The 129918-nt window shown below is 39.0% G+C and overlaps 3 protein-coding genes across 7 annotated transcripts; 1 reads left to right on the top strand and 2 right to left on the bottom strand.

Moving 5' to 3' along the window:
* Positions 1-16484: 16484 nt before the first annotated feature.
* Positions 16485-29824, bottom strand: NENF (neudesin neurotrophic factor). Of its 3 annotated transcripts, none has more exons than XM_083359318.1 (5): positions 29024-29824; positions 27490-27550; positions 24559-24662; positions 24030-24249; positions 16485-17062 (listed from the first exon to the last, which is right to left on the bottom strand). In XM_083359318.1, exons 1-4 carry the CDS (start codon positions 29183-29185, stop codon positions 24073-24075), a joined length of 504 nt encoding a protein of 167 aa, XP_083215444.1. In that variant the 5' UTR covers positions 29186-29824; the 3' UTR covers positions 16485-17062; positions 24030-24072. The 3 variants fall into 3 exon arrangements, with proteins under 3 accessions (XP_083215444.1, XP_083215443.1, XP_083215442.1); XM_083359317.1 differs by lacking the exon at positions 16485-17062 and adding an exon at positions 21448-23263; XM_083359316.1 differs by lacking the exon at positions 16485-17062 and having other exon boundaries at positions 21448-24249.
* Positions 29825-31587: 1763 nt separating this feature from the next.
* PACC1 (proton activated chloride channel 1) lies at positions 31588-61210 on the top strand. 3 transcript variants are annotated; one of them, XM_083379523.1, is made up of 8 exons: positions 31588-31783; positions 38803-38902; positions 40332-40529; positions 43535-43689; positions 48058-48200; positions 53564-53708; positions 54752-54856; positions 57121-61210. In XM_083379523.1, exons 1-8 carry the CDS (start codon positions 31748-31750, stop codon positions 57280-57282), a joined length of 1044 nt encoding a protein of 347 aa, XP_083235649.1. In that variant the 5' UTR covers positions 31588-31747; the 3' UTR covers positions 57283-61210. The 3 variants fall into 3 exon arrangements, with proteins under 3 accessions (XP_083235649.1, XP_083235648.1, XP_083235650.1); XM_083379522.1 differs by having other exon boundaries at positions 40326-40529; positions 57121-57357; XM_083379524.1 differs by having other exon boundaries at positions 31769-31783; positions 38788-38902; positions 40326-40529.
* PPP2R5A (protein phosphatase 2 regulatory subunit B'alpha) lies at positions 57403-111650 on the bottom strand. The gene is made up of 14 exons (XM_083379521.1): positions 110678-111650; positions 92270-92466; positions 84446-84547; positions 83085-83177; positions 81802-81932; positions 81192-81251; positions 79689-79797; positions 76298-76351; positions 69892-69942; positions 68682-68801; positions 68475-68602; positions 64903-65004; positions 60841-60972; positions 57403-57529 (listed from the first exon to the last, which is right to left on the bottom strand). Exons 1-14 carry the CDS (start codon positions 110826-110828, stop codon positions 57496-57498), a joined length of 1464 nt encoding a protein of 487 aa, XP_083235647.1. The 5' UTR covers positions 110829-111650; the 3' UTR covers positions 57403-57495.
* Positions 111651-129918: the final 18268 nt, after the last annotated feature.

Consider the following 129918-nt stretch of genomic DNA (forward strand, 5'->3'; position numbering starts at 1 on the left):
TAGGTTTTTTTGGGGGGGAGGGTATGTCCACTGTGACGTTTTTTCCAATGTCATTCTTTTAGCTTGACATTTTAAAATACACTTTTAAGGTCTCAATCTTATGAGGTTAAACTATTTCATCTTCCATAACTTCTTTTAAATATAGCCCATCTATAGAGGCAGACACTCTTAAAATTAACTTCTAGGGCAAGTGTTCAAAACATCCTTTAATATGTCCAGCAGTGCAACATTTGGCTTCTTTTTGCATTTGTAAATTGAATTTGAGTTTTCTCCTTTATTGTAATCTTTAATTTCTTCTAACTCCCTCTACTGTCCAATTTTTAAATTCTTATCTTATTACATTTTTTAAGAATTAAAAAAAAACCATTTTCCCATTGAAAGGATTTTTATAATTATTTCTAAAATCTTCTTTCAAATTTATCTGGGTCCTTAATGCATTTGTAATTTTCAAAACTTAAAGTTTTAATCACCTTTTCGCTGTTTATTAAAAAAAATTAAGCCCTTAATCTTACCTTACCTTTTGATAAGGATTTTAAGAAAGTAACTTGCTGCTGTAAAAGCTATTGATCCAGAGGTTCCTAACAGCCAAAAAGGAATTAATAAGCAATTTCCAAAAGACATTAGAAAACAAGTATGCAAATCCAGTGTCCTTTCAAATGTGCTGACCAAAGTTTGACCAAGATGGTGATTACCTCATATCCTAAAGCTCTAAACCAACCAGAAAGTGCTGTCTTTTTAATTTAATTTAATTTTATTTTCATATTCATGTTCATATTATATTACTCTATTTAAAAGTAATGAAACAACGTAGAAGGGGGGGAGGTACAAAAACTATCCCTATGGTGTTTAGAGAACAACTTGCACCTGAACGTCAGCAAGACAAAGGAGATGGTGCTAGACTTCGGGAAGAAAAGAGAAGAACCTGCCCCAATTTACATGGGGGGGGGCTGTGTGGGGAGAGTTTCCTCCTTTAAATTCCTGGGAGTCTACCTCTGTGAAGATCTTACCTGGAAAGTCAATACAAGCCAGGTGGCCAGAAAGGCCCAACAGACTCCACTTCCTCAGGGTCTTGCGGAAGAACAGGGTAGAACAAAGGCTAATGACTTTCTTTTGCCGGTCTACTATAGAGAGCATCCTCTCGCACTGTATTGTGGTTTGGTATGCTGGCCTGACAGCCGCGGATAGGCAGATATTACAGAGGGTGGTGAGCACAGCACAAAACATCGTTGGCTTTCCCCTGACACCACTGGATGACATCGCCAGGGCTCGCTGCCTTGGAAGAGTGAGGAAAATTCTCAGGGATGACTCACACCCTTGTCGGTACCTCTTTATTCTCCTACCATCCGGTAGGAGATACAGGAGTATAGCCAGCCATACCAACAGGCTGAAGAACAGTTTCTATCCATGGGCTGTCAGGCTCCTGAATGGGAAATAACTTTATGAATGAATGATTTGTGAGGCCGGTGTGTTGTGCAATTAGCTCACATGGTGTAACAAAATGGTGGGTTTGTTTTCACCGTGAGTTGGGGGAGGCACGAAGGGAGGCTCAGCCAATCTCAATGTATACATGTTGTACTATGACAATAAAGGTTCATTCATCATATATATAGCTGACCATCTTATAACAAACTGGTGGCTCCCAATCAAAATGTTGTCTTGTTTTATTCCTTATGAGAAATAACTGCATGGTGCAGTGCTGGGCAATCTCAAGTCTTCTCCTGGTCTGGGTTTATCAAAGAGGCAATTTATTCACCAGCTGTTCATTCCACTGCTGTTATTGGCTCCGCTGAATTTATTCTTCCTTCCCCAGAAGGAAGTTCTATTGATATCTAAGTATTTTTTTTTCATTGTTGTTGTTGCTGGCAAGGGAAGACTTTATTTTTCCAGCATTTCAGGATTTTTAGTGCTTATTGACCCTTGCAAGTTTTTTCTGTTTTTTTCCTGTCAGTTTTGCTTCATATGCTTGTTTTCTTTTTAATTCACATTGTAATTTATGGTTTTTAATGTTGGCTCAACCCAATTTGGTGTAGTGGTTTAATGCACCAGACTAAAAACTGGCAGGCCTTGAGTTGTAGTTCTGTTTGTACATGTAGCCAACTGGATGGCTTTGGGCCACTCATTCTTTCTCAACCCTAAGAAGACAACAATGGCAAGCCACCTCCGAAAATCTTGCCAGTAACTGCAGGAACTTGTCCCTCTAATCACTAAGATTGTGTAATAAATATGTAAACAAAAAAAGTATAATAAAATTGGGTTTCTGACCAACTTGTTCTTTAGAATGTAGCACTAATAATGCCAAAGGTTGGAATTCAAAGTGCTTGCACATCATGTTGGGCTTCTCCTTTCTAAAAGGGGGATGCTTTGCATTCTGAAAGTTCCAGATTCATTTTTTAAATTTATTTATTTATTTATTTATTTTATTTAATTTATATACCGCCCTTCTCCCGAAGGACTCAGGGCGGTGTAAAGGGCAATGCAATAAAATACAATGTACAAAAATTAAAAATATTAAATACTACAGCCCTATTCAATAAATTAATACAAAACTATAAAATACCCCTAAACCCATCAGACCAGGCCGGCTTGTTCAAATAAATGTGTTTTTAGGTCCCGTCGGAAGGAGCAAAGGTCGGGAGCCATCCGGAGCTCAACCAGTAGACGGTTCCAAAGGTCTGGCGTGCCCACAGAGAACGCCCTCCCCCTGGGGGCCACCAGTCTACACTCTTTGACCGACGGCACCCTAAGGAGGCCCTCTCTGTGGGAGCGCACTGGACGAAGGGAAGTTGATGCCGGCAGCAGGTGCTCCCGTAAGTAACCCGGACCCATGCCATTTAGGACATTTTCTTGAATCTCAAGTTAAAAGATCTATTAGCAAGGGATAGGAAGCAATACTGCCAGAAATTCTAGGCAGCAACTGCCAAACAAAGCCTTTTTTCACCTTAGAGAATTATAGTGTCTTCATAGCTTTACCCAGCCATTATTCTGGTGATATAAGGCCTGTCTTTTTTATTGTTATTTAAACACAATGGTTGGGTGATTCCAGAAGATGCCATAAGTTTTAGTGGAGAAATGATAAAAAAGGGATAAGGAAATAATTTTACTGCAATATAAGACAAATTTCCTTATTCTTACCTAACTTGGTCCTACACATCTTGGTTCACACACGTTGGAAAAATAATACCATGCAGGTACAATCTTCATCAGCTATTTTCTATCATCAAGTTGATGCTGCTGAAGAGATATTAATGCATCTGACTAGTTCTCTGACAGTTCTTTGAACCCTGAGCTCAGAAAATTATGATTATCTTTCCCTTTCCTTCTCAATATACTCATCAAGACCAAGCAGTAGAAAGCTGTTGCACTTCAAATTCAGTTTTTAATCAAGGATGGAGAACCAGTAATCTCCCAACATTGTGAACTACAATTCCCAGGAGCCACATCATCAACACTGAGCAATAATGCTCAAAATTCAGTAATAGCTGCAGGCCCATCCATCTGTCTATAAAATGATTCTGCTTGAAAAGCATGTATCAGAAAGCAATACAGCTGAATTTCAATACAGCTATCCAGGTTTCTTTACTTCATTATGCAGAATAATTAACTGGAAAGTGTAATTTTAAGAACCACCTTATTTATGCAAGCCCAGCCTTTCCGTAAAAGAGTTAATATGCTCTAAGCAAGGATGACAGTATTTCATCTTGGTACTGCAAGTCATCTGTTTAATTGGAAATGATTTCAGTTTATTTCTGCAATGTCCTCACCAAACAAGTAGCACATGACTGTTTTGTAAGCCTCTGTACCTGGGGGAAATTTGATAAGGCTCTCAAGATCTATATTGTAAGCAGATGGAGCACTCTAGTCCAATAGGACAAGCCTCTGCAGTGGCATCATCCACAAGAGTAAGGATGGAATGATTACTGCTGGCTTGTCAGACCACACTGGTAATGAAAGATTCATGAGGAGATGATGTTTTATGGGCTGGTATCTAATACTGCTGCCAAGTCACAAGTGTGATGTGAAGTAATCGATACAACTCATCCTCCTGGAAGAAACTAATAGAGTGTGTTGATAAGAGATAAGATGTTTTAACATCTCAGATACAGAATCGAGCATTCTTCCAGCCTCAGCTTTCAAGAAATTATGCTATTTGGAGCATAACTGTAACACCAGCTGCCTGCAATTAGTGCAGGTTTGCGTCCCACCAGGCTCAAGGTTGACTCAGCCTTCCATCCTTCCGAGGTAGGTAAAATGAGGACCCAGATTGTTGGGGGCAATTAAGCTGACTTTGTAATAATGCCGCTTGGGGTGTGTGTGAAAGCCCTAATAAGCAGGCATATACATAGAATGAAGGCTACTGCTAAGCTTGTAAGCCACCCTGAGTCTTCGGAGAAGGGCGGGATATAAAATGGAAATAAAATAAAATAAAAAAATAAATAACTTTATAGGAATATTAGAAGCAGCCTGCATCTGATCCCAGGAGGTCTTGTGGGATTTATTTCTCAGTATGTAGCGGATTAAGAGCCTTATGCAAGGAAAATCATCCCTGTCTATAAAGTGCTGAGATATACTGTTGCCAATCTGCATTTTACAATTCATCAGCAGAACCATACTGTCAGCCCTATAAGATGGGCAAGACTAAGCAACAATCACCGTGTAAACCTAAAACACCCTTCCAAGAATTTGTGAGATTAGAAATGCTAAATGGATAAACTTTAGGCCAAATGAACCCATGACCAAGCACCATTCCATGATCATATTGTTATATATCCTCTTTCATCCATCTGGTAGAAAATTCTAGAGTCAGTGGTATATGGAGTTTGCTTCCTTTAGAAATTTTGAGGACGTGATTTTTCCCCCCCAGTATTTGATTTATACACATATATGCTAATAGGACACAGAGGAAGCAAAGAAGATGTATATTCCCACCAGGTACCATATGATTCTCGTGCAGAGGCATTTGCACGGCAATTTTTGGTTGAATAACTTTCTTTGTTGGAAAAGATATTTAATCCAAGTTCAAATAAAAAATCACTACCACAAGGAGGCCCAGAATCCTTGAAGCTGCCCATTACATCCAGTCATCTGATCATTCATAAACAATCTTCCTGACCCAGAAAATGATCCTATTTATTCTGACTTCATGAAAATAAAGACCTGGAATCTCACTATTCAGATGATATTAACTCAAAACATTCCCTGGTCTTCTTATAGTCCAACAAACTTTATTGTTTATGACTAGTTCAGTCTGAAGGCATTCAGTTTATAGCATAGGAAATAGATGACATGAAAATCCTGTCAATTTGTAGCAGAAATGAAATGGGATCATCCAATGATATGTGATGTTTATATGCTTTTAGAAGACATGCTGAGAATCCTCCTTTTCCAGGATTCATGGGATATTTGACAGACAAATCACAGCTTTTGCATAAGTTGTGATTTGTCTGACATACAAAACAATTGTTGATCCTGTGAATCCTGAAAAGGGAGGATTCTCAAAATGTCTTTTAAAAGCAAAGAACACTGAGATCTCATTGGATCAAGTGGCTTCCATTCTTGGCTACACGCGGCTAGAGGATTGTTGAGTTTATAAAGCTTTGGCATGGATTGGTCATAGGGCATTCTACACATGAATCTTTGCTAGGCAGGATAGATTAAAAGGTCTGAATGACATGCAGTCTAGTAGACAATGGAGCCAGAATGATGTTCCTGTAACAATTGTTCCTTAGATTCACTACCAACAGGGTATCTTGATTGCCTTTCTTTAAAGAAGAGAGGGATGATCTTCTCTGCATTTATTTTTGCAGCCATTCCACTTCTTCAAAGGCACCAAGCCGGCTGGGTGACCTTTAGCCAGTCATTCTCTCTCAGCCCTAGAAAGGAGACAAGGGCAAACCATTTCCAAAAAACCTTGCCAAGAAAACTGCATGGATTGGTCAAGACATTTACCAGGAGTCAAAAATGAACTCAAGGGTACATACACACGCACACACACAAATACCCCACATGGCAAAACTTGTTCCCTGATACTGAGCAATAACAGCTTTTACTGGAAAACAGGAGGGAAAGGGTGAATCTCTTCTTACTTCTATCTGAGGACCTTTGTTGCTGCAGCCACTGTTTGGTTCTGTTTCTCTGGTCTGGCAGTGAAACTTCATTAAATTAAAAGAGTTTTGTCTTCAGCAATCTGAGAAAGCCTGAAGGTAATCACTGTGTTTTTTATTTCTGGGGAAATGAAGTTTATATATAAATAGCCCTGATAAAATGCAGAGCATGTTGGTTAGCCTTGTTATTTTACATTTGCTATTTGTAACATGAATGCAGGCATTAATAAGTAAGAGACACTCTCATTGTTGCATAGAGTTTGAAAACAGAATTTTTACTTCTGGTAATAGGAGCTTGTAATTGCCTAAGCAATGACACAGAGCTTGTTCATCACTCTCCCTGCTCATCAGTCTCATTTTTGCTTACAATTTCTTGTAAAGCTTTACGACTAATAAAGTTGCCTTAGCTGTACATGTGACAGAGTGACTGAAGTTCCCTCTGAGATCATACCATTTCTACTGGAGAGAGGAACCTCTTTTGATTACAAAATCTTCAATTTCTGGAGAAAGAGGGGCTCACATTTCTACAGAATTGGTGGCTGCTGAACTCACTTTAAGGTGCTGGACATGCTACAGCAGAGAGGAAGGAGAAACAGGATTAGTAGCAGAGTGATGCAACGCAAAATTTCTCTCTTGGACAAAGTCCTGTCAGGTGATGGTCAAGCAAGACACCTTTTCTTAGAATCTCCTGAGTTAGGCCATTGACAGGGGAAGTCCCTGTAGGGCTCGGTGTCTAAGCCAGGGGTAGGCAACCTCAATTCCCAGAATTGAAGTCCATGAGTCATAAAAGAGCTGAGGTTGCCTACCCCTGGTCTAAGCCATGGTTCTGTCTTTATCTGTTTGTTTTCAGAGAGTTCCACCAGTGCTGCTAGCAATGCACAAGTGCACTTTTCTCCCATTGACATACTTCTTAGAAAGCTAATGTTTAATAATCCCTGATGCAATTGTCTTTTACAGTAATCTACTGACAGTGTGGCTTCAGCCCCCAACATTTCTAGTTACAGACTCCGAATGCTGTGGAAAAACTCTGCTCCTGAGACCCTGACACTTAATGTCTATTCATGAATGAGCTTCTGCCCTAGATTGTGGGAGGTGCACGTCAGTATCAATTGCTTAATGTTAATATGTGTGTACGTATAGTTGTGGTGGTGGTGTCATTATCGTTCGCGGTCAACATGACTGAAATCAGGGATCAGCAGTCTTTTTGGGATAGTAGCACATCTGGATTGGGTAGAATAGATGTTATTGTGGGCAGGTCTAAGCACAAAATACCCATTTATCAGAAGACACTTTGGACAAATTGTTCTGAGCCATCTCCCTAAAGGCCAGGATGCCTCCTAGTAGTAGAGCTTCCCTTGCCTATATTCTGGGGAGGAGAGCACACTGAAGAGGCATTAGGCGTTGTATCTTTTAAGGAGTCTCCATTTGAAAAAAAGGTGGATTATTAAAAGAAACAACAGTAGGACAAGTATCCTGGCTTGAACAACATTCCCCCACTTGGTGCCATTAAGATATATTTGATTATAACTCCTGGAACTCCCAATCACCATGGTCAGTGGGTGGGAAATGCTGGTATTAACGATGTCTATTTCCACACAGTCCAAGGTTTTAGTGCCATAGGGATGCAGTGACACAGCTCCTAAGAGAGATTTCAAAGGGAATATGCAAAAATTGAGAAAACCAACAATGGCTAATAGCCATAAAGGTGTTCTTCTATTTTACTTCTGGATCAAAAGCATCATGCCTCTGCATTCCTGTTGTTGGGAAACCTAAATGGGTAGGTTAGCTTTATCCCTTACTTCATTGGAAAATGCCTTCTGTTTTTAAGGACTGTGTATCACTGAGAGTAAAAAAGTGACAGCTGAGGAGGCCTTGAAGTGTTGCCCATTACTAGCCAGACCATGGATTGAACTTGCATACGGGCATTTGCTTTTCCGACATTGGCATCTATTGGAAAAAATTAGCATCTTCAAACGTTACAGATGTTTTATCTTTTTCTCTAGCAAGAAGCCATTCTATCCATATAGGAGAGTTAATGTAGGCATCTAGTTGACCAATGGAGAAAATAGGATGCTAGAGTTCTTCGGTTTTAGGTTTCTTGTGGTTCAACAGATGATTTAGTATATATATTATGTTACTTCATCTTTTAGATTTCAACAGAGGCCCCAGAGTGGTTTTGAATATTAAAAGCATACAATTATGATAATTAAAAACAAAGAACAGAATAGGTAAAATTAGAGTAGCAGTCAAGAATTTAAATTATCCTTAAACTAAAGATCAATCTACAAGAGGGGATCAGGATCAATAACGAAACAAATGAATAACATTTCCAGAGATGACAGTTATGTGTGGGAAAGCAGCATAGAAATGCAGAGCAACTACATGGGGCTGCCCTTGAAGACCACCCGGAGGCTCCAGCTGGTGCAGAATGCGGCCGCGCGGGTAGTGAGCATCCCGATACTCCCATATTACACCCCTCCTGTGTGAGCTGCATTGGTTACCGGTTGCCCTCCGGGTGAGATTAAAGGTGTTGGTACTTACCTTTAAAGCCCTACATGGCCTAGGCCAGGGGTCGGCAACCTCGGCTCTTTTATGACTCGTGGACTTCAACTCCCAGAATTCCTGAGCCAGCATAGCTGGCTCAGGAATTCTGGGAGTTGAAGTCCACGAGTCATAAAAGAGCCGAGGTTGCCGACCCCTGGCCTAGGCCCAGGATATTTGCAGGACCGTCTGCTGCCAGGAACAGCTTCCCATCACCCAGTGCGCTCACACAGCGAGGGCCTCAGGGTGCCGTCGGCTAGACAATGTCGGCTGGCGACCCCCAGGAGGAGGGCCTTCTCTGTGGGAGCGCCAGCCCTGTGGAACCAACTTCCCCTTGAGCTCCGGTCCTTTCGCCGTGGCCTTAAAACATTTCTTTTCCATCAGGCTGACCTGGACTGACAGGGACTTTTAAAATGTTTTTAACTTATTATTGGGGCTGCTACTTTAATTCTTTTTTTAAACTTTTGTATTATTGTATTTTTATTGTTGTTAGCCGCCCTGAGTCCTTCGGGAGATAGGGCGGCATATAAGTCCCCAAAATAAATAAGTAATAAATAAATACTGTGTTATTCAGAACTAGACGGGCTCAGTACTATCATATATCTCAGGCTCAGTGTAAGACAGCATTGTATATTAACATGATGTATGTCTACCCATGGCCTTTCCTTGTCCCTTTAGATTGTACTGTGAAACTTGCATAAAACTAAGGAACTTACAAGATGTGTCATAAAAGAGTAGATGTCAACCTTTCCTTCTGCAATCTTTGTCCTTCCTTTAGCCTCTGCTTACTCACACTTGCCTCTTGTTCCTCTTGTCTTTTGCTTCATTAAAAAAAAGATGACTGGAGGGCAAAAGTTACTTTGAAGATATTTTCAAAGGCCCAAAGGTAACAGTGATCTTGCAGAACTATAACATTACAGGAGTGGGTAAATACTATTACCCTGAATTTATAATGCATATAGCTGTGCAGCTTGTTTGTCATAGTGTCCTTTGATTTTTAAAGGCTCCTAAGGCACCTTTCTTCAACCTGGTCTCCCTTGCATATTAAGACTCCCACATCATCTGCAGAGGATCTTGGAATGCCACTTTTGGACCATGAGAAGCAACTGCTTAACAAGCGGAAATGAGTTGGGCTGATTCTGTATGAACCATCTTATGGCATTTCCCTCTGGAAGTCTTCGTAAAAACATCTGTGCTATTAAAGAAGTGCGACTTTTTCAAGCCAGGAAAGACTCAACTATTAATATGATACTGCCTGTGTACTTAATAATATTTTCCATCATATTAAATGATTCATTTCTTTTGGGAGCAGCATTCAAGGCATGGTTCTGAATGTTTGGAATAAAAGATTAGGAGACAAAATCCTTACCAGGTTCATTCAATCAATTTGACCAGTTACCTCAGTGTGCAGCTACTTTTTGTGGCAGTTAAAAACACAGCAGTTTGCAAAGACCGAAAGCAAAAACTTGTCTACTGAATATCAAGAGACTAGTTCAGTTAAAGTTGTTTCACTTAATTTGGTCGACTCACTGAGCAGCTTTGGATGGAGGAAGTGGTAAGACACTCAAGAGTCAGAAGACAAATCTTAAAGAAAAGAGGTTGTGTACAAATATGGCCAAACCAGATGATTCCCACAGATAGTATATCTTTCTGTACAGTTCAAGGGTTTACTAACTGAACATTGGCCAGGAAAACAATGCACATTATGGCTTCTTAATCTTCTGATTAATGACATATCTTTAAGATGGCCTTTAAATAAGTCGTTCACCTTGCGCAGGAAGTCCTAAAAACCAAGATGAGATTTCGATTGGGAAATGGCCCTGCCCTTTCATTTCCATAGTTAATCGATTGGTGAGGAAAATATTTTAATTACTAGTGGTAGGAGCTGTCTATCTTAAAGCAGCCTGTTTCTCTAAGGTATGGAAATCTCTAAAGTGACACTTGGGTGGCAACTATACAAATGTAATTATGAGACTTCCAGCTAAGTTGCTTTTAGTTTAAATTATTGGACATCACTTTTCAGATAGGCATTTAGTGTCTGAATTTTAATTTATTTTTTGCAGCGTAACTTCACTGTGATTTTCACTTCAATACTATTATACACTGGAGATTCCTTATTGGTATTGCAAGATATGCTTATCGTTTCTGCACTCTGTTGTTTGTTTTTTGTGTTGTTAGAAGAGCAAGAAAGAAAGGGGTTGCTTTTGCTATGTTATATATGCTCTTTATCATCCATAAACACAAGAACATCCAGAACTACATTCTTGAAGATCCATAGAATAAGGTGTTGCAGTTGCCTTGGACTTCAGGTTATACAGTATTGTTATATTGTTGACATTGATTTATACAGGATAATTTGTATTAGTTTGCTTGTACTGCACATACTAACTTTTAAAAAATTACTACAGTATTATAAGTTATATTCAGACATGCTGTACGCTATCCTGGGTTAACAGAAGCTGAGAATTTGATACCCATTTAACTTATAATTCCAACATGAAATGGCTATCCTAAATGTAGGCAACTTCATACATCCCAGATGTTTGGCCCAGTCAAAGCCCAGTCAGTATGGCCAATGGGAGCTTGTGGCAGCTGCAGTGCCCAACATGTCTGATTTCCAGGTTGCCTTCTCAAACCTCCACTAACAATCTGGGATACTTTCTTAATATCTTTTAAGACCTTTCTGTAAACATAAGTAAAACAACACCAAACGTGAGTTGTTTTATTTTAATGTCATTTATTAGCTGTTCTTTCCTATTTGAACCATTGGATCTCTATTTAAAATCAGAGCGCATGTCTTACTTTTATAAACATGGCCGAAGTCTTCATCAGCAGTAGTGAAACTGCTTGGCATATTCCTATCCTTTTTGTCTTTTCTACTATACGCAGTACTCAGCCCCAAGAAGGAATGCCTGTACATAACCCTGGCTCTCTCCAATATTTCACTTGTATGTTTCAGCTGCAGATCTTCTTTTTTGCCTTCTCAGTATGACTGTTAGTTCTGTGGTCCAGAACATTTCTGCACGAAGGACCTGTTCTCTCAAGTAGGAATGCTAGGCTGGTTTTACTTTTACATGAGCCCCAAAGTAGGGACTTCAATACCATATTAAAAACAGAATTCAAACATTTAGGGATTCTTAGCAAGCCAACATGGTTTACAAATGCCTCTGCCTGGGAAATTTGCTGAGGTGACCCAACATGTCTGGGTAGAAATCTCTGTGTACTGCAAAGCATTCTGGGACACGGACATATTCTAGATCAGTATTTCACAACCTTAGCAACTTTAAGATGTGTAAAACATTCCAGCCAACTCCCAGAATTACTCCAGCCAAATCTGATGCTGGGAGGTGAAAGCCACACACAGTAAAATTGCCAAGGTTGAGCAACATTGTTCTAGACACTTTCCATTTCAAATAAAACAATTTAATAGGTGAAGAAGCTGCTCTTCCCTCCCCTCTCTCCCCGCTCCATTACTGATCTTCAAACTAATAGCTGTGGATCTTCAGGAGCAGATCCATTTTCAGGACTATCTGATCAAAGTAGTGGCCAGCAGTAGTCTTCTAAACAGCACTCCCTTAATGCCGTGCAGGAAGATTACATTGTGAGAAATGAAATCAGCTGCTTACTGCATGATGCCATCTAGTAGATAAAAATAGGATTCATTTCAAAGGCACTTCAGACAAGGGTATCAACAAAGAGTTCTGTTGGAGTTCAAGAAACAAGCATTGGGTGAAAATCCTAGCATCTTTGGAAAAACTCTGACTACTAGCATAGGAAAACATATTGAAAAATATCCTTGCTCCCAACATGTTAGCATGGGCCACAGAAGAGAAGTGTCTTTTCCTTGCAAGATGTTATTTGGGCAGGCAGGAAGAGCTGATGGCTTTTGTTTTGATAGTCTCAATGGCTAAGCTTTAGGATATGCTTGCCATGGGTCATTCGTTAAATCCTGTAATTTAGCAGGAGATTATAATAGATGTTATAATGAACCCATTGGAGAAGTGGGGGGAAAAACAGCACTGTGGTAAATCTATAAATATGTTAGGAAAAAGCCACTGTGAATGAAGTAATTATTGCAAACTCTATTAATGCTCATAAACGTGTTTAAAATAAGGAAGGAGGATCCATGTGACAGTTATTTAAGGCACAGATGAATGTCGTTTTTAACCACACTGCATGTCCAAACTGTCAACATGGCTCTTTAGAAATTATGCTCTAAAAAGGAGAAAAAGGAGGCTTCATTGTTGCTTCAAACACTTCGGGTCCAGCTAAGCCCTGCCTTTACTTGGGGTAGAAACGTGCCCAGAATCCAATGCATTTTTAAGTATGCATAGCATAGTATAACAAGTGATTCTTGTTCAAAGTCATCTGCAACTATTCATTAATAGGTATAATGAAGACTGAGTGCCATATTTTAGTATCAATTTTTGTGAAGGTAAGCAGAAAAAAATAAATCTGATTCTCTTAAAAGAGGTTCCATTTACTTATATCATTGAAAAGATGATTCCACCACCCCCTTGCAGTTTCCATATGCAATATTGTAACATGTATTTTGTAAGGCAGTTTGGAATATGTTTTGCATTGCAGGCCCCTCAGATTACCAATTATTCTGGAAGAATACAGGTAGTCGTCAACATATAACAGTTCATTTAGTAACCGGCACTGAAAAAAGTGACTTTTGACCATTTTTCACACTTATAACTATTGCGGCATCTCCATGATCATGAGGTCAAAATTCAGATGCTTGGCAACTGGCTCATATTTATGACAACTGCTGTGTCTCAGGGGGTCATGTGATCACCTTTTGTGACCTTCTGACAAGCAAAGTCAATGAGGAGGTCAGATTCACTTAACAACAGAGATGAAGGGAAAGTTTCATGCAAAAATGGGCATGATAAAGGACCAAAATGGCAGGGACCTAACAGAGGCAGAAGAGATTAAGAAGAGGTGGCAAAATTACACAGAAGAACTATACAAGAACGAGCTTAACGTCCCTGATAACCACGATGAGGTGGTCACTGACCTCAAGCCAGACATCCTAGAATGTGAAGTGAAGTGGGCCTTAGAAAAGCTGAGCAACAATAAAGCTAGTGGAGGTGACAGTAGAGCTATTCAAAATCTTAAAAGACGATGCAGTAAAAGTGCTACACTCAATTTGCCAGCAAATTTGGAAAACTCAACAGTGGCCACAGGATTGGAAAAGGATTAAGGATTTAAGGATTTATTAAATTTATATGCCGCCCTTCTCCCTAAGGACTCAGGGCGGCTCACAACAATAAAAATTAAGAGACATAAAATACAAAAATTAAAAAAGAATTAAACAATGAATATAAGAAATACGGGACAATTTACACAATAAAAACCAAATTAAAAACCATGGTCAGTCCAGGCCCGCTTGTTGGAACAACCATGTCTTCAGGTCACGGTGGAAGGATCGAAGGTCAGGGGCCGTCCGCAGCTCTGGAGGCAGTTCATTCCAGAGGGTCGGCGCGCCCACAGAGAAGGCTCTCCCCCTGGGGGTCGCCAGCTGGCATTGCCTGGCCGACGGAACCCTGAGGAGGCTGACTGTGGAAGCGAACTGGGCGATGGGAGGTTGACATTGGCAGCAGGTGGTCTCGTAAATACACCAGGCCTAAGCCATGTAGGGCTTTAAAGGTAATTACCAGCACCTTGAATCGCACCCGGAGGGCAACCAGAAGCCAATGCAGCTCGCGCAGGAGAGGTGTAACATGGGAGTATCGAGATACTCCCATAAGCACACGCGCGGCTGCATTTTGCACCAGCTGAAGCCTCCGGGTGCACTTCAAGGGCAGCCCCATGTAGAGAGCATTGCAGTAATCCAGGCGAGAAGTGACAAGGGTGTGGGTGACCGTGCATAGGGCATCTCAGTCCAAAAAGGGGCACAACTGGCGCACCAGGCGAACCTGTGCAAAGGCCCCTCTGGTCACGGCAGTTAGATGATCTTCCAGGTTAAGCCGTGAATCCAGGAAGACACCCAAGTTGTGGGCCCCTTCTGAGTGGGGCAAGAGCTCTCTCCCCATCAAAAGAGATGGAACATGTTGGACAATGCAAGATGCCGGTATCCACAGCCACTCGGTCTTGGAGGGGTTCAGCCTGAGCCTGTTCCTTCAGTTTACATTCCAATTTCAAAGAAAGGCAGTGCCAAAGAATGTTCAAACTATCGCACCATTGCACTCATTTCACATGCTAGTAAAGTTATGCTTAAAATCCTACAAGCTAGACTCCAGCAGTATGTGGATCCAGAACTACCAGAAGTACAGGCAGGATTTTGAAGAGGCAGAGGAACTAGAGATCAAATTGCCAACATACGCTGGATCCTGGAGAAAGCTAGGGAGTTCCAGAAAAACATCTACTTCTGCTTCATTGACTATGCTAAAGCCTTTGATTGTGTGGATCACAACAATCTGTGGCAAGTTCTTAAAGAGATGGGACTACCAGACCATCTTATTTGTCTCTTGAGAAACCTAAACCTAAATCTAGACAGCACACTAAAAAGCAGAGACATCACCCTGCCAACAAAAGTGTGTATAGTCAAGGCTAGGTCTTCCCATTTGCAATGTATGGCTGTGAAAGTTGGACCATAAGAAAGGCTGAGTGCCAAAGAATTGAGGCCTTTGAACTATGGTGCTGGAGAAGACTCCTGCGAGTCTCTTGGACTGAAAGGTGATCAAACCGGTCAGTCCTAGAGGAGATCAACCCTGACTGCTCTTTAGAAGGCCAGATCCTGAAGTTGAAACTCAAATACTTTGGCCACCTAATGAGAAGGAAAGACTCACTGGAGAAGAGCCTAATGCTGGGAAAGGTTGAGGGCAAGAGAAGAAGGGGACGACAGAGAATGAGGTGGCTGGATGGAATCACTGAAGCAGTAGGCGTGAGCTTAAATGGACTCCAGAAGATGGTAGAGGACAGGAGGGCCTGCAGGAACATTGTCCATGGGGTCGCGATGGGTCGGACATGACTTCGCAGCTAACAACAACAAAAACGTAACAACTGTGCCAAGAAAAGTCATAAATCAGGACAAAACTCACTTAACAAATGTCTTGCTTAGCAACAGACATTTTGGACTCAATTGTAGTTGTAAGTCGAGGACTACAAGAAATACACCTAGAGGGAAAGAAAAGCCTAAAGATGTATCATCTCTGAGGAAAAGCCAGCAGCTATTGCCAAGCATACCAGCCCTCCAAACGTAAAGCTCTTCTGTTCCTGCATGCTGACTCAAGCCCCACCCTAGGTTGCTGCTGGGTATCTTGCCAGAATTGGCAATGATGCCAGCTGCCAAGAAGTGCTGAAGTGTGGAAAACGCCAAGTGATCCTCTGAGAAGGGATTGCTATTCAGTGTCTCAATCTAAATCAGGCATGTGGACAAGACTGAAACTAGAACAGGAGCTTTCTCCAGGATTTCTTCTCAGCTCCAGCTACCTTCATTGGAAATGGCCAATGATAGCGAAGGAGGGAGGGAGAGCTTCACCTCAGACCACAGATTGGAAGGGCTGAGCTGATGAGCTGAATTAAGACCGAAACACACACACACACACACACACACACAGAGAGAGAGAGAGAGAGAGAGAGAGAGAGAGAGAGAGAGAGAGATGTGTATACACGTACACACACCTCTTACATCAGCTCTTGCATCAGCCCTTACAACTTTAGCTAGGTGGAGTGGGGAGTGTCAGTCTCCTATTCTGTTAACTCTTGCATGGCGAATTCTCAAGAAATTCCAACTAGCAATCAGCTTTACTCATAAGTGAGAATTATACTTTTAAAAATCACCAAGGTATTTTTTACCAAATTAATAGTATGCTTGAAATCTTAGGTACCTATTTATGAATAAGTCTCAGGGAAATAAGATTTACTTCTGAGTAAATGTGTACACAGGATCCGATTGCTAGAACCACAGTGTTCTGGAGGATTGTTATTTTTTGCAGAATGTTGTACAATAGCACTGTATTACATTTTTTCAGCTCCTTGGTTATCTGTAAATTGGAAAGCGAGTTTTGTTCTTTCAGAATCTAACTCGTGTATTGTTTTCAGTTTGAGGAAACAATATTACCATCACAAGATTAGATTTTGTAACAAGTTAGGATGGACTATTTTGTGAAGTGTGTGTATGTGTATGTGTTTATACATTCCAAAGGACGCATGCCCATCCGCACCCAGCTTCTGAGGAAGGCCCCTCTCTACCGTGTGACTCAGTGCCGAAGCAGCAATTCAAATTATCAACCTTTACCAAGCCTGAAGTTTTGCACAGGGCTACATCTGTTTTGCACGTTTGGTACATATTGCAGCATTTAAAAAGGAAAACACAAAAAGAGCGAGTAATCCTCTTGCATCAGACTCTGCATCTCACTCCAGGTTCTCATTCCTGCTGTTGCATGACTTTCAGCAGCTCAGCAGTGAAACTGTGTAGAAAAGCAGATCAGCAGAAAGAATTAAGTTAGGGAACTGTAGTCTCTCTCTCTCTCTCTCTCTCTCTCTCTCTCTCTCTCTCTTCCCTCCCTCATTCCCTCTCTTTCTCTCTCTTCATCATGGGATTCATTTAACAATAGCAACTGAAAGTGCCAGATCTGCCATCACTAAGTGATGTGGTCACATGATGTTGACCTTTACAACCACATTGATTAATGATGGAAATTCCAGTTCCAGTTACCATGATTAAACAAGAACTACTACTGGGTCCAAGGAAGAGTTCTCAGATAATAGATTATTCTGAGTCTAGTGATTGTTCTAGCAAAAGATAACTTCTGGACTTAGTTACGTTTGATATCTACAGGTAATCCTCAATTTGCTACCACAATGAAATCCAGAATTTTGGTCGTCATTGTGATTGTAAGTCAAGGCAACATGTGACTGGATTTGATTTTAGGACCATTTTTATGATGGCTGTAAAGAGAGTCACTGTAAAGTGAATCATGTGGTTGTTAAGTGAGCCACATGGTTCTTAAGCAAATCCATCATACACAGTCGATGTTTTTAATTGTTTTCAGTTGGAAAATGGCAAAAAAAATGTCACCAGTTGTGGATTTCATGATCATGGAATATTGCAGCATCATGAATGCAAACCAGTTACCAAATGCCCAAAATTATAATCATGTGACCTGTGCAGGTGATAGTCATCCCTGAGGACAGGTCAAAAATAACCTTTTTAAAAATCTGTCATAAATGGCTGGTCAAAAATCAAGGACTGCCTGTACCTGGTTAAGTGACAAAGGAGTATTTTGATTGGTTTTTGTGAGGAAGAAAATGGGTTGGGTGGGAGCTGATCTACATTCAGCTCATCTTATGGTGTAGATACTTCTGAAGAATGGACTTGACTTGGAAGGAATGCTGTCATGAACATATTTTATCAGAATTTCACCCTTGTAAAGATCACTGCGTGTTGTGAGCTTTCCTGCATTCACCAAACAATCCATAGATAAGGCAGCTTCCTGTGTTCCTAGCTTGGTCAAAAGGAATATATTTGTGCAAAGAAGCACGTACATTTTCAAGTTGCACAAAGTGGGAAAAAGGTTCATTCTAGGCAAATGAATTTGAACTAGGTTGACTTATAATCCTGAACAGTTTGGCAATGAGGTGATTGATCTGGTTCCTGTACAGTTTAATAAACTCACAGGTCTAGAAAGAGTTCTTTAGCCTATGGAGTGTGACTCCTGCTCAATGCACCCTGAGGGCAGTACAAATCCAACTTAAAGTATCCTAGACAAATGCTTATCTTCCCCTATCCAAGATAGGACAGCCCATCACCTCTCTGGGTAATTAGATCCCGTTGAATATACTCTTGAAGAGGATTCCTCCTAACTTTCAATTAACATCTGTAATCTGAATCCATTACTCTGTTCTGCCATTCTGGAGTGATAGAAAACAGAGCTTCTACTTCTGTGTAACATCCTCTTTGATAATTACCTGAGAAATATGTGCAGGAAAATAGGCACATTTTTGATACAATGATTTATCTGATTTTGCTTATAATTTGTTTTACTGAACCAGGGCAATACTAACTGCATTTTTAAAAAAGCAACACTATTGTATACTAGAGCAAACAAAGTGAGTTGTCAGGTGCAAGAGCACCAACCTAAGATACAGAACTCATTATGAATAATGGGCTACTTAGCAGTAAAGTTTCTGCTCAAGAAAGAATATTCCAGAGCAGCAAATGAATTTTGCCTAAGGCTCAGCTTAAGAGCTTAGACCAAACTAGGGCTTCCAATTGTTGAAGGAAAAGTCTTCATCATAGTTCAGTCCAAGCTGGGAATAAACAACATGGCGACTGCTTTAGAAAGAAGGTTGCAGTTTATTAAGAGGAGAGCCAGACAGAAAGATGGCTCTGGAAGAAAAGAGCAAGAACACATGTAGGGAGTGGGTTTTTATATCCTTAGGGGCTCTTGAGGTTGTTTCCTGTTCCTGTTCAATGCTTTGTATTTCCTGTGTCATGTATTTTGACCTGAGTCTGAGTGTGCCCTTTGGCATCTGTGGGTTAATCCAATATGTCCTGTCTTAGAATTTGGGTGGGGTATGTAGATTTTAGGTGTCTTCATCTTCCTAAGCTTCTAGCTGGAGGCCTCCAACCTTCCTGAATGGATTATTTACATCTGCATTTCTACAGAGGTGGTTTCTGCTTGGGGGAGGGAGACTTGGGGCTATTAAGAAAAAACTGGGCATGCTTTTCTGCTTCTTTAAGATCCTTTTAGGAAATATATTTTTCTTCCCTTTTAATATTTCCTTCTCTGTGGGGCTGACTTCCCACACAGTACTGGCCTGGAAAAAAAATCTAAATAACCACTAGGCAAAAGCAAAGAGCAATATATCTGGAGAATTCTAGTTGCCAAGAGAAATGGAAGTTTGCAATTTTGGAAAAGTGAGTGTGTATATGTATATTAGGTGCACAAATGTTCATAAAAATTTATGAGCATTTAAAAGTGGTATATAGATGCAGATGTACCTTTACACATTAAATTTATTTGTAATGATTCTGTTGCTATTTATTTCCTTGATAGCACTGGATTTCTTGTCTTTTTCTTGCATGGTATATCACAACTGGGAGGGATTTGTTGTTGTTAGTTGCAAAGTCATGTCCGACCCATCGCGACCCCATGGACAACGTTCCTGCAGGCTTTCCTGTCCTCTACCATCTTCTGAAGTCTATTTAGGCTCATGCCTACTGCTTCAGTGACTCCATCCAGCCACCTCATTCTCTGTCGTCCCCTTCTTCACTTGCCCTCAATCTTTCCCAGCATTAGGCTCTTCTCCAGTGAGTCCTTCCTTCTCATTAGGTGGCCAAAGTATTTGAGTTTTAGCTTCAGGATATGACCTTCTAAAGAGCAGTCAGGGTTGATCTCCTCTAGGACTGACCGGTTTGATTGCCTTGCAGTCCAAGGGACTCGCAGGAGTCTTCTCCAACACCATAGTTCAAAGGCTTCAATTCTTTGGCGCTCAGCCTTTGTTATGGTCCAACTTTCACAGCCATACATTGAAACTGGGAAGACCATAGCCTTGACTATACACACTTTTGTTGGCAGGGTGATGCCTCTGCTTTTTAGTTAGCTCTATAAGGTAATGTAGGGCTTCATAGAACCAGTCAATTTCATCCTCTTCAGCACCGGTGTTTGGGTCATAGACTTGGACTATTGTGATATTGAAGGGTTTGCCTTGGATTTGAACTGAGATCATTCTGTTATTTTGGGGATTGTATCCCAGTATTGCTTTTCCTACTCTTTTATTGACTATGAAGGCTACTCCATTTCGTCTGAGGGATTCTTGCCTGCAGTAGTATACCTGAGGGTTATTTGAATTAAATTCACCCATTCCTGTCCATTTTAGCTCACTGCTTCCTAAGATGTCTATGTTCAGTCTTGTCATCTCTTGGTTTGACCATGTCCAGCTTGCCTTGATTCGTGGATCTTACATTACATTTTCTATGGAGAAAAAATATTTACAGCATCGGACTTTCCTTTCACCACCAGCTGAGCATCCTTTCGGCTTTGGCCCAGTCGCTTCATTCTTTCTGGTGCTACTAGTACTAGCCCTCTGCTCTTCCCCAGTAGCATATTGGATGCCTTCCGACCTGAGGGGCTCATCTTCCAGCGTCATATCTTTTTTCCTTTTGGTACTGTCCATGGGGTTTTCATGTCAAAGATACTGGAGGGGGTTGCCATTTCCTTCTCCAGTGGATCACGTTTTGTCAGAACTCTCGGCTATGACCTGTCCGTCTTGGGTGGTCCTGCACGGCATAGCTCATAGCTTCATAGAATTACACAAGCCTCTTCGCCATGACAAGGCAGTAATCCATGAAGGGGTGGGAGGGATTACAAGAGTTTAAGTCTCAAATCAAAGTTGAAAAAAGTTATTCATTCCACAACTTTCCTGCCATGTGATCTATTCTAATGCAAGGCAAGCAGATGTGATTCAGCATAGTGTGATGGATCATTTGACACTCAAGAGCCAATTTTTACTTTCCTATTTTCTCATTTTCAAGAAACATTTTTAGATAATGCTGGGTAATGGATGTTCTAACGTTTGAGTGTTTTTCCTCATTTATGTTATTGTAAACATCCCTAAATTGTCAAGAGGTTGGGAAACCCTTTGATAAAAGTATCACCTTCTCCACCTGTGGGACTTCTTTTTGGACTTGAAATCTCAGGAAGTTGTATGACTGCACTTTATATGGCTCACAAGCATGACTGGGCTCTGGTTACTGGGACACGTCTAAGGACTCTAGGTTAAAGAAGACGACTACCAGTATAAACTGAAATGATGCAAGTATGTCTCTTATGGTATATTTCTTGTAGTGCATAAGATAATCCATTTATTAAAGGTGTTACACATTATCATTCTACAATTTTAACAGAACACTGAAGAAATTTGGATTTTTCCAATTACCAAGTGGCAATTACTGTGTTTGCCAGCTATAATGTTGTTTCTAATAGTGCGGCATTGCCCTCTAGTGGCTTGAATATTTATATATGCACATTGCTCCTAGTCCCAAATAATAGTTTTTAAATAAATTTGCTTTTAAAAAGAACATAGTGCTTTGTCAATAAGACGTAGCAACTCTATCATCTTGTTTTCAATTCCTGTTTTCATCTAGCAAGTGTAACATATTAGTACCCTACTCAAATTTGATAATCCTCAGCATTAAAATCCATGAAGGGTGTAGTTAAAAACAGGCAATTTTTTGCAATCTAAATTATATTTGTTGAGCTATGTGACTGAGCCTAGAGAATGCATATCATAGACGGGGTGGATTTAAAGAATGGATAACATGCAACAGTGGATTCACATTCATTTCCTGATAATAGAAAGTAGAAACAGTACAAATATTAATCACAATAATATTCTCTGCATATTTTCATATCAGTTTTCATTCAGTTGGATAAGAAAGATGAATGGAATTTGCTTTCAAACTTTCTTTTAAAGTAGAAGAGCATTTCCATGAAGATGTTAGTGAGTGAAGTATGAGGTTTTTCATCCCATACTATGAGATAGTGAAGAAGTACATGAGAATAATCTGTCTTTCACTGCACTTTCATCATACACTCTTTGGCTTCCCACACTTCTGATAAATCTCATGGGAAGATATCAGTAGGAACTCTCTCCTGAACTGAAATTTTACAATAGCATCTCTCCTGCCACTAAGAGACATTGCCACCCTTGAGTAACAGTTGGTTACTTCCTCTTGGACAAATATAGAGAAATCATTCACTCAACTTCTGGAGAATTGCAAAAAGCTATGCATGTAATAACTTCCAAGATATTCCCAGTGTCTGAAAAGAGAAAAATCTATTCCTATCTAACAGGATGGAGCCAGAAAAAATTTGGGCAGCGGGGGGGGGGGGAGGATTTTTCCAGAACAGCTGAAATGTAGCACTGCCAGAGAGCAGGGCTATCTAGTGATGTGTGGAAACAGCAAATTTCTTTAGGCTAAGGCATTATTTTATAAATATTGTAATCAAATAATTGCAAAAGGTATTTTAAAGCAGATATAGGGATGGATGAACCTTAATTGGCTGCTAATTAATGAAATGAGGGGTTTGGGGTCAGAATATACTACAGCATTTTTAGTACATCTGTCTGATGCTTAAAAAATCACTTGTGAAAGAGTACATTCAACCCATTTCAAAGTGCTTCTCAAACTGACCTGCAGGAATGAAACTTGTTTTAAGAAGAAAAAGAAAAAAGGCATAGCAAGGCAGAAATCATTAACAATATATCACATATGTTATCAAATGAGACATAATTTTCTTTTGCTATGTCCAAAGTCGTTTAGTGAGGTAGATTTGAGTCTTAAAGATTATTTTATTTTGCCTACAAGAAAGGAGTAGTAAGTGAAATACAATCAGATATACACTTGAGGTACCAAATATCAGATCCACATGGTTATTATAAACAGTGGTTAATGCATCCAACAGCGTTCATTTCATCCAGCTGGACCATTATTGGGTATTAGGAGAATGAGTGAAAGGCTATGACGGTATAGAGGCTACCCAAGCCATGCTGTGCACACTGTACTTCTGCTGCAAAATTGCAGACCTGGTTTTTGTGGAATTCAGTGTTAGAGAGGAAGAATTTTGTAGACACACGCTGTAGCAAGTATATCCATTTGAATACTAAGATGAATAAAGAATCAGACTTTTAATGTTTCTGATACTACATTAAAATTGTATTAATTCAGTCTTAAAATGATATGCAAAATAGGTTAGTATTATTAATTTCCAGTAAACATTTTCAATGTCACCTTGCTAATACTAAAAACAGCAGCTCTGTACTCCTCTGCTGAGACTTATGCCCTGCCTCTCCTCTTTATGGACTTTACTACAAAGCAGGGAACTCTGGAACAGAAAGACACAGGCTTTCTACTGGTAGTTTGTGGAAATAATGCACAGTTGATGGGAAACACTCAAAGTTCATACTGACTGTTGAGTAGAAGAAATAGACAGACAACAAACTGTCCTGGAAGGGGGCCTAGATAACATCAATCAAGGATCACTGATTCAACTGGATATTGCTAATGGCCAATTATTAGCAGGATGGTTTGTCAAATTGCATGTTTTATATGGCCTTGAGGATTTTTTTATAAGTAATATGCAGTGGGATTGAACATGGGACTCCTTGTCATCAGATACTGCTCTTCTCTTAAGCTTTTGCATTTAGTTAGCCAAATAATTAGCTAAGGAAAAATAACTGCTTCTCCACTGACACTGAAACACAACACTTTGCTGGTCAAAACAATTTCAACACATAAACTACAGTTTTATCATGCATATCAATATTACTAACTAACCAATGGTAAGAGCATGATAAAATAGAAAGCAATCATCCTCAAAAGATATGAAGCCATTTTAGGTCCATTATATTTTTTCAGTTTTTAGATACCTTCCTGGTTCTTTGTAGTAGTCACGGGATTGCCAAGTTATTGTTAAAACTCATCCTTAATAGTGAAATGTGGCTGATCTTCAGGTTTAAAGTTTGGGTTAGGGCTGCCATCTTCATTGAGAATTCTTCGGGCAGTGTAGCCCACAATAGGATACTTGGCCTTGTAAACATTACTAAAGGTCACATCCAGAGATTGCAACTGCTCTTCTGTGAGTCCCGTCTCAATGAATTGCAATTGTGTAAAGAAAGAAAGATGGAGAGAAAAGGAGTGGGTAGACAGAAGAAATACAATGATTATTGCATACCTCCATGCTATGTAATGTGAATGCAAAGGACTACTAATTGCACCGAACCAGGTTTTTCAGATTTCTGTACCTTTTCTATTTTTAAATCCCTCCCTCATCCCACTGTCTCTTTAATGATCCTGTACGTGGATTAGATCACTAGGACCAATAAAGCCGTGCGCAAATAAAACCATTTCTTAGTTGTGGCTTCAGATCAAGCTATGCTGAAAAGATCTTTTTCTTACTGTATCATAAGTGAGATCCGCTGGATCAAGGGACATTTTTGCAACACTTCGGGTTGAATCTTTGCCAGCAAGTACATTGTAAGGTGCTCCTTTCCCATAAAATTCTGTTGCGGAAAAATAAGACAAATAGCAGTTAAGTGCAGGACTTAAGATTTTCAGGATCTCTCTCTCTCTCTCTCTCTCTCTCTCTCTCTCTCTCTCTCTCTCTCTCACACACACACACACACACACACACAAGCGTATGTGTGTGTTTAGTCTGAGATATTTAACCTCTTTTAAGAACTATTGTAAATTACATCCCAGAGACTTCATTATTCACAAGCCTAGAATTAAGTGTTGATATATTTTGAGACTTCCTTGAAATTGGTTTATTTTATCCTGACTTTGCATGATACCAGGCCATAAAATGTTCAAAAACTAGTAAGCATGAAATGTTATCTTCAACTGTGTAACAAGAGAAGAAGGTCCATCTTTCAGGTTGTCTTGAACTAACTTTAATACAATAATATAAATATCCTAAACTGCTGAAATCCTCAACGTTATAAAGCCTTAACAACAACGCACAGAAAGAGCTGGCATACAGTGGCATACAATGAATAATATAAGAGGTAGATTAAGGGGTGAAATGGTGACCAGAAAGGAAAAGGGAAATCAAAGATGAGAAATGGAAGTGAAGTACACAATTTCTCCAACCAGGAGCAACCCAAGCTTGACTGCATTCTGTGAGCTGTTATACAAAATACTTGGAAAATACCAAATTGAACAAGGCAACCATACATTTGGATGATCCTAAAACTGGGAAAAAGAAAATGCCCACTGGAAACTACATTCACAGAATATAAGGACTTGTAATAGTAAGATACAGGGATGCGGTGGCTCAGTGGGTTAGGACACTGAGCTTATTGATCAGATGGTCGGCAGTTTGGCGGGTCGAATCCTGAGTGCCGTGTAACAGAGTGCCTGTTACTCGTCCCAGCTTCTGCCAACCTAGCAGTTTGAAAGCACATAAAAAATGCAAGTAGAAAAATAGGTGGGAAGGTAACAGCGTTCCGTGCACCTTTGGCGTCTAGTCATGCCAGCCACATGACCATGGAGACGTCCTCGGACAAGCGCTGGCTCTTCGGCTTTGAAATGGAGATGAGCACCGGCCCCTAGAGTCGGAAACGACTAGCATGCATGTGCGGGGGAACCTTTACCTTTACTTTAATAGTAAGACAGAACCCTCATTCTGTGTCAAATTTCTATATTATTTGGTCTTACGTCATACATGGTGGAACTGCATCCTCTCTTACTATCTCCCAAAGTTCTTCTCAAAAATACTATTTGGCCAAAACTTTACCCTATGAGTGGTCATGAGTGGTAGGAATCATATAACTGGATTCCCAAGCTTTCCTTACATAACTGCCCATTCCCAGAAATTTGTATACATACAGTATGTGTTTATTCGTCAAACAAAAATTACAAATTAGAACAAGCAATGAAAGAAATAATAAAATGTGCCAGGGATGATAGGCGTGTTAATGCACTTACACATGCTCCCTTAGGGATCTCTTAAATATGGGTTGAGGTCCACAGAAGTTAAGTTACAATTAAAACTATTTTTTTTATTTTAATCCCATTTATATCCCGCCCTTCTCCGAAGACTCAGGGCGGCTTACAATTTAAGCACAAACCAATGTGCTTAGCAATAGCCTTCATTCTATGTATATGCCTGCTTATTAGGGCTTTCAGCCCCCTGAAAGTAGGTGGCTGAGACAATTGAACCAGATATGATATTCCAGACTTGGACAACGCTGTAACAAAAACTGATTTTTTTACAATCAAGTTTAAAGCAGTTTACATTAAGTTTAAAGTGATTGTTTGCAAGCATTACATTACGATTAAAGCTAAAAAGTCATTTGCAGGTAAAATGTTACTATGAACAATTTTGTATGCAATACCTAGGTCTGACCACAAGTGTCACAGTTCTAACCTATTATCCAAACCAAGAATTTCTAGTCTACTAGCTGCTAGCAAAAGGTATTCTATGATGGGCAGAAGAGTGTATTTGCCATATACTTTTGCATACATGCTATTTATGTTCCCTTTTAATAACCCTATGGCAACTACTTACAAAAGTGTATGAATACTATATTGATATTGGGAATTATTCATCCTTACTGCTTTATGGATTTTTTGCATATGTGAAGGGATGTGCATTAAAACTATTTATAAGTTATCAGATGGGATTTTGAGATAAACTATTCAGGACTGAGATAAACAATCAGATTTGGATTGGGTTACTGAATCTTTTGAAGCAGCAATATTTTTTTCAAATTGTTCACATTCCTCTCAGGACCCTGGTTTGAATCTGAACTCTTTAAAAAGGCAAAACAGGCAGAAATGATTGAGGTTTTGAAATCCAGAGGAAAGCAAGTAAGAACTTGCTCCCTTTGGTTTTAAGCAGTGGCAAAATGAATGTTCCTGGGGCAGCAGCACTGGGCTGCTAACAGGAGAAGACCTAGATTATTCTTCAGATGAAATTAGCACAGAAGGCTGCTGAATGGATAAAATTTGTCATTATACACAAGTGCTGTCTTTCTTCTAAAGAGCAATCTGTGGCCACCTTAGCTAATGCTGGACTGCAAGTCCCAGGATTGCTCACTATCAATCATGTTGGTTGGAGCTGATAGGAGCTGAAATTCAACAACAAATGGAAAGCTAATGTTATCCAGCTCTGGAGTTAAGGATAATAAACATCTGAAAAATAATTTTAAAAAACTAGCAGCATTCATAAATGAGAGGAACACCTTTGCAGCATATCCTTGGGCAGTTGCCCTTGCTCTTTAAAAGGGCCATCTGGTTGAGGTGAAAACACTGAGATATACTGGTACTTCTTATTGTGAACCATACTGAAGGGGGGAAACATTCTGCTTCTAATGTGATTTTTACCTTTTCCAGAAGTGACATCAAACACCACACCCTTCACAGCTAGGTAAATAGGTTCATCCTCCTGAAAAGTACAATTTATATACTTTATCATGAAATGTACTGATATACAAGAAATACCAACAGCATACTGTTTGCCTGGTCATCCTTTCTTTCCAAGAAAACCAAAAGTCGCTTACTGGAACTTGAAGTTTCTTATCTTTAAAGAGGAACGCCTGTTCCCATTAACAAAGAGATGCTCTAGTATAAAAAGAAAGACTGCAGCATAAACCTGAGCAGAGAAATTTCTGGTGTAAATAAAAAGGAAAATCTGTAGCACTGAATGTACTAACTAGATGTAGAGTGGTTGCTAATGGTGAAGGATTTGTGGTTCTCCAGAGGTGGTGGATAAACTCTAGAACCCAAAACTCTTTACTCTTGGCCATGATAGCTGGTGTTGCTCAGTATTATACTTTAAACGCAGCTGGAAGGCCCTGATTTCACTGCTTTTGAAAATGTCCACATCTAATTCCTTTGCTAATGAATAAATAGAATGGAAGTTATCATATCCTTTATGATATATAATGTGCAAATGAAAGTTCTGAATACAAAGGTATAATATTTGTACAAAACATCCATCAATTTTTTAAATGAAGAGGAACAGCAAACAAAGAAGTCCTTACTGCATACATATTTGAAATGGCTTTAATATTTACAATCAATCTTAGTTTTCTTTCTTTTGCCTTCAGGTGTTCCTATGAGCATAAGAAACTGTGTTTCCAGTTTTCCACAAGGCTATCTATGTTGCCAATTGCTTTTTTTTAATTACAGTGTTGCAAAAGTGTAATCCAAAGCTCCTTGTTGCCTGCCATAAGCATCTTTCTAAAGACCCCAAAACCCAGAATTAGTAGGGCTTCTAATCGTGGTCACTTTTAGGAGCAAACTTCCAGGCCCTAAAGGCACTCAATTTTCCCCTTAAAATGCCAGGGCTCCCCAAAACAGACCTTAAATGCATTTATTTTTGCATTGCAGTCCAACTCTACACAAGTGTGTGTGTGTGTGTGTGTGTGTGTGTGTGTGTGTGTAAAAGTAATTTACAGTGCCACAAAACTAAGGAAAAGACGCTACAACAAAGTTTTGGCGACAGCGTGAAACCTCACTGCTGTGTCCTAACGCGCAGCATCCCAATTTGGGCAGTCATGTTTTAATGCTGTACAAAATCTTCCTTACTCTTCCTCGTGGATTATCGAGGCTGTTAACTACAAGGCAAAAAAAAAAGAAAGAAAGAAAGCCGCCTAACAAACTCCGCCGAGTTGAAAGAGATTGCAGCTCCCCAACCCGCCTTCCGCAGAAGAACTTCAGTCCCTTCCGGCCGAAAGGTCCAAGGCGGGATCAAAACGCCCACAACTGCTCCAGTCCTGTGATTGCAACAGAGGCCAGAGGCGCAGCTTCCGCGACCGAGAAAAGATAATTCCCCCCCCCCGGAGAAAGCGGCTCGAGCCCGGCCTTTGCTGCCGAGAAGGCCCGTCCCGGCAACCATTCCGAAAGCTTTGCCTACCTTGTGTCCGTCGTACCTGGCCAGCTCGTCTTCGGTGAAGAGGCGCACCGGTCTCTGCGAGGGCGGGGGCTTGAAGCGGAGCTCCTGCTCGCATCGCGCCTCCCGAGAGCCCGCGAGGGTCAACGCTAGCAGGGCAAGCGCCAGGCGGCGGCCTTGGGCCATGGCGCTCAGGCGGTGGACGGCTTCCAAATCCAGCCGGGAGAGGAGGCTGGCGAGGGAAACGCCTTGTCTATTCACCCACTTCGTTTATACGTCGCCTCAGCCCGAAGGCTCCAGAGCAGGGGTCTTCAAACTTGGCCCTTTTGTGACTTGTGGACTTCAACTCCCAGAATTCCTCAGCCAGCATGGCTGGCTGAGGAATTCTGGGAGTTGAAGTCCACAAGTCACAAAAGGGCCAAGTTTGAAGACCCCTGCTCCAGAGAGTCCTTCCTGCCTCTTCCTTTTGCTTAGTTCGAACAAGCTGTGGATGGCTGTCGGATGCGAGCGTCGTTCAGCTATTGAAAACAAAACACAAAAAAAAGTTCACTGGCGGGAAGAGAAAAAACAACACCCTCTTACTTGATTCTTTGACTGATTAAAGCAATTTTGTACCTTGCAATGCTAATGTAAAGTCTAGTTGCAGATGTAGAATGATTGACTCCGGGCACTCAAGATGGTGCTATTCCTCCGTAGTTCTGAATTCGAGATAGCCTATCTCGGAATAAGGCTGAAAGTTTAATTAAAAGATACTACAAGTGAAAACAATATTTAAATATAACTGTAAACGTTGTTTTATTCTTGGGTTTTGTTTTACATGTTAGAAACGGGTTGTAATATTGTTAAAAGTGAATAGTGGGACTTAAAGCTGAAAACCTCTGCTGACTAACGCCTGATTTCAGAAATATATTTAAATGCCCATTTTTTTTCCTAACTGCACCAGTGCTCCGGTGCCAACTGCTTGATTTACTCTTCACCAAGTACAATGTACTATGGTTTGTTTTCTTGGTTGTCTCTTATTAACTCTTCAAACACTGCAAACCAACCTTAAATCCTACTTTTATCTATAAAGCATCAGATTGACTGGTCTGGAAGCCATCCAGCTGTATATTGTACACAGAAGAGCTTTGTGCAACAAGTGGCTTTAAGTCAGGGGTGTCAAACTCAATTTCATTGAGGGCCGCATCAGCATTGCGGTTGCCCTCAGGGGGCCGGGTGGGTGTGGCCTGGGTGGGCGTGGCCTACTGGGTGGGCGTGGCTAGAGTGCGTATGGCCTGCTGGGTGGGTGTGGTCAGCTCTACATCTTTTGCATCAAGGGTGCCTATGGGGGCCTGGGCAGGAGTGGGACAGATCTGAGGGTCTCTGGCAGGAGGAGGGTCTGTGGGCCAGGGCCAAGGCAGTGGGGGCCATTCCCTCACTGTTTCCAGGATGGCTTCGCGGGCCACATGTAACCACTTCGTGGGCCGGATCCGGCCCCCGGGCCTTGTGTTTGACATGTCTGCTTTAAGTGATTAAAATGAGTCATTATTACATGTACAGTAAGGTGGTATATAATAATAAAGAGGCAGTTACTACTACTGCTATCAGGAGTACTAACATTCAAGAGAATTGACAATACTCTCCAGAATTCACCTGTGTCATATTACAGGAAACTTTCTTTGCTGCCGTGTGGTGCTCATCTGGATGCCTGCAGCCCAGGTATGCGTTATTACAGTATTAGGGTATGATAGCCCTGATGAAGTCTATCTACAGGTTTTGAATTTAAAAAGTTAAACTTCTTTAAATAGCTTCTTGCTTGAAGTTCTTTACAGAAATATTTGCACGTATTTGCTTTAGTGTAAATCCTGTTTATTGGGACACGCTTCCAAGTCTTATCTTCAACCTTGTGCACATTAAAATAAATCCCATTTAACGGATTATTTAAATTGTGCTAAATTTGTTAGATAGATACTGTTAACGGATACCGGTCATTCAGGTTTGTTGCAGCTCTACATATAACCGCTCTGCATCCCGCTTACATTCTTCATTCTTTCAACCGATTTCCTGAATAGGCTAACCCGGCCGAACAGTATCCGGTTAAGTATAAAGCTTCTTTTTTTTAATTAAAGAGTTTTACAAAAACAAAATTTTACAATATATCCCCAAATCCCTCCCACCCCAAACCCACCCACTTCCCCCCCACTTCCCAGAGCTAAATACAGGATTATAGTTACAATAATCATATTCTAAATAAAAATTATGCATAATATACAATTAACCAAATTCATAATGCGCTTTAACTCTCTTTTAACACAACTACAAACAACGTACCAATAACAATATCCCACTAAAATCTACTCATAAGCTAAATGGAACTTTTTAGTCCCATATTTGTTTTGAATATAATTTATCCATATAAAGCTTTATCCAGTATAAAGCTTCTTGAGACGCCAAGAGAGCGTTACTTTATAATAAACTACATCTCCCAGCGGCCTTTCTGCTTCGACTTCTCTTCCGCAACCGGTGTCAGCAATACATTATAGCAGTAATGGCCAGAGCGGTGGAAGAAGATAAACTAGCGGCACCTTGCGGAGTTGGTGCGTTACATGCGCTTGCGCTATTGGTCGGGTCATGTCCGTGCGCTTGGTGAGGAGTGAAGCGCGGCGTGCGGATGGCTGTTTCTTAGATTTCGTCTCCGCTCCCCGCTTTATCTTAATAGATGCCGCTGTTTGATCCGGCTCTCCCCTGCGCTCTCTTTTCGCCGGTGCCATGATTGGACCAGAGAGCTCGCCATCTTATCAAGAGGTATTGGGAGCAAAGCGGGGAGGGAGGCGCAGTATTTGCACTCTGCTGCTACGAGGTGCCTGCAGTAGGCGAGGCTTTGTACGCGGCCGGCGCTTAACGTTACAACTTGGCAGCGTCGAGAAACAATTAGCCTGCACCGAAAAGACCAGGGATCTTCAAACTTGGCAACTTTAAGACTTGTGGACTTCAACTCCCAGAATTCCTCAGCCAGGCATGCTGGCTGAGGAATTCTGGGAGTTGAAGTCCACAAGTCTTAAAGTTGCCAAGTTTGAAGACCCCTGGAAAAGACCATGCCTTTGCGCGTTCACTGGCAAGCAAGCAACAGCAACAACAACCGTATAAACTTCGGAAGTGAGTCCCGCCAAGTTCAACGAGACTTACTCCAGAGTAATAAATAGTACAAGCCTGTGGATGTCGTATTAGACAAAGGGATGCATTGGGGCACACGTGCATAATAGGTGTGCCCCTTTACGCTATAAGTGTGGGTATCCTCGGCGTTGTCCCATTAATTGGTCGTTCGGGCATTGCCGCTGTGGATGCGTCGGAAGCGAGTCCAGCTCCCGCAACTTAAGGGGAGAGCAGGTCAGACCCTTGCAGAGCTCCATGCAGGCAGAGGGGATGCCCTTTGAACAAACTGTGGACTGAGCTCCTGTTAATGCAGAATTTTAGTACGTAGTAACAAGCCCATTCAAAGCCGGGAGCTTTTTTTCTTATTAAAGTTTAGTAGGACTGGATTGCATTAGGTTGATTTCTTCCCCCAGAATTTAAAGGGGTTTTTTTTAGGCAAGATGGCAAGAATTCGGAAATAGGCTTTGTTAACCCGAACCTCCACTCCCCTGCCCTCCAACTTTGATGCAGCTTCCAGAGCATTTTAATTTTATTTATTCAATTTATATGCTGCCTGTTTCACCATCTGGGCCGGGTGACTCATTACCTGTATCTTTAGCAACCTTTCTTCAAAGATAGTGTGCAGCAGTGTTTTTTTTTTCAACCTTGGCAATTTTAAGATGTATGGACTTCAACTTCCAGAGAATTCTAGCTTGCAAGTTTTCTTGACGTACAAAGAGTTATGTGTCATAGTAAATATTAGTCTTACAGATGCCTTAAGATTTTTGCTGTTACTGTCAGTCTAACATGTTCACTTCTCCAGGAAGAACCTTAAAAGTAGTGTTTAAAGAAAAAAAACTAAAAAAATAGATTACAGCAAAAATTTTTATTATGCAATTGAAATAAGACCAATATCCTGGCTTTAGAGTCTTCCAAAACTCTTGTTGAAACTTCATGAACACAGTAAACAAAGCAAGGGGTTGACAGATGTTCTGATTATGTGAAAGTCAACAAACTTCAATTTGTCTTCATTAGACACTACATATGTTCCATTTGAAGAACATTTTAGAAAATTATATGCAACTGCCAATATAGGGCAGTAATTAAGGATTCCAAGAAACTAACCTGTATCTATGTTTCTAAAGTGTCATATGTTCTTGGCTTTGTGGGTTGTCATTATCTGTTTACTCAGAAGTAAACTCCCAGTAAGTTTAAGGAATTTATACTCTTCTCCCCTTTCCCATGACTGATGAATATTATAGGTCAACACATCTGGAGAGCACTGGTTTTAGAAAGACTATTTCAGTAATTCTGCAAGGAGATGTTATCCATATGGTACCTAACATAGTTAAGGCTGCTTTTGTTTTCTATAGGTTTCACTCTTCATTCCCATAGAATTGAAATTTACCCTCTCTTTTCCTTTGGATTTTCACAGTAAATGAAGCTTGCTTAAAGCATGAATTTTAACTTCCATTTTCTTTTTAATTCTAATGATTGCTTAGTGTTTTATTTCTCTGAGCATATTTTAAGGAAAAAAAATATTGTGCTGCCATTTGCATGCAACAGCTTTTAAGTTGCTGCATTGCTTATCTGCTTGGCAGACCTGTGTGAGAGCAAATAGGCAGGAAAAGGAAGGTGAGGGGGTACTGCTGGCTGTCAAGATAAACAAGCCTATTACAGACAGATACACACTTTCAAATGCATTTTTAGAAAGTTCAGGAAATTGGCTGTGTGTTTGCATTCACTTAGCCTTTGTCAGACTATCTGAGCTGTGTTGACAAGTTCTCTCTGCTGGTCACTTTGACAGAGCTTTCGGCTTCTTGTTTTGCATATCAATAAATCAGCTGCTGCAATCATAAGTCTGCTTATCTGCTTCTCCCTCAGCTTTCCTTAAGAAGACGCTGTCCAGGTGCTTTGAATTACCACTCCATCAGTCAATCAGGAGACTGGCTTGGATGATGGAGTTGGATAGCATCTCTGGATAGCATCAGCTTAAGAAAGGCTGCTAACTGTGGCAACAGTTTAGTTTTTTTAAATCTGACAGGGAAACCAAAACGTTCCGTAACACCTTAAACACCAGATGATTTTATAGAATAATTTTAATCCATTTTGTTGTAGCTTTTATATTCACGTACTGAGGAAAAATATTTGTCTTCAGTCAGGAGCACTGTAAAAGAATATTCATTTCTTTTACAAAGGGTTGTTGCTACAACAAATTGTGGTTGCAGTGTGGAACATTTCTGTTTGGGACTCCATATGAGTAGCAGGCGTCTTCCAGGAGATTCTCCTCTCTCCTTCACCCTCAATTTTTTCCCCCCTAGTTGACATTGTTATTCTGTTCACACTGAATCTCTCTTCACTTAACTCTTTTTCAGAGGAGCAAGGATCCAGAGAAGGGTTAGGGGTTTTGAGTGTTCTTTAGTAAACCTTGAGGTTTCCCCAAGTTTTGGCTACAGAAGCAATGATATAAGTGTTAAGAGCACAAACTGTGAGGTTACTGAGAGCAGCCATCGTTTCAAGAGTCAAGGGATTCTATGGCTTAACATTAATCATTTTCTGAACTTTGGTTAGGTTAGGAGTTCCTAGACACTTGCAAAGAAAGAAGAGAGCTAATTTGGAATTCATCTGAAGTTTTTAACCAAGAAAATAACTAAAAGGGTGAGGGCTGACCCAGGCAAACTGAAAGTATTGTTAGGCAACATTTAAAAAAAAAGTCATGGTTCAAAAATGGAATGGGGAAGTGGTAGGTAGTTAGGTAGGTTTGTTGCTGAGATGCATGGAAAAGAAATACCATTTGCTCTCCCTTTAAACCTTTAAAGATGAAAGGAGATTGGTGTTTTTCTCACATCCTTGTAAATGGGAAAGGGGGCTGAGATTTGAACCAGTGCACATTTATTCAGAAATAAAGTGAGTCTCCTGAGTTACATGGAATATATTTCCTATGTATTTCCCAGAACACTAATCCAACTAATTAAAAGGAAATTCCAGTTTCTCTTCCACTGGACCTAAGAATTAAATAAACGGAAACTCGAAATTACAGAGCACCCTGTTAGATCTTCTTATAGGCAATTAATAATAAAAAATAATATGATATAAATGCCACTCATTATTTGTGTCTGATATATAGTGGTGATATAAACCCACAGATCCAAGTAAAGATTTCAAATATCCTTACAAGAACATAACAGCTTTTGTAAATTCCAGCATTCTGGTCTGACTAAATCTAACCAGATGCATTTGAGAAGCTCACAAGGAGGGGAAAACAGAAGGATGATAGTGAAGGGAAATGGAATAGAATGAATAATATGCTGGATCCAAAGATTGCTCAGATATTGAAGCAGTACTAAGCAATATTTTGATGGCTGTGTGGGCCACACCTCATGGCAATGATTTAAACATATAAATAAATATACAGTAGATATTGCTGTCTCCAATAATTCTAGGCAACTTATTCTTTTTTGGTTTTAATTAACTGCCATACAGTATGACCAACAGCATAAAACGATTCTGCACATCTAAAAGGCCTTAGTTAGAAGATTTATTTATTATTGATATTAAATTTATGGTCCACCCATCTTGCCATCGAAAGCTGTTATAAATAGGCACTCTGTTGCAATTCTAGGGGCAAATTGTTCTACCCTGTTGATTTAGCAGGATCTGCAAAAAAAATCCCAAAGCTGTGCCTAACCATCTGGATTTAAATCATGTCAAATTTTATATAGCAAAATGGTAATCTTGCATTGGAATTCAACAAGCAACAAGCAAGGTCACAAATATGCTGTTGCATTCTGAACCAGCTACAATTTCTGAACTGTCTTACAGAGGGAGACATAGAAAGCTCATTGTAATAATCCAACCTTAGGTTACATAAGTCAAAGTTGGATACAAGACAATTCCCAAACAGCAAACCTATTCCATAGGGGGAGCGTGCTCCATCCAGAACAGGTATTTCACTTAAAACTTGAAATCTATTCCAGGAATCACCAACAACTTGTCTTGACTGAATTCTGTTTCTCCCCTATTCAGTCCCTTTTATCTGATATTGTATAAAGGTGCTCGAACATCAATATTGAGCTTGTAGAAAAAGTGTACTATAGCTGGGAATCTTCAACATGCTAGTTGCAACTGATACTAAATCAGGCATAATCCTTCCAAATAACTCATACAGTTACTGGGAAACAAGATAAAATCTTGGGACAGTTCCAATGCCACCACCTAGAAATACCTAGAGAGACAAGAGTAAAAGCATCAGAAATTTGGGATCTCTAGCCTACAGCTCCCACAGAAGTTCCAAAAGATATGATGATCAATAATATTAGAAGCCACTGAGAGAGTATCAATAGAAGCATACTGCCATATCTGTCACTCATAAGGATCACCCATCAAAATAATGGAAACCCCCTCTGTGCCATATCTAGGTCTGAAGAGAGACTGGAAAGGATCTAGCTAATCCATATCTTCAAAAGGACCATTGGTTTTTCTACTGGCTTGCTTAAATATAAAATATTAGACAAGCCAGGAATATTTATCGTCAGTAAAATCAATCCAGTTTGGAGGTAGTTTCTCAAGCAAAGGCTTCACCATCTTCTCTTTTAAGGAAGGAGGAACTCTTCTGTTGTAGAGGGATCTTATCTAAGAGATCATTTGTCAGCTAGAGAGGGAATCTAACAAGCAAATTGCAGTGTGACTAAATTGAAGAACCTTATTCATTTCCTCCACAAATCAGCAGTGGAACAAGTTCAAACAGATCTTATTAGATGGTACGCTGGACATTTTAGGCATTATGAAGCCCAGTAGGGGTGTATTATTATTATTCATGAAGAACCATGGGAAATCTTCATGAAACAATACTAGGACATTACCAGCAACAAAAGTTACATCTTCTACCTGGCAGCCCTTAAGAGTTCCACTGGCCAATTCTGTGTGCATGGGATTCCATATTTTACTTCTTTTCCTCTCCAATGACTTCTCCACATACTTTGTAATGGTGCTTATGCTATGTTCAGCTGTATCCATTTCAAAATTGTATTATTGTTGTTTAAGCTGCTGGCCTTTGTGCTCCTTTTTCCACATGTACTCCATATACCTTGAGGCATTTTTGTCTCAGAAACAGGACAGAATCACAATGCAATATCTGGAACACCTAACTAAATTGTTATTAGAGTGGTTGGTCATATATAAGAAACATCCCCCAGAGCTACTTCAAAACCAGTTAGATCATTAACTTCTGGAGGTGGAGGGAACTCTGAACTCTGTCTTCAGAGAGGAGGCCATGCTGTGATATACATCTATTTGACTAGATACAGAACCATTCATGACAAGGCATCACTTCTGGGATTCCTATCCATCAACTTCTCCACTCCAAGGCAAATGCCAGATGAAGGTATGGCCAGTCTCATGGACAGTTCCTAAAACAGTCTAGTTATGGCCCCCAGAAACTATAAAATCCATCAGATTCTTAGATATGTTTATGCTTTGATGCCTCTGTGTCTATGAGGCTTCTGCCAACTCAAGTCAAGGTGGTGAGCTGAATGATAAAATGCTGGTAAGAAGTGATTTACTGTCAAGACCTGATTGGGAAGCCTAACAGTTGCAACATCAGCAGAATCCCTGCTTTCAGCTGAACAAGATACAAACCTTCAGAAGTAATACAATCCCAGCAAGCAGCCTGGAAAAAGAAACGAATTCTTTGTGGGGTATTTGTTGGAGTTCAGCGCCTCTTGCTCTGGAGTGAGGCTCATCCATGTAGCAATCTCCTATTCCTGTCCCACGGAAAATCAAGTTGAAATGTGGTAGCAGGAAGGCCTGGAAAAGGCCTTTTAAAAACATTTGCAAAAGTAACATTAAAAAAATGGCCCGATTAGTGGGGAATGGGAGAAAAAAATACTACATTATGATTCAGCTGCTTGTTTTAGAACACGGAGAGCGCCAAGAAACGAAAGCTAGATTTTTTTTTCTGAGATGACTTCCTTTATTTTCACCCAGTTCTTGAGATTGCTGTGCAGTGCAGTGTGCAGGGATTGTCAGACATGACAAGCTTGAGACATAGATAAAAATCGTCCTGACAGCTTGAGCCATTAGCTTTGAGGGAAAGAGCAAGAACGCATCTAGCCTATATTGATGCAAGAAAAAGTCTTTGGCCATTTGTTTATTGTGGTCATTTGAAATGAAACATAAAAGCACTGGCATGAAGAGAGAGTAGTAACAGGGCCAAAGTTACCCCGAGAACTCTGTAGTTCAGTGGGAATTTGAATTTTGGATGTAGCAATTATAGCATGACGTTAATGTGTACTCAGTTGTATCATCTAAGAACTCAAATTATTTCCTAGCTGTGCTGTTCCTAGCTGTTCACAATTGTGGTTAAAGTGGTGTGTGTTTAGTAAGATAGTACTTCCTAAGAGTCAAACAGAAACTTTTGGTTTTTTTCCACAGGGGTCAGTGTTAATCCATCATAGAACCCAAGATCACCCATCCCATGTTTGCTTCGTTTCAACAAGCTGTAATGCGTGCTTCCTGCATGCTTTAAGCATGTATAGAACAGCCATAATAGAGAGTCTGTAAGATATGAAGTGATTAGAATAAGAATGGTCTACTGAGGTAGCTAATATTTACATTTGAGCCCAGTAATATGCCAACTACAGCCCAGTAATATTACAGCATTTAATACTGAGCAGCAGTAATTCTGTTTGCAGCTAAATGAAGATATGGAGTGTGCACCTGCAAATTCTGAACCAACAGATGAACTCTTAGATGAAGAGGATCAGGAAGATACCAGCTCAACAATCCTTCCAGGTGAGGCCTTCTGATCTTGTCAAATTGAATAATTCACAGTGGAGCATCCTAAGCTCTTGTTGGATATTGTTACCGATTGACAAGTAATATTCAAAGCAATGACATCTCTCCAAAGTATCAAGAGAGAGTTGCTATTTGTGAAAGACAGATATAAGGCATATAAGCTAGAAGGTGAGGGAAGGGTTTCCTTTGCAATGAATATTCTGTCTGTGGTAGCACACCCCAGGAATACGGTACTTAGACACTCAAAATGTGGAGAAAGCTGATCACTACATCAAGGGTAGACAATAGGATTATATAGTGTTTTGGACCTTTTGAAGGCCCATCTACAGTGGCTGTTAGCAACTATTTAAACAGCTGCATTCTAGAATCATATGGCAGTAATGGTATCCCATGAAAACATGGAACTACTTTAAATTGTTGTAGAAACCTTCTATAACAATTCACAGTTTACATGCTCAGAAACACCTTTTGGAATTTAATCCAAAGTTGCTGCATAGCAAATGTTATTCACCTCTGCCCCACATTCCTTTTTTCAGCATGCAAGGGCATAGTTTTTCACAGATTTAAAGAAATAAGTTTTGGACAGGCTTATTGTTTTAAAAATAACAGCAACCCAATATTTTAAAAAGTCTCTTTTTAATGGTCTAAAATTTCTAGCCCCACCATCTCTAATGAAATGGTTGCATGAAAGACATGTTTTCTGTGGCCTTAGATGCTGAAAAATGCTGCTTCAAAAGCAAAATAATTGATTTTCTTCTGCATTCTTTCTACGCAAGAAGAAAATAGGATCTGACTTTCCAAATACTCTCCATCAGATTCAGAGTTTTGAATCTGGCCTCTTTCGCAAGAGGCAACTATAGTCCATTAGGTACTGCAGTGGCATAATGGCTTAATGATGCTGGAACTGTGGACAAGAAAAGGTCTGCAGGCTGGTGGTTCAAGCCCGGCTCCGTGAGAACAGGGTGAGCTCCCACTGCTCACTCCCCAGCTCCTGCTCACCCAGCAGTTTGAAAGCATGCAATATTGCAAGTAGATAAATGGGTACCACTTCGGTGGGAAAAACCTAGCTCCATTTGTGTGCACGGAGAATGGAAGCCAGTGCTGGACCTGGCCAGATGCAAGACAGCGCAACACGAGGCAGAAGGCGAGGTGAGACTGGAGGAGCCTAGAAGAGCCAGCAACCTGAGCAACGCTAGTCAGTTGAAGCTAGTTCACCACCTGCAGTGCACCAAGGATAGGCATGCAAGTGCCAAACAGAATGAACTAGCAATTTAGGCTGTCAGGACTGCACTGTGTCTAGCATTTATAGATTTTCCTGCCATTGTATGCCATATGCTAAATAAATAAATAAATAAATAAATAAATAAATAAATAAATAAATAAATAAATAAATGCATTTTCAAATTAATATTATCTTTAGTCCTAGATGGTAGCAGCCCTTCAGTGCGTTTCAGCAAGTCCTGCCTGAAAAATGTCTTCTCTGCAATACTTCTCTTCATATATTTGGTGCTTATGGCAGTGGCCATTTTTTTGGCTTATCAAACCATTGCTGACTTTAGGGAGAAACTCAAGCATCCAGTGATGTCAGTCTCATTCAAAGAAGTGCCCACTTACGATGCTCCTGGTAAGACCAGAGGGTGGATAGCATATTTTCTGGGGAATCAGGTAGCATCTGCAGTTATCCTTGGAATTAAAGGATTGCCATTACTGCTATTTGTCTTAACTGCTATTTATTTGTTTTTTTATTAAATCTGCCCATCTCCTCGATAAAGCAACTCTTGATGACTTAAATCTAAACTTGTGCAGTACATATGCTATCTTTATAAAGGTGAAGTTTCTCTAAGGAATTCTGGGAGCTGTAGTTCTGCAAATTCTGTTGAAGGCTTTGGAAATTCAGAAGTTTGGGCTAGAATATGAATCTATGAGCAGAGCAATATTATATAAATTTACACTTTTGTACTCTAACTGAAATCTTTGGCTAGGTTCATGCATTGTGGTAAACTATGATTTTCATTAAGATTTCTTGAACAAGTCACAGTGGCCCAGTTCATATATAAACAGTGTTTTATAAATCACAATGGCTCATTTTATCCATCTTTTAAAGTCAAAGAGCCACTTTCTTGGAGTGGTTAAAAGCACTGACTTTGGACCAGTCACTCTTTCTCAGCCTTAGGAAGGAGATGAGAGGGAATCAAAAAATGTTGCTAAGAAAACCACATGGACTTCTTCCTGTAGTCACCAGAAGATAGGATTGACATGATGGATTATAACAACAATTAGAAGTAACCCAAAATTTAGATTACACTGTGATTTATTGTGTGAATCCAACCTAATGTTATTTCACATTCATTGTTTTTTTTGGTTGTTTCATAGTTTTTTGTTTTTTTTTACTTTTTAGCAATAGAGTGGACTTAATTTTTTTAAAAAAGGCTTCCAAAAATTCCTGGGAACATAAGAGCAATTAGATGGCATTTTCTAGGAGGTCAAACATGCTTAAATTTCCAGCATGTGTTAAAACTGAAGTACTTTTGTTCAACCTGCCAAAAACTTCACATATCTATTTGTCGGTTTTGTTCATTAAGAGGAGTGAAGAAGAAGTGATCCCACCCACAATGAGAATTTTGCAGAATTTTGATAGGGTGATGTTGGGGAACTTGGAGGCTGTAGAATGGGTTGGGAGCCATATACAATTGCCTTTCCCTTCCTTGGGTCATGCAGATTGTTTTATTTGGAGACAGACAACATGCACCTTCTAGAACCAATGAAATCTAATCAGTCCATCAATCATAGTCAAGACAGCCAGTGGTGAGGAAAAATGACTAATGTACACATTATCTCACTGTGGAACAATTTTTTAATAGAAGCTTCTGTGCTAAAGGTTGCTGGATTAAAGCCATGTTGTAGTCTGAGTTGTTCTTCTGAATAGCACAGAGGCCATTTAGCAGAAATGTGTAATAAAGATTTGTTTACAATTAGGGAGTTACAGCAGTGAAACTATGCTCATAGCACCTTTCTTTCAACAATTCACCATAGATTTATGGAAGATGAATTATAATGTACTATAGGATCTGCTGTAGGGCAGATTGCTGAGGAAGAGAAGATTCTTCTCCATCAGCTTCGTGTTTGTATATTCTTATTCGATGTAGTTTTCTTGTGAGGTGAGAACACTGTTCCAATCTTCCTCTGAGTTGGATGAGGAGCCATTAGATGTGACAGGATCCAAAACCATGCCCTTAATGTGCCTGTATTAAAGGGGTAGGCAGCAGCTGTGACTAGATCATTTGCTAGATACCTGGGGATTTCCACTTGATCAGTAAAGATTTGTGAGTTGTTTTAATAAGTATCTTAAACTATAGGAATTGAAGAAAGCTTAGGTTTACCAGTATTATCTGTCCTCTCCATTCATTTCTTATAATCAGAACAATGCTCAGAGTTCTTTCATTCTAATTTGATTAGAATTAAATTTAATTAATTTTATTTTATTTTTTATTTTATTTTAATTAATTACAAATAAAGAAAATAGCTCCTGTAAGTGTGATATTTATTCACTCCACACAAAGGCATTATACATCAAATCATAGTGTAGCACAATGTGTAAACCCAGTATGTGGGTTTATATGTAGTGCGAGAAGAGAGGGCTGTTTAATAATATTTGCACTCTTACCTCACTAGGAGATTCCAGAAATTGGTGTGAAATCCCGTTTCATTAGCTTTCTGTAATGTAATCTCCAAGTTAATATTTCTTCCTCTCTCTGTGTTGAAAAGCCCATCTCCAACATTGTACTCCATTTTATTCTAAGGGTATTCATATTCCAGTGTATGTGTAAACCATGGACTTATTTCCACAATTGATCAATATAGTCATACAGTTCTTTGACATATAAGCACCATAAAGGGATACCAACAATGAGTACATGTTCATGTTGTAGGTGCATCCACACCAGCATTGTATCATTTGTGGAACTAGCCATAATAATCTGGATATCGTAGCTGAAGTTATATCTTTAGTATAATGTAATGCTTTGGACAAATCAGACCAGCAGGTATCCTTATTCACTTGAGTGTGAGAACCTGATTAGAGTCAGTTGCACTTCAGTATGACTAAGAATCTTGGACAGGGCTATGTAGTTAAAAGCAGCTTTGTGTCTCGGGGCTGCTCCCATTAGTGTCAGATTTTTACTTCAGAAAGTGTTGCCAAGTGCCCCTTTTGTTTCCTCTCGTATGTTTGACTGATTCACATCTTCACTTATGGGACAAATAATGGCCTTTTAAACTACAGCTTCGTACTGTTGTGCTATTCATTTATCTCCCCTTGAGACTATCAGTAGTTCTATAGCATATTGGATAGAGACTTTCCTTTAGAAATGCAGGTGGTTAATCTTTCTGAAATAGTCTGTGCTGTGCTATTGAACTGAATGGTCCCTCTCAAATGTTTTGAATAAAAGTGGATTTTGTACTATTATCTTCCAGGTTAGCTTAAAGGTCTCCCCATTTTGATCACCATATTACATTTTGTATTATGGATAATGGCAATATTGTTTGCTTACAGAGTTAAGCATGTGATGGGCTTGGCATGGCATGGGAATTGATTCCATTAATTTCAAATATAAAACTGTTTTTCAAAAATAGGTATTGCCCTCTATCCAGGCAAAGCTGAACTGCTAACCTGCAAGCATCATTACTATGATTACATTCCACCTCTGGTCAACCCAGGCCAGCCAGGGAAAATTGAATGCATTACCCAGAGAATCAACTACACAGATCCGTTTACTAATGCAAACAAGGTAATAATTAAAGAGAACATAAAGTCCACTCTGTGCATAGTGGAGATGCCTCAGCACAAAGCAGGAGCTAGTATGATATTCATACTGCACTATCCGGGTAAGACCAGGGGCTCTCGATATAAATTTAATAAGAGGCCCCTGGTTAACTTTTTAGTCAAATTTTTTAGGGGGTTGGGGAGGGGGGTGGGGGGTAGTGGTTGTCTGGCTGTGGGGGGTGGCCATACAACCGTGTTGCAGGCCAGGCCTGGGTCTGACGGCGTTCGGGGGGAGCGGGTTGTGGTTACATCTGGGGCTCTGGAGCGGGTCGTGGGATTACCGATTCCCACGACACTGGGGTATGGCAGCAGGCGTATGGACAGAGGGCCGTATCGTTACCGGGAGGGCCGTCTCCGCTGTTTGCGAGCGGTGAGGCACTCCGACCCTCTGGTTCTTCCCCGAGGTGCCGGGAGCGAGGATGTGCAGCCTCCTGAGCTCCGGCTGGTGTACCTGAATGCCAGGTCCGTGGTTAATAAGGCTCCCCTTGTGCGGGATCTGGTGGAGGGTGAGCATGCGGACCTGGCTTGTATCACCGAGACCTGGTTGGGTCCAGAGGGTGGGGTCCCTTTGGTTGACCTTTGCCCACCAGGTTTCCGAGCGTTACACCGGCCTCGGGCTCAAGGTAGGGGTGGGGGAGTGGCGGTTGTTATTAGGGAGACCTTATGTCCGCGGGAGACCACCGTTCCTCAGATAGTCGGGTGTGAGTCTCTCTTTTTGAGGTTTGGTTCGGGGGCGCAGTTGGGCTTGCTGCTGGTGTACGTTTCGCCTAGTCACACAGCGGCAGCCCTGCCCGTGCTACTCGATGTCCTCTCCGGTTTGGTGATTGAGTTCCCCAAACTTCTAGTTTTGGGTGACTTCAATCTACCATCCCTGGGAGGGTCATCTGAGTTAGCCCGGGAGTTCATGGCTTCCATGACGGCCATGGACCTGACGCAGGTAATTTCTGAACCAACTCATGAGGGAGGCCACACCCTTGACTTGGTTTTTTTATCTGGACGGTGGTTGGATGATCTTGGTGGGGGTTCTCCATTTATTATGCCCCTGTCATGGACCGATCATCCCCTCCTGCGGCTGGTCTTCCGTCTTGCCACCCCCCACCGTGGGGATGCGGAACCAACTAGATGGTACCGCCCCAGACGCTTAATGGACCCTCTCGGGTTCCAGGCAGCGCTGGGATCCCCACCTGCCTCCGTCGCTCACAGCTCGGCGGATGCCTTAGTGGAAGCCTGGGAAAGGGCAGCCACTGAGGCACTGGACCGAGTTGTACCCCTGTGGCCCCTGACCCGGTGCAGATCCCATCGAGCTCCATGGTTCTCCGCGGAGCTCCGGGAGATGAAGCGTCGGAAACGGGGCCTAGAGAGCTGCTGGAGGTCCAGCCGATCCGAATCCGACCGGTTGCGATTAAGAACCTATATTAGGTCTTATCTCGCAGCGATGAGGGCAGCGAGGTGCAATTACTTCCCTGCCCTCATCACGTCCGCAGATAATCGCCCGGCCGCCCTGTTTAGGGTGACTCGCTCCCTCCTTAATCAGGAGGTGAGGGAGGATCCCTTGCAGGGTCGTGCCGAGGAGTTTGGTCAACATCTGTCGGATAAAATCGCTCGGATTTGGACCGGTTTGGACTCCAGCTGGGCAGAGTCTGACGATCAGGACACGGGCGGTCTTGTCAATGTTATCTGGGAGGAGTTTGATTCTGTGACCCCTGATGAAGTGGACAGGATTATGGGGAGGTTGAGCTCCACCACATGTTTATTGGATCCGTGCCCTTCCTGGCTGGTTTATGCAGCCAGGGAGAGGACACGAGGCTGGTTCCAGGCGGTGATATCTGCTTCTTTGAGTGAGGGTAATTTCCCCACCGTCTTGAAGGAGGCGGTGGTGAGACCTCTCCTCAAGAAGCCTGCCTTGGACCCAGCTATCTTGAACAACTTTCGTCCAGTCTCCAACCTTCGCTTTCTTGCGAAGGTTGTTGAGAGTGTGGTGGCGCATCAGCTCCCTCTGGTCCTGGATGAAGCGGATTATCTGGACCCGTACCAATCGGGTTTCAGGCCCGGGTACAGCACGGAGACGGCATTGGTCGCTCTGGTGAATGATCTCTGGAGGGCCCGGGATAGGGGATATTCCTCTGTCCTGGTCCTATTAGACCTCTCGGCGGCTTTCGATACCATCGACCATGGTATCCTGCTGCGGCATCTCAGGGGATTGGGAGTGGGAGGCACAGTTCTTCGGTGGTTCTCCTCCTATCTCCTGGGACGTTCGCAGTCGGTGTTGGCAGGGGGGCAGAGATCGGCCCCTAGGTCTCTCGTTTGTGGAGTTCCTCAGGGTTCGGTTCTCTCGCCTCTCCTGTTCAACATCTACATGAAACCGCTGGGTGAGATCATTCGTGGTTTTGGAGTTGGGTATCATCAATATGCTGATGATACCCAACTTTTCATTTCGACCCCAAACCACCCCAGTGATGCCCTCGCTGTGATGTCCCGTTGCCTGGAGGCGGTTCGGGTCTGGATGGGGAGGAACAGACTTCAACTCAACCCTGACAAGACTGAGTGGCTGTACATTCCGGCATCCCAGGACATTCAAAACGTCCCATCACTTTCTATGGGGGGTGAGTCTTTACCCCCCGTAGATAGGGCTCGCAACTTGGGAGTCCTCCTTGATGCACGGCTCACCTTAGAAGATCATGTAGTAGCCGTGACCAGGGGGGCTTTCGCACAGGTTCGCCTGGTGTGGCAGTTGCAGCCCTATCTGGACCGGGATGCCCTGTGTACGGTCACTCATGCGCTCGTGACCTCTCGTCTTGACTATTGCAATGCTCTCTACATGGGGCTTCCCTTGAAGACCACTCGGAGGCTCCAACTGGTACAGAATGCGGCCGCGAGAGTTGTCTTGGGAGTTTCCCGGTACTCCCATGTTACACCTTTGCTCCGCGAGCTGCATTGGTTACCAGTTGTCTTCCGGGTGAGGTTCAAGGTCTTAGTGATGGTCTTTAAGTCCTTACATGGCATGGGTCCGGAATACCTCGGGGACCACCTGCTGCCGGCGTCAACTCCCCTCCGCCCCGTGCGTTCCCACAGAGAGGGCCTCCTCAGGGTGCCTCCGGTCAGAGAATGCCGGCTGGTGGCCCCCAGGGGGAGGGCCTTCTCTGTGGGCGCTCCGGCTTTGTAGAACCAGCTGCCGGTTGAGCTCCGGATGGCACCAGATCTCCGCTCCTTCCGTCGCGGGTTAAAGACCCATTTATTTGAACAAGCTGGCCTGGCCTGATGGGGAATCACTTAGGGTTTTAATATTTATATATATATTTATTGTTTTTATTGTGGGCAATAATTTAATTCTTTTTTTAATTTTTGTATTTTTGTAGTTTTAAGATATGCCCTGTTCACCGCCCTGAGTCCTTCGGGAGAAGGGCGGTATAAAAATTAAATAATAATAATAATAATAATAATAATAATAATAATAATAATAATAATAATAATAATAATAATATCCTACCCAAACAGCATATAAATTAGAAGCAAAGCAAGAGAACACAAAGGCATCTTTGAGGGCCTTTCTTGCTGACCTTAGTTTCTATACAGGTCCCTATTAGTTCCTCAAAATGTCAGGTCCTAAATCGGCACTTTAAATGGTTTTGGAAAGCAGCTGACAATTTTTCAACACAGGTATAACATGCTCCTGACGCAAAACAACTTTGGAACATTAACTTATGCTACAGTGTTAACACTGCTGTAGCGTTATTATGCTATACTAATTATAGTAATGTGAATAAGGCTAAGATGAACAAAGTCCTTACCCATTGGTCTGTATGTATTCAAAGCAGGACACAGCATTTCCATCAAAATGACAGAAGCACAATTATGATACAATTTCCACCTCTTTGTGTGTGTGTGAAGACACATGTTCAAAAGTTGTGGAGCTTGTATCACAATGATGACACATTTTCTTTGCAAATAGTGTGCAAAGAAAAGTGTGTCAAATGAAAGGGATGATACTGGAATGAATGAAGGCAAGTGATCTTACTGGGACAAACACTCAGGGAAGAGAAGAGGCTTCTACTGCCTTCTTTCTTTCTTCAGTTTGCTGACCATGTTACATATAGGAAGAAGGTATTATGAAAATTACTATGGGGTAGGAAGACAAGAGCAGAAATCTCTATCTGCCAGTATCATTTGCCTAAATTTAGATTTAGCCTGTTGTAATATAAACAATGGAATGGTTTGGAATATTATTTTTTTAAATGTTGGTGAGTGAATGGATTCTAGGGTCAGGACTATCTTAATATTTACATCCATATAAAAGGCAATGTTCATTTTTTTCTCCTTGCGCTTGCACTTGTAGAAACATGCTGTGATTGTCAAAGGACCCCAAGATGTGAAGAAACGGGAATTGGTCTTCATGCAGTTTCATCTGAATGAGACTGATCAGGATTTCAGTGCAATAGATTATCTTCTTTTTTCTTCATTTCAAGATTTTCTCCACAGGTATGTTGTTGTTGTTGTTAGTTGCAAAGTCGTGTCCGACCCATCGCGACCCTATGGACAATGTTCCTCCAGGCTTTCCTTTTCTCTACCATCTTCTGGAGTCCATTTAAGCTCACGCCTACTGCTTCAGTGACTCCATCCAGCCACCTCATTCTCTGTCGTCCCCTTCTTCTATTGCCCTCAATCTTTCCCAGCATTAGGCTCTTCTCCAGTGAGTCCTTCCTCCTCATTCATCCACAGGTATGGCCCTCTTTAATTTTCAGTCACATCAGAAAGTAGAGACACATAAAAGATTGGGCAAATCCATGACTGTGAAGATCTTTTTTTTTTTTAGTAAGATTCCAAGGTTCACCAAAGAGAGTTAAATACAGAAGAGCAGATCTAATACTCCTCGGTTACTTATGCTAAGTCAAATCTTTTCTCCTGGGTATCTTCCAAATCTCCAGCCTTCAACTTTCACAATCCTCATCAATGATTATATATTTATATCTTGGGACACTCTGGTTGGGGAAAGATACAGTAGGAATTGATTGGCCTTACTCAGTCAAGTAAGCATGCAAATCCACTGCTAATTTGCTCCCATTTTTCTTCTACAATCTACTTTAGAGGGAATTGATTGGCCTTACTCGGTCAAGTAAGCATGCAAATCCACTGCTAATTTGCTCCCATTTTTCTTCTACAATCTACTTTAGAGGGGGGGGAATGGTATAATAATTGGGAATCTAAAGCTCTGTCCAGTGTACAACAAATCATGTCTTAGCTCAGCTTTATAGTATTGTGATATAAAATAGATGGAAGAAACACAAGTCACCTTGATTCCCTGCCTACAAACCGCTTGTTTTGGACAAACCTAAATGTAAGAGTGATGAGGAAGAATAGCAGGCCCCCAAAGTGAAGTGTTTTGCTTCCAGCCTGCTAGCATTTCCTGAAGTAACTAAGCAGCAGTTCAGTAGATTAGGAATAGAAAAAAAGAGCTAATATTTATTTAATGTATGGGAAGAGTCAGAAGCAAGTTAGAGAAATAGTTCTATTTTTAAAAGCACAAAATGGGGACAGTGTCGAATTTAAATGTAGAATGATCCATAAGCAAACAGAAAAATTTCAGAGGTGAAATGCAGTGAGGCTAACCCTATTAGCTGTACATCTGACTTTTGAGTATCGCTGTGTGAAAAGACAAATTTGCCTCTAACTTTTTCTATGTGGGCTTGTTTGAACATATTTCAAAAATGTTAAAATTCCAAAACTGATTTATAATCCATAAAATCACTATTTTTACATTTCATTTTCATGTATTTGTGTCTGATGCGTATCTTAGGTACCTTATTATTACTGAACTTTTTTTTTATCCCCTGCTATTGCTGCTATCAGTTAAATTTGTCTCTAAATGTCATTTCAGATAGTGTTCAAAACTAGAAAGGACCTGCATATCATTAGAGGACATATTTTTTCAGGCAGGCAGCAAGCTCACATTCAGAAAGGCAGCTATCCATATGAGGGCCATTCGGAAATAAACCTCCATTTGGTTATCAATGACACACTCGCAGATACAGAACATTTTATTATACACATTAGAAAACTACATTACTTTTGGACATAATCACCATTCAAAGTGAGGCACTTGTCATAACGTCTTCCAAGGTTTGAAATTCCTTAGTAGTAGTCACTCAGCGCCAAATCTGGGCTATAGGGGGAGTGATCAGAAACATCCCAACGGAACTGCTTCAGAAGTTCTTGGGTGAGTCTAGTGGTGTGTGGGCAAGCATTATTGTGAACCAACACCACACCTGAAGTGGTGCCATAGAAAATCCCATCAAATGTGAAGATGCCAAAGGAGTACTGCTAGTGAAGTTCATGGAGTGTGATTTGACCATCAGTTCAGAAGTCTAGTGTGAAACGTTACAAAAACTCAAACGAGGCATCCATACCAAGCGTCGGGGCATGCTGACTTCTAACAAGTGCCTCTGTTTGAATGGTGATTGTCAAAAAGTAATGTAATGTTGTAGTTTTCTATGTGTATAATAAAAGTTCTGTATCTGCGAGTGTCTTGTCATTGATAACCAAATGGAGGTTTATTTCCAAATTGCCCTCGTATTTATAGCTACATGCTTCCCACCCGATAACATTTCACACTGACTGTGGCTTTGGGGCCATAAGAAAAGCCCAGTTTGTGTTATAGTCCAGTCATGTCAAACTGCTGGCCTGTGGGCTGGATGCATCACGCCGAAACTGCACCCACCCCATTGCCAGCAATGGGGAAAAAGTTGCAATACGTCACGCGACCTCAAGTGACGTTGCGAGTTTGACATGCCTGTTATAGTCTCATGGTTATGTTGCATTTTCCAAGGTGAGCTTGGAACTAATTTTGCTAATGTATTGGAAGAGCGCAAAGTTCTGAGATTTTTCACACACACACACACACACACACCAAGATTCAAAGAACAGAAGGCTAAATTAAATTGTTATGTTAACTTCTACTTTCATATTTTACTTACTCTACCTGAAATGCATGATAGTCCAATGTACTCTGCATGGAACTAGGAGGCTTAATTCTTCCAGCTTTTATTTATTTGAAAAATTAAATCCATGTGTGCCTCAATTTTTTTAAAAAAATATTAGTTATTTCCAGTGGAATTTTTAATATGAACCTATCAATGAGGAATTTGTTTCCAAACAATAGCAGAACAGGCTTTTATGCCAGGAAAAAGGCAAAGACCAGCAAACTGGTATAGTATGCAACTCAAAACCCTTGTTAGGCTTAGGTGTTGATGCTGCATACCAGCCAAAGTTTATGTGCTGGTATTTATGTGCTCAGAAATCAACCTCCTTTAACTTCAGGGAAATTACATCTAAATAAGTATATATATTTAATACAAAAGCTATGAAAGGCGCAAAGAGCCATGGAAAGATACATGTCAGCATTACAAGACAAGAAAGAAAGACCTGCACATGGATTAGAGAACAAACAAAAATATACAATATCATCAAGAGAGTAAAATTCACTACATAAGAAATGCCTTACTTCTGACATGGGAAAAGATAAAAATGAAAATTTATATGAAAATACCAGGATGGATCTCAACAATGGAAGCGTTTGTGCACCCAAATTTAATCAACTATGAGAAAACTGTGACATACAGAGAGATTTTGAATAATGATGGGAAATTACAAACTAAACAAGAATTGGAAGAACAGGGCATTGAGCTATCATGGTGGCCACCAGGGCTTTTTTTCTCATAGAACGCTCAGAACGGAGTTCCGGAACCTTTTTTGGATGGAACCTTGTAGCGTAGGCAAGGCGCATTGTATGATATGTGTGAGTTCCGGCACCTTTTTCTTTTACAAAAAAAGCACTGGTGGCCACACATACAAATGCAAATGATACAAAAAATATGCCAAAACATATGCTTTTTTATAAAGATCAAACAGTCTCTGACCAGATACTACTGTCATCAGATGAAAAATTGATTAAAGAACTTTATAAATTTTTGTTAAACTTGAACAAGTTAAAGAAACAATGATAAGTTGAGCAAAGGTTTTTGGACACAATGTAGAATTAGAAAAATGGCAAAACTTGTGGGAAAGAAACTATAAAATAACAAGGGCAGCTACTTATAAAGAAAATCTATATAAAATGTTTTATAGATGGCATTTACCACCTGCAAGATTAGCAAAAATGTTTCAAAACATGTCTAGTTGGAAATGTAGGCAAAAGCCAGAAACGTATTATCACCTTTGGTGGACATGCCCTAAAGCAAAAAAAAATTTTGGTCAAAAATACACGTGGTTACAGAAAATGTTAAGAAAGCATATACATCTTAAATCAGAACTATTTCTTCTAGGTATAATTACAGAGAACTATGACAAAATGTATATATTTAATATTACATGTATTAGCAAGAATTACATTTGCACAACATTGGAAAAATGAAGAAACACCATCGGAAGAAGATATGACTAGAAAAATTTTGGATTGTGCGGAAATGGATAGGCTCACATTGAAAATGAAAGGGAAAAAAAGATACAGAATATTTTCAAAAATGGGATAATTTTTATAAAAGGCTAGAAAAGCAGAATAGAGTAGAAATGGAAGTTGTATTACTATTAATGGTAAATATGTGAACCCAGACAACACATTGTTTATTAAGCATTAAAGATTTGTAACTATAAAAACTCAATAAAATATCTATGAAAAAAGTGAGTAAATGAAATGGAAGTGATCAAATAGCAAGTAGAACTGATGTCAGGTGGACCAAGGCAGTCATAGAATTGATTCCACTTGATAAAAAGCGCCCATGAAAGAGACCTAAAACAAGATGGATTGACGAGATTAGCAAATATTGCGGGCCCAATTGGCAAAAGAAAGTTCAGGACTGTATTGGTTGAAAACATGTGGAGGAGGCCTTCATCCTGCAATGGATAATGGCTAAAATAATGATGAAGTAGTAGTATATGTAGCAGTTCTTCTCAGAATGGGCTTCTCCACAGGCTCTGAGCTAAAGGCTCAGCCTTTCTTCACCAGAGTTCATCTTGCCTTGGGCTAAGGGGAATTGTAGGACCAAAATATTTGGAAAGCCCTAGGAAAGATTGTAAGGCATAAAAAAGGTAAAGGTTCCCCCGCACATGTGTGCTAGTCGTTTCCGACTCTAAGGGCCAGTGCTCATCTCCATTTCAAAGCCGAAGACCCAGCGCTTGTCCAAGGACGTCTCCGTGGTCATGTGGCCAGCATGACTAGACGCCAAAGGCGCATGGAACGCTGTTACCTTCCCACCGTAGTGGTCCCTATTTTTCTACTTGCATTTTTACGGCTTTCGAACTGCTAGGTTGGCAGAAGCTGGGACAAGTAACAGGCGCTCACTCTGTTACGCGACACTCGGGACCTTTTAAGGCATAACTCTAGTTTAAATGATAAATAATGCAATAATTCTGAATTCTTTAAAACCTCAGTAGCTGTTCTTAGGGCAAGACAGAATTCTGTTAGCTTCAGCTCATCATAAATGTGAATTCAAAGTGTGAAAATCAAAAAATGGCAGAATGTATATTACAACACAAACATAAGCTTTTGTACTTGCATTGTGACATCAAACATAAATAAGCCTTGTGATTTGCATTACAATTCTTTTTTGTTATTTGCTGCCCCATTCCCATAGATGCCGATGGGTTTACTTTTGCATTGTAAACATGTTCAAGTTTAAAAGTATTACAAATATGCTCGGAAACCTGAAATGAGAGATTTGAAGGAAGATCATAGTCAAAGCAACAATCTGTGAAGCCAGGAGCTGTACACGTTTTTCTTCCTCAGGATAACAAAGCTTCATAGTAAACCATAATAATCTGTCTAAACATAAGATTTCTTCCCATTACAGTCCAAACAAGTCGGAATTTATGAAGGTGTGTGAGAGCTCCTATTCCAGTTGGAAATTCTCTGGAGGTTTCCGAACTTGGGTCAAAATGTCTTTGGTGAAAACTAAAGAAGAAAATGGCTTGATGGCAGTTGAATTCAGGCAGGAGGTAATGATGTCTCATGAGGCTTTCTGACCACACAGCTTTTACTGTTGTACAAATAGCTGGGATTCTGTTTGCTGTTGGTTGTTGTATCATCTTGAGTTTTGTGAAAAAGTGAACCACTAAAGGTTGGAAAAGTACACACTGAACACTTTGCAAAATTTCTTCGCTAATTATAAGTATCAACCAGCAAAGTATTCAGATAGGTAAAGTTTTTCCTAATCTTGCCCTAGATACTTAAATCACAATTTTAGCTTGGAATTCAGGGATTTCCTAAGGAACTTTTATGCCAGCGACCAAACTCAAGATGTTACACAAATTAGCTAAACTGATAACTTAATCTTCAGCACTGACAATAGGATGGTATCTTTCACAATGCTTGGGATAGTAGGCAGGTTCCACAGCACAATTTCCCCCATTCATATGGACTAGCATATATGCCTGCTTATTCCCCAGTATCTGCCCCTAAGGCAGCCCTTCACTTTGCTTAATGATAAAGCTGGTCCTGACAACTACAGTACTGGCCTTTGTTTTTCTGCAATCTGAAGGCAACAAATAGCAAAGAAAAAATGATCCACCATTAAGAAATGCATTAAACTCATAATGAAATACATTTGAGAAATTAGGTCTGTGAACTACTGATCATTAAGACTTTTGCTCAAGATTTTTTTCTAGCAATTTTCCCCATCAATTATCTGTAAAAGAAAAAAAAGTGTAGCCTTTCATGAAGGTATTGTACTGTATGTATTTTAGCTTATCCCATTTTGCTTTTTTGAAAAATAAGGGTTTTATTGCTGGCTATATTCCACACTTCAGCCATTTTGGGAATTTCCCCCCATTTTACTTACCTTTTAGAAGCCGGTATTGTTTGCATGCCTCATTCCTACACATCTTGGTAAGTTCCTATTTTTCTCCTCAACTTAGTCCCACAACAGCAGGCTGTCAATTTTATTTTTATTTCTAAGGCATTTGGATTCTTGGGCTTTTTTAAAAAGTGTTTTGGTATGTTATATATGAATAATTACCTATTTTTTCCTTTATTTCGTCAGATTAGTGTGGTTAACTACATTGAACGGAGGACAAAAGCTGGCACTGACCAGCTATTTTTTGTGGTGTTTGAATGGAAAGATCCTTTTATTCAGGAAGTTCAAGATGTAAGTAAATGTGGATCATTTTTGCATGGATGTAAGGTGCCAGTATAAATTAGGAGCACAAATAGGAGATCCACTATTTCCAAATGATATACTGCTAGTCCTTGTGTTACAACAATTGAGCCCAAAATTTCTGTTGCTAAGCAACAGTTGTTAAGTAAGTTTTGCCCCATTTTATGACCTTTCTTGCCAGTTATTGAGTGATTCACTGCATTTGTTAGTAACACGGTCATTAGGTGAATCTGGCTTCCCTGTTGACTTTGCTTGTCAGAAGGCCACAAAAGGTTATCATAGGACACTGTAACTGTCATACATATGAACCGGTGGCCAAGCATCTGAATTTTGATCGTGACCATGGGGATGCTGCAACAGATGTTAAGTGTGAAAAACAATCATAAATCACTTTTTTCACTGCCAGTGAAACTTTGGTCACTGAATGGTTGTAATTAGAATTTACCTTCCCTTAGAATGTAGTCAGAATAGTTAGAAATTTGCACCCTATGTAGACTCCCAGATGCAGGTTTATCAAAGAGTGAAGTAATGGCAGGAAAAACTTGATTGCTGCTGTACACTGTGACTTGTCTGAAATATAATAACTATGGAAACATAACATTTTAACAATAATATGTCTATTTAGAAGGAAGTTTCTTTGCTTTCATGGCATCTTATTCCATGGAAAATGTATACAGGTAGTCCTCGAGTTACAAGTGTAATGGAGCCTGCCCATTCCACTCGTAACTCAAAAACTCAGAGTTAATCTTGTACCTTGAACGAGATCACTCCCTTGCTCGTTAAAATGCATGCAGCTCATTAAGCGAACATGAGGTATCTCAGGATGGGGAAGGCCATGGAGGGCCTAGTGATGGAACAAGACCTCCCTGAACTGCTTCCCCCTCCCTTCCTGCCACACCAGACTCACCTGGAAAAGATCCGTCTCCTGTCTGCCGTGGTTCCTGCTGCCGCCCAGATTTGAGGCCGGGAACGCTTCTGCACCACCCCCAACCCCCTCACAGCCTGATCCAGACTCTGGAGGCCTTTTCCAGGCTGCTGCCGCCTGGATCTGAGGCAGGGGAATGCTTCCGCACCCCCCTCCCCACGGCCTGATCTGTGCTCCAGAGGCCTTTTCCAGGCCGCTGCCACCCGGATCTGATGTCAGGGAACACTTCTATGCCCCATCACATCCCGATCCGGGCTCTGGAGGCCTTTTCCAGGCCACTGCCACCCAGATCTGAGGCCGGGGAATGCTTCCGTGCTCCCCCCCCATGGCCAGATGCAGGCTCCAGAGTAGTTTTCCAGGCTTGATCAGGCTGCAGGGAGCTGCGGAAACATTCCCCAGTTTTGATTCCATTCTCTGTTTCAGAGAACAGAGATCTAAAGTACCATGAGATCATGCGAGATCAGTAGCGTAAGATCTCATGCTACTGATCTCGCGTGAGCTTGTGTTACTTTAGGCCTCCATTCTCTGCAAACGCACCGAAGGCCTGGAGCAGCCAAGGAAGTGAAGGATCTCGATCTTCACAGGGTGTATTGAAGGCCTGGTGCCTAGGGAGACACAGGGCAGGGGTAGGTAGGTAGGGAATAACCATGGTGAATGCTGCAGAGCCACTGCGATTGCTCGTAAGGGCGAACAACTGCTATAGTGCTGCAATATTTGTAACTTTGGGACTTGCTCGTAACCTCTAGGGGGCGCATAACTTTGAATGAGCGTTAGTGAATATTCGTAACTCGGGGATTACCTGTATCTGGTTACATCTTAAAAGTAGACGTATCCACTGGTGCTTAAACATTTGTGAATCCTTTTGAATTTTCAATATTTCTGCATAAATATAACTTAAAATATAACTTATCACCTCTTCACACACGTCCTAAATTAATTAAAAAGAACCAAATTAAACTAATACATCAAAAATATTATACTCGTTATTTTATTTACTGAGGAAACTGATCCAAAGCCACATATCTGATCACATTTTAGATCATATGTACCAATATTGACGATTCAAAAGGGTTCGTAACCTTTTAAGCATCACTATAGACAGGATCCATAAACCAGCTTTAGATAGTGCTCTATTTAGTCAAGTGAATATGAAACAAGGAAAATGATACTGAAATGCAACTTTTTCTCTTGGTCTGTTTGGAGAAGTAACCATAAGTAGAAGTTTAATATGTTTATTATAAACCAAGTGTTTTATTATAAAACATTTCATAATAAAAAGTAAACAGTAGCTCTTTAATCAACAGTTTAAACAATTAATTTATTTTCATAGATTGTCACTGCAAATCCTTGGAACATGATTGCTCTTTTGTGTGGTATATTCCTGGCTTTGTTTAAAGCAGCTGATTTTGCCAAACTGAGTGTGAAATGGATGATAAAAATCCGAAAACGGCATCTCAAGAGAAAAACTCAAGCCTTGAACCATATAAGTTGAAAACAACGTGCTTCACAGATTTTTGTTTCACTGAGAAGTTCAACTAGGACGATTAAACCAATACAACTTCTGTCTTACACAAGAAAACTGCATTGATGGAAGGACAAATTGCTTTGTTGGACTGAACTTAATATTTGGAATTTTTAGAAAATGATTTGACTCCATAAATCCACAGTCTTTTCTAAATATATGATTTCTTTTACAAACTGTTACTTAGTGGTAAGAATATTCCTGGGGAAAAAGCTTCCTATAAAAAAGAAACAATTTGTATGAATGAAGTAGGGTTGTTGTTGTTTTTTTAAAAAAATGGGAATTTAAAATATAGAGTCCACCAGTAATAGGCTTAGTTAATCCTGTCCCCAAATATTGAGTCCAATCACTAATCAACTCAGGGACAAAGACGTTTGCTTCAAGGCCTTTAAATGAATATGCTGCCAATCAGAGGGAACAGCACTTTATTGGATTCTGATTGAGCATTATGTATCACTTACATTCCAGCTGTTGCTCTGACAAACACACTCCAAGGGATGAAACGCATTGTTAAAGCTATATGCACTGACTGTATATTGAACATATCCCTGATTAACAACTAACCCCAAAAGTATGACTAAAGAGATTGATCAATATTGGTTGGATGTAGGACAACAACAGTTTGATATCTTACCCTGTCTAACTGAAACAATGCATTCTCTATTGGATTTCAGCTCTTTTGTGTGTTGGACTTTTAGTTATAAAAGTAGGTACAATCTTTTTTATAAAAAGGACAGCTGATATCTGATAACTACTGTGGAAGCATTGTGATGATTATAAGAGCCATGGTGGCCCAGTGGTTAGAATGCAGTATTGCAAGGTAACTTTGCTCACACTGCCAGGAGTTCGATTCCTTCGATCCTCACCTGTTCAAGGTTGACTTAGCCTTCCATCCTTCTGAGGTCAGTAAAATGAGGAACCAGATTGTTGGGGGCAATATGCTGATTCTGTAAACTGCTTAGAGAGGGCTGTAAAGCACTGTGAAGCGGTATATAAGTCTAAGTGGTATTGCTATGATGCAATATGCTGCCAATTTAGGGGGACATGGTGCCATGTACCAATTTTGGTTTGCCTACTCCTCTGTTAACAGAATACAGTACAATAAATCTAAAAATAGCTCTTGTCTTAGCAAGAGTTATTATTTACTGAAACAAAACCAAACATTGAAAACAGTAATTTTATCAAGCATTCTTATTAAATACTTATGCTAAAGATTTTTCAATAAAATATACCTCTGTGATACACTTAAAATATTAATACTGTCATAATAAAGTTCAGAACTCTTCCAAAACCTATATATATAAAATTTACTCATAAATCCATAAGCAGTAAAAAGAGAAAGCATGTAATAATGAAATATTATAAAGATTATTATTCCTTAAACGAGAAAGATTTAGGTTATATACTCATTTTATATTTACTTAAAATATTTTTCTCCTCTTTAAAACCTCCAGGCAGATTATGGTGGTATGATGAAGAAAATTACTTAAAAATATGTTAACCATTAAATTCTGCATTAGTTTTCTGCTACCTTAGGGTAGTAGAATATAGTAAAGTGTAGTCCATAGTATTTTACTTTGAATCATGTGAAGCATGAACGGGCCCATGATTTATATGTTTGGAATGTTTCCCATACAAATTCAAAATGCTATTATATTTAATTTATAGACATAAAGATGAATATGCACTAGGCATCCATTTTATTCTGAAGCGTGAACATATCTCCTACATAGATAGAACCTTGTTTTAATGAAGGGCCATAACAATTTGATGTTGGGTGAAACAAATGATGTCCATTAAGTAGAATGAATTGACTTTTCTCCTGCAATTTCCCATCCTATCCCATTCTCCTAAAAACTAGTCTGGAATGTTGGGGGGACCCTTTGGAGCAGATCTGAGTAACAAAAATCCCACCCCAAAAGTATACAGCTGACAATGCACAACTGGATAGTATCCATTTTTTTTCCTACAAAAAGCCTAACTAAAATTTGAGTATCAACATTTATTTTGTCAAACTATCTTCATTTCAGTTTGATAATTGCCACCTGCTTTAACCTTATTATTTAAATCTTTTAATTAAATGTTAATATTTTGCTGGAAAATAGCTTATCAATCTAACCATTCTCCTGTTTATAATTATTAAATTACAAAAATGGTAATATACAGCACTAATTACAAACATAAAGACTTTATTGAATGCTGCTCAATCCCTCAGTCTTTCAATACAAAACCATTTTCCACACAATTGAAATTTAAGAGATTGGAATGATACTCTGATATAAAGATCTGCAAAAGAGCACCCCACTGATCAAGTAAAAACAGACAAAACTTTAAGAATCATTTTTTGCCATCTTAAGCACTGCTTTTTCTTTAACACAAAGAGAGCTCTCTTGCATAACTGCATAGGAATTGCACAGCCTAAACTTTAAATGGAGCAGCTGGCCCATCCCGCAGGGCCAGATTGAATCATAGAATCATAGGGCTGGAGGGGACTTCAGAGGTCTTCTAGTCCAACCCCATGGCAGGAGTAAATATAAGTAAAAGTAGGGGGGGAAAGCAAGATCAATTAGGTTCTACAAAAATTTGCCAAACTATAGATTGAAATTGGAAGGTTCCAATGTTTAGTTATGGGAACAGAAACATGATTACTGAATCTTTTCTAAGAGGAAGCATAAGAACTATATGAATAATTCTTTTCTAAAAGTTAACAATTTTTCCTCAGAGCTCACGTAACTGCTGAAGCGAAACACATAATGCAGCCCAAGTCCTGTCCAAGTTCCAATTATCTGAGGGAGAAGCCCAATTCAGCTAACCTGATCTTACTCCCTTTCCCTGTCGCTATCCATTTATATAGCCCACTCTACCCACCTCTGTAACAAGTCTTTTCTACTTGAAAAGGTTCCTCATAAAATTTTGAATCTTAATCTGTCTTAACTAAACATTCTTTTAAAAATAGCCTGACCCGTGATAACATAATGGGCAAATTCAACTCAAGTGATAGACGTTTATTCAGAAGCAAACCCCACCAAGCTTCATGGGAGTCAATCCCATCAACTTGATACTAGATTATCAGTTTCATTTCAGGAAAAACAGTAAAGCTAGAAGTCTCTTCCTGAGTCTCAGCCAAAGGCTGCAGCACTATGAAAAGCACATAGGGAGAAAATGTAAGCTGCCTGACATCTATGCCTAAGTGCAACACAATTAAAAAAGAAAAAAAAAACTTCAAGTCAAAATTTCACCATTCCCATAATTAAATCAAACACTTCATGGATGATAAAAAATTTTTCTGTGAGATGCCAGAGTTGACAATATAGCAATGATTAGAGACAAATTTACAATATGCTATGAGAAATAATATCACATTCAATTACTGTATTTCAATTCAAAATATTTTCATTTACATTTTGCGGGTGGGATGGCCATTTCAAAGATACTCATGAGATTTCTCTTCTGCATTTTTTACATTTTTTGTAAAAAAAAATCTGTGTACAAAAGATATGCCTCACAAACAGGCTTTTTCACACTCACTTGGCACTATCATTTGGCATATTTGTCAGAGAGGAGGAGGTATTACTTGGCTGGTTAGACAAAGTTCCGCTGAGTTTGAGCTCTTCCAGCTTTTTCCACAATTCTTCACGTTCTAATTCTTTCTTCTTCTCTCTGTAAAAAAAAAAAAAGAAACGTGAAAGATTCTTAACCATTATGTGTGTAAGAAGCTAATAAAGATGATCAGAAATCCTAAATATTTCATAAAAATTAACTTGAATATCCTAGCATGAACCTGTTTGGTACCAGTCAGTACAGAAAATAGTGAGCTAAATAATATCATGGTTTGACTAGCAATTTTTTTTAACACTCTGGTCTCTGTATTTACAAGAACCTAAAGTTTAGAAAAATAAAAAAGGTAATGAGAAAATATAACTAAAGTTTTATGAGAATAAATAACCTCTAGTATACTGTAGTGCTACAAAATATAGTAATCAAAAAAGTGTTGAAATGACTTTCTTTTTAAAGTACAAATAGACATTACTATTAAAGGTAAGGAGGCTGCTTTTCTTGGCATTATAATGGGGTGTGTGTGTGACTTTTAGATTGGAGCATGTCTAAATTGTTACCTAATCTTCCTATCAGTGGTGGGATTCAGCCAGTTTGCACCACTTTGGCAGAACCGGTAGCTAATATTTTGTCGCCCAGGCCCAGAATGGACTTCCAGAAGCAGCATCCACACAGAGAACTGGTTGTTCACATATTTGAATCCCACCACTGCTTCCTGTCCAAAAACAGCTTAGACAAAGAATGGAGCCACCATAGTCTTTGTCAGTCCAAAAACTGGTATCAGACAAGATGCTAGATCAGGTTCAAATATATACAAAGCTTTTATGGCCTGATTTCGCAGCAATTTCTTTAGTATTTTCAAACACTGTTACCCAATCTTCCTATTAAAAAACAGCTTAGACAAAGAATGTAGCCAAATATGTTAACAAATTTTAATTTTAGGGCTTTCTGCTAACATTATATATTGAATTTTCAAAGTATTCCTCCTAAGCTTAAGCCAGAAACAACACTGTGTCTTGAGCATAAGAGAATACTTTGCTGTTTACATTCCCTTCCTTTTTAAAAAATTATGTTTTAAAAGATTGAATTGTCGCTAAAACATATTCCTTGAATAAGCCACATAAAATATGTAAAGTAGATATAAGAAAGTCAATATATCCCTATTAAAATACTAGATTTTTGAGATGTAAAAAAATCAGACCAAAATACATCACTTCAGATTTTTCCCCACCTTTAATATAACATATTGGCTGTACAATTAAATTAAAAACAACCTGAAATTTGTTAAGGAGGGGGAAAAACTAGAATAATGTGGCTGCATAAGTCACACTCTTATGAGAAGGGATGTGTTCAGAATTAACCAATCACATTCAAACTGATGTCAAATAGTGGTCAGCACACACCTGCCATTAATTAAAGTAAGTCTGATCAGCCCATAGAAAGATCAGCTGTTCCAGTAGGACTTTTCTGGTATTTTACTCAAAAAAGTAAAGAGTTGGAAAGTTTCTCTACAGATGATCAAGAACAACATTCAGTGCTTCAGAGTGTGTCAGAGATGCTCAAACAGAACCTTTTTTTGGCAACTCCTTTCAATACAAGTAGTCCTTGTTTAGTGATCACAGCTGTGACCAGCATCTTAGTTACTAAGTGAAAAGCAACTCTGCTTACAATTTTACTTTTTTCCTTACTTTTCCACCCTTTAGGATGCTCAAGTGGTGCTGGGATATTAGCAAGAATGGAATTATGCATTTACATTCATTGGAGAGGATAAGATTACAAGAATTAGCAGGCACACAATGGGGAATATACATTGGTACTGTCTATTTGCCTAGCACACCAGGGGCTGGGCTGCAAGTGTGCTGGGCAAAAACTGGCACTAGCAATAGCACTTAAGACTTATATATCTCTTCACAGTGCTTTACACTCCTCTCCAAGTGGTTTACAGAGTCAGCATACAATCTGGGTCCTCATTTTACCAACCTCGGAAGGATGGAAGGCTGAGTCAACCTTGAGCCAGTGAGAATTGAACTGCCAAACTGCAGCCAGCCAGCAGGCAGCACAAGTAGCCTACAGTACTGCTTTCTAACCATTGCACCACCACGGCTATTAACTAATGCATTCCATTCAATGTGTATTCCCCTTTGTGTGCCTGCTTCTCCTCTTGTAATGTCCTTCCTCTCCAATATCCACACTGAGGTGAAAAAAGGGGAAAAGGTCAGGACAATGCATACTAATTGACTAATGGCAAACATATTTTAATTTTAATTTATTCTACAGGGGCCATTAATTTATTTTTCTTTTAACTTCTGTATTATTGTATTTTATTGTTGTTAGCCGCCCTGAGTCCCATTAATTAATTAATTAATTAATTAATTAATTAATTAATATGACTGAGAGAGAAACCCTTTAAAAGTAATTAAATGTATGCCTTGATTGCAAAATTGTTTTTTTCAGTACTGTCATACCTTTGGTTACTCCATAAGGCAGGCAGTAAGCAAGGTCTACCTGTAGCTGTATCTCTTCTCAGGAGCATACTATGATTCCAGGAACAGGTGTGTTTAGTTTAAGGAATTACAGACAAGACATTGTGCATGTCCCCTACACAATCCACAGTATATTTTTGCCTTTAATCCATAGCATTGCAGAATGCTATGCTAACAGTAGACCACACTGAGATTTTTTTTTCCAATAGGAAGTAAAGCATGAAGGTTTTTTTAAAAGATACTCTGAATACATTGAAAATCTTTTAAAAATGTCTCTTAATTTAAGATACCAGTTTTTAACCAAGTCTCTCTAGATCAGGGCTGGTCAGATTGACAGCTTATACCAGGCTATCCTCTGTAACTGGCTGAGGAATTCTGGGAGTTAAAATCCCACACATATTAAAAACTGCTGAGGTTCAGAAACAATCCGCTAACATCTACATCACATACTGCTCCAGGCTTCACGAACAGGGAAACATCTGCAGGAGAATGTGTTTCATTTCTTCCTGGAAGTGAAGTCTGATTGGTAAGGACCTAGTAAATTATAGATCAGGGATGTCAAACTGCCAGCCCGTGGGCCGGTTGCATCATAAGGCTGCGCCCACCCCAGTTCCGGCAATGCAAAAAACATCGCGATACGTCGCGGCACGTCACGTGATGCAGCGAGTTTGACACCCATGTTATAGTTCTACTAGCACAACCCTAAATGTGTCTTTTCTTCTTTAATTTATAAGGAATTTGCTAAAGGATAGAGGAGGAAAAAAGTGGCACTATTAAACAAGATGACAACAACTTCTCAAACAATTTGGTGTGGAGCTACAGTGCAGAAAAGATCCATCCTGAATTAGATTAGCTCTGTATTACTATTTGGGCTACTTCCTTACCAACATTTACTTCCATACGCTCAATGAAAGCCCACCTGTATATATGTAAAAACAAACAGAAGCACATTGCCATACAGAGCAACAAAATCTCAACAGAAAAAAAAAATGCTGAAGCAAAGGTAACCTGGGAAAGGTTGTGTCCCATGTGACTGCTAATTACCCCTCTAATAGCAGGTGGAGATGTCCCAAAGCTTCTGCTGATGCAGGCATCTTATATGGATGTGCAGGCTGATGCCTCAACATACGGTTGGTAAGATGCCCCTGGGAGAAAAGCTAGGCGGATTAACTACAATCAATGGGTTAGTAAAAAGAAAGAATGAATCTGTACCTTATTACATGGCAAGAGAAAAACTGAAACAGCCCTTAATCAGAAAACCTCAAGTATAAGCACAAATCCTTGCAAAAGCAAAGGTGAAAAAGAAAGGACTGGATGTGTAGCGGGAAGAGGGGCTAAGTACAAAACAAGGCGAAGTATCCTAAGCAAAGCCCCTCGGAAGAAACGAGGTTAAGGAAGGGATGCATTTATTTAGTAGAAAACATTATTAATGTGAATAGTAGGGAGAGATCATTCATTTGCAAAACTATTTTTTTATTGTAATGTCAAATCAGCATTAATCTGGAAGACTGTTTCAGGCACATGATTTGTAATCAAATTGGAAAAAGTGTACCTTTGTCTTTCTGCTTTGTAAGTGCTTGTGAGTTCATCAAATAGTTTCCCATTCATCTCCGTCAGTGTTTTCAGCACATTATATACTAATGCTACAATGGTCCTAGAACAACAGGGTAAGTTGCAAAAGTATTGTTAAGAGATGTATTCTATCATCGAGTCTGATTATCTAGCTTCTGCTTTCACTCTGCCACCATTTTACATAAAAGAAACAATTGCACTTAGTTTTGAAATGATGGGGTCTGCAAACTCAAAGCATGGACATTAGGCTTGTTTGTCTTCAAACTTAAAGCAACAGTGTCGTGGAATTAATATCATAATAAATAGCAGCAAAATTACAATCTAATTTAAGTCAAGGTCAAGGGCATGAGCAAAGGGTGCTGCCCAAATCTAAAGTACAAAATGCAAAATTATATTCATAAGGGATCCTACATTTAGTATTTCAACTAAATTTGCTTGGCAATAAATGAAAAATCAAGGGATAAGATTATCTGAGTAGCAAAATGATTTCCTTGAGAGTGAGTTTCCATTAACATGTAAATTCCTTTATGACTATGACAAACATTTGATTAATTTTAACATAACATTATTTTGATTATAGAATGCCTTTCTAATAAGCTTCCATCAGATTTTTAACTCTGAGATTGAATCTACTGATGTCCATTCTCAGAAAAAACCTCTGCCAGCAGATATTGTGGATAAGAGTTTAGGGACAGAGAAGAGTCCCAAGTCAGTGACTTGAAAGTTGTTTACATAAACCTACATACCATACTGAGCTTCTTAATTGTTTCAGACAGATTTTTAAGTAGTTGGCTGCAGTCATAATTTTAACTACAGGTAGTCCTCAAGTTACGAGTGTAATGGAGCCTGCACATTCCACTCGTAACTTGAAAACTTGTAAAGTGACTCTTGTACCTCGAACGAGATCACTCCCTTGCTCGTTAAAATGCACGGGGCTTGTTAAGTGAGGTATCTCAGGGTGAGGAAGGCCATGGGGGCCTAGTGATGGAACAGGCCGCCAAGGCCCTCCTAACCCACTAAGATACCTCATGCTTCCCCCTCCATTCTTGCCACACTGGACTCGCTTACCTTGAAAAGATCCATCTCCTTTCTGCCACGGTTCCTGCTTTTGAGGGACAGGAGAGTCGATGGAAGACCCTGAGTGCCATAATATTGCACGGGTTCAGGCATTTCACAGAGAATGGGGCCCTGAATTCTTGCACTGTTTGTGGTGCCTGCCTCCTGCTTCCCCCCAACTCCGGAGCCATGCGGCCACCGCCCCAGGAATGGAGATCAGGGGGGCTTCTGCATGCCTCTGGAGGTTGGATCCAGCCCTCGGAGGACTGCTCCAAGCCGCCGCTGCTGCCTGTAACAGAATTTCCAAGGGCCTGATCCAAGCCTCAGAGGGGTTTTCCTAGCCGTTTGCGCCAGGAACGGACGTTGGGGGGGTTCTGCATGCCTTTGGGGCTCTGTTCCGGGTGGCGGCAGCTTGGAGCAGTCCCCTGCGAGCTGGACCCAACCTCCAGAGGCATGCAGAAGCCCCCCCCCACTTCCGTTCCTGTCACAAACGGCTAGGAAAACGCCTCCAAGGCTTGGATCAGACCCTTGAAAGCTCCGTTCCATGCGGCAGCAGCTTGGAGCAGTCCTCTGAGGGCTGGATCCAACCTCCGGAGGCATGCAGAAGCCTCCGCCGGCCTCCGTTCCAGGCCTCTTAGAGGGCTCCGAGGACAACGGGGTCACTTTCTCCCCCAGCGTGGTGAGCTCTGGCGGGCTGGAGGTGGGTGCAAGGGACCTGGCCTTCTCCCTCAGTTAAAGGCTTCAGGCTTGTTGTCAGGCAGAAAGGAGTTGGGGGCAGTAGCAGGAGACAGACACCTTTCACACAGAGAATGAAACTTTCTGAGTTTTGTGATTTGGCGCAACTTCAAGCACTCATGCGAGATCACAAGATTCCATTCTCAGCGCGGAAAACATTTCCAAGCCGACTCTCCTCTCCCTCAAAGGGAAAGAAACCGCGGCAGAGACAATTTTTGCAAGGTAAGTGAGTCTGGCATGGCAGGAAGGGAGGGGAAAGCAGTTGTGAGGAGTGGGTGGGGATAGGATGAATGTTGCAGAGCCACTGCGGTCGCTCGTAAGGGAGAATGACAGCCGTGGTGCTGCAATATTTGTAACTTTGGGACTTGTTTGTAAGCCCTAGGGGGTGCTCATCATGTAACTTCGAAAGAGTGTTAAGTGAACGCTCGTAACTTGGGCATTACCTGTATTCTCTAAAAGTAACATTTTATTGCATTTTGTCTGAAAAGTTAGACATTGACCACAGCAAAGCATTTGACAAAGCCTTTCATGAAATCCTCAATAAAACTGTAAAATATGGCCTAGATGATATCGCTGTTGCATGGATTTATAATTGTATGAATAGCCACTGATAAATGTCTCCTTATCAACCTGGACAGCAGCACAATGTGGAGTGCCACAAATCTGTCTTTGGACCAACCTTTTTATTACCGAACTGGAAGAAGTTTGTTTATTTTTTATTTATTTATTCAACCAGGTGACTGGGTGGGGTTGAGGGAATGAGTACCAAATCTGCAGATGGCACAAAACACTTCAGAAGAGAAAGAGAAGATTTTTTTAAAAAAAATCTACAGAGGTTTAAACTGTAATCCAAATGAAAAATTCTCCTATAACTTAGGGGGGAAAACAAAACAAAAAAAAACAACAATGGAGGAGATCTGCTTGGCAGTAACAACATGGAAAGGATCTGAATGTTCAAGCAGATCACAAATTAAACAATAGTTAATAATTTGATGCAGTTGCTAACCATGCAAATGCTATTTTGGAATATATAGATAGGAGTACAGATTACAGAGATCATGGGATCAAGTAATTGTCCCACTCTATTTTGCCTTGATGAGGTCCCATTCACAACATTATTCTGCTTGGTCACTGAACTCTAAAAAAGGAAATCCATAAACTGGAAGAAGTTCAGAGGATGGTACCAAGATGATACGGACTGGAAATGAAATCCTACGAAGAATAGTTAAAAGAACTGAATAGATTTAGCCTGTGTAAAAGCAGATTGAGGAAAAATATGTCATTAGATGATTTTTCTTTTGCCTTGTGTGAAACTATCAGAGCCCTAGGGTGAAAGTATAAGGAAGTCAGCTCAGATAAGAGATATGAGGTGGATTTTCCTATCATAAGAATTATCAATCAATGGAATAGATTGCCTCATAAAGAGGCGTCTTCTTCATTGGAGGTTGTCAAACATAGATTGGATAGTCATCTATCAGAAAATGCTCTAATGGATCCTGTACTGAGCAGAGGGTTGCACTAGATGAATTGAAGTCACTTCCAACTTTATGATTTTATGACAATGTATAATAAATCATTTCAAAACACATCTTACAAGTAGCAGTATCAATGATTCAGCATTTGCAGTTCTGTGCAAAGTTGTTTCCTCATGCATTTTCATATACACAAGTGCATTCTTTTAACAAACCAAAGGATTTAAGCCCGAACTAATCCACAACACATAAAGGCATTTTAAAAGACTAAACAGTAAGAGGTACATACGGATTCCAGTGTTCTTTGGAGATCTTATATAAACTGCCAAACATAATTGGCAAAATTGTATCAATGTTATCTTCAATCAGACCAAGAATGTATTCATTATTCCAAAAGTAGAGAGCCCTTTCTGCAATCTGAAATAGACATTTAAAATATCAGGATAATGAGATTGGATAATACCTATGTTTAAATATTGAAAATCTAAATTTATACCTGAAAATGTGAACTTGACACACACTTTGCTATCTGTTTAAAAAGAGGCTCTTGTATTTTTCTGAACTGTGTTAGTTCTATTACATCCAGAATTTCTTCAATTTCACCTAAAAACATGACCTGTTACATAGAAAAAATATTTAGGCAAGAAAGGTTTGTATAATTAACATCATTACCATTCAGAAAGACAATTGACTGGAAAAAAATTTTTTTCATCTACTGGTAGGATTTTCTGTAATCTATGCTAATTCTATTTGCCCATTTTTTACATAAATAAAGTATTTTTAATTTGATATAAATTACTGAAACAACCCAGAAGCAGTAGCAACCAACAAACTCCTCATCTTTTAAATATCAGCAATGCTACATATCTGGTATTTTTAGAACCATCTATTGAGATGATTTAGTAAATGATTTAAAAATTATCCAAATTAAAAACTCCTAGGATTTTACAGGGATAAACACAGGTTTACACAGATACTCAGATTGTGATTCAGAGCTAAACTATTGTAAGCACAAATATTCTGCAGCAACTATATTTAAAATAATATATAATTCAGAAAGTCAATATGACTAAAATTCTGTAAAACAAAATGTGAACAATATTTATATATTCTATGCATTATTACGCATAACACTGTACTGTGTACTACTATAACATGAAAAAGGTACAAATACATTAAGTATCTTTTTACAGTAGGATTCCAATAGTCATTTAATTCTTAAAACACAACATTTAACTATTTCCAATTTAATACAGTGTAATACTTATTTCTTAAGAGTATGCAGGGCACGTTTCCTCCCAGCCTGAAATTTGCATGCAAGACTCAGATCTGTTTTTCTCAAGGTCCGTAAATAGGCAGCACACTAGAAAAGTAATGAAAACTCTACAAACTCCCTTCCAAAGGACAGTTTTGAAGTGTATCAGCCTGGGGAAGTGTGCATTGGAAGGAGTTACAAAGAGAATACTCATGTTCTGCATAATAACCTGTCATGCTGCCTTATCATAGCCAGGTAAGTAAGAACTCTAATCCCAGAGGATTCTTGCAAATAAGGGCCATAGTTAAGGCTCTCCTTAGGGTGCCAAGATAATTTTCTTAAGATGAAAATGGAGACTTTATGCATTATCCTTATTACAGCTGGGATAAACCTACTCAGCTATAGTAAACTGATTTTTAGTATAATGCTTTAGAAAAATAATAAAACTTACCTCTTTCTGGCTGCATATTTTTGGCCAAAATTTCAGCAGTCCTCTGATAACCTGGGTTGCAAAAATGAGAACTCATCAGAGCATATCTATGAAAACTGATACCGGTACTTGAATGATGACAATGCTGTCTTTAGATTTACTAAATTCAATCATTTTGTTCAATGTATTTGACATAGATGTATCACCAAAAATGGAATTTGTCCCAACTATATTGCAAAGTTTTTTTTCATTTTTCATTTTTAAACGAGAGATAACAGATTAATGAATTACTACATTCACTCATCATATTAAGCCATAATAGGTTAACAATGATTTCTTGAATTTAAGGATACAGTGAGGGGGAAAATTATTTGATCTCCTGCTGATTTTGTACATTTGCCCACTGACAAAGAAATGATCACACTATAATTCTAATAGTAGGTTTATTTTCCCCTTCATGGATTACTGCCTTGTCGTGGTGAAGGGGCTTGTGTAATTCAATGAAGCTATGACCTATGCCATGCAAGGCCACCCAAGACAGACAGGTTATAGCAGAGAGTTCTGACAAAACGTGATCCACTGGAGAAGGAAATGGCAACCCACTCCAGTATTTTTGCCATGAAAACCCCATGGACACTACCAAAAGGCAAAAAGATATGACGCTGGAAGATGAGCCTCTCAGGTAGGAAGGTGTCCAATATGTTACTGGGGAAGAGCAGAGGGCTAGTACTAGTAGCACCAGAAAGAATGAAGTGACTGGGCCAAAGCTGAAAGGACACTCAGCTGTGGATGTATCTGGTGGTAAAAGGAAAGTCTGATGCTGTAAAGATTTTTTCTCCATAGGAACCTGGAATGTAAGATCCATGAATCAAGGCAAGCTGGATGTGGTCAAAAAAGAGATGACAAGCCTGAACATCGATATCTTAGGAATCAACGAACAAAAATGGACAGGAATGGGTGAATTTAATTCAGATGACCATCAGGTATACTACTGCGGGCATGAATCCCTCAGAAGAAATGGAGTAGCCTTCATAGTCAATAAAAGAATAGGAAAAGCAATACTGGGATACAATCCCCAAAATGACAGAATGATCTCAGTTCGACTCCAAGGCAAACCATTCAATATCACAGTGGTCCAAGTCTATGCCCGAACCACCAGTGCTGAAGATGAAATTGACCGATTCTATGAAGCCTTACAGCACCTTATAGAATTAACACCAAAAAATGATGTCCTTATCACCATGGGGGATTGGAATGCTAAAATACGAAGCCAAAAGATAACCGGAATAACAGGCAAGTTTGGCCTTGGAGTACAAAATGAAGCAGGGCACAGGCTGATACAATTTTGTCAAGAGAAAATGATGGTCATAGCAAACACTCTTTTCCAACAACCCAAGAGACGGCTCTACACATGGACACAGAAATAAGACTGATTATGTGCTCTGCAGCCAAAGAGAAGCTCTATACAGTCAGTAAAAACAAGACCAGGAGCTCACTGTGGCTCAGACCATGAGCTTCTTGTTGCAAAATTTAGGCTTAAACTGAAGAAAGTAGGGAAAAGCACTAGGCCACGTGTTCTGAACCAGCCCTCTTCTAACAAACCCCTTATCAGAAAGAAGAGACTGGAGAGCGTCCAAGGCTAAAAGGCTTCTGCCAAGATTTAATTACGCAGTTAACAAAAACACTAGAGCTTGTCTTCTCAAGCGGAAAAGTTGCTTTCAGCAACCAGCCCCTCCCCAAACACTCCTTTTATAGAGAGCTCAGGGCGTGGTCTCCCTGTGCCTCCTCCCGAGGAGTCCCATAGCCTTTCTTTGTTTGTTCCTGCTCGACTGCCTCCTGCGTCGGGCGTCCTTGAACAGGGCCAGCTGTGGGTCATCATCCTCCGCACTCTCGGGCTCACGCAGCTGAGAAGAGGTCCCCGGCTGAGGACTCTGCAAAGCCTCCAAACCATCATCAGCCGGTTCGTCTCCCTCCTCCCCCTCATCTGAGTCCTCCGATACGTCGGAGCCGGCTGTTGGACCCACAGGCTGGCCCTGAGTCACAACACCACGTGACAAACAGATTTAAGGAATTATATCTGATAGACAGAGTGCCTGAAGAACTATAGACGGAGGTTCGCAACATTGTACAAGAGGTAGCAACTAAAACCATCCCAAAGAAAAAGAAATGCAAGAAAGCAAAATGGCTGTCTGAGGAAGCTTTGTAAATAGCTGAGGAAAGGAGGGAAGTGAAAGGCAAGGGAGAAAAAGAAAGATACGCCCAATTGAATGCAGAATTCCAGAGAATAGCTAGAAGAGATAAGAATGCCTTCTTAAATGAACAGTGCAAACAAATAGAAGAAAACAATAGAATAGGGAGGACCAGAGATCTCTTCAAGAAAATTGGAGAGATGAAGGGAACGTTTCATGCAAAAATGGGCATGATAAAGGACCAAAATGGCAGGGAACTAACAGAGGCAGAAGAGATTAAGAAGAGGTGGCAAAATTACACAGAAGAACTATACAAGAACGAGCTTAACATCCCCGATAACCACGATGAGGTGGTCACTGACCTCGAGCCAGACATCCTAGAACGTGAAGTGAAGTGAAGTGGGCCTTAGGAAAGCTGAGCAACAACAAAGCTAGTGGAGGTGAGAGTATTCCAGCTGAGCTATTCAAAATCTTAAAAGACGATGCAGTAAAAGTTGCCAGCAAATTTGGAAAACTCAACAGTGGCCACAGGATTGGAAAAGATCAGTTTACATTCCAATTCCAAAGAAAGGCAGTGCCAAAGAATGTTCAAACTATTGCACTCATTTCACATGCTAGTAAAGTTATGCTTAAAATCCTACAAGCTAGACTCCAGCAGTATGTGGATCGAGAACTACCAGAAGTACAGGCAGGATTTTGAAGAGGCAGAGGAACTAGAGATCAAATTGCCAACATACGCTGGATCATGGAGAAAGCTAGGGAGTTCCAGAAAAACATCTACTGCTTCATTGACTATGCTAAAGACTTCGATTGTGTGGATCACAACAAACTGTGGCAAGTTCTTAAAGAGATGGGAGTACCAGACCATCTTATTTGTCTCTTGAGAAACCTATATGTGAGCCAAGAAGCAACAGTGAGAACTGGACACGGAACCACTAATTGGTTTAAAATTGGGAAAGGAGGCCGGAAAGGCTGTATACTGTCGCCCTGCCTATTTAACTTATATGCAGAGCACACCATGAGAAAGGCAGGGCTAGATGACTCAAAAGTTGGAATTAAGATTGCCGGGAGAAATATCAACAACCTAAGATATGCAGATGATACTACTCTAATGGCAGAAAGTGAAAAGGGTGCGGGTGAAGAAGGAGAGTGCAAAAGTTGGGTTGAAACTTAACATTAAAAAAACCAAGATCATGGCATCCGTCCCTCTCAATTCCTGGCAAATAGATGGGGAGGAAATGGAGGTAGTGACAGATTTTATTTTCCTGGGCTCCAAGATCATCACAGATGGGGACTGCAGCCAAGAAATTAAAAGACACTTGCTCCTGGGGAGGAAAGCCATGGCAAATCTAGACAGCACACTAAAAAGCAGAGACATCACCCTGCCAACAAAAGTGCATATAGTCAAGGCTATGGTCTTCCCAGTTGCAATGGATGGCTGTGAAAGTTGGACCATAAGAAAGGCTGAGCGCCAAAGAATTGAAGCCTTTGAACTATGGTGCTGGAGAAGACTCCTGCGAGTTCCTCTGACTGCAAGACAATCAAACCAGTCAGTCCTAGAGGAGATCAACCCTGACTGCTCTTTAGAAGGCCAGATCCTGAAGTTGAAACTCAAATACTTTGGCCACCTAATGAGAAGGAAGGGCTCACTGGAGAAGAGCCTAATGCTGGGAAAGATTGAGGGCAAGAGAAGAAAGGGATGACAGAGAATGAGGTGGCTGGATGGAGTAACTGAAGCAGTAGGTGTGAGCTTAAATGGACTCCAGAAGATGGTAGAGGCCAGAAAGGCCTGGAGGAACATTGTCCATGGGGTCACGATGGGTCGGACACAACTTTGCAACTAACAACAACAACAACAACACAGGTTTATTTTAACAGTGAGAGATAGAATAACAACAAAAATCCAGAAAAACACATTTCAAAAAAGTTATAAATTGATTTGCATTTTAATGAGTGAAATAAGTATTTGATCCCCTATCAATCAGCAAGATTTCTGGCTCCCAGGTGTCATTTATACAGGTAAGAAGCTGAGATTAGGAGCACTCTCTTAAAGGGAATGCTCCTAATCTCAGCTTGTTACCTGTATAAAAGACACCTGTCCACAGAAGCAATCAATCAATCAGATTCCAAACTCTCCAAAGAGCTGTCCAAGGATGTCAGGGACAGGATTGTGGGCCTACACAAGGCTGGAACGGGCTACAAGACTATCGCCAAGCAGCTTGGTGAGAAGATGACAACATCTTTATTATTCGCAAATGGAAGAAACACAAACTAACTGTCAATCTCCCTCGGTCTGGGACTCCATGCAAGATCTCACCTTGTGAAGTTTCAATTATCATAAGAACGGTGAGAAATCAGCCCAGAACTACACAGGAAGATCTTGTCAATGATCTCAAGGCAGTTCAAACCATAGTCACCAAGAAAACAATTGGTAACACAATACACCGTGAAGGACTGAAATCCTGCAGTGCCCACAAGGTCGCCCTGCTCAAGAAAGCACACGTACAGGCCCGTCTGAAGTTTGCCAATGAACATCTGAATGATTCAGAGGAGAACTGGGTGAAAGTGTTGTGGTCAGATGAGACCAAAATCGAGCTCTTTGGCATCAACTCAACTTGCCGGGTTTGGAAGAGGAGGAATGCTGTCTGTGACCCCAACACCATCCCCATCGTCAAACATGAAAGGGGAAACATTATGCTTTGGGGGTGTTTATCTGCTAAGGGGACAGGACAACTTCACTGCATCAAAGGGACAATGGACAGGACCATGTACCATTAAATCTTGGGTGAGAACCTCCTTCCCTCAGCAAGGGCATTGAAAATGGGTCATGGATGGGTATTCCAGCATCACAATGACCCAAATACATGGCCAAGGCAACAAAGGAGTGGCTAAAGAAGCACATTAAGGTTCTGGAGTGACCTAGCCAGTCTCCAGACCTTAATCCCATAGAAAATCTGTGGAGGCAGCTGAAGATTCAAGCTGCCAAATGTCAGCCTTGAAACCTTAATGACTTGGAGAGGATCTGCAAAGAGGAGTGGGACAAAATCCCTCCTGAGATGTGTGCAAACCTGGTGGCCAACTACAAGAAACGTCTGACCTCTGTGACTGCCAACAAGGGTTTTGCCACCAAGTACTAAGTCACGTTTTGCAAAGGGGTCATATATTTATTTCACTCATTAAAATGCAAATCAATTTATAACTTGTTTGAAATGCGTTCTTCTGGATTTTTTTGTTGTTGTTATTCTGTCTCTCACTGTTAAAATAAACCTACCATTAAAATTATAGACTGATCATTTCTTTGTCAGTGGGCAAATGTACAAAATCCCACACTGTAACTGACTGGGTTTATACAACAAATGCAGACAAACACATCAATTTAGAGCTCAGTCAGACATAATGCCTGCATGTAACCAGTGGTGGGATTGAAATAAGTGAACAACCGGTTCTCTGTGTGGATGCCGCTTCTGGAAGTCCATTCTGGGCCTGGACATTTTTTTAAAATAAAATCCCTACATATTTTCTAGAACAGGGGTCCCCAAGCCCTCTGGCTGTTAGGAAATGGACCGCACAGCTGGACATGAGCAGCAGGAGAATAAGCAAAATCAAAAACATCCATCTCCCTTGGCCCGTGGAAAAACCGTCTTCCCAAAAACCGGTCTGTGGTGCCAAAAAGGTTGGGGACCACTGCTCTAGAATTTCCATTGCCTGTCCTTTCCCTATTTAAGTATATTTCTCAATCATTCCTTAACTAGACTATTCTGTGGAAAACACAATTCACAGAAAAAATGTATCTGTTGCATTAATATAACAAACTGTATACTGGTAATTACTGCAGTTATAAATTACTGGATAAGTTGATTCAGTATGACAGCATAAGGCTGATTTTAGAAATATCTTAGAATTAAAATACACTTTATAACTAGTAGTTGAAAGCCAGTGAGTCGCTTTAGAAGCAAAGCACTTCTAAAGTGAAACAAATGAAGTTTGCCATGGGCACTAAGTCTCTTCTATTAATTTCTGGGGCACATTCCTATTCTATTGATACACTGTAAATAATGATAGGATGTTCTTTATAGGGTTCATATGAATTGTGATTTCTTCCTGAAAACTCTAGCTGCTGAATCACATTGGTACAGAAGTGTGGATAATCATTATTATTTACTAGATCTAAGTTTGCTAGGTCCAAGTTTGAGCTATATTGCAAAAGTTCAAAGAGAGACAAAAACAATAATACTTACCGGCTCTGTTAATGTCATATCTTTTTCCAAGAACTGAACAACACAGTATGCCAGCTTAAAAAAAGTTTTTTGAAAATTCATAATTCATTACAGCATTATTAAATTCTCATAATTTCAACAAGATATTATCTGTAACATATTCTTTGTATGGTCATCTGTCATTCATATGTATGTCTATGAAGATTCTCATTCATCCAGGTCCATAGTTGTCCCAAAGATGCTTTTTCACAAGGCAACTAGACTTTCTCGTTCTTTTTTTTTAAAGACATTTCACTTCTCATCCAAGAAGCTTCTTCTGTTCTGACTGGATGGTGGGGAATAGACTGAGACTATCACAGTAATGAAGAAACGACTGCTACAAACCAACCAACCTCAGTCCAGACCACATATATTCCATGCTGGACCTCTGCCTGACCACTACCTATTTTTAATACAATGAAGGTTTCTACAGAAAAAATCATGGCTGTGCCATCAGTTCACCTGTGTCCCCCATTGTGGCCAATCTCTACATGGAAGAGGTAGAAACCAAAGCCCTAAACTCGTTCACAGGAATTGGTAGTATTCACTAAACATATCCACTCGGTGGACAGATACATAAAATTCACACAGGAAGATGTTAAGAAAAAGAGTTTAGCCTTCCTGGACTGTGCAGTACACATTAAGGAAGACAGAAGCCTTAAATTGAAATTTACAGAAAACTTACACACACAGATCAATATTTACATTTTGATTCTCACCACCCACTGGAGCACAAAATGGGAGTTATCAGAACCCTACATCACCAACCTGAAGGCCTGCCTACCAGCAAAGATGTGAAAGAAAAAGAACTAAAACACATCAAGGAAGCCCTCAGAACTTGTAGCTATCCCAAGTGGGCCTTCATCAAATCCCAAAGAAGACCCAGCAGGAACTCCTCCATAATAGACAAAGAAGACAATAATAAATGAAGCAACATTGTCATTTCATACATTGCAGGAATATCAGAAAAGCTCAGGAGGGTCTTCAATCAACACAACATGCATGCGCACTTCAAACCCAAGAATACATTAAGGCAGAAGCTTGTCCATCCCAAGGATGAAACACCCAGACACAAACTGAGCAATGTGGTACATGCAGTACAATGCAGTGAGCCATGTGCAAATCTGTACATTGGGGAAACAAAACAACCACTTTATAAACATATGGCACAACATAGGACAACAAACCCATCAAGACAAGATTCAGCAGTCCATCTGCATTTAAAAGACAAAGGCCACTTTTTCAATGACAGCAAAGTCCACATTTTGGACAGAGAGGACCACTGGTTTGAGAGGGGTCAAAGAGGCCATCTATGTCAAAACTGAACAGCCCTCTCTTTTTTTTTATTGAAAAGTTTTACAATACATTTTTGAATACAAACCCCCCCTCCTCCCCCCAACCCCTCCCTCCCCTCCCCTCCCCCTTCCCTGACTTCCCAGAGCTGAATACAGGGTATAAAAATACAAACAAACATAATCTAAAATATGCTAACAACAATAAAACATTAAATTCTATCGCACTTTAACTCACCATCGTCAAAATATTAATAAAATAACTACTAACTAGTTATACATCATATAGATCCACTACTTATTCAAATGCTAAATGAAACTTTTTAGTCCCATATTTATTCTGAATATAATCAATCCATCTCCTCCATTCCACAATGTATCTCTGTTGCGATTGGTCTTTCAAATACGCTGAAATCTTTGCCATCTCCGCCAAGTTAGAAACTTTTAAAGTCCACTCTTCTATAGTCGGCAGTTCTTCCTTCTTCCAATATTGCGCTACTAAAAGTCTCGCTGCCGTAATTAAATTCAACATCAACTTAATATCTATAACAGTAGTATCTGCAATAATACCCAATAAAAACAATTGTGGACAAAACGTTATCCTTTTCTTAAATATCTTTTGCATATTCCACCAAATTTTAATCCAAAAAGCTTTAACCTTATTACAAGTCCACCATATATGAAAATACGTTGCATCCTCACAACCACACCTCCAACAATTGGGCTGGCAATTCGGATACATACTTGCTATTTTTTAGGATCTAAATGCCATCTATAAAACATTTTATAAAAATTCTCTCTTAAATTTTGGGCCTGTGTGAATTTCACATTTCTAACCCAAATCTTTTCCCAAGTATCCATTGTTATAACTTCTTGAAAATTCTGAGCCCACTTTATCATACAGTCTTTGACAAGTTCCGTTTCTGAATCAATTTCTATCAATGCATTATATATCCTTTTTATATGTGCTTGACCTTGATCTCTGATTTGCTTTACCAAGTTTTCATCAGTCATCGAAAAACCAGTTTTCTGATCCTCTTTCCATCTAGCCTGTAATTGCCCATACTGAAACCAAGTTTGTACAATCTTTTCTTCTTTTAAAATATTATATGGCTTTAATTGCCATACATTCCTTTCTAAACTTAAGATTTCCTTATATGTAGTCTCATCATGTTTAAATCCCACATTTATATTTTCTATTGCGTGTTTAGGTATTGCCCAAATGGGTATCTTGTAGTTTAACTTATGTCTATACTTTTTCCAAACTCGCAACGGAGCTGAACAGCCCTCTCTTAACAGAGGGGGAGGGATACAACTGTCAAAGCAAAAACATCTATCTCCAGTCTACAACACAATCCTTTCAACAGTTCCAAGAAGGCTCAACACCCATTTGCACTACTCAAGTGACTCTGATGACACACATAAACCTCCAAGTGGCCTCAATGACTCTCTAAAGAATGCAAATGACCAGCTGTCTGCAAGGAGTATAAATCCTTCCATTCCCCACCATCCAGTCAGAGATGAAGAAGCTTCTTGGATGAGAAGTGAAATTTCTTCAAAGAAAAACAAGAAATATATAACAAAACTTCCATTTTGAAAAATACAGACTCTTATAAGCATCATGTAGCACAGGATCACAATGAATGCCACAAAGTTGTCAAGCACAAAGAGGAACATTTCCCAAGTGCCACACGCTGATTGCATCATCAGATGACTCTCAAAGGGCAGATAATTACTATTTAGTATTATTGGTTAATACCCTGTTTAACTCTTCTATCAAATACCTTGGGAAGCAGAGATTTCAAGCTATGCCTGTAGGAGCATACAGGTAAGTTATTTTTAAAATTACAATATACAATCAATAATAGATACTATAAATTCAAAAGTACAAGTAGCTGAGGAAAAACATTTATTTTACAATATTGGTTCATAATTAGCAGTGTGGAAATAAATATTCATTCTGATTTTCCACTGTGTGAAGTATATTAAAGTTACGTATCTTTAAATAATGACTACTGCCCCTTAAAAATTCAACGTGCAATTAAATAACTGCAATATTTTATTTCCTTGGTTCAACATACCTGTGCGTGAAATAGAGCTAATCCCTTTGCAGTATGCATGGGAATAAGAACCTTCAGAAGGAACTGTTTATGTTCAGCTTTCAGTGGCAATGCAAAACCATTGATAATACTGAGAAGAAAAAACAGATTCAATATGAAAACGTACTGTATACTACAGCAATTCGTGTATTTTTTAAGTTTACATTTTATTCTGAAGATTGTGAATAACATTATTCCTCTAAATGCATAGAACAAGACCAGCTCTATTTTCCACAGGGTAATAAGGACCAGTGACTTTTCCAATCTTTTTGCTGAAGTTAGTAGCTACAAATAAGCAAATCCTACATGCTGCTTGTTTGTATCCACTACTTTGGCTGCTTGACTCCCCATATTAGCACCAACTGCACATTCAACCAACCGAGAAAAAAGTGCTTTAAGTAGGATAGAAATTAAATAACTGCAGATTCAGTTCTCCAATTTGCACCAACTTGAGGTCATTTCTAAGACTTCCACTTTATGAAAAAATTTACAAATAAAAAAAACACATTTGGAACTGCAGGAAAAATTGTAACTGTTCCATTAAATGTAAAATTAATTACATGCAGTTTATGGACCTCATACAGCTTTAGGCATGGGGGATTTCTGCTAATATCATGAGATTTTCATTTTCTTTTTTCCTCCCCTTTTTTTCTGGCCAAATCTATCAAACCCTGTTTGAAAGTAAAAAGGGAAAGGAAGGTATCAGGTTAGCAGTATCTGTTCTACAGGCAGTCTTGCTTAATGACCAGTTGCTTAGCCAACGGTTGAAGTTACAACAATCCCCGAAAACTTACTATGACCAAGATTAAATGTTTTGGCATCCATCCCCTCTCAAACGATCGTGATTGCATTTTGGACTCTCGGCAACCAGCCCTCATTTATATCACATGTCCACAATTTACTAGTTTCTTACAGGAAATCAGTCATTACTTCTGGTTTCTAGCAAAAATCACCCATTGTAAACAACAGGCTTGTTTTATGACTGCTACAAAAAAAGACATAAATCAGGACAGTCATGTATGATGACCTGTTAAAAACTGACTCAACTTACAAGTATAACTGTGGGCTCAATTACAGTTATTCAGTCAAGGTCTATCTACATTGCAGACACATAACTGTGATATTGCATACTGCCTAACATATTTTAATTGTTTGTTTATATATGATGTCCCCATATGGCAATTCTACAAGTCATCTGAACTTCACAGTACACCTCTTTAATGTTTTCTGGAAGCATATTTACTCAAATACCTGATTTTATAAGGCCAGTAACAATGTCCATATGGAATCTTCTTGCAAAGCTCTTGGTCCTCCCAGGAGTATATTAATTCCAAGAGCTGATTCCAGTTACAGCAGCTTTATCTCCCCGGCAGACCTGATAATGACTGAGTTGGTGACAATAACTGTAAGCACTGGGTTTTTGTTTTTTTTCCAACTTGATGCAAATCTTGGTCCTTCCTAACTGCAATGAAGAAATCAACCTACCTCCCCAGTATCTCAAGTAGCTCAGCAACACCATTGAAATGTTCTGTTTCATATATAAACCTGTTTTAAAAAATTACAGTTAATGTTTCACCAAAAACTGAAGAGGAAAATACAGTTAAATATTAAAAAGTTCTCCACATGACAGTTGAGGGATTAGTATTTTTCCTGAAAACTCAGGAAAAGCAGAATGCACCTTCTATTTGATGTAAGAAATTTGCCTTAAAATAGCTCTTATACATCATGGGGAAAATCCAAAGCAGATCACAACAACCCTCCAGAACAGAGACGGGTAACCCACAACCCACAAATGGTCCCAAACAGGCCTACTTCTAGCTCCAGAGCTCCCTCAGAAACCAGGCATAAAAAAGATGCTTTAACCTTCTGAATCCTTTGCAACCTTTACAACTAAAAAAACCCCTCAAGTAATTAAGTCAATTTGTCCTGTGGGAGAGTTGGGGGCAAACTACCCAAAGCCTTTCAGAAGTTTAACTTCAAATATGCTATTAGTGCATTAAGAATAAATTGTGGGTTATTAATTCTGTACTTTTTAAAGTACAAATTTAATATATGCAAAAGTTGGCAGTAAGATTGTAAACAATATATATTATACCTGAAAAAAATATTGTTGATTTGTTTCCTGATGAATGCTCTTAATCCAAGGAATTTGCCATAAATTCGATGAAGTACTGTTTTTAGAAAGTCACGCTCTCGTGGATCTTCACTGTCAAAAAGCTCCAACAGCTATTAATAAAGTATTGTTTATTACTTCAATAAGTACCTATTGGTATACAAATTCAACCAAATTTATTCCACACCTTCCCACATAAACTAAGGTAAGTTCAAGATGGCTTCAACAATACAATGCCAACAATAAACAATTTGCCAATCTATGGCAGGGAGCTCATAGGATAAAATTTTCAGAAGGTCAAGATTAGCAAGTGCTTAGAAATACGAACAGTCTTACTGGTCATAGGCAAACAAATTCAATAACAAGGAAATGCTAAACTGAGACTAACCAAACCACAGTTACTGTGTGGTGGCACTGTAATTATTGCTAACAAATGCAGTGTGTATTGCCTCATCTTAAAAATAAGGAACAGAACTAATATTATTTATGTAATAATGCATTTCTATACCTTAATAATGTTTACGTAGGATATGCAAATCCCACTATACAGTTATCTTTGCCATAATTTTTTTAAAAAATCAATGTAATACAGAATGACAATTCAATAGTGCCAGTCTTACATGTCTTACAGGTTACTCTTTTATTTCTCCCTCTGTTTAACACAGGGGGTTCAAACTGTCGGCCCGTGGGTTGGATGCATCATAGCGAAACCGCAGCCACCCCATTGCCAGCAATGGCAAAAAAGTCACAATACGTCGTGACCCGTCATGTGAAGTTGCGAGTTTGACACCCCTGGTTTAACAATATAAGGGATGCTGGCTTAAACTCTGATCTCTGATTTGAGGGAAACCACTAATAGAGTCAATTTTTATCTGTGCTCCTCCTGAAACACACCAAATTGTGCCGCACTGTTTGGAACATATTCTTCAACAGTAGTTAGAAGGGAAATGTGTGCACACTCTCCAATTGTGGGAGTGGGGTGTATGGGCAGGGGGTTGAACTAGAAGACCACCAAGGTCCCTTCCAACCCTATGATTCTATGTATTTTACAACAGTATGGGAAGAAAGATACATAACCGCTTTTCAACTCAAAAGGAATATCCTCAAAAAATGTCATTTCTTCCCTTTTTATAGTTTACATAGTAAACATGCTTGTCTAAAAATATTCCTACAAAACAAAATGAATCTTCCATCCGCAAAAGCAACATTTACATTAAAAAATATCAATCTAAGCTTAAAACTATATATTTCAGATGAATATTTACCTGCTGTACAAATTTCTGGTCAATATGACGTTTTGCAATGCTGGGTTGGAAATCAGGACTTTCTAAAAACCTTAGTAAAAATTCATACACCAGCTATGAAAGAATAAAATAAATGTTATAAAAAATACTTTCATATGCAATACATTTCATGTACATTGGCAAAGCCCATTAGAAAATACAGAAACCCATTTCAATAAAATTCAGCATGCTAATATTAGCATATTAACTAGCATATTAACAGTTCAGGCTCTTATGACCCACTACTATAATCTTTAAGCCTCAAGAACAGCTTCTCTCAAATCCATTGCAAAAAACAGATACGAAACCAGAGCTGCTCTGAGGTTGCCATGTTATTTTCTTCCATATGATCTCTTGTATCTCTTCCTATTCATTACATAGCCAATTCTTCCTTTTTAGTGCTATTTTTTTGTATTATAAGTGCACCAGGGTTAACACTAACCAGCTACAGTATCTTTGAACAGAGTTCAAAGTAAAGTATCTTTGAACAGAGGTCATAAAGAGTTTTAAAAAGACTTTTTAAAAAGATTAATTACTGAAGGTAATTCCATGCTTAATATTTGCAGTTGTTTTCAGGCAATTAGGCTTCTTAAAGGGTTTCTTTAAAGCATGTTGGCTGGGGGAGAAATCTGGGGATTGAAGTCCATACATCTTAAAGCTGTTCAGGTTGAGAAACCGAAAGAAGCTTACTATCATCACCATCCAATATAAATCCCACAAACATCTTACCAACATTCCTCAGGGCAACTATACTTAATTTCTTTCTAGAAGAGCCAATAAAAGATTTATTAAGCCTTATTATGCAGAGGTGAGTTTGCCTCTACTCACAGTTGCTGCGCCAATACTAAATGCAAGTTAAAAGACAAAGAATTCAATCTAGTTAAAGCCAGAGGACATAATCAGTAGCATCCAAGGCAGGAACAAGTTATAGGTTGAGGATAAAGAAGAACCAGGGTTTAATTTGGTTACAGTAAAACCAGTAACTTTACTGATAGCAGGTCCTGCATTTTAGATGGTAGGACTGAATGAAAAAGAAAAAGGTAAAATGTAAATGAAACAGGAGAAATAACATTTCAGAACCCTGGAAGGTAGAAATCAGGTGACCATATGGAATGATTTGAAAAGAGATTCATGAGCATATACATAGAAAATGTATATTTGCATTTGCAGAACTGATGGTAGGTGACAAGTACAAAATTTTAGGGTTACCTGAGCTGAAATCCGGATGACCACAAGTACAGAAGCAAGACATAGAAAACATGACTTTGTTTGATATTACATCTAATATCTGTAATCCTAATAAAGCTGGCATGATTATCAACAAACAAGTCTGAAAAAGTTACCTGTATATGGGGCCAAGAAGCTTCTAATGTAGGCTCATCCTCTTCTGGATCAAAATCAGGATTTTCACTTGGAGGAAGTGTTCTAAAGATATTAGAGCTAATCTAGGGGAACATAGTCACATTTTAAAAGCTATTTTCAATCTGATTTTATTTAATACAATACATAACAAACATTTATGACTGAATACACTCACGTGCAACTACAAAATACTTTTAAGACCATTGTTTCATCTAGTCCAATATATACAGAATAACACAGCTGGAAGGGACCTTGGAGGTCTTCTAGCCCAACCCCCTGCTCGAGCAGTAGAGCCTATACCATTCTGGAAAAATGGCTGTCCAATCCCTTCTTAAAAGTCATGGAGCACCCGCAACTTCTAGAAGCAATCCATTCCACCGATTAATTGTTCTCATTGTCAGGAAATTTCTCTTAGTTCTAGATTGGATCTCTCTCTGATAATCTTTCATCCGTTATTTCTTGTCTTGCCCTCAGGTGCTTTGGAGAATAGGTCAAGCCCCTCTTTGCTGTGACACCCCTCAAATACTGGAAGACTATTGTTATTATTATTATTATTATTATTATTATTATTATTATTATTATTATTATTATTATTATTATTATTTAGATTTATATACCGCCCTTTCCCAAAGGACTCAGGGCGGTTTACAGGGTATTTAAAAGAAAATCCATAGAAAAGTTAAAACAATTAAAAAAGATTAAATGAAACCCTGAGAGAAAATAAAACCCCCAGTTAAAATTAAAAATTAAAAATTCTCAGCCTGGGCCAGAGAGCTCGAAGAGCCAGGTTTTCAGGTCCCGGCGGAATGAACGGAGGTCGGGGGCAGTCCTAAGCTCCACGGGCACCTTAGGCTTATGGCTATGTTCTACTTTCACAGTGACAATGTAATATGTAGGCAAATTATTTCTTGAAAAATCAGAGTCAGAACAACGGCAGATTCTAAATCTGTATCAATATGTATCTAAAAAGTAAAAAAAAGTATCTATCTGAAATATGCACATTTGTTTACAACACCTTACTTGATTCTATTAGTCGCTATGGAGGCTGACGTTATAAGGTATTGAAATCTATAAAGCTGCTCCTTCTCTGTCCCTGAAGCTTTAGAAGTCTTAATTACTATCATGTCACCCTATTTCTCTTTCTTAGTCTAGACATACGTAGTTGCTACGACTATTCATATAGTTTAGCCTCCAGTCCCCTAATCATCTTTGTTCCTCTTCTCTGTATTCTCTAGAATGGGGATCCCCAACCCTCAGTCCGTGGACTGGCACCGGGCCGTGCAAACAAGGGAAGCCCCATCCATGGGATGCAGGCAGCACACGAAACCACGCCCCCTCTGGTTTGCGGAAAAATCTTTCTACACAAAATTGGTCCCCGGTGCCCAAAAGGTTTGGGCCTCTGCTCTAGAGTCTCTGTATCTTTTTTTGTATTGTGCTGACCAGAACAGGATGCAATGTGTGGTCTTATCAGCCTTATCAGTGAAGTATAAAGTGGGATGGACACTTCATGTGATCTTGATACTATCCCTCTCTTGATACAGCCTAGGACTACATTGGTTTTTTTAGCAACTGCAGCATTTAAGTGGTTATATGGTTTCTACTCATTGGCAACAGCCTCTCCTAACATTGCTATCTATTTGGCAGACTGTGAACTAAACGTCATAATTACACGTATGCTCTCTGCAGTTCTAACCCTATTCTGAGCATATCTAGGAAAGCCAGAAGACTGTAGGCAAGGATTTATTCTCAGCAAAAGAGCATCAATCAGAAACAGAATTGCAACCCTAAGGATGAAATGGATGATGAAATTAAGGATGTAATCTTGGAGTCACTATCTTCATACCCTGATGCATCAAACTACCTTATAAGAAAGAACATTTGAGACTGCAGGAGCGAGTATCTATACTTCTGCAAAGGACAATAACACCAAGGGAAGATCAGAGACTAAAGAAATCATCAATATTGTTGGTTTCAATACTAGAGAAAACAATGATATTGCTGGAAGTAACAGACTGTAGCATACAGATAACTCCATAGTAGATGTAAGAAAAGGAATGGAAAATTATCCTGGCGGGGAATATTGTGATGATCAAAACAATTGATTGCAGGTAATATTAAGAATAAGAACTTTTGTACACATGCTCAAGACAACAAAACAATTAAAACTGATTGTTTCATGCAGAGGAGTATTCAATAACCTAATTGTTAAAATGATATAAATGATGTCCATTATAAAAATAGGTAGCATGTAGAAATCCAAGATATTTGGTAAGGTTCATTGGTATCAAGAGCCACACTGTGATGGAAAGTAATTATAGATACAAGGTCTCACATTAAGCTAACATAATTTAGTGGAATGTTAATGACTGGATTTCTCGGTTATTACAGAATAATCCCCAGTTTCTCCACAAAAGAGAGAGAGAGAGATGCATTATTTGAATCTGGTGAGCAAACCTTAGTAGCAGTAATCTCCACAAGAAGACTTTTTACAAGAAACCTTAAACATTTCTTTTCTTCTGCTAATAATTTCTATTACTTGGGTCTTTTAGCTGAAGGACTAAAAAAAAATTAACTACAGAATACCTGTATTTAGAAGAACACTAAATATAGTTATTTTGAAAACTGATAATAATTGTAGAAACTTTATCCAACAGTGCTACGTCAAAACTTTATAATTATATAGGATGATTATGTAACTAAACATGAATCAATGAAATGAATTTGTTTTTATAATTAATTTTATGTAATATTTTGCAATTAGTTCAGGCTTACTTGGTAACAGATATGCAAAGCAGCACTTGCACTACACAACAAAAATTTAATGTCTGTCACTTTTCTACTAATAATTTTTTGATTCCTGAAAACACTGACTACTATCTTTGGTCTGTTACATTCCAAAATTACAAATGTCTCTCATGAGGTTCATGAGAAAATTTGAAATTTTCTTGAATGTAATTCTATTATCTGAATGTCATAAAGGCATTTGACATAACTCTTCTACAATAAAAGAAGTATGAACAAAATCTCCTCAAACTAAGCAAGGGCAGTATGTAAACTGCTATCACTATAAGTCATTGAATGTCTGGAGAGTGTCTCCAAGAATAGTTCTCCATTTTCTTATTTTTTTTATTCTATATTACCAATTTATTTTGTTTGTTCTGAATTCAAGTACATCAGCTTGGAAGTTCTACCTATGCAAAAAAGAGGACTTTGTACTGGGACTCTGCCTACTTACTTAGAGCATAGAATAACAGGGTTGGAGCGGATCTTGTGGTCTTCTAGTCCCTGCTCAACCATTCTAGCCAAATGTTGTCCAATCTCTTCTTAAAGACCTCTAGTCATGAAGCACCCACAACCTCTGGAGGCAATCTTTTCCAGTGGTTAATTGTTGCCACTGACGGGATATTTCGTCTTAATTCTAGGTTGGATCTTTCTTGTTAAGCTTCCACCTGTTACTTCTTATCATACTCTCATGTGTTTGGGAGAATAGGCTGACCCCTCCCTTCTGTGACAGCTCCTCAAATATTGGAAGACTATTATCATGTCACCCCTAGTCTTTCTCTTCATTAGACTAGACATTCCCAGTTCCTGCAACCATTCATTGTATAGCTTTCAGGTCCCTAATTACCTTTGCTGTTCTTCCATGCACTTTTTCTAGAGTCTTAACGTATTTTTTTGTATTATGGTGACTGAAACTGGATGACTTACAAAGCCTTTCATGGCATGGGTCCGGATTACCTACGGCAACACCTGCGGCCGGCGTCAACTTCCCTCCATCCAGTGCGCTCCCACAGAGAGGGCCTCCTCAGGGTGCCTCCGATCAACGAATGCCGATTGGTGGCCCCCAGGGGGAGAGCGTTCTCTGTGGGCGCACCAGACCTATGGAACCGCTTACCGGTCGAGCTCTGGATGACCCCCAACCTTCGCTCCTTCCGGCGCGATCTCAAAACCTTCTTTTTTGAACAAGCTGGCCTGGTCTGACGGGATGGGGTTGGGTTTTTTATAATTAGTTTTAATTTTTAATATGTATCAATTACTACGGGCATAGTTGTTTAATCACTTTTTAATTTTTGTATCCTGTTTTTTATTATGTATTGCCCTGTTCACCGCCCTGAGTCCTTCGGGAGAAGGGCGGTATACAAATTAAATTATTAAATTAAATTAAATATAGTATTCCAGGTGTAGTTTTACCAGTGCAGTATAAAGCAGTACTAACACAATCTTGATCTTGATCCCTGGGAGTATATTGGCCTTTTTGGCAGTTGTGGCACACTGCTGGCTCATTCTTAAGTGTTTCTCCTCGAGGACTCCTAAATCCCTTTTACAGTTACTGCTGTTAAGCCAGGTACTACCTACTGTCCTACTCTATACCTGTGCATTTGGTTTTTCTTTCTTAAATATAAGATCTTAGTTTTGTCATCACTGAATTGCATTTTGTTACATAGGGCTTAGTGTTCAAGTCTGTCAAGACCCTTCTATATATTGAGTCTATCTTTTAAAGTGTTGGCTATTCCCCCCACTTGATATCAATTGCAAATTTAATGAGTTCCCCTTCAATCCCTTCATCTAGATCGGGGTAGGCAACCTTGGCTCTTTTATGACTTGTGGACTTCAACTCCCAGAATTCCTGAGCCAGCCATGCTGATCTAGATCATTATGAAGATGTTTAAGAGTAATGGATCTAAAACAGAACCTTGAGATACCCCATTGAATGCTTCCTTCTATTTAGATGAAATTCCATTCAGGACTGCACTTCTCCCATTCTCAAGTTACAAGTATGTTTCAGCTTGGGGAACTATGGATACTAATTTGATGAGCAAAATATTCCACCAATAGCAGCTTCTTGTAAGGTTTTCAGTTTAACCAAAACTGAAGAAAAGCCATATATTAACAACTATTCCCATCACTAGGCTTGTATTTATTTTCAAAGTAGCCATCTTTAGTAAATGAGAACACCATTCCACATCTATTTCAGTGTGAAGAAACTAATAAGGAATGACAATGAAACCTGACAACAGCCATGTTTGCAAAACAAAGATTTCTGTGAAATGTCTAAAATTTACAGCCATTTAAATAAATGAAAACATCACCATTAATTTTAGTATAAATGTAGTTTAATAAAACTCAAATCTGTCAAGAACCTGTTTTCTCAAGTGCTGAAATTAATGCTGCTACATATTTAGAACAGACCATTTGACCACTATTCTCCTACACAGACCACCTTTATAGCATATAGCATCAAGCTAGAAATGGTCTATTAACCTCTACTTTCTTTCTTTTTTGCAATTATCCATTGAAGATTTAGAAATAGCAGAGGTATTATATATTACATGATTTGGATGAGGGGATAGATGAGGAATTCATCAAATTTGCAGATGACACCAAGCTGGCAGGAATAGCCAATACTCCAGAAGATAGACTTAAGATACAGAAGGATCTTGACAGACTTAAACATTGGTCATCTAACAAAATGAAATTCAATAGTGAAAAAAATAAGGCAAGAAAAACCAAATGCACAGGTACAGTATAGGTAGTGCCTTGCTTAATAGTACTAACTGTGAGAGGGAACTCAGAGTCCTAGTGGACAATCACTTAAATATGAGCCAGCAGTGTGCTGCAGCTGCTAAAAAAGCCAACACAATGCTAGGCTGCATTAACAGAGGGATAGAATCAAGATCACATGAAATGTTAATACCACTTTATAATGCCTTGGTAAGACCACATTTGGAATACTGCATCCAGTTTTGGTTACCATGATGTAAAAAAGATGTTGAGACTCTAGAAAGAATACAGAGAAGAGCAACAAAGATGATTAGGGAACTGGAGGCTAAAACATATAAAGAACGGTTGCTGGAATTAGATATCTCTAGTTTAATGAAGAGAAGGACTAGCGGTAACATGATAGCAGTGTTCCAATATCTCAGTGGTTGCCACAAAGAAGAGGGGGTCAAGCTATTCTCCAAAGCACCTGAAGGCAGGACAAGAAGCAATGGATGGAAACTAAGGAGAGAAGCAACCTAGAACTAAGGAGAAATTTCCTGACAGAACAATTAATTAATCAGTGGAACACCTTACACCTCCAGAAGTTGTGAAAGCTCCAACAATGGAAATTTTTAAGAACAGACTGGACAACCATTTGTCTGAAATGGTATAGGGTTTCCTGCCTGAGCAGGGGGTTGGACTAGAACACTTCAAAGGTCCCTTTCAACTCTGTTATTTTGTTACATACAAAGCTATGCATGGATATACACTCCTTCAGTTCAGCTTTGCCTATTGAAAGCCAATTGTTTTCAAAGAACTTCAGCTGTACCTTTACAAACTGATTTTGCTTGTGTAGCAAAATATAACAAACAAGATTTTTAGAATCTAAAAGACATGGGCAGCTGACAGGAAATATTTTCAAGTTAATATCCATTTCTAGATCCCTGCTAATCCTGTTGTAACTTCTGTGGGATGATGAAATAAGCAAATTCTGATTGTTCTCTTTGACCATTCCATGACTTTGTCTTCCATAATGGTCATTTACAGAACCAGTGTGGGGACAGAGATGGTTCTGGTTGTAGTAAAGAGCCACAACTAGACAACAGTTTCTGAAAGGAACAGTTCAGATCCCAAGTAGGAAAGGTATTTAGATTCAGTACAGTGTTCACTACCTGTCAGTGGTTCCTTAAACAAGCAGCACTTCAGATCCAAATACTCTATACTCCTGAGCAGTGCTTTTTTTGTAAAAGAAAAAGGTGCCGGAACTCACACATGTCATACAACCCACCTTGCCTACTCTACAAGGTTCCATCCAAAAAAAGGTGCCGGAACTCCGTTCTGAGCGTTCTATGACAAAAAAAGCCCTGCTCCTGAGAAGAAAATATTGCGAACTTTTATTTAACCCCACATCTAGCTAGCTAACTTTAATTTTGTTTTTGTTCTATGTACCAGACTCCCAGAAGGGAGAACTGAATCCTGGGCCTTTGCAAAGTTCAATTTAGTCCTTGAAAAACGTTAGTATCTACCAGCATAGGCAACATTTTGACGACCAAAAGCCACAGTTAAATATTGTGAGGGAGGAGGAGTATTTTGATTTGATTTGTTTCTTGCAAAATTGAAGACTAATAAGCAGCATGATCATGGAAAATAACAAGATGTATATTACAGATTAAGAGAGCTCCGCAGATTTTTATATTTCCAAATTATACAACAAGGTGCCTTGTTTGTTTAAACTACAGTAAGCCTTTTTGCGTCTTAAAGCAAACTGTCATTATTTCCCTCCTGAGTGTGATAATAAACTGTTATAATTGATTTTTAGCCATCGCACTACTAAAACTAAATTTTGATGGTACAAAGATAAAGGGGTTTTTGCATGTCACAAGGTACTGAACAAGGAAGAACCAAGGTGATACCACAAGAAGCTAGGAATTAAAATACAGCACAGTAGAACTGAGGGATAGTATACATTTACATATAAAATAGTCCATTTTATTTCAGTTTTTCTGAATGTATGCTTATGTTTCCCACTTAATATTATCAGAGTTTTCAGTAGGTCCTACTGATATCTAAAATGAATCCAAGTGAAAAAATAACATCAGTATGAAACATTTCATTTATATGATAAATAATCAAACAAGCTATTTATTGGTGTGAAAAAATCACCCTTTAGACCAATTTTAATGTTAAATTTTAACTACAAGAGATTAACTGCAAAACCACTATCTAATTGCCACAAAAAAGGCAACTCAGAAGACAGACAAGTCTTTAATAAATTTCATTTCTAAATCCTTTCAAAGGAGTTATAGTTCACATGACTTACTTACCATTTTTACAATTTCTGAATATGCTGATTCAGTAATCACACCACGATTTGTAGAAACATACTCCACTAATTCATTCAGTGTTGCTCTTTTAATTTCTTTGCTCCTTAAGTCAGAGACAGAGTCCATGAAATCAAATAATACACAGCACTGCTGTAATTTCTGACAGAAGAGAACTTGCTGGTCATTTGAAGTGGCATCTATAAAAGGAAAAAAGTGAATTAGAATTTACTGTTCTATAAATTTTAGTATATAGGTCAAATATGTGGTTTATTTAATATCACATTTGTAGTATATCTTTCCTCAGGAAGTTCAAGGTAGTAGTTACTAGAGTCTCATAAAATTGTGTTCAAAACATGCTGTGTTAGGTTGAGACACAGTGATTGGTCCAAGGATATTCAATATGTTCTATGATCAAGTACGACATCTTATTTAAATACCTTAACTGTTTTAAAATAACTTATCTAAACTAATTGTTCAATGATTAGTTGAACAGATATTCCATTATTCAACCTATGAATCTTATCTATGGAGTCCCTCTACACAAAATATGATTATTCAACAACAGGAACAGAACTACGAAAAATGCATTATGAACACTGAATTTAAATTTGGTCTTCTAGCCTAATCTCTAAAATACTATTCCTGATACTGACAAAACAGTTAAATAAATTTCAGAGAATAAAGCAGCATATTTTCCACACATAAGAAATGACTATCCTTTCTTGGAGAGAAAATCAGAATTAAATTTACATTGAGTGCTGAATGCAAATTTTTATACCTATTTATGTTACCAAACTTTTGCATAGTAATTAAGAGAGTTAAACCTTGCTTGCTAACTGTCTTATACCACAACTGTTCAAAGTTACAATGATGAAAAATAACTTTGCGACCATGGCATTCATTTACAATCTTTGCAGCACCTCCTTCAGTCACATGTTCTCGATTACAGTCAATTAGTACACATTGTCCGATGCCTCACTCTTTTCTTTTCTTTTTTCCTTTTGTAGAGCAGAGAGATTGGAGAGGAAGGGACAAAAAGAGAGAAAGCAAGCACATGATGGGGCATACTCATTGAAAGAATGTGTTACTGCAGTCTGTTTGCTTAATGCACTTGGGGCTGTGCATTCCTTTCAAAATGTATTCCCCATCGTGTGCCTGCTTTTTCTTTTGCAATCCCTTCCTGCCTAATGAATGTAAATACAAAACATTAATTCCCTTCTTCTAATTATCCCAGGGCTTAGGTAAGCATTCCAAAGGGTGGGGGAGTGGAGGAAAAGGAAAGCTGCAGTAAAATCTTAAGCACAGTCACGTGATTTCCCACTTAGTATTATGCAATTGTGGTAGTTAAACAAGGTGTCAACGCTGCTAAAATGGGATGTTCTTGCTTTGACAACATATGGAGATGCAGCCTTTTTCTTTCCTATGCTTTATTCTTAGAATTACATAATACTGGGGGAGAAGGAGGAATGTGATGGGAGTTAGTTAGACATAACAATATTGTAAAAGTGTATGAACTCATGGGCTTTTGAAATAAGAGATGATAAGAGATGGCAGGCTAGACAACAGGAGGGAAAACCTGCAATTCAAACTAATTAGAAAATGTGATTTATGACTGCTAATTAGAGGAGGGAATTGTGTTTGATACTATGTGCTAAGGGGAGAATTCAGATTTTGGCTTCGACCATGTATGTGCCGAAGCTATGCTACTTGAATAAAGATTCTTTAAGGTAAACAATGCCTTGAAGTTCTTTGAAGAGTTTTATTTGTCAGAACCATGACACAAGGACTATATATATATATGCTGAACTTTTCAAGCAAAATTATTTAAAAATTGTTAATTGCCAAAATTATGAGAATTTTATGTGAAAACATGATGCATCTATCTTATCTAGTTTAGACTATTTCCCATTGTAAAAGCAAAGGTTAGAAATAAAAGAATTTCAGCTGATTATCACAGGGTTAATTTTTTCACCTCTTGAGTCTGTTGGCTCTGCTGTTCTTGGTTTCTTTGCTTTCTCAGAAGTTTAGCTCTTTCTTTTTCCTCCAATTACACAACCACAAAGTTTGAAATCTCATTGCCAATACAAAATATAATCAGCAATATCTTTCTCTCACTCACTCTCACCTATCTCATGGGGTTCCCTAAAAGACTCTTATTACATTGCTATAACTTTTATAAATTTCTCTGAGCAGTTAGATATGAGATTTATTTCAAAACACTAATAACTATTCATATTAGCAGAACAACTTCAATCAGAAACCACATGAATCTGAATTTTGCCATCAGTCTTGGTTATACAAGTTACATTTGGAAAAGGACTGTGAGCTAAAATTAGCAAGTAAATGACCTCAAATGATCGTTTGAAGTCAATTATAGCAATAGATTTAGAAATGAAGTGAAATCTTCCACAAGCCACAAAATGGAGTAGAGAATCAGTCTCGGCTTACAACTGGTTGTAATGGCTGAGGCTGCTGTGAGCTGAATTCCAACAATTGTGGAGGGCTACATATTCCGTATGCATATGAGACAATAAAACTTTAAAATATGCGATACTCATTTCCAATGCAGACATAGCACACAATAAGATAAGCAAAATTTCTCCAAATATTTTGCCAATTTGAAACAAACACAAAGGTAATGTTCACTATGCATTTTGCACTCTTGAAAATAGGCATGCAACTGTAAGGTATATATTGTTAACTTACATGCATATAATGTACATATTGTTGTGTACATTTTGGTACTGATTCTGTTTTGATTGTAAGCCACCTTAAGTCATTTGGGTTCAACAGCATATTCATTTTATAAATAAATAAATAATTGTAGATAATGAATCTTGGTAAAAAGGAGGACTGCTTGTTCAAGCTTTATCAGGGTAGCATGTGCATGGCAAGGCTATTGGAAAATGACCCTCAAGTATCTTATTATTCCTGCCAAATGAAAGATGTGGCCACTGTGCTTGTTTTAGCACAAATTTCATTTTGAGAAGATCTGAAAAAAAATGATGCCAGGGAGGCTTCAACAAGGATGGTGTCTCTTGTGTTCTCAGGCCATTTAACAGAGGAAAAGAGCATGAATTAAAACCATGGGGATTCAAAATAAATCTAAGTCACAAAAGATCATCTATAGCAATTTGCATGATTGGAGGGCTCAGTTTTCACCTTAGACAGTGGCTACTCTCAGGCTCTACAATACCAAATTTTAAGGGAACAAACTAGAAATAATATAAAAATTAGGAAATCAGAATCACTGAATTGTACCAAAAGGAAATTACAAATAGCTTTATCACAGTCATTAACCAGCAGAAACCAAAAAGAAATAACCACAACATATTTATAAAATACAAATACACAAGGAAGTTGTATTGAACAAATATCACATGGACAATCTAAGAGATGACAATCTTTATACTGAAACAATGCATTTTATCCTGGATGACTAAAACGTCACAGCTGATTTTTCAATACTGAAATTTAGTATCCTGAAGCAATAAACAACAAACTTTATAAATTTAGACGAAACTGAAACTGCCAGCCAGGACAAATATATTCAAAACTGACTGCTAAAAGAACAGAAGAACCCTATAATGGAAAAAAGGTTATTTTTAAAGTAAGGTTATTTCAGTGTGACCCTCAAGCTGGCAAACACATGACCTATTTTGAGCTGTGCATGTTTGGTAACCACACTGTGGTTTCCAGCACAAGAGCAAAATCTAACTGGCTCAGGATATCTTGACATGAAGGTTATTAAAGACAGTCACAAGCTTAGTCCCAAAACATCTTTGTGTTACATTCACATAAATAAATTCAGATCTATGAAAAAATGCTGACAGGAGAGCACAATCCTATGGGTTATATCTGCTTCATCTAGAAAGTATTAATGCCACAATGCATCTAGGGAGACTTGCAGAATGCTGATAATTTTCATAAATACTTATCTGAGTAACTAACAAATATCAGGCATAGCCTTAGGATCAATTTGAAGGCAAAAGTGCTGAGAAAGACATTAACTATTTCAGATCATGGGTGTTGTTTTTGTCCAATTAGCTAAATTATACGTACTTTGTTTATGGGTAGATTTCTAAACTTATACCCTGTTTTATTCTTTTCACAGAAATTTGAACAATTTGTTGCATATTTTTGACATTTTGTTTACTTTCATTCATTTTCAAAACTAAAGTAAAAGTTTTTAATATTTTAATTTTTAAAACTCAAGTTCTAGAAGTACAAAAAACAATACATAAATCATGCTGCAGTGTGTCATAAGGGCATAATAAAGTCCCTAATGTGATTTTTTAAAATATAAATCCTAATTAAGCCGCCCTGAGTCTTCGGAGAAGGGCGGGATATAAATGGAATTAAAATAAATAAATAAATAAATAATTATAATTTAAATTACTGAAAATAATTAAATAGTATAGGGATTGCAAAATGCGGTATCTTGGTGATTTAAGATTACTATTCTAATCATGATATTGATAGAACAAGTTTCATCTAGAGTTTCTGAGCCAATAATGGTAAGCTGATGCTGACCAGATGGTTTGGTTCAGGCTCCTATTTAACAATCTTGATGCTGCCACAGCATAATTTACCACTAATAGTAGCATAATCTATGGGGCGAAACCAGATAAAATGCCAAACTAAATATCCTAATAGGAACATCAAGTGTTTCATCTTGGTTATTATGAGCTGCTAAGCAACTAAGATGAGGACACAGGTTAACAAAGAATGGAAAAAAGAAGGAAACAATTTGTTGCTAATGTTGCATAAGTAGTTGCAAATGCCTGACTTACATTACATTTAGACTTAATAACAATAGTCACAACCCATCTATTTAGAAGTACAAAAAAAAATAATTACACTTGATATTGAGTAACATTTTATAGCAAGTTACATTATCTCTACTTGAACTGCAAAAATACAACTATAATTAAAATAAATAACATAATAAATGACACAGAAATAATATAGGTGTTAACACTCCATATAATTTAGAGCTATTAGGCATCTAAGGACATCCTACCTGCCTGGCCAGATTTCACAATTATTCCTAGATTTCAGTTTAAGAAATCTAAATATATACAACTTATGTAAATATAAGCCAGTAAATTTGAACAGTAACTCATCTTATTCAATAAATTATGGCAATTCAATTTTATGCCTACACAGTTAGACTGTAACACAACTTGAATGCCATAATCATGGAAAAAGAAATATAATACTATGCTGCCCCACAAGATGTTGAAGATTTAAATAGAAGTTTAATATGAAGATTGCCAATGGGCAGCTACTATACTTAGTTGTTAATGTTCACTGACATTTATTTTTTTAAAAACCAAGTGTTCTAAGAAGGTCACTTCTTGAAAAACTCATGTTAAGAACAGTCTCTGGAAAAATTACTGCACAAAAACAATTTTAATGATCCATACTTTAAAATATTATATATAAAGATACAATTTTTTTTCATTTCTGGAAAAAATATAATTTTCTCTTCCAAAGAAATACATCTGCATTCAGTAATATATCAATTACTAAAATACAGAAAAATGTAAAATCTCTTTTGTGTTGAATTCAATTCCCAACTGAGATTTCATGTATTTTTCATGTTAATAATGAGAAAGTTGTTTTGTCATTTTCTTCTTCCAGGGTTGATTTTTGTTTTCAAACTTCCCAGCCCTATACAGCTTTGGTATTTCCCAGAATCTTCTTTCCAAATGCTATCCAGGATTGACCTTGCCTAGCTTTTTGAGACCAACCAAAACTGGCTAGTTATTATGCAAGTAAAACAAAGTCTATTAAAATAAGAATCAAGAGGGCTATGCAGCCGCTCTACAACAATAGCTGTTTTTTAAACCCCCACCTCCAGAATAACAACCCTACGTAGCCCAGAAAATTGAGTCTAAAGGAATTTTCCAGAGGTAAGGCAAAGGAGTAGCTGCAAAGAACAAAGGAAGTCTGTAATTAATGTATCTATCTGTAGAAAGCATTTTGGGTGAGGGGTAGATGAGCTCCGCTGCTGTTGATGATGTTAACATTTTATCCTTGTGCGCTGGGTGGGGAGAAATGGAGGTGGGTGAGGGGTGGCCTGTTTGGGAAGTTTGTTTTAATCTTGTAAACTGCTCAGAATGACTTATACGAGATGGAGGACTGTATAAATAAATAAAGCCTAAGTTCAAATAAGGATGATGGATGCTTTTGGCAGCAGGAGAAAATATAGTTTCGTTAATATACTGAAATATACTACAGTGGTACCTTGGTATTTGTTAATTGGTTCTGGGAGGTGCAACAAATATTAAAAACGAGTGCCAAACCAACCACGCGACTTACCACATGACCCTTTGTTTCTACTGGAAGGACTTGTTGTCTCTCCCTTTTCCTCTGTCAGTGACCTTCCCAGCATGGCCGACTTTCTGTCCACCCTCTATGGTCCTCCCCTTTTTGTATCACAGCGTGTCGAGAACCAAACAAACGAGTACCAGTGTTTGCATGAGATTGTTACACATGCTTCATCATTTGGATCCCTTACCAACCTTGCAGATGCCGCAATGGAAGCTGCAGTGGAAATCAATTCTAAAATCTATGAATGCTTTTTTTTAAAGTGTGACTTTAAAATCAGTTATTCTTTGCAATTTATTCAATTGCAAATCTTCCATTGAGAAATTATGGTATTTTTTCGGACTTGTCAATGAACATAATTTTAGACAGAATAAGAGTTTGGTATCAATCTTTTTCAATGTTTATGTGTAGGGATTTTTTTTTAGATTTAATATAGACACCCGTGGATAGTTTACCAAATGTAATTCATAAACAAAATGAAATAGTCCATACTAAAATAACTATTAACACTCAGTACAACTTACCCGCCCTCTGAACATATTAACCCCAAACCTGGGACCAAAGCAAGGTTTTAAAAGCATGGAGGAACCCCAGGAGAGAGGACACCATACTCTGAGATTATCTCAGAGGGCAGGAGCCACAACACAGAAGACATATTTGCTAGGCCGTATAAGGTGACAACATTTAACAGAAGGGACATGGATAGCACCCACTCTACCTAATTACCATGTAGGCAGAACCAATGAAGAAAAACAGTCATTTAAATCAGTGGTCACAACCTTTTTGGCAGAGGACTGGTTTCGTGGAAGCCATTTTTTCCATGAAGGAGGGGAGGAGGAGGAGCCCACAACCTAGATCCCTTGAATGTGCAGGTTATAGTAGGGTTTGCACTCTATGAGAATCTAATGCCTGATGATCTGAGGTGGAGCTGGGTTGATGATAATAGCGCTGGGGAATGACTGCACATAAAGATGAAGCTTCGCTCACTCACCTGCTGCTCACCTCCAGCTGTGCAGCCCAGCTCCTAACAGGCCACAGACTGGGGATCCCTGCTTTAGATAACCGTTTTTTGTCATGAAAGGCTTCAGAACAGCACAATAGCAAAACCAATAGCACTTAGACTTATACTGCCCTATAGTGCTTTACAGCACTCTCTGGGCTGTTTACAGTATCAGGAGATTGCCCCCAATAATCTGAGTCCTCATTTTACTCACCCTAGAAGAATGAAAATCTAGGTCAACCTTGAGCCCCATCAGGATCGAACTCCAGGCTGTGGACAGAGTTAACCTGCAGTACTGCATTCTAACTACTGTGCCACCAGGACTCCTGGTTGTTTAGAGATAACAACCAACATCTTGAATTGTACCCTGAGGTCAAATGACATTCAATGCAGCTTGCAAACAGTGGTGACATAAGGGTATGAAAACTGCCCCTTACTGTATTTTGAACTAGTTGTAGCTTCTAGATGATCTTCAAGGGCAGCCCTATGTAGAGCACACTGTAGTAGTCTCATTGAGGTGTCTAGGACATGAATGACTCCCTGCAGAACCTCTCCAACAAGGAAAGAGTGCAACTCATTCATATGATGTATCTCTCCAAAGATCTTTCTAGACACAACTGCCACATACTCTTTAAGCAACAGCTGTGAGTCCAAAGGGACCCCAAAGTTAAGTCCCAGTCTTGAAGGAAGTGCAACCCCATCAATCACCTACAATTAAAATGGGTGGGAAGGGGGGAGGGCTATCAAACAGCCATAGCCATTCAGTCTTGTCAGGACTGAGCAAAAGTCTGTTCTAACCATCCAGACACAAAATAGCACCAGAAACTGGGTCAGTACCTTAAAGCTTCATTTGCACAGCCCAGGATTGAAACACAAAGCTGGGTAATACCAGTATAATTATGATACTGAACCCCAAACCAAATGGATAACCTCACTCAGCAAGTTCGTGTAGATGTTAAACAGTAAGGGAAAAGCCTGGGGAACCCTACATGTGAGGCATTGTGGGCACAATCTTTTCTCTTCCATCAACAGCAATGAGGAATAAGGTGAGCACAGTGCCTCCCACTCCAACTCCCACAGTCGGCTCAAGATGCCACATCGAAAGCCACTAAAAAGTAAACTTGCACAGCAAAATGCATCTAATTTGTATTCTAATTTTAATACTTATAAAAACCCAGGATCTTGTTCCTGATGTATGATAGATCTTGATTAAATCTAGAGAGAAGATTCAGGTTGGAATCTCTACTTCCTGAAAAGTAAGTAGGCTCTATTGAAATCATTGGGATTTACAGTGAAGTTCCAAGAATATTAACTCAACAGTATAAGTCAACCTTCCAAAAAATGTTTTTATTAATTCTTTAGAAAAATCATTCATTATTTCATAGAAGGCATTCACAAATTTGGCATAATGAGCCCCAGAAGATAAGCCCCTTTCATAATTCTGTAAGGTAATGTAAAGTGACATATGATTCATCAAGCAGTGTCCATTGTTGTTTTTGGGTTTTTTCTTCAAATATTCAAATCAAACTAATTTTTTGTATAATAAATGAGTCAAGAAGAATCTCATAAAACATTTAGTCCACACTCTTACATGATAAGTACAGGAATCCGCTAAAACATCTCCATTTCCATCAAGGGATACATACTAGTGTACTATTCATAGCAGACTGTGCCATGGCTTAAGTACTGTTTATCAGGAAATTCTTCATAATACTGAGTTCCAAATCTATTTTCTAAAGTACAAGAGAGCACCATTTAACAAGTGTAAAGTACAATCAAGCTTTTGCTTCTCATATCTATATGCAGCCATTTGCAAGCTTGGTATTACTTCTCAAAAATTGTTTGCTGTCTATGAGTACACAACATACAATATGTAAAACTAGGGAACTTTCATAAAAACATTTATATGTTGAGAGACTTTGCTAAATGAGACAAGATATGCTATGCCAACAGCACTCCCTTGGTCTATGAAACCATTCACTCTGTCATAAGAAGAGATAAAGCTAATATGATATGACTTGTTTTTGGAAAAACATTGATGACTCCTAATAATCCTAGTGACTCCTAATATTCATTCTTTTCCTAACAGACAAGTACTTGATAATCCATTCAAGTGTCTTTCAAAATTCAGATGTTAACCTAGTTGGTCTGTGGTTTTCCAGATCCTCCTTCTTCTTTATAAATATTGGAACTACAATTTCTCTTCTTCATTCCTCCAGCAATTTATCAATTTTCCAGAATTTTCAGAGGTTTTAGATAATTCTGAGAACACTTCCACTGGCTCCTTCAACAGCCTGGAATATATTTCATCTGGCCCTGGAGACACATGTTTATTTAAGGTGGCAGGGAGAATTCCTAGAATCCTTTTCTCTGAGCTGTGTTTCCCCTCTTGTTTGCCTCAGGAATATTAGGTAGGCTCTCTCCCTTTCTCTGAGAGAAGACAGATCCAAAGAGTGTTAAACAGTTCCACCTTCTTCCTATTTCCTGTTATTACTTCCCATTTTTCCTGCATGACAGACCAACATCCTCCTTGACCATACTTTTATTTTGGATCTACTTTTCCCAAAATTGTTATTCTAGTTTGCATTCCTCATCTCATTTTAACTTTAATCTTCCTTCTTCTATCCTTGCTGTTTCAAATTACCAGTGTATGTTCCCCACTTAACTGTTAGTCCCCATTTTCTATACATTTTTTTTAGCTTTCAGCTTTTTATTCATCCACATAAACCTCTTCAGTCTTTTCTTTCTATTTTTCCATTTATGTGAGTTGTTTGTGCTTGTGCTTTCAGCATCATATTTTTCAAGATGTTCTATCTCTCTTGGGCTTGTTTATCTTTCAGGATTTTGAGCATTATAGGTGGGGTTTATTAAAATCTGCTTTCTTGAAGACAAATTTGAATATTATATACTGAGAGAAGGGAGGATTATGTAAGGTCTTTACATGAAAGTTAAAAAGATCTACTACGGAAGGCAATTCCTTAGTGATACAATATTCCCAAATGGACTCTGCTATATGACATTGGCTTTGTGCAATTTGTTTGATCAAAAATTGTCAGGAAAGGCTTGGGCTGTACATGGTAATTATTCCATTGCCTTAGGGAGTCTCTCCTTAAAGCAAGAACAACTGATCTACTTCTAATAGGTTTAGATTCTTAAAGGGAAAAAAACCCTAACATTTGGCAGCTAGTCAAAATCACAAGCAAGGAGATTTTCTCACTGTTTTGTTACTGTAACCTCATGAAAATATGCAGTCAGACATCTAGATAAAATTCGTGATAGGGATGACATTACTCAGCCATCATTTCAATTTGTATATAACATTCTTCTGTCAAAAAGAATTGCCACTTCTTACACCAAGTTACACTGTCCTGATTACATACCAGAGAGGTATAAAATGAATATGTTGTAAACAAATACTTATAGGAATGACCACTAAATGACCAGAAATCAAGTGAATGATATAATATGGGTTTCCAATAAACAGCAATAATTTAATGCAGATTTGGTCAAGATGAATGGCACAATATGTTCTACTACAAACAGTAGTATTCATCCTATATCAGTGATGGCGAACCTTTTAGAGACCGAGCGCCCAAACTGCAACCCAAAACCCACTTATGTATCGTCGGGTGCCGAGTGGGCGTGGCCAATTGGGTCGCATGGCCCATTAGGTGAGTGTAGCTGCGGTGGTAACGGCAGACTGGGTGGGACTAAAAAGTTCAATCAATCAATTCCAACTTTGCGAGATCTTTTTTTTCCTGCGAGAAGTTAAGATTGATTGATTGATTGAACCTTTTTTTTGCACATGGTGGTGGAGGCCTAAAGTGAAAAGGTTTTATAAAACCCAGCTGAAGGCCTAGGACTGGGGTGACGGTGCGTGTGGCCACAGAGAGGGCTCTGCATGCCACCTGTGGCACGCGTGCCATAGGTTCGCCACCACGGTCCTATATCTTTTTAAATCTCTGATTTTTTACCATTATACAAGCAAAATGCATGTCCCATATTTATGTCTGCATTATTCTTCTATAAAACACCCTTTTAGGACCCTGCAATCTTTTGATTTGGGGTAGAATCAAGGTGATTGAATGGAGCTGAGCGTTTACTAGCCAGATGCCCTTCCTGACATTATGCACAGTTCCCAGCAGACATTTTTATCTGTGTCCTAGGAGAGAAACATCTCCCACTACCTAAGGTTGAATGCTTAACCTTCCAATTGGTTGGCAAGTGTCTTTACCACTAGGCTCATTGTGTTATTCTTCCACAGAGACCAATTAATGTCCCCATGCAGAATGTTAATAGGGGAATGAAAATTCAGTTTAATTCCACTTTTTCCATTCATCTCATATTTTTAAAATTCAGCTCACATAAATAGATCTTACCATGTAACTAACATTAACCTTTTCAAAAAAAATTCCATGAAATTCATCTCACTGCAACATCCAATAGAAGTGAGCCAGCACTGATGGATTCCAGCTGCTCCGATACCAGTTTTCCATTGTGGCAATGTCCTGATGAAAACTTTTGCCATGTTCATCATTGACTGCACCAAGATTTTCAGGAAAGAAGGCCAAGTGTGAATGCAGAAAATAAATCTTCAGTGACACATAGTACTTCTTAAGTCTTCATGCTGTAAAAAGTTTGTCAATAGCTGAATGTAGTTTGATGTTCTGCCAAGAAAATTCTCAATGACATCCTTGGATGCTTTCCAGGTGATTTTCTCTGGCCCCACTAACAGATCTTCGAACCACTTGTCTTGATGCCATCTCATCTGCGGACCAATAAAAATGCCTTCCTTAATCTTGGCATCAGTTATTCTTGGAAACATCTGTCTCAAATAATGAAAACCTTCACTTGTTCATTGTTTCACAAAATTTTTCATAATTTAAAAAAAAATCTTTGTCAGGTCAACAAGTATAGTTCGTGTGCCATGATTTTCGGCCCTGGAACCAAATTATTTCAGAATGGCCACTTGTTTTTAAGGTAATGCTACTCTCTTGCAAGGCTGTCCCATTTATATATATAAAACAATAGTACTTGGTATATCTGACCTGCATTCCAAGCAGCAAAGAAATTACTTTTAGATCTCTACAGATATTCCAGTAAGCTGTATTAGATGTGTCCTGGATGTTCTTCAACGGTTCTATATTTCCACAAAGCACCTTATAATGCCAGTGAAAATTAGTAGGTTTATAATACATTCATAAAGAAACTGCAAAAAAGAGAAGACTTCTATAGAATGGTACACAGACTAAATTGCAGTTATTTTTGTGATTAGCCTCAAAAAACTGTGGGATAAACTCAAAAGTATTCAGGAACAAGTCATTGTTGTGCAGCATTGTTTTCAGATTTAAAAATCTAGAAAATGTAGATGATGCACTTAGTAAGAATAGTTTAGCTTTAAAGGTAAAGGTAAAGGTTCCCCTGCACATGCGTGCTAGTCGTTTCCGACTCTAGGGGCCGGTGCTCATCTCCGTTTCAAAGCCAAAGAGCCAGCGCTTGTCCGAGGACATCTCCGTGGCCATGTGGCCGGCATGACTAGACGCCAAAGGTGCACAAAACGCTGTTACCTTCCCACCGTAGTGGTCCCTATTTTTCTACTTGCATTTTTACGTGCTTTCGAACTGCTAGGTTGGCAGAAGCTGGGATGAGTAACAGGCGCTCACTCTGCTATGCGGCACTCGGGATTCAACCCGCCAAACTGCTGACCTTCTGATCGACAAGCTCAGCATCCTAACCCACTGAGCCACCGCGTCCCCAGTTTAGCTTTACTTAGATGTTAAAGAAAATGTACTCTCTCAGAATAAAGTTCCAATTGATATAAAATACTGTCCTTTCAATGCATACTCCCACTGGCTAAATTCAGCACTCTGAACATAAAAAGAAAAAAATAGGCCATGTTGATCATAGAACAAAATCCATGTTAGAGCAAAAGCTTTCTCAAGAAAACTCAACATCACAAAATAAAGCCATATTTGGAAACTCACTCGCTTTGTTATAATAAATCCATAACATGCACCCCCATTCTATCTCCTCCATTTTTATCAAACCAGATGTCAATGCACTATTTATGTATAAACATAATTTGATGCTTGGCCTTGTTCCATAGGTTAATCTACAGCAAGCTGATATACCCAGATATGCTGGGACTACGAATTACTCTTAGCCAACAGAGTCTAAATTAAGATTCTGGAACTACAGTTCCAACACAACTGAAAAGCACCAGGTGGGGGAAATAAAACCTAACTGCAGAATTCATAATCTTCCTTGTTTTTGCCATTTTCTCAGGATTGCAAAAAGGCAATATGAAACATTTGTAGAAGACCTTATCTAAGACTGGTGAGGTGCATGTAAGATACATCATAAATTGTGACTTTTTGCCATAACACAAACAAGATTTCTTTCCATATTTAAACTATAAGTTACTTGTTACAGGAAACTGCAGGTTAAAAAAGCTCAGTTGCATGTCTTTCCTGTATCTATGGAAAAATTATTCTTTGAGAAGTACTTGACATTTTATTAATCCCAATTATTAACTTTTAGCATGATTTATAGTCCATTATAAAGATGCAACTCAGTAAAATCAATAATATTTATAATAGTAGACATATTACATTTCAGATCTATGTTTTAAACACAAACCAAGTTAATATTTATAAGACTCTTTTACAACTTGAATAACAATATACAACAGTTGGAACTAATAAGAGCACAAACATCAGAATGACAAGAAAAAATAGTATCACCATTCCATATGTTAAACAAAAGTTCTAGAATCTACATGGATTCCTCAACACACAGAGAACATACTCAGGTAAAACAAATGTTGGTTTGGTGTAATCTCTCTCTAGCTGCTGTTTTAAACCATTAACAACCTTCAGTTCTATAGAAACAATTTAGAAAGAAGAAACAATTTTACAGAAACTGTATCAACATCACCACCATCTTGCTCCTTTCAAAGAACTCACTGAGAATGATATAAGTATTCCTTCTAAGGATTTCTATGAACTGAAGGAACTTCAGGAAAAGGAAGAACGGGAAAACTGAGGTGGAGATTTAATTAGGCCACAGCTTGTCTATGAATAATATCGGTCTTATAGAATTACTGTCCCTATAGCATGCCAGCCTGCAATGCTTTCATCCATTTAGATGTATACTGCTCAAAAAATAAAGGGAAGACTTAAACAACACAATGTACTGTATTTAATAGTAGGATGTCTTATCTTGTGTTCTCTTTATTTTTTTGAGCAGTATATATATGGTATATTAAAGGATGTTGATAGTTGACAAGTTAAATAATCATGTATTATAAAAACTTTTTATTTTATTGTAAACTATCATATAAACTGGAAGAATAGATTAGGAAATAGAAGGGGAACTCATCAAATTTGCAGATGACACTAAACTGGCAGGAATAGCCAATACCCCAGAAGACAAGAAGCTCAGGATTCAAAAAGTTCTTGACAAACTGTAACAGTGGGCCCTGTCCAACAAAATGAATTTTAATGTGGAGAAAGCAAAGTTTTACATTTAGGCAGGAAAAATCAAAGATATAAGATCAGATTAGGTGAGACCTGGCTCAAAAACTGTAACTGTGAGAGGGACCTGGGAGCCCTAGTGGACAATCACTTGACTATGAGCCAGCAGTGTGCAGCAGCAGCCAAAAAAGCTAATACAATCCTGGATTCTATAAACAGAGGCATAGAATCAAGATCAAATGAAGTATTAGTACCACTTTATAAAATCCTAGTGAGACCACACCTGGAATACTGCAACCAATTTTAGTCACCATACTACAAAAAAGATGTTGAGACCTTGAAAAAAGTTCAAAGAAGAGCAACTAAGATGATCCAAGACCTGGAGGGTAAAACATATGAAGAACAGCTGCAGGACTTGGGTTTGGCTAGTGACTACTCTAAAGAAAAGAAGAAATAGGGATGACATGATAGCAATATTCCAGTATTTGACAGGCTGCTACAAAGAAGAGGGGGTCAAATTATTTTCCAAAGCATCAGAGGGCAGGACAAGAAACAATGGTTGGAAACTGATCAAAGAGAGAAGCAACCTGGAATTAAGGAGAAAGTTCCTAACAGTGAGGACAATTAATCAGTGGATTAATTCCTTCAGAAATTGTGGGCACTCCATTTACTGGAGGTTTTTAAGAAGAGACTGGATAGTCACTTGTCTGAGATGGTACAGGTTCTCCTGCTTGAGTAGGGGGCTGGAAGCGACCTCCAAGGTCCCTTCCAGCTCTATTCTATTAAATTCAATACCAGGAACTTTCCAACAGAATAAATCCAAATATATTTAATCAGTCAAAAATATTAATGTTGTTCAATCCACTGGTAGGTGAGCAAATTACAGTGGGGTACAACAGCTACATGACTCTTCAACCACTCTTCAATAATTTATTTCCTTTTTTGATTAGTAGCTAATATGTAAAAGATAAAAACAGTCAACCCCCAAATTTAAAAAAATACATACAACAAGAGTGCATGCATCTCAATAGATAACACAACATTAAACTGTAAACATTCCACAATAATGTTATCAGGATTTAAATGAGTTACATCCTGCAATAATTACAATAAACTTTACAAAGAGAGTAATGGAGAGCCAGTTTGATGTAATGGTTAAAGGCACCAAGCTAGAAATCAGAATGCCATGAGTTCTAGTCCTCCCCTAGGCACAAAGCCAACTGGGTGACCTTGGGCATTCACTCTCTCTATTAGCCCTAGGAAGGAAGCAACAGCAAAGCACTGCTACAATTTTGTCAAGAAAACTGCAGTGACTTATCCAGGCAGGAGTCAACACTGATCTGAAGTCACCCTCCTCCCCCACGCTACAAAGAGATGAAATCTATATTTTAAATATTTTACCATTAGCACTTTTTAATGCATGGAGGGAAAAACAACATTTTACAATAAATGGAAGTTTCGTAAGACCACCAGTGCTGATGAAATTTAAACTGAGGTCCTATTAACTTTTTACAGTGATTACTAAATCAAAACTATCCACTTTTAGTACTGTGCCAATTCTGCAGATCATTAATGCATATCCACAAATTGTCAGCATATGAATACATTATGATTCTATATATCAATAAAGGAGATACTAGCACTGATGTTACGTAGTTTGGGTAATGAAACCTTTGCAAGAAAACAACCAAGCTCAGAGAGCACTGAGGACCCATTTATTCTATATATGCCTTTGTATAAAATGCATAATAGTAAATATAAATTATTATAATGGCAAATAACCTATTATAATACAGCAATAAAATTATTCAAAACAATGTTTCAATTCATGAAATACAACAGAATCTGTATTTCATATATTAAAGTCTAAAGACTGAAGATACTTGAGATATTTAAATATTTAAGTGTTCAGTCTGAACTACAAGCAGTCCTTGACTTACAACCAAAACTGAGCCCAAAATTTCTGTTGCTAAGTGAGACAGTTCTTGAGTGTTTCTCCGTTTTATGACGTTTCTTGCCAAAGTTGTTACAAAGTTGTTAAGTGAATCTGGCTTCCCCATTGACTTTGCTTGTCATAAGGTTGGCAAAAGGTGATCACATCATCCTGGGTCATTGCCACCATAAATAGGAATCTGTTGCAAAGCATCTGAATTTTGATCACATGACCATGAGGATGCTGCAATGGTTGTAAGTATGAAAAATGGTCATAAAACACTTTTTTCAGTTGCATTGTAACTTTGAATTGTCACTAAGCAAAAAATTGTAAGTCGAGGAATACTGGTATAGTAGAAAAACATGCTATTAGTACATGGCATCTATTTTAGTATTTACTATCTAATCACATTTCTTTTATTAAAATTACTTCAACATTCAATTAAAATATGTGCTGGTATTTAGAAGTGAAATCTCTCATTTAGGCCCTTAAGTGTACAAAATTATGCTGTTTTACACTACACAAGCTATAAACCATGAAGGAAGAATCAAGAAATGTGCAGGAATATATAATAAACAGTTATGAGCTTGTAGAAAATTAATGAATTATTTGAACATGAATTCCAGTAATAAATTTAGCATAGCGCTCCAGTTTTAAAGACAAATAAGCTTTTTAGATTTATTTTTTTTAAGCAAACAGAAGCAGCTGCACAGCAGGATCAGGAAGAAAACAGTAAGTGCAAGATCTCTAAAGCAGAATGGAGAAAAAGAACAGCTTGAACTCTGAACGAACTTCGCAGACTTTGCTCTATATAAGGCCAAAATCTATTCAGTTCCTCTTTTATCCCCAACCCACCGGAATAACCAATTGTTTCTACCTGTATAACAACCGTCAAAAGAAATGTGAAAATGCGGATACTTTTAGACAGGAGCGCTTAATCGTATCAAGGGCAAGGTTCTGGAAACAAGTGAAAACAACGAAATGTTTAGGCGAGGCCCCGTCCGACAAAGCGTTTGAAAGGAAAAGCTGTCACATTTTTTCCCCCCTCTCTCGACAGAAAAGGAGATTAAAAGATGGAAAAGAGCGCGGAGAAGTTTCTCTCCCAGAGTGATCGCGGCACGAAGAAGGCGCCAAAAGGAGACTACAGGGCTCCACCAGCCGCCCACTCGAGAAAGGACCCGGGAAAGTCACCCTCCCACCCCGGCACCTGTAGCCCCAGGCCAAGCGCGGCGCGGCACCTCGTGTACTTCTCAGGGGCTGCCACAAAGAAGAGGGAGTCAAGCTATTCTCCAAAGCACCTGAAAGCAGGACAAGAAGCAACGGATGGAAACTAGTCAAGGAGAGAAGCAACCTAGAACTAAGGAGAAACTTCCTGACAGTTAGAACAACTAACCAGTGGAACAACCTGCCTCCAGAAGCGGTGAATGCTCCAACACTGGAGGTTTTTAAGAAGAGACTGGACAGCCATTTGCCTGAAATGGTATAGGGTTTCCTGCCTGAGCAGGGGGTTGGACTAGATGACCTCCAAGATCCCTTCCAACTTTATATTATTATTATTATTAATTATTTATTATTATTATTATTATTATTATTATTATTATTATTATTATTATTATTATTATTATTATTATTATTATTATTATTATTATTATTATGGCATTTACCTTTGAGCTGGGGCAGCGGGAAAAGCTCCGCTTGGCTGCTCTGGCTGCGGAACTGCGACGAGCCCTGCGACCGCTTCTGCTTCTGAGCCTTGCGCATCGACCTCCGGGTGAAGCCATCCACTTTTTCCGCGGCGGTGATCGCCGTCGACATGGCGGGGCTCGCAGGAGACAACAGGCGGGCCCGTTTCTTCCTTGAAGCATAAAATCCACTCCGGAAACTGAAAGCAAAAAACAAAAACAAAAAAGCAGCGGCGACGCGCCTGGGTCGCCCCTAATGGAACATCTCCCCCTCCTCCTCCGCCCCAGGAAAGGAGGACAGGAGAGGCTTAAGCCGGTGCCCGAAAGGCCGAAGAGGGGTCCAAATTTGGGAGATTCCCGGAGGGAGGCGGGCGAAGCCTCCAAGGGCACGGGGCTTCCGATTCGACAGGAGGCTGTTAATCCGATGCTGAGGCTCCAAATCCGATGCTCTCGAAGAAAAAAGACGGCTGGGAGATCTATATCCACGCTGCGTCCGTCAGATTTCCCCAGAACGGAGCCGCCGAGCAGCAAGAAGAACCCGGGGCGAAAGTTTCTATCCCGCCCCGCAGTTGCACCGCCTCGCCTGCCTTCGCTGCCCGCCCGCGAGCAGCAAACTTTCGCAGCGGCGCGCGCGCGGAGTCGGCGTGGGTCGCAGAGATCGCACGAGTCGCCCTGCCCGGAGCTCGCGGGGAAGAGCCGGAGGAGCTTAACAATGGAGCTGGGGGAGAAAGCCGCAGAGAGGCCGGACGGTGCAGCCCCTCAGCCCCCATCGGGAGCTCCCTCGGACTCGCGGGCCAACATTCCGCCGCGCTGCTTTCTTCCTGCCTCGGGAGACGCTGCTTCCTCTTTCCTGGAGCCCCGGCGGCCCGGCCCGGCCCGGCGCGGCGCGGCGCAACGTAACCGCGACCAGGGCGAAACTCCCACTCCAGAACCAGCGCGCAACCTGCTGGCAACGCTCGAGCAACAAACAAGGGCAAGAAGAGTTCCGACTCTGGAGCGGAGGCGGGGCCAGAAGCAGCGCCTGAACTCGGAAAAGGGGAGGGGATTCACGAGGGGGAGGGGGAGAAAAAGGAAGCGGTTGGAACAACCGTTAGAGGTGGGCAGGGCGAAAGACGATTGACAAGAGCAAAGCAACCAATTGAAAAACGCGAGGTCTCCGAATTACCAGAAGGCGGCGGAACAAACAAGAGAGCAAGCCGGCTTTACAGGAGACTGACAGCAGAACGGCCCAACGTGAGCAAGACTGAGAGGATGGGTGTCGCAAGAGGAAAAAGCGATTGGGTCCTGAAGCAGCGGGGGGGGGGGCGGGAAGAGTTGGGATGCCGAGCCAGGGGTTGGGGCGGAGGTTGTTTTCATGTGGCTTTTGGAGAGGAGCCGCTTCGGTGAGGTTCCTCGGCGATTGTTGAGCGTTGCTGTGGAACGCTCTCTCTCCTCCGAATCTTCTTCCCTTGTTTCGCAATGGGCCCTTTTGCGACCCTCTATTGGCTGCCTTCAGCTATTATCCGGCGATCCAGTTCTCGTTTCATCTTGGCCCGCTTTGCGAGTTTAGTCGGGGCGCCGAGTTTAGGGTGCGGGAGACCAGAATTTGGAGCAGTGTCCCTCTATCTCAGGGGTCTTCAAACTTGGCCCTTTTATGACTTGTGGACTTCAACTCCCAGAATTCCTCAGCCAGCTTTGCTGGCTGAGGAATTCTGGGAGTTGAAGTCCACAAGTCATAAAAGGGCCAAGTTTGAAGACCCCTGCTCTATCTCAAAACTGTACGCACTTCAACTCCCAGAATTCCCCAGCTGAAGATCATTGGACTGAATTGACGTCCACGCAGTCCAAAGCTCTCTGTGAGGTTGAGAAATAACTGATTTAGACGCTTGGGTTATTGAGTAAACTGCCGTATAGTTGGCTAAATGCCCCTTGCGAGCTCTGACTTCGCCGAATTTCGCTGCTTCCAAAGATTCAAAGTCAAAAAAAAAAGAGCAAGAAAGGGGTAAGACTACCGTATCTGGGCTCCAAAAAGAGGATCGTGCAAACTCCACGCTGCCAAGTAACAGCCTAAAACAGGGGTGTCAAACTCAATTTCATTGAGGGCCGCATCAGCATTGCGGTTGCCCTCAGGGGGCTGGGTGGGTATAGCCAGGGTGGGCGTGGCTAGAGTGCATATGGCCTACTGGGTGGGCGTGGCCAGCTCTACATCGTTCGCATCAAGGGTGCCTATGGGGGCCTGGGCTGGAGTGGGACAGATCTGAGGGTCTCTGGCAGAAGGAGGGTCTCTGGGCCAGGGCCAAGGCAGTGGGGGCCGTTCCCTCACTGTTTCCAGGATGGCTTCGCGGGCCGCATGAAACCACTTCGCGGGCCGGATCCAGCCCCCGGGCCTTGTGTTTGACATGTCTGGCCTAAAACATGGAGAAGAAACTAGCCGTCTGAATGTTCTACAATAGAACGGCAACGAGCAAAATTTGTTATGCAATCGTAGGTGTCCGCCGAGAGGATTAAATGACAAAACCTAAATAATATATGTGATTATTTCTCCGTTTTTAATCCCAAAGTACAGATTTGGGAAGCTGTAGGCATCTTGCAATCGGCTTTTGCAGTGGCCTGCAAACCCTATAAATAAAATCAACGTTGACATAATCATGCAAGTGTCATACATATTTGCAGGGCTTTTTTTTGTCATAGAACGCACTCGGCACCTTTTTTTTTTTGACGGATTTTCCAGAGTTGCCTTGAACAAAATCCTAGTCTTTTAGATACATTAAAAATTGAAGGGTTTTTTTTCTTCAACTACAAAGGTAAACCTTGTAGGGTAGGCAAGGCGGGTTGTATGATGTGTGTGAGTTCCAGCACCTTTTTTTTTTCTTCAGAAAAAGCACTGCATATTTGTATCAGATACTAAGATGTATCTTTCATGACATTTGTGTGATGACTTTACCATGTGCAAGATGTCTTTTTAGCTTGCTGTGGTTTATTTCTGGCAAGCTTGACTGGCATTTTTATTTATTGAGATCTGGTCTCACACTCCATTCAGCATCATAAATGATGGGATGTTTCCACTCTGCTAATCTTGGCTGAGAATTGTTGGAAGATATAATCTCAACCCATGTGGAAGATACAATCTATATCAATATTATTTGCAGCAAGTGAAAGATAAAATTCCTGCAGAGCCAGTAAAATATATCATGAATTTAGAAAATATATCTTGCTGTATATATTTAATTTATTTTAGATTCTAACTTGGGCTAAATCAATTAAGAACACAACATCAGGGTTATATTCTGTTGTTCAATATATCACAATGAAGTTGCATTAATGGAACACATCTTACTGTAACTTTCCAAAACTGAAAAGGCTGTGCAGTATCTCTTTAAGTCAATTCATTAATTTGGCCAGTGTTTTTATGCTAAATCTTTAAGTTTCACCTTGAAGAAATGATTATAGCAAAAGGTCAGTGCCATCTTGTCAAGGGATTTAGTCTGAAAATTATGTAGATCCACTAAATATCTCAAACTTAATTGGCATTAATCTTAATAGTTTTTGCTTTCATTGTTTTCCTCTTAATTTACCCCAATTTACTGGTGAAATCCAATCCGTTTTTGTCATGAGAGTTTCCCTGCTCTTTTTAATGGGCATCTATCTAAAATTTCTGCTTAGTGATTTCTCAAGCCTGTGTGATTCAACACTGACAACAGTTCACAGCAGTTCTTAAAAGGGGCACAGTGGGTCATTTGAATAAAATGCTGAGTTGAAAAATGTGGAAGCCCGCATTCGAGACCTGAGTGCTGCTGTGTGACAGGGTGAGCTCCCATCATTTGCTCTATCTCCTGCCCATCTACAAGTTAGAAAGCATGCAAACTCAAGTAGATAAATAGTACCACTTCAGTGGGCACATTAATGAGAATGTGAAAGGAACCCCCAACTGGGCATCCCCTGGGCAATGGTGATGTCACTGGCTAATCCTTTCACTCTAGAAGCGCCTTGGTGTTTCCAACATGGATGGGATGGGATAGCAGTTCTTGCATAGCTAAAGTAGGGGAACTCAGGATTTGTCAGATGGGAAAGATCAGGTCCACACATGAAGGTCCAATTACATTGATGTAATGCTATTCACACCTATGCACAGGAATGTTCTGAACTAATGGTTAGCACCTGCAAGGCATGAAATAAGGATCAATGAAATTCAAGGGGGGGGGGTGTTGGACAGGTTGCTTGTGGCTGTGTACAGATTCTAGGCTGATCCCTCTTTTGATTCTGCCCCCAGGTTCCACCTCTCCCTATCTTACAGGTTTCTGGAAAAGGTTTCTCTGGTTGTTAACAATTGGAAATGGCTTCAAGGCACATAATATTTGCCCTAGCAGCAAGATTGTGCAGGATATTTATTTATTTATTTATTAGTTTTCCAATATTACAATAGTATCTTTAAAAAGCAACGTGGTGTCTGGGTTACAATAGTTCCATTTCAGACAAATATATATTATTACAAATCTCCAAATTGTTGTAACCAATACTTCCTCTCTCTTTTATCTTTTAATACATACTATCTCTTATCTAAATTAACATACTTCTCATTGCTGTCCATCAGTCATTTAATAGTTTTCTTATATTTATCAATACTTTAGTATATTTTATATTTTAACATTCCATCTTTAAAACATCAGACACCTCATATATTTTTCTAGCTTTAATTTTACATTGATATTAAAATTAAACGTTTAAAATTTCTCATTTTCATATTGCTAAATAACCTCCTTTCCCTTTACACAATTTTCTCCAATACCTAGTAATGTAATACATTTCTTATTTATCTCATTTCCATATCAATATTAGTAGTACAATATTAGAATAGTAGTCATTAGAATACCAATTGCAAGGAGGAGAAAGAGGAGGAGGACAATATAATATTCTTGTTTCTCATTTATAGTTTCCACATATTAAAAATTAACCAAAATTTCTTCCATTTCAACATTTAATACATCCTCTCATGTCACTACATCCAAGTATATTAGTTACATTCTATCATTTTTAACATATATACATCTTAATCCATATTATTTAAGGAACTCAATATTTCAATGTTAGTATTCATACATCTGTGTTTTATTTTTATTTTTTAATTAGTCAGTATTTTTATCTACTCATCAAAACAATCTCTCGTAATTCAAGTACAATCCTGTCTATTTTGGTATTATCTATTTCAGGCCTCTTAAGAATGTCCATATTTCTTCAATCTTATTCTTGCTTTCTTCCTTTGCCATGTCATTTTTCGCTTCTTTGCCTCAGGATCATCAAAGCATTCTGGTGTTGTTATATCATATTGAAGTGGCCCTCCAGTCTCCACTTTTGAAGGATTGAGGAGTCTGTTAACAACACCAAATCTTCTCATTATTTTCGCCTCTTGATATAATTGTCCTGGTCTAAATAGATTTTTTCCACCTTTTTTCCATTATAATCTTCAAAAGTCTGCATTTGTTGAATATTTAATTCTTCTGCCAATGTATTTGATTGTTCAATTTCTTCTGTTAAGTTCTGTCCCAATAAAATATTAGTTGTAGTCACAGTTTGAGTTTGTTTCTTCAAGATGCTTTCTAGTTCTTTTCTAAAAGCTCTTATTTCATCGCCAGCTGAAGAAAGGAACTGATAAGTTTGGTAAGATATTTCCCATATAGCATAGATTTTTTGAAACTCTTCCATAGTGAAGTTTCACATCTGGTGTTCAAGGTTAATCTTATCTTGTTTTTCTTAAATATTTTCTTGATTTTTTTTAAAAGAGAAAGTCAGATTGCAATTTCAGGTTTAGCCATTGAGTGTCCCCCAAGTACTTTGAAAATTCTTTTCTTTTAGTCTGTTTCTTTTTTCAAGGTTTTTTTAAAAAAACACCCCTGGGCTTGCTCACCGCTTATTTGAAGGGAGGGTTGAATTCCTCCCTCCCTCTCCACAGGGGGGAAGGTACTTAGCAGCTTATTTAGGGGAAAAGATGATTAAGGTATAAGAGAGGAATCTTACCCCCATCTCTTCCACACTGCTTTAATGTTGCCTGATGGTAAGTTTGACTTCGGCTGTTTGCGGCCTAGTAACTGGCCATATTACTATGGCCAGTCTTTCGTCTGCCGGTACGAAGGGAATGCAGGCACTAACGGGGCGGGGGTTGCGGCTCCCCCACGTTTCTGCAAAAGCCCCTTCTATCTGGTCACCCCTCCAAGGCAGCTCTTTGGCCCTTTTAGGACCCCCCAGCGATGCGAAACTGGACATAGAACATGAGAGCCGTCCTCCAGACATCTATGTCGGCTGACTTAGCAAACCGGAAGCCAGGAAATTTATTTATTTGTGTACTGTAAAATGATCTCCATGACAATGTGGTTTATTTATTAAATGGATATCTGGAAATGGTATTGTCATGGTTCCGACAGATGAAACTCTTCAAAAGAACTTTGAGGCACTGTTTACCTTAAAGAATCTTTTATTCAAGTAGCATAATATCGGCACTTACATAATTGAAGCCAAAAACTGAATTCCCCTCCCCTACACACATAGTATCAAAGCACAATTCCCTCCTCCAATTTACAGTCATAAATCACATTCCCCAATTAGCTTGAAGCACGGGCTTCCTCTCCAGCTCTCTAATTCTTTATCAGCTCTAATTTCAACAACCCTTGATTCTCACGCTAGGTTCAATGTTGTTATGTCTAGCTGGACTCTCATTCACATCCCCCCTCCCCAGCATCATCTAACTGTAAAAGTGAAAGGAAAAAAATGGCTACATTTCCATCTGTTGTCAATGCAAAAACATCCAATGTTAACAGCGTTGACAGGTATCTTACCATACTACCATTTTTTATTTCTTTTTAGAAGAATTAAGAACATTAGATTAAGTACCATAATGCTGAATCAGGGATCTTGAGTAATTTAAAGCAAAGCCCATTTCATTTAATAAATAGTGTTGCATATCAAGCTCTCCACAAATATCTTCCTTATATAGCTAGCAAGGCCTTTAACAAACTGGCCAAGGGCTGTAGAAGCCATTGTCCTGTGTACTACTTCTCTGAGTGCAGTTGCTGCAGTCAGCTTCAACTATAATCCAGAATATAGCATAGGAAGAATTGCTTGGTGAACTGTTGTGATCTGTATCTCAATATACAGTCTGTATAAATCAGATTGTAACTGTCTGGTGCTCTTTATATTTCTCAAAGGGTCTAGTTCATCTGATGGTTCGAAGAATGTATTTATATAAATAACACAATCCAAATAACACAATCCTTTTGAGAAGATATGTTTGGAAATGCACATGGTGAAGGTGAGTTTTTTAGAAAAATGTTTTAAATGTTGATTGTGCTTATTTTTAGAATATGCTAGAATGGCTTTCCAACTTTTTTTTTAATTTGCTGTTGGTTTTGTCCTGGTTTAGTTTTTCTTTTGAACATTGTAATTTTGTTATGTTTTGTATTGATACTTTGTTTCTTCAATGAAAGGAAAGATCTGTGCTAACACAATACAGACATTAAATGCAGATAGTACTACGGGTCCGAAACAAATAGTTTTGCCCTTTCTTTATTTTAACACAGGAATGGCACTTCACATATTATTGGTGAAATTCGTATTATTTCTGAGAACTAGTTCATAAAAATCAAAGACTACCGAGTCTGGGCTTTTGGTTTGTTCTCCGGGCTTGGTAATTAGGTTGCAAACGTTTTGTCTCCATTCGGGAGGACATCTTCAGTGCAATTTGAATTGTGTTCGATTTGTTTGCAATGTTGCTTCTGGTATTTCAGTTGAAGTAGCTCTCTCACTGTCAGTGGTTGGTAGGTGGGGCCAATATCAATGTATCTGTTCACTGATTGGTTGGTGAAGAATCAGGCCTTGAGGAATTCTCTTTCTCTCCTTGACTTTGCTTGGGTTATAATTGCGGTCCTGGTTAGATCGAACTTGTGTCCTTCCGAATTCTCGTGGATTAATGAGGGACAATGGGTCATGTCTTTTGATAGCCAGGAAGTGCTTGTACAGTCTGGTAGATAACTTTTTTCCTGTTTGGCCCACATAGTTCTTTTCACAGTTGTTGCACTGGATTTGATATATGACCAAACCAACAGCCCAGCTACCAACCCGAGCTACTAGTATTCAAACACATCTCAACTACAGAGTTTGTATGGATGCAAAGGGGAGGGGGGGAGCAAACATATTAGAGGAGACTATTTTTAAAAAATTCCTATTTCATTTGCCTTTAGTTGTTCACTTGTTTTTAAATTGTACTACATGTATTAAATAAGATGTTATTTGCAAACAAAAGTTTATAAAAATGAGTATTTAAAAAGGATTATTAAAATTTAGCAAGGCTAATCAATCTGAATGAGAATCAAGCCGACATCTATCAACAACAAATTGCCTAATATATAATATCAATACTGTAACACACGTTAAATATTTGTTCATTTGTAACATTTAAATCTGACATTTCCCCTGTCTTTTAACAAAAATTGATAGTAGAGTGACTTAACAGGGATGCTAGGAATGGAGGAAAACACATGAGAAATAGCGTTCTTACATGGCTAGGGCTTCATTTCAACCATACCATCACCAGCAGTTTTCTGAGTAGTGTTGGCACACCAGAATAGTTCCCAAACAGCAGGTGGAATGTTAATGCTGCATTGTAAGCCATAACAATATGCTTTGGTTAAACTGTAGACTGACTGCCCAGAATTCCCAGTAAGTAAAATTTCCCAGCAGCATGTGTAAATCAGAACTCATATTCTATTGTGTACCTATCGAATATCAGAGCTTGTCTCAGGTAGGCAAGTTACAGGAGTGGAGTCAAAAAAACAGATCAGTTTTATTTGTGTAGTTATATGCCACAAAACTGACAACATATGGCAAGGTTTTGGGGAAAATATGGTATAAACACATCCTTAACAAAGCAATTTTCCTCCATGCCAAACTTTTATCTGAAGCTATCCTTGGGTCATAACTGCCTATGCCAGTTAGACTAATAGTCTGAATTGTTTAGTTGCATTAGGATTTACAGATGGTGTCAGGTTCCTTGGCTCAAACTGTTGGGGGGAAGGATCTCTTTAGGTTTAGATACTTGACTGCCTTTTCTCAATGCGAGACTGAAATTTGTCCTCAGATCCAGTGGGGTTCAGATCCAACATTTCTTTTTCCAATATTTGATGATGATGATCATGATGATAGGTGTTTTTGAATTTTAGAGGTAGGTGGCTACTTGCATGGTTAACATTTCTACCCTGAGATGCTCTAGCTCCCAATTTAATTCCCATATATGGGGTGAGATGGAGTGCTGGGACCTTGACACTACCACTGTAATGATGGTGCTTCATCTAGTACATGTCTGTTATTTTAATGCCTTCTGATTTTCTGTACTGTACATTTCCTACCCTCTTACAGAATGAGTAGGAAATACTATGGCAATTCTGCTAGCAGTAGGAGTATATCACTCTGCTCCCATCCAATATAATTAGAGAATTGCTCAGTTAGGTGTGGCCTTGCTTAGTTAATCCTCTCCAATAATCTCTTCAGTTTGCATTTTGATCTGTAACCTTGGCTTTGCTGCCTTCACCTGTTGTTATTTGTATATCATGTGATTCTGCCATTCTATAAAGATTGCCAGATGGAATGGATTGTTTAAAAAGGCCAACAACCTGGATTTTTTTTCTGTTTCTAAAATAATTCATATTTAACCAATACTCTTTCTCTTAAATTTATAGATTATAAATCATTCTAATAATTTGATCTACTACCATCGTAAAGAAATAGAAGATATCTTTGTAAAAGTCAAATCTGGTGAAGCATTTATATCATTTAACAATTACCACTTAAGGTTTATTTTAAAAATACATCAATAATACATGCATAACTTTGTAATCGCTGTAGTTTTTAATCTCTGAATTTATTGCTTTGTAAATGAAATTGCAATTGCCCCAATAATTTAGGTGGTTCTTTTTTATAAAATATAAGTTATAGCAAAAAAAGAAAAAGAAAAAAAAAGAAAGTGATTTAATTAAGGCTCGCTTTAATATCTCTCTGGTAAATATAGTAAGAACATTTTGTCATTACATAATAATAACCAAAATAGGCCAGATCAACTTTCTCTAGCTTTTTCATCTATTCATTTATTTTTAGCATTTCCATTGTGACAGCTAACCCCAAATGGTTTAGCAAATAGTAAATCTACAACAAGTATGATTTTACATGAGTGATATAAGCACAATTGTTGGTAGAAATTGGTACATACTTTATGGTTTTTTTAAGGAGAACCATTAAACCAAAATTAGTGTGGTATGTGAAATCAATCAGTTACTGCCCTAAAGGAGAGCTTTCACAACATACTGGTTTTTTCCTCTATCCTTGCTTGATATGATGGGTTGGCTTTCTGTGCTAGAGATTTTTTTTTTACAGCCTCAACCCACTTGACATCTTTCTGCTTTTTATCTTAAAGAAACAGTAAGTTAAGAAAATATAGTAAATATGAAACTGAAACCCAATAGCAATAGTATTCAGACCTGTATATTGCTGTATATATGCCCCCAACAATCTGGGTCCTCATTTTACCAACTTCAGAAGGATAGAAGGCTGAGTCAATCTCAAGCACCATCAGGTTCAAACTCCAGGCTGTGGGTAGAGTTAGCTTGCAGTACTGCATTCCTACCACTGCACCACCAGGTCTCATCATTAAACCCAGCAATCTAATTGTTTATACAGTTCTTTCCTTGAGTGCAGTCCAGTGCCATATGAGGAAAAAAAAACCTTGTTGAGTTTGATGCAATTCATAGTATTTAAGTAAAACCTCTTAAGGTTGCAGCTCAAAGTATTTAACACATAATGGCTGGGTTAATTAATTATATCAAGTCAGGGATGACAGCTTTTTTTTGTCCATGGGGCTGTATTTCTTCCTATGAGAGCACACCGTTCTTTCTGGTTCAAGGACTTTATGGGGAGTTCTCAGGACATAAAAACCAGCCTGATTTTTAAAGAATCCCAGAGTTTTTAATGCCTGTTCTATTTAGCTTACTTGATTTAATTTTTTCCCCATCCTGTTTATCCAGACTTACCCCATTCTACATTAGGGACAATAATTGGGGGTTGCTTTCTTTTTTGACAGGTGATGTTTGGAAGAGGGTAAACAAAACTGAGGGATCTACTAATCTGTTTCCTTAACTTGTGGATTTAGAAAAACAAAATTCAAAATAAGAAAAGAAGTACAGCAAATATGCATTTTGTCCTCCATTTAATTTCTATAGTGAATATATTATAAGAATGGTAGGATAGGAAGAAATAATTGGAATCAAAACTGGAGGTTAAAACATTATAAAACTTGATATATGTGTTGATATTACTTTGTTAAAGCAGGGAAAATGAAGAAGAGCTCAGCATGAAAGTAAAAATAGGAAATGAGAAATCTAGGTTACTATTAAATATTGTGAAGACTAAAACATAAACTTGCATGCTGGGAAACTCAGTTGATGGGGATGTAACTGGTAGATAGCTTGGTTTTCTAGATCTCAGGAATTAAGAGAGAGAGGTACTAGAGAAGTGGGCAGTGATATGGCCTAAAAAAAATATTATGCTTGGCAAGACTGGGGAAAGCAGAAGACAGGAATGGATAAGCCAGATAAATAGAATAAAATAAATGGCTACTATGTCTTTAGAAAAACACAGATGAGGTGAGCATACAGTATGTCCACAAAATCACCATGCACTAAACACCATGGCCTCTAACGATTATATCCCTGTAGTTGTTTAATGAGATGGTTTACTTAGTGAAAAAAGTTGAGGTTTACTTTGCCCTTCCACCAAAAACTTGATCAAGTTGTTAATTACAGCAAAATAGAAAGAAGGAGATCCACAACCAGTTTAGATATATTTGGCTCTTTTAGAGAGGGAAGAAACCAAGTGATATAATGCTTCAGGCATTGGACCAAGATCAGACTTTTTTTTCTGGCCTCACTCAGTCCAAAACTGGAGGACGAAATGCTATATAAACCTAAAAGAAAGGTGAAGAATCAGTCAATTAATCAATCAAATTGTGCACTTAAGTTATAAGAATGCTAAGAACTAATCAGTTATTTATTTTTTTCTATCTTCCCAAGACCTTTTATTTTTATAGCATGGCAGGATCTGTCTTGTCTTTGACTAATCTGTCAAAAATTACTAATCTTTGTAGGCTTTATGACAATCTACAATAACTAATTTTATAAGCCTCTGGCAGCCATTTTCAGTGAAAAAGTGAGATAGGAATGCTTTGTGTAAATATATATTTTTAATTCATTTTTCAGTCAATTAATCCTGTTCATATTGCAGTAGAGGTTATTCTACTGCGATGTAACTTTTTTTGAGCTGAAATATATATTAATTAATCAGTTCAGACAAAAACAATTTTAATAATAGTCTGTCAAATTTGCCTGAAAACAGAGATGAAGTTGTTTTAAAAATTTGAGTTATGTTTAATTCAATAATCTCAAAAGCAGAAGCCAAAGGAGAAAACATTTTTCTTTTTTAAAAAAGCAATTACCATTCTTGCTGATTTCCTTTAGAAATCTTGGCAACAATATATTTTTTAAAAATCCAACCTAGGATGTTTCTAACAGAATAAAAGAATTGGAGGGGTCCTGAGAGGTTTTCTATGTAGCCCAACCCACTGCTCAGGCAGGAAACCCTGGCCTATACCATTTCAGAGAAATGGTTGTCCAATCTCTTCATTAAAATTTCCAGTGTTGGTGCATCCACAATTTCTGGAGGCAAGTCATTCCACTGATTAATTGTTCTAACTGTTAGGAAATTTCTCCCTAGTTCTAGGTTTGTTCTCTCCTTGATTAGTTTCCATCCATTGCTTCTTGTTCTGCTTTCAGGTGCTTTGGAGAATAGGTTGACCCCCATCTCTTCTCTGTGGCAGCCCCTTAGATATTGGAACACTGCTATCACGTCACCTCCAGTGCTTCTTTTCATTAAACTAGACATATCCAATTCCTGCAACTGTTCTTTGTATGTTTTAGTTTTTAAATGTGGGCTGAGACCACATCAATCTTTTATGAACAATTAAATGCCCATTAAGCCTTCAGTTTATTTAATCTGCAAGAAAATACATTCACTGAGGACTTGAATTTCTTGTTCAGTATTGCAAATGGAATTTTATAAATAAATCTAGTGAGAGAGAACACTTTTTTAAATAGCATTAAGACTGTAGTTGCACATGGCCCTTTTGGCTAGAAAATCAGATTTGGAAGGTTGAAGAAAGGCAATTGTTACGATTGTTGCTATTAGGCTATGTGCAAACCATCATTTTAACTGCATATTAATTAATGAAGAATTAAAATATTATAGACAGAATTTTAAAAGAATGGTAAAATACTGTCAAAAAGCAATATTCCAATATCTGTAATATCAAATTAAACATATAGAGTTGTCATTGGAGATTGTAACTATCTGTGGTAACACAAAGCAATGCAAATAAGAAAAAGTCACATCCAGAAAGTGGAATTAAGTAATTGATAAGCTGTTATTTTAAAAATCTTCTTTTTAAAATCATAGCCCTAGCCTACAACTTTTCAAACCAGAACCCAGAGAAGGACATATACATACATTACTCTTAAATTATTAAGAGTGTTATTATTACTCTTATTAAGGCTGAAGTCAGTAATGTTCGTTGGTTATATTTACATATGTTAAGTTTTCTCCAGGAGCCAAAGCAGCATACATCATTTTTTCCTTCTATCCATCTCTTTTATCTTTACAGCAGTCACACCATAAATTATATTAAACCTATCTGTTAATGCCATCCAGTTCTCCATAAAAACAAAGGTTTTTGCTTCAAGAACAGAGTTCAAGGAATCTAATTTCAGTCTCTTGTCAGGCTTCATCCAGAATCTTATTCAAACTTAACAGACAAGAAGTTCAAGGGATCATTCTTTGATAAATTAGTTTTATTACAGATTTTGAAAAAAGTGTAATTAAACAACATAACAATTAGTAAAAAGCTAGATAGATATCCTCAAGTTCAACTGTTAAGACTCTTTTGTCCTCTCTTGCCAAAACAGATTGAGAATTGGTTGATTATGAGAGAAATGATGGACATCCATACATTGTTTTTCTATCTCATCTCAGAATCTTGGTGTTTGCTTTGCATTTTCCTCCTAGCTCTCATGTCCTTCTAAAATGTGACAGGTCTGTAATCAAAGGCCATTAATGTCTGCAGTTTTTATAAATCTTCATGTTTACAATACAAATCTCAAAAGCCACTAGTGTTGCTTCTTTGATACTAATCCACATGCTGCTGCTGCTGCTGCTTCCTTGTTTTTAATTAATAAGGCATTCACTTAACTGGAGAGTAATCTCACCTGTTACAACCAGTCAGTGTTTATAGAAACGAGGCTGGTTTGTTTTGAGATGTATTAGGACATTTTGTTCCAGGTCCAGCGTGTTGAAGCTCTGTTTAAGACTGATTGCCTTTCATTGTGTCTCCCAGCTTCACTTCTCATTTTAAACAAGAGACCACAGTATTATCACTGGGACTCTGTTCAAAACAGAGAAGCAAAGTGTATTTTTTAAAAATCTACAAGCAGACAATGCTACTTTTATTTGATGTTCCAACCCATAGAATCTCTCTTAATTTTTTATTATTTTTTTCTGACTTAGATCTTGTTCGACGTGTGTCAAAAAGTGATCAGGTTTACTTTTATCTGCCATGCTTTTTTCAATATTTGCTTCCTTATTCCTTATTTGCATTAATTTACACACACATAACCTTTTTGAGAAACAAAAGTACGCTGTACGTTCTGAATTACAGACACCTAAGCTTGGAGTAGTTTATCCTACTGTCATACTGGAATTTAATACCATAATTAATGAACAAAAACAACAGTTAAATAGATAACACGTACATTTCATCAATTCATTATGGGGTTTTTTAAAGCTAATTTGCATAACTCTTGGGCACAGATATTATGATAGATTTAAAATGATATACTTGATATGATGCTTGGGTTGAAAATTAGAAATTAGTCCCGGAAAGAGAAATTGTCCTTCACTTTTTTTCTGTCAGCTCTCATTCAGTATGAGAAAAAAGAGTATTTTAAATTTTTTCATAGTTGAAAAAAAAATTGGATTTGTATATGTGAAAGTCCTGGAGTGTCCTTAAGAAGTCATGGAGCCAAGATAATGTGTGGAGAAAGTTTTGACCTCAGTTATCAAGAACTTCTAATCTCTACAAGCTCTTGAGCAGGGAGGTGAAGAAAACTTCCGTGGTTTATGTTAGTAATTAATGTAGCATACAGGTCAACACTGTATACAAATCAGAAAATAAACTATGAGCACATAGCTTTTTTATTACTTTGAACTGACTTGGTACAAAAAGAAGAATAGATTCTGAAAGTTAACACTGGCTACAAAGATAATATTGCCAAAAAAGAGTTTGTATTCTGACAGTGACATATGTTATCTTAGTGAAGTGAACAAAGATGATTAGGGGACTGGAGGCTAAAACATAAGAAGAACGATTGCAGGAACTGAATATGTCTAGTTTAATGAAAAGAAGGACTAGGGGTGACATGATAGCAGTGTTCCAATATCTAAGTGCCACAAAGAAGAGGGAGTTAAGCTATTCTCCAAAGCACCTGAAGGCAGGACAAGAAGCAACGGATGGAAACTAATCAAGAAGAGAAGCAACCTAGAACTAAGGAGAAATTTCCTGACAGAACAATTAATCAGTGGAGCAACTTGCCTCCAGAAGTTATGAATGCTCCAATACTGGAAGTTTTTAAGAAGAGACTGGACAGCCATTTGGCCGAAATGGTATAGGGTTTCCTGCCTGAGCGGGAGTTGGACTAGATGACCTCCAAGGTCCCTTCCAACTTTATTATCATTATTAGTCATATAATGTAATATTCAAAAGCAGCTATCTCCCCAAAGGTATAAGAGAAGGAAGTATACCACAATCCAAGATTCCAACGTGCTATTATAGCCAATCTCAATGTAAAAGTAATTTTAACGTTTAAAGAAGAGATTGGATAACCATTTGTCTGAAATGGTATAGGGTTTGCTACCTAAGCAGTGGGTTGAACTAGGAGACCTCCAAGATCCCTTCCAACTCTTATTATAATTCTATATGTAAACTTTCTTTTTATATTTATTGATGGCCTTCAGAGGCCGTCATTTAGTCTATAGTTCTAATGATTAAGAGTTTTATAGAGATGTTTTATAGGGACGCAGTGGCTCAGTGGGTTAGGACGTTGAGCTTGTCGATCAGATGGTTGGCAGTTTGGCAGGTAGAATCCCGAGTGCCGCGTAACAGAGTAAGCGCCTGTTACTCGTCCCAGCTTCTGCCAACCTAGCAGTTCGAAAGCACATAAAAATGCAAGTAGAAAAATAGGGACCACTACGGTGGGAAGGTAACAGTGTTCCGTGCGCCTTTGGCGTCTAGTCATGCCGGCCACATGACCACGGAGACGTCCTCAGACAAGCGCTGGCTCTTCGGCTTTGAAACGGAGATGAGCACCAGCCCCTAGGGTCGGAAACAACTGGCACGCATGTGCGGGGGAACCTTTACCTTTTAGAGATGTTTTAGTGTTCTAATTTTATAGTATTGTGTTAACTGTCCTATCTTTTAATTATTTTATTCCAGTTGTATTATTAGAATGGATATAATTTTTCTTGTTTGTATTTTATGTTTTATCCTGAAGTAAAGATTTGATTAATCATAAATTATTTCTGTTTAGAAAGATATTTGTTGAATAAAGTATGCAACACTCAATATATCAAATTACTAAATGAGCCCACCTCTTTTTTCCTTTTTAATACTTTCAGAGTTTATGAACATGAGGTATGCCTCCTGATTAGCTGTTTTGTGTTTTTTGTGAAACAGGTTTTAAACTTCAGATATATTCACCTTCTGCTACAGATGAGTAATCCTTTGCTGTCTCCTAATATAATTTGGTGAATTGCTATGTAAAAACAATAAGGAACTAAATAAAATGGGGGGGGGAGGCAAGCATATGTAGAGAAAAACATTTGATTCCAGTATTGTCTACTTTCCTGAAAGAAGTAACACTTCTGAGATAGTTCTTGCCATCTCCTAAATGATTTTTCATCTGAGATTGAAATGTGGACAATCTTACAATAGGGGTCCCAAACCCCTGTCCATGGACTGGCACCAGGCCGCGGCATGCCAGAACCAGTCTGCACAAACAAGCAAAGCCCCATTGCGGAAGGCAGGCCGTACATGAAACCACGCCCCCTCCCGTCTGCAGAAAAACCTCTCTCCTGGAACTGGTCCCTGGTACACAAAAGGTTGCGGACCTCTATTCTACAAGGAAGTCAATATTCTCGCAAAGCAATGATTCCTCTCCAGATTACAATGAGTTGAGCTGACAACTGTATCTACAATACAGCAGGGGTATCCACAGGGAGGGAGTTAAAAAGCTAAGGTGGAGAGTACAACAATATGGTTGAAACCCTGCTGCTTTTTATATTGCGACCTTGGCCTGAAAAACCTCAACATTTCCCCCCAGCCTCCCCAAACCTTTTACTGGCTGCTTCATACACTTTAAGCTTAGATAGTGTTAACATGCTTTAATGAAATAATACAGCTGGTTTTAATGAATCATATATTAGTTATATTGATACCCATATGGTTTTCATAGCAGACTGAATTGGACAAAAAACTAACCACAGATTAAAATCAACCAAATTTGCTGGATTATATTAATATAAGCACATAGTCATGATTTATCCTTTGCCTCAATAAAAGGGTTTTGAACAAACACCACTGAGACTTTCTGCCATCCTTACACATTTTTCAAATAAAAGCTTTGATCATATCACATATTTACTAATGCAATAAAATATTATGGCTCAGGATAGAATTTTATAGAGAGAAGTTTATAGCACAAATTGATATATGCCATTTACAAATACCCAGACTTCAGCTGAACACGCCAAAGTAATAATATTTAATGTGTAATCAGTTGACTATAACCTGAGAAGATGCCAAATGAATTATTTGATCTGGTTTACTCCATGCAGAAATATCCAGTCTAGAGCAGGGGTGTCAAACTGCCAGCCCACCAGCTGGATGCGTCATGGCAAAACCGTGCCCACCCCATTGCCGGTAATGGAAAAAAAGTCATGATACATCACAACACGTCACGTGACGTTGCGAGTTTGACACCCCTGGTCTAGAGTATTTACAATGCCTGATTGTATTTAGACCTCTTATGATTCTAATTATTATGTATATAATAATGGTTTGCCACATATTCAGCCAGATGTTCAGACTGTATTTGGCATTTTTGTCTATCGAGCCCTTCCCAAGGCCCTGGGATAGGCCAATGTGGATATTTAATGTTATAGATATCGTGTCAGGATGTAAACTGTTCAAAATAAAGCTGCCTTTTGAAACTGACTGGTGGTAAATTTGTCAATGCCAATGGTGTTCAAATAGTGCTCCATCCTTCAGCTTCTTTGCAGAGGAGGCACTTGCTATCTGTTGCTGTCTTCTCAATTCCAGCTTATTGTATTATTATTATTATTATTATTATTATTATTATTATTATTGTTGTTGTTGTTGTTGTTGTTGTTGTTGTTGCTGTAAGCCATCTAGTGTAGCCCCACAGCAAGATAGGCATGAAATAAATTTAATAAATAAATGCTGTGAATCTTGATTAAGTTGGTGAAAAGATATTCTAATCTTACAAAACTTTTAAAAATATTAAATATGTAAATCTTAATGAAACTATCAATAATTGAGGCAAAGCAGTAAAATTACATGTCAAACTCCAGTCTCAGATCTTGTTAACATTGTGGGCTGTCTTCTGCTGTAACATAATTTTTTTCTTAAAGTAAGCATAGGCTGAATGTAACCACACATTCTGAGTATCAAATTAATGTTAGTTTTCTCCAGTTTAAAACCAGTTAGAACTTAACTTTAAAAAATATGTTAAAAAGCAATGGACATGGCAAGGGATACATAAGTAAAAATAGGAAGCAAAAATAGAATATATGGCACAATTTATATTTATGCATAAAGGTAAAGGTAAAGCTAAAGGTTCCCCCACACATGCGTGCTAGTCGTTTCCAACTCTAGGGGCCGGTGCTCATCTCCGTTTCAAAGCCGAAGAGCTAGCGCTTGTCCAAGGATGTCTCTGTGGTCATGTGGCCAGCATGACTAGACACCAAAGGTGCACGGAACGCTGTTACCTTCCCACCGTAGTGGTCCCTATTTTTCTACTTGCATTTTT

The sequence above is a fragment of the Vipera ursinii genome, assembly GCF_947247035.1.
Source record: "Vipera ursinii genome assembly, chromosome: 1".
In the NCBI taxonomy this organism is placed as follows: Eukaryota; Metazoa; Chordata; class Lepidosauria; order Squamata; family Viperidae; genus Vipera; species Vipera ursinii.

Coding starts and splice junctions, on each gene's coding strand:
- NENF (XM_083359318.1), bottom strand. CDS start 29,185: ATGGCCCAAGGCCGCCGCCTGGCGCTTGCCCTGCTAGCGTTGACCCTC. Junction 27,551..29,023: donor CCAGGTACGACGGACACAAG/GTAGGCAAAGCT, acceptor TGTACTTTTCAG/GAGGATGAACCTATTTACCT. Junction 24,663..27,489: donor TGATGTCACTTCTGGAAAAG/GTAAAAATCACA, acceptor TTTCCGCAACAG/AATTTTATGGGAAAGGAGCA.
- PACC1 (XM_083379522.1), top strand. CDS start 31,748: ATGATTGGACCAGAGAGCTCGCCATCTTATCAAGAG. Junction 43,690..48,057: donor CGTTTACTAATGCAAACAAG/GTAATAATTAAA, acceptor TTGCACTTGTAG/AAACATGCTGTGATTGTCAA. Junction 54,857..57,120: donor TTATTCAGGAAGTTCAAGAT/GTAAGTAAATGT, acceptor TTATTTTCATAG/ATTGTCACTGCAAATCCTTG.
- PPP2R5A (XM_083379521.1), bottom strand. CDS start 110,828: ATGTCGACGGCGATCACCGCCGCGGAAAAAGTGGATGGCTTCACCCGG. Junction 84,548..92,269: donor ATTCAGAAATTGTAAAAATG/GTAAGTAAGTCA, acceptor ATGTTCCCCTAG/ATTAGCTCTAATATCTTTAG. Junction 81,252..81,801: donor ATCAACAATATTTTTTTCAG/GTATAATATATA, acceptor TTTTTAAAACAG/GTTTATATATGAAACAGAAC.